We start from the raw sequence: 117,013 nt of genomic DNA, 5'->3' as shown, positions 1-117,013 counted from the left end.
AAGGGTTGCTTCTTGGATTTAAAAAAAATCAAGCTGTGTATGGTGGAATTTGTGGGTGCAGAATCCATGAATATGGAGTGCTGACCTTTTTTCAGCAATACTATGAAACTGTTGTGCTCATAACATGTGGCATCCACTAGCTTCGTTCCTTCAGGGCTGTTTCTGCACATTCTTTTGACAGTGACAGACAGTGGGTTGTTTTGGGGTTTTTTTTGGGGGGGGGGTTGCATTTTTTGAGGTAACAAGGAATATTTCACACCATTTAAAGAGGCTGATATAGGCAGAAATTATGAAGAATTTGACTGTTTCCATACTTATAATAAGATTGGGTGCTTTAGTGTTGTGCCGATAGTGAGAGATATCAGCTAAATCCACATTCTGAAGGTTTTTCTGGATGGTATGTGAACATGTTTTTTTGGGTCCAGTTACTGCTCTGGTCCACCACAAATCTCAAGAATACACACACAAGCATCAGTCCAATTTGTGTACAGCATGGAATAGTGATGTGACAACAACTCTGGAGATGAAAGTTCAAATTCCTGTTCAGCCTTGGAAACCCACTTGTTGATCTTGGTCAAGTCATACTACTCAGCCTCATAGGAAGATAAAGAAAGTCTCCTCCCTGAACAAATTTTGTCAAGAAAACCCTATGATAGATCCAACTTAGGGTTACCAAAAACCAGACAATACAATTCTCTTCATTTCAAATGGGAAGCAGACGACTCTTCCCACTCTATTACAGATTTCATCTTTCTTCTGAGAGATACAAACGAAGAATTGATTTTAAACATGATAGGTTCAGAGAAAAAATTCAAATACAGCAGGAGGTATTCGGTCAAACCAAATTTTACCCTTCTGTATGAATCTCACCCAGGGCCCCCTGGTGGTGCAGCAGGTTAAACCGCTGATCTGCTGAAATTGCTGACTGAAAGGTTGGAGATTTGAATCCAGGGAGTGGGGTGAGCTTCTGATGTTAGCCTAAGCTTCTGCCAACCTAGCACTTTGAAAACATGCAAATGTGAGTACATCAATAGGTACCGCTTCTTCGGGAAGGTAACAGCACTCCATGCAGTCATGCTGGCCACATGACATTGGAAGTATCTACAGACAAAGCCAGCTCTTTGGCTTAGAAACGGAGATGTGCACCACCACTCAGAGTCGGACACGACTAGACTTAATGTCAGGGGAAACCTTTACCTTTATGAATCTCATAATCAAGAATGCTGTTTAAAGCATTATATAGCAAAACCATTTTATAATTTTAAGAGCACAGATTTACTGTAATATGATATCACTTATAAATACTACTTGAAAACTCCAACTGTTGAGACTGATGGTTGTGTGCCATAATTCCACACTTCATTTATTAAATGTATGCCCTATCTCTCTATCAAAAACAGAACTCAAAGGAGTTAACACTAAATACAAATACACTTCAAGCATTTGACAGACAGCAGTTCCCTTTAACAGAAACTCATCTGTAATCTCAAAAGAACAACTATATAAAAGTCCTTTCCTGAAAGGAGAACAATAAGGAGGAGGGCAATCTAGTTTCCCTTAAAAGGATGATCCAAAGCCTGAGACTAATCTACCAAAAAAAACCCTGTCTCCTCCTCCTCACTAAAAGTGCCCCTGAGAGCAGTGGGGTGAGAAAGATGCCCCCCCCCCCCAAAGATCTTAAAAGCCTTTGGAAAGTTCATGAGAAAAAAATAATTTGAATGAGCTGTAGTTCAAATAATCCAGGCTTAAAGGGGTTTTTTTTTTGGACCTTATGTTTTAAAAGTAGTACTTTCCATTGTGTCTAGAACTAGATAGGTAATCAGTGAATCTATCGTAACACAGAAGTTGAATATTCCCTATAAATAGCTTGATCAGTGAAACCTTCAGAGAATGCATTACAATAGCTTGGGAGTGAATTAAAGCAGGGACCTTTGTGGCCAGATTAGAAAGATCTAAAAAGTGGCAAGGTTGGACTTCTACTTTTAGGTTTGCAAGTTCAATCTGCACATCCAGGTTGAAAGCTGATTCCTGAAATGTACTTGAGCTCCAAACCTGGTTTGCAAGCATTTATAGAGAAGAAGCATGCCTACACAATCACTCTCCCTCTGCAGATTAATTTAATACATCCACACAACAAGAATTCACTTTTAATTCTGTTTATTGAAACCAGATATGGCTAATAAAAAGACAACTTTTCAGATACAAAACACACAAAATTAAAATGTGCTGTACTAAAGTACAAAACTTGCACAAGTATTCAGGTAGAGGCAAACACTGCAAACACACCATACTTACGTGTTATGATCTAGTGGAATTTGTACAGTGCAATCCTAAGCATGTCTACTCAGAAGCATGTCCCATTAACTTCAGTGGCACTTACTCAAAGGCAGGCAAGTGTGGCCTCTATTTCTCATTAGTTTACTTTTGAAACAGGTCCATAGTATATACTTACTTGTCTTACTGAAATCTCTGAAGCAATGTACTCAATACTGGCTGCACTACACACTGTTTTCCTGTAAGGTGGACCATTCTTACTCCAACTGCATTTCATTCTACAGTAGTTGCATATTAACAATTTTATTTTATTTTTAAGTTTTGAAACTTGGAGTTAATGTTGAGATGCTGCCAGTATCTTCAGAGAATCTAGGTAAATAAAACTTCTTTTGTGCATATGATTAATTTTATTTTGTGCCTGGGAGTGTGGGTCAAATATTTATACTTCACATGATCCAAAGGAGAATCCATACAGTTCCAAACAAACTTGTCAGATTTATCCACAGAGTTTTAAAAAGCAAGATGTTTCTTTGCAAACTTAAATTGCCTTTTAACAGTGAAGTAAGTTAATACCTTCTTTTCAAACTGCCCAAACAAGTGTGAGCTTTCCTCCTAAATTTTATCAGGCATTCAGTAATCAGGCAAGTAACATTTTCCACAAATGTACAAGTATTTAATCAAAAATACTTATGCAAGTGTATAAAAGTACAATATTTGTTTCTGTTCATCTACCTGTTATCTCCAAAGACAACAGAAATCTATTTAACTTCAGTTATAACAAAAACTTCAATTTGAAGCAAAGACACCACACAATTCAGTCATCCCCCTCCTGTTACATTTATAGGTATAATAACATTCTCATAGAAAGACTGGAAAACTCTAGACGTCTTTGAAATACTTGGTATTTGTGCCCAAGAATTTGAATATTTTTCTAGCCTTGCCAACAACCTATTTTATGCAAAGTCTATTTAATTACCATGGAAAATCCAGTAGAATGGGAAAGTACAAATTTCAATTGCAGTTAGATACGTTTGTACAGAGATTTGTATTTACTGAACAAATCAGTACTCTATAGCTGAACATGAACAGTTATGAACTCACATGGATTCTCTTGATTAGGTCATGCAAAGGCTGAACTACAGTACACTTGAAAACCCCAAAGGTATGGTGGAAGCCCACTTCTGTTCCACCAAAACCACCCACTAAAAGGGCAAGACAGTAACTCAAAGTGCAATACAAGAAGTGCTCTTTTGGTAATGAGTTAAAATATGGTGTCTGAATCAAACTGTGGCATCACTAACATTATGGAGAATCCATTACAATCTGCAATGCTGTTCAGTTCTTCCATTCTGAAATGAAGACTGAACATTATTTACACTTCAATCACCTTGTGCATTCATGGCCATGTTACATGCTGGATCTTCTTCTTTGAGTCAGAGGGCTTTAGGTCGTTCTGAGGATGAAAATGATAAACTAAGTTAGACTGGCAACATTAAAACATTAAAAATAATAAAGCAAAAGTTCTGAAGTATGGTTTGTATTGCCACCTAGTGGCAGAATTAAAAATATGGTCCCAATGACACAAGAAAGGCGCAAAGAAGAAAAATTAATCTCCCAAAGTTCAGAAATGTTCGTGGGAAAGTTGACCTAGATTCGAAGATGGAATTGTGCAACCTTCCAGATGTTGTTAGAACTACAACTTCCTCAAGTCCTAGACAGCAGTTAGGAATTCTGGAAGCTGCAGTCTGGAGGGCTGCATGATTCCTTTGGCCTAGTTGCCAACACTTACTCGGGTAGACCCATTAAGTTACATGTAGACTTGGCATCTATTAAATATGTTACTTTAGTTGAGACTAGGTAGTGTATTGGAAATACTGGATTGGGTCTTAGGTTGCTGAAGGAAATTTGCAGAAGGAGTGTTTTCCAAGCCATTGACACAAGTTGAAGGAATACAGGAGAGGAACCAGAATGTGGATAACTACAGTTAAGTCAATGGTGTAATACAAGGTGTTTCAAAATGATGTACTGAATTTCAAAAGGAGCATATTTCACAATGGCAACATTTCAATGATACAAAAAGTTAAAAATGATTTAATGAGTGATCAAACTATCAGGTTTCATTAACCGTTTTGAGCCAGAAACAAATCTAAAAAAAAGAACTCTGCACATGGGGAATATCTCATCAGCTCTTACGATGCAGAGTTGTCATCTTGCGCATGACTGAGACTGGGGGTTGTTTGTGCCCCGGAAGAGGCATCTACAGGTACTCCTTTGAAACTCTGTTCCCCTCCCTTTCAAGTGGTAAAAGAGTTTCAGTATTAGGCAGCCTGTAGTTGCAGAGACATAGCAACGAAATTGGGTCCATCTTTTTGAAATACTCGATATATTCATGTCGATTTACCAGCTGTGCTGGGCTGGTAAACACAGCTGGTAAATCGTCACCAATTGTAAGATCGATCAACCAAAAGGTTGCAAGTTCGAACCCCCGGTTTGGCATGAGTTGCCAAATGACACCCTAGCTCATTGTTTATCTAAGCAATTCAAAAACAGCTTTAGCTGTACTTAGAGAAATTAGGTACCGCTAAAAAAAGCGGGGGAGGTTTTTAAGACGCCATAAAGAGAAGATCAGAAAATGCTGGGCGACCAAAAGGAAGGAGGAAGTCCTGACAGCTCTTTGTCATAGATGATAGAGCAACATCACCCCCTGGACTCAGGCCCAACCTTCCATGGCATCAAAAAAAAAACAGCTGGACACTGAATTGAAACAAACCACCTCCTTCTGTTGTCTGACTGTTTATTGTCTATACAAAAAGGGATTGAATGTTTACCAAGTATATGTACTGTGATCCACCCTGAGTCCCCTTCAGGATGAGAAGGGCGGAATATAAATAAAGTATTATTATTATATTATTATTATTATTACTAATTTGCATTCTAAAACCTACTCCGGAAGAAGCTTTTTTAAATATGAAAATCTAATTATGCTCCTCATGTTCCCAAAAAAATCTGACACTCCAAATCCAAAGCTCATTAACTTTTTAACACTCATTCTAACACAGTGATTCCCAAGCCTTTTTTGACTAGGGTCCACTTGACCGGAGATCACTTTGACAAGGGACCACTCTCCAACATTAGTACCAAAAGGGGCAGGGCTGGTCAGCTCTGCGGAAAGGAGCGGAAATAAAACAAATAAAAGAAAATAAATAAGTAAAAGGGGAGGAGGTTTGCAAACCAGATTTTCATTCTCACAGCCCACTGCTGGGCCACGGCCCACAGGTTAAGAACCACTGTTCTAACAATAATACAATTGTGTCAAAGTCGCAGCAACATTGAACAATCAGAGAGACTCAATTACAGTTATAAAACTCAAATGTAAGCTACTAAGAGATGCACTTGGTTAAAAAAGAATAGTTGCAGATCACCAAATGTATACTCACTGATGCATCTATATCTTCTTTTGGAGCAGCTCTCTTTAATTTCACAACAGTAGTCCCTATTACAGGCAGCGAAGGTGGGGACTTTTGACTAGAAGCCATATTGTTATTTATTCTAATATTGTTCTGTTTTGCTTCATTAATCCTGGTGTCTATTTTAAAGTCTGATGAATCACTGGAAACAGATACACACGCCAAAGAATCTGAAGAAACAGAGCGTCTCCTGCAAGGTGCACTTGCATTTCCCGTGGCAAGTTTTAGACCATCAACAGTTCCATTTTCTGTCTTCCTCACTTTTATACTCGTACTTGTTGAGCTACCATCAAATACTATCAGAGGGCGTTTCCTCAGATTTTCTACAGTAGCAAAGCTGAACAAAAAACAAACAAACAGTAAAGTAACATCCCTAGAAACAGATTACAGATGCAAAGAAAATCACAAAGAAAATCTCCACTTCTCTATCAACACTTCTTGGAAGTAAGCCCAATTTTCAATTTTTTCCCCTAGTTACTGAACTTAAATCACAAGGCACTGAAATTAAGACGAAATTTGTCTGGAGGAAGATGGTATTTTTCTAATATCCTCAGGAATCACAGTCAAATATAAAAATTATGAAAATATTATTATTCTAAACATATTCATACCAGTCATAGTCAAGCTTTCCTAAATTTTACAGTTTTAAACAAAAAGTTATAATTTTAACAAAAAGAGATTTCCGATCTCTTTTTTCAGCCAGAGCATGAATCCATTCTAATGTCACATACATGATTTTCAAGTCATACTTCAGCAATAGGCAATATTGATACTGCCTCAGATACCCAAAAGCTAGTTTGTTTACTTCAATAGCAGGGCCATCCTGTTTATATTTGTGCTCTACGTAATCTATGCAAAGGGGTTTTTCAGGAGATAACCAAGGTCAACTGAGCCTTTTCTAAGGTTGATTAGGGCCTCTATCTACACTGCCATATAATGAACCTTGAAACTGCATTGTGGACTCATATAATGCAATTCAACTGCATTACATGAGTCTACACTGATCATATAGCACAGTTTCAAACTAGTGTAGGTGGGTCTGAGGCCCTTGCCATTCTGTTTATTGCTCTGAATTAGCTCTTCTTGCTTAGGAATACTCCAGACATTTTGATGACTTTATTTGGCTACTCAGCAGTAGCTAGATACTCAGCTCTGTAATCCATTCGCATACAAATCCCACTGCAAACCCCATCACATTCCCCATTGAATTATGTCTCTATCAGATTTTGTGGTGTCAATCTAGAAGACGCTACCTAATTAAATACTTAATTGACTATAATAGAGAAATCCAGCCATTATCTTTAGCAGCTGTTTTTTATTTTATTTCGATCATACGTTATTTTGATTTTTTAAATGAAAAGTGGTATAAAATGTTAATAAAAATGTTAATAACTGTCCTATCTATCTATCTATCTATCTCTGGATATAACATTACTGTATCCAATAAAATAAAAATCAATTTGCTTATCCAATAAGAAGGAACAAGTCTCAATCATTATGATTTCTTAATCAAATAAGATTGTAGCTGAGAGATAAAAAAACAAACAAACTGGTCAATACTTGGAGAGTACCATTCATTTTAGAAATGTTATGCTAAATGGACACAGCAATGTCCTATGTATTCATGTTTCTGAAGGATTTCAGACTCCAAGAGCAAGAAGCAATTACCTTTTCATGTCATGTTTCGTCACCCGTTGTCCTCTTTTTTTCTCCATTATTTTCCCCCATCTGGTTTTTGGTAATTCCCGCTGAGGCAATGGTATAACATGTTGAACATAGAGATCAGTAAGGCTATCTTTACTGACCTTCAACTCATTTTCTACAGGGATATTCCTCTGTTGAAAAGAAATACAAAAATGTAATTGTGACAAGAAACATAACTACTCACTTCAAAGCAATACTACTCAAAATGGTCCTCCAGCTATTTTCTTCCAGGGAGGAAAAAACACTTACAGCCAATGGACACAAATATGATGCGGGTCTTTAATACACGGGGGGGGGGGGGGGGGGGGGGAATAATTTCAGGCTTTTCCAAAGTAAATAGCTCAAGAAGCCAGTTAATATAACAGTTCTTTTACAGTTTTAAAGAACTGTTATATCAACTGATCTCATGCTGTTCATCTTCATTTTGCTGTGCAACTTCTTTTTACTTGTAGTGGGACTAATATGAACCTATAACAGGTTCTCCTTAGCAAGATATATTCAGAGGGCGTTGCCATTCCTCTTCTGAGATGCTCAAAGCATCTGACTTTAAGATACATGAAAAGGTGACAATTTCCTGGCATATGTTTGTAATTACCCAGATGGTTATTGAGGATAATGGATCATGACCTGTTAGAATCACTGACCATTGGTGTATAGACTATGAACTGTTAGGATCACAACCTAATTGGGATAGCAGAGTTTAGTTGGTAATGGATGATCGCTGGGCATGTAGATATTTTGTTTCTGCTTGATGCTTTCAGCAGACAATAATGCAAGCAGACTTCTTTTAAGGATAACAAGTTTTGTTTACTGATAACTTCATGTATTTAAAGATACACACACATTTTTGTCAGGGGTCGATAATCTTTAACAATTTCTTCGTAAATTATGTTGTTTTATACAGCTCTATTTAATAAGTGTTTATTTTCAAATAAAACTCAAGCCTCAACAGTTTCTAACTTCCTAAAATGAGCTTCTGCACTCTGACAAACCTTTATACTCAAGCTCATTCAAGGCCCAACAACCTTCTCTAACAGTCATTCCTCAACTGACATTCCTCAACTGTCATCTTAGTTGAACCCAAACATTCTAAACTGTCACTGAGTCAGTCATGTGCCCTGCAGCCCCTCCCACTGCTTTAAGGTATATAGAGATAAGGACACTGCAAATCATATAAGACATACACTTCAGGTTATAAAATGACACATTACAAAACAGACAAACATCATATAGAGAAGGCTTTCATACAAGGTAACAAGAATTATTTTATGGTTATGTTGAATAAGTTTGTCAACAAGCACCCAGCAGGTATCTCCATTCCTTCACATTCTTTCAGCAAATGTAAACTACTAATACAATGAATACATAAACAAATACATATTCAGATAAATTTACAAAGGCATGAGACATACTGCTGTCTTTCAGTAAAACACTTTTGTAAGGTAGGAAGCAAATGGTGTCCTGAAAGGTCTTTGTAGAGGCAGGCGTGGTCCCTTTCCTGTTCTTTGGCCCTTTTCTTTACTGGCCTCTTATTTATTTATGATATTTATGGCCTGCCTTTCTCAACTATATGGTGACTCAAGGTGGGTTATAGGTTGGCACAATTTGATGCCATACATTCAAAAAAGTGCAATTCAAAACCATCAACATAACAATATAAAAACACATATAAAAACCATTAAAACATCTAGTCATCGGTGTCATCCTGTTAAAAATGTTTTCTAATAAGATCGTCTAGCCATTCCGTGTTCATCATTCATAGTTCCATGTTATGTATTCCGCTACATTCTCAAAAGCTTGCTCAAAGAGCCAAGTTTTTACCTCTTCGCCTGGTGGCCTTGCGCATAGGTAGCCTGCCACAAATTGCACAGGGTTTTCTTAAGCAAGGGACACTCAGAGGTGGCTTTGCCAGACCCTTCCTCTGAGACAGCACCCACAGCAAACTACAACTCCCAGGATTTCAGTGGCAGTTTAAGTGGAGTCAAACTGCATTCCTTCCACAGTGCAAATGCACCCTGTATTGCGTCAACCAGGGCTGATAGGCCTTGGTGCCTTCCGAGTATCTGTTTCCATGCTATGTTTTATAATAATGGTGATAATAATAGTACCAAGAACAATGAGAAACCTGTTAGGATTTCCATAGAAATCATGGTACCTGCGCCAGAGGGGCAGGCTGGGCTACCTTGCAACAAGTCAGCGGGAACCGGAAGCAGAGCCCCCAGCTGAGGAAAGAGGGCTTTCAGCTTCTCTGGGAATAAGCCTGCAAAGCCCGTCATGGTCGATTTCGGCAGCCCCCCGCGCAGCTCTGGCCACGCCCCTTTCCGCCGGAGAGCGCGCGCTCTCTTACCTGCTCGAGCGACAGCAGCAAGAACTCCTGCGAGAGGAGCTCCGGGTGCAGCAGCAGCAGAGGGTCCGGGCCCCCGCGCGCGCCGCCCTCCCCGCCACTCCACCCTCGGCCCCCGAGCGCCGCCATCTTGCCGAACGCGATCCGGATTGGCCACTCAGGCATTCCGTCTCCCTCGCGTTGTCTTTCCGGTTACCCGGCATTCCTATCGAAAGGCAATAAAGTGGGCTGTGGCGGGCTTCACAGAGATAAGAAAATAATAGATACACCTCTCGTAGACCAGATCGGGAATTTCAGAGTTTTTTCTTGCCACTTTTATTTTTACATTTTTCCCCCCTGAAATTTTAAAACGTAAATATAGCAGTGTCAGCATGTAAACGGAGGCCAGATCCATTGATGCTTGGGTTTACAGTGCTCTCTGGATGTAAGTGAACTACAACTCCCCCAAATCAAGGGTGAATTTTCCCCCAAAGACCTCCAGTATTTTTTGCTGGTCATAGGGGCTCTGTAGGCCAAATTTGGTCCAATTCCATCTTTGGTGGAGCTCAGAGTGCTCAATTTCCTCCACAAACACCATACTGCCCACCACCCAAGTGAAGGCTTTCGTACAGGGATTTTTTTTTAATATGGATATAGGGCTGTGTGGAAGGGCCCTTAGTTCCTAGGACAGTCTTGGGTTACTATTTGCTGCACCAACACTAAGCAAATAATTAACTTAGAAAGTTGCTTTACTGGTTACAAATGCTTGGCTTTGCCTCCACAACTTTTCTAAACCAGTTAAACCAGTAGGTAAAGTCAGCTAAATCAAATCAACACAAGATGTTTCCTATGGTAACTGTCACAGAGTGTTAGCAGTAATAATAATAATAATAATAATAATAATAATAAACCTTGATATATACCCTGCTACCATCTCCCACAGGACTCGGTGTGGCTTACAAGAGGCCGAGCCCAAATACATCATAAAACATGACAACAATAAAAATTTCAAAAAATTTCAATAAAAATATTAAAAAAACATAACAACAACAATACAACAATAAATAACTCATAACAAAGCAAAAACAATACAATAGTGACATGACGCAATTAAAAACCTGTGGCAGAGCCAAATGTAAGAATCAAAATTTTTAAAATGCTGGGCATATCCAGGAAAATAGGTTGGATATTTTAAAGATAGGTGAGCGTGCAGACAGTACTAACTCTCTCTTAAAGTGCATTTGGTATTTATTTTCTCTCCCTTATTTTCACATAAAGGTGATTTTCATTGTAGCCATTGATTTCCATAACAGAAAATAAAACCAAAGAGATTGTACTGGTGGTCATGGAGGTTCTGTGTGGAAAGTCTGGCCCAATTTTATCGTTGGTGGCAGGCATGTGGGGGGGGGGGGCTATAGGGGCTTCAGCCCCTCCCCCCCTGAAATTCTCATGGTGGTTCGCGAGAAGGCCTTACTGGTACATTATTTAAACTGTTATGTTTATTAATATCATGATCTGATCACCATTCTCAATATATCCCATATGCATGGGGGTAATGATGCAAAAGGTTTGCTAGGGTAAACCCTCTTTCACTTAGACTCAGCCCCCCCGAATCAAAATCCTGGCTACGGGCCTGGTTGAATGGGGTTCAGAATGCTCTTTGATTATATGTGAACTATAAATCCCAGCAACTGCAACTCCCAAATGTCACGTTTCTTTTCCCCAAACTCCACCAGTGTTCACATTTGGGCATGTGGAGTATTCGTGCCAAGTTTGGTCTAAATCCATCATTGTTTGGGTCCACAGTGCTCTTTGAATGTAGGTGAAATACAACTCCAGAACTCAAGGTCAATGCTCACCAAACCCATCCAGTATTTTCTGTTGGTCATGGGAGTTCTGTGTGCCACATTTGGTTCAATTCCATCATTGGTGGAGTTCAGAATGCTCTTTGATTGTAGGTTAACTATAAATCCCAGTATCTACAACTCCCAAATGACAAAATCAATTTTTGAGTGATGGTCACTCCTTGGGTTAAGAGGTGCCTTGTAGCCAAATTTGGTGGCAATTCGTCCAGTTGAGTTATGATGTCACTCAAAATGAACAGAGCATTTTTTTATATATATAAAAGAAAGAAGATACAGTGTTCACTCACTTATCACGGGGGTTCCGTTCCAGGACCACCCGCGATAAGTGAGAATCTGCAAAGTAGGGACGCCATATTAATTTTAATATTTAAACATTATTTTATATATTCTTACGCGTGCTGCCTTACCTGACTCCCGGCCCATCCCAAGAGCGCCTGCCTGCCTCCCTGGCCTCCACAGACCCCGGCAGTCATTCCAGAGCCATGCAGGTGGCAGCAGGCCAGGAAGGCAGGCCTTTCCCACCACACCTCAGGCCACCACACTTCCAGGGTCTGTGGAGGCTAGGGAGGCAGGCCTTCCCCGCCGTCCCTCAGGCAAGCTGCACTTCTGGGGTCCCTGGCCTCCACTGGATGTAAATATTTTATATTGATATTTTCAAAAACCCGTGAAACAGAGAGTCTGCTAAAAACGAACCACGAAGTAGTGAGGGAACACTGTATAGTCAAGAGTTCAGAATTCATTTCCATCTTAATGCATTCCAGGAGAGGCCAATTGCATAGTTGGCTCTTTTCTTTTTGAAAAAAGGAAGATCAATTTATGTGTGATTCTCAGAGTTATAACCATATAAGCAAGTGAGATTAGTGGTGCAGTCATGCTGGCCACATGACCATGGAGGTATTTATTTATCGTGTCATCAGCAACCATTGTATTACAATTCCAACAGAGCAAAACAAACACAGAGATTAAAAAGAAAAAGAAAAAAAAAGAAAGAAAAAAAACCACACAGATTTTGTAAATTTGGTATTTGGTTAAATGTCCTTTGACCAGTATCTGGCCACTTGGAGTGCCTCTGGGGTTGCCGCAAGAAGGTCCTCCATCGTGCATGTGGCAGGGCTCAGGGTGCATTGCAGCAGGTGGTCAGTGGTTTGTTCTTCTCCGCACTCGCATGCCGAGGATTCCACCCTGTAGCCCCATTTCTTAAGATTGGCTCTGCATCTCGTGAGCGCAATCTGTTCAGCGCCTTCCAAGTCGCCCAGTCTTCTGAGTGCCCAGGGGGGAGTCTCTCATCTGGTATCACCCATGAATTGAGGTGCTGGGTTTGGGCCTGCCACTTTTGGACTCTCGCTTGCTGGGGTGTTCCAGCAAGTGTCTCTGTAGATCTAAGAAAACTATGTCTTGATTTAAGTCGTTGACGTGCTGGCTGATACCCAAACAGGGGATGAGCTGGAGATGTCTCTGCCTTGGTCCTTTCACTATTGGCTGCTACTTCCCGGCGGATGTCAGGTGGTGCAATACCGGCTAAGCAGTGTAATTTCTCCAGTGGTGTGGGTCGCAGACACCCCGTGATAATGCGGCATGTCTCATTAAGAGCCACATCCACTGTTTTAGTGTGATGAGATGTGTTCCACACTGGGCATGCATACTCAGCAGCAGAGTAGCATAGCGCAAGGGCAGATGTCTTCACTGTGTCTGGTTGTGATCCCCAGGTTGTGCCAGTCAGCTTTCGTATGATGTTGTTTCTAGTGCCCACTTTTTGTTTGATGTTCAGGCAGTGCTTCTTGTAGGTCAGAGCACGGTCCAAAGTGACTCCCAGGTATTTGGGTGTGCTGCAATGCTCCAGTGGGATTCCTTCCCAGGTAATCCTCAGAGCTCGGGATGCTTGTCTGTTCTTAAGGTGAAAGGCGCATGTCTGTGTTTTAGATGGATTAGGGATCAGATGGTTTTCCCTGTAATAGGCAGTAAGAGCACCTAGAGCTTCGGAGAGCTTCTGTTCTACCATCTCAAAGCTCCCTGCTTGAGCAGTAATGGCACGATCGTCAGCATAGATGAAACTCTCTGTCCCTTCTGGCAGTGGCTGGTCATTTGTGTAGATGTTGAACATGGATGGAGCAAGCACGCTCCCCTGAGGCAGGCCGTTCTTCTGTTTCCGCCATCTGCTTCTCTGGCCCTGGAACTCAACAAAAAAGCTCCTGTTTTGTAGCAGGTTTCCTATGAGGCGGGTGAGGTGGTAGTCCTTTGTGATATTATACATTTTTCTCAGGAGGAGGCGGTGGTTCACAGTATCATAGGCTGCTGACAAGTCTATGAAGACAGCTCCTGTGATCTGCTGCCTTTCAAAGCCATCTTCTATGTGCTGGGTCAGGTTCAGCACTTGCGATGTGCAGCTTTTGCCTTTTCTGAAGCCAGCTTGCTGTGGGATCAGACAGGGGTCTATATTTTCCATAATTCTATGCAAAATAAGTCTCTCCAGAACTTTGTAGAGGTGGCACAACAGGGAGATTGGTCTGTAGCTTTTTGGGTCATTACGGTCTTTGCCTGGCTTCAAGATGGCGATGACTCTTGCTTTCCTCCAGATTTTGGGGATCTGACAGGATGCAGTGCAGTTGTTCATCAGCTCCAGCAGCCAGCGCCTTGCTTTTGGACCAAAGTTCTTGATTTGTTCCATCCGTAGATCATCCAAGCCAGCTGCTTTGCCATTCTTACATTTGTTGAGAGCCATGTCCAATTCAGTAGATGTAAAGGGTTCATGGAGGTTGTTGTTCTCAATCTCCGGCTGTCTGGCTATTGGTTTCTTTCCTACTTTGGTGGCAAGGTTGGGTTTCCCATTCTTCAAGAGTTGGTGTGCTATCTGATCTGCCTTTATGTTGGCATGGGTATTAGTTTGTGAGGGATCGTTGCTCAGCCGTCTCAGCAGCCTCCACGCCTTCTGGCTGCTCCTGCCCATGTCGACCTCTGTGATCAACTTGATCCACTGTTCTTTCTTGGCTTCAGAGATGGAGGACACAATGCTCTGCGCTGCCTGAAGAGTCTGCTCACTGAATGGGTCTTCGTTGTGGAGCCTGTAATAATTTTCCAACAAGGCAGCTGTTTCAGAAGTAATGCCCTGGAGGTAGTGGGTTCTGCAGCCTCTCGGTATAGAGGCCCGTGAGCAGGTTTTCACTATTTCAATAAAATGTTCGTATTCCTCAGGGACTGGCGCGACCGATGTGATCATGTCGTCTAACATGTCTGAGAATTTAGTCCAATCTGCCTTTCTGAAGTTGTATCTTCGTTTAAATCGAACTTCCTGAGGCCTTATTGTTGGGAACAGTTGGCATATTATTGGTCGGTGCTGTGTGTTTGGGATTGGTGGTCCCACTGATTTGGTGCATTGCTGTACGATGCTGTCGCTCACAAATAAGAGGTCTGGGTTATAACCTCGGTGCCATCTCCCGCTGTTGTAGGATGGTGGGAGTTTGCTATCATGGATGAGTGATGGAGGACCATGGAGGTGTCTAAGGACAATGCCAGCTCTTTGGCTTAAATATGGAGATGATCACTCCCCCTCCCAAGAGTTGGACACGACTGTACTTAACGTCAAGGGAGATCTTTACGTTTTACCTAGAACAGGCATGGACAAACTTGGGCCCTCCAGGTGTTTTGGACTTCAACTCCCACAATTCCTAACAGCCTGATCTAGAATGAATGCATTTGGCACCGCTTTGACAGCCAGGGCTCAATGCTACGGGATTATGGGAGTTGTAGTTCTCTTGGGCAGAGAAGGTTCCAAGGCCTTGTGCAACAACAACTCCCATGATTTTCCCTAGCATTCAGCCAGGGCAGGGTGCAACTGCATTAATCCTTCTGCGAGGGAGATACAGGCTTCCCAGGCGGAGATCCCTTGGGTGGCCACGGTACTACCAGCCCCAGAATCCCGCAGAAAGGTCGCCATGGCAACCCCAGCAGGCACGATAGCGCTCCAAGAGTGGGAGGAGCCTCTCCGCCTGCCTTGTGACCGGAAGGCCCCGGGAGCCGCCCCCGGAGGAAGAAGCTCAGCCGCGGCCGAGGCAGGCAGGCAACGCCGGGGCCTTGCGTGAGGAAGGGGAAGAGAGCAGGCCCGGGCCCTGGCAGGCGGGGTAAGAAGGGGTGGCAGGGCGGGCAGGCTCCAGCCCGGCCTGCTCTTGAGGGGTTGGTCCGCACAGCCATGCCTCTGGGTCTCTCGCTTGAGAGGGAGGGAGGGCGGCTGTGTTGCAGGCTGAAAGTGCACCGGGTTGTCGTAGGTTTTTCGGGCTGTATGGGCATATTCTTGAAGCGTTCTCTCCTGCATCTGTGGCAAGCATACAGCCCGAAAAACCTACAACAACCCGCGATTCCGGCCATGAAAGCCTTCACAATGCATTGAAACTGCACCCACATTGCAGGATCAATGCAGTTTGGCACCTATTTAATTGCCATGGCTAAGCGCCCAATGGAACTGTGGGAGGGCCCTTCCACACAGCCAGATCATATCGGAATATCAATCCACAATATCTGCTTTGAACTGGGATTAGCCTCTTCCACACAGCTGAATAAAAACCCCACATTTTCTGCTTTGAACTGGAATATATGACAGTGTGGACTCAGATAACCCAGTTCAAAGCAGATATTGTGGGATTTTCTGCCTTGATATTCGGGGTTATATAGCCCTGAGTCCACACTGCCCTATAATCCAGTTCAGAGTGCAGTTTATACACCTGTATGGAAGGGGCTGGAGTTGTCCTTTGGTGAGGCGCTTGCCCTCTTTGACAGAGAGCGCTCAAAGACCTTGTACAACTGCAACACCCAAAGCATCCAGCCATGGCAATTAACAGTAGTGCCCTTCTGCATTAACTACACACATTTTGCTGCCACAAGTGTTATCCCTGTTTCTGGGCATATTTGACCTGCTGATTCCAAAAATGGCACCAGTCTTCCCCCATCAGCTTTAGTTTTTGGGATACATAATATATGCCATCTACGAGTTGTCATCTGCTCATTTTCTGCTTTGATAACCTGGATCTGACCGTGCAGAAGGGGCCATAGTCTATACTGCCAAAAAAATCCAGATAATGTGGATTTTATACAGCTGTGTAGAAGGAGCCTAAGGGCCCTTTCACATAGCCATATAATCCAGAATATCAAGGCAGAAAATCCAACAATATCTGCTTTGAAGCGGGTTGTCTGAGTCCACACTACCATATATTCCAGTTCAGAGCAGAAAATGTGGGGTTTTATTTAGCTGTGTGGAAGGGGCCTAAGAGGTAGACCTGATGCGGTCTATCCAATGCAATTGTCTGAATCAGTGCCCCAAATAACACCAAGAACAGGCATCGAAACCAAGGGCCCATCCACACAGCCCTATATTCCAGAATATCAAGGCAGAAAATCCCACATTATCTGAGTGTGGACTCAGATAACCCAATTCAAAGCAGATACTGTGGGATTTTCTGCCTTGATATTCTGGTATATAGGGCTGTGTGGAAGGACCCTAAAACACTAAGAATTATTTGTTGTTGTGCTGTGTAGGTCCCCCCCCCCCCCCCCCCAATGTCTTGTTTCTCAAGATGAAGAGCCTACAGTGTGAGGAATGGTTGCATCAATAGGAGTGCAGTGTCTACATTAGTAATCTCCAAACTCTAGCCCTCCAGGTGTTTTGGACTTCAGTGGTCTTCAACTCACAGAAGCCTCAAATGTCTTTGGTAATGAACAGGGATTCTTAGTCCCTATCTCCACTTCCAAATACAGATTATCTGTTTTTAACTGGATTATATGGCAGTGTAGACTCATATAACCCAGTCCAAAGCAGATAATCTGAATTATATGCTTTTATAATTGGATTATGTGGTGGTGTAGATCCAACCGGAGTGCCAAAGTTCAAAATACCTGGAACAGCAGAGCTTGGGAGGTAATACTTCAGTTGGCCCTCTGTATCCGCGGATTCTGCATCCACAAATCCTACTATCCATACCTTGGAAATATTTTTTAAATCCAAAAATCAAGCGATATTGAGTTGTACATGTTTGACAGGAGCTATGTTTTTTTTTTTTTTGGTTGTTTTATTTGTGAAATGTTATACACATTGCTGGCACTATATAGGCAAACAAGTGTAGTAATAAGTAACCAAGGAACTTATATTATCTCAATTCTAAATGCCTGTTGAGATGCCAGTGGAGAAGAACTTACTGTATTGATTGGAAAAGTTGGAATGGATTGAAAAATGCCACAATCTTTGTTTTGAAAGCCCAAGAGAAGTGGCATAGCCCATGTACATATTCTGTCTTCAACTTTGGGAACAGAGAAAGCAGTACTATCCTTCTGAAAATGTTGACAATAGACCAGTATGGAAAGTCATGACATTCACAACCGTCTCTGTTTCTGCTTCTAACAGATAGTAAATAGCAATGTCCTGAATCAATGATCTGTGAAACTGTGCTTTTGTCAAGCGAACTACACTTAACACTTTTGGAAAGCATGACATAATTTCTAACTTAAGGAAGGTGCTGTAGTTTTATTCTGTTTAACAGGAATTCTTATGGGAGGAACAAACATGTTGAATTTCACAATTGCAAATTAATCACTTTGTCGTTAGTGTGTGTATGTGGTAACATTTACTTGTTCTGCTTTTTAAAAATCTCTAGTCATTGTTACATTTTCAATAATCAACCCTCAGTATACAAATTAGTACCGTAATCATAAGAGTATTTCTGTATTTTGCACATGATCCAAGAAGTTAAACATTAATAGAAATCCTGGCAACAACCTGTAAAAAAGTAGATTCCGAGTGGGCTAACACTAAAATAATAGGCTAAAAGAAAGCCTTGTGAATGGAATAAGATTTTTCTTACCCATTTCTTGAGTCCCATTGATGCATCAACAATCAAGCTTTGGTTCTTTAAGTCCTGTTGAGATAATTGGGATTTTTTGACTGTCATACCAGTGAGACCAGTTCATGTAATTTCATTTACCCTCATCTGACAAAATGTGTTATCTCTAGTAATTTTCTAGGACTTCCATCCAATTCTGTGGTGTATTCATGCTGGTAGTTATCATTGGAAAAACGTTCATACTGGAAAAACTAGCAAATTCCTAGAAAGGATTCTTTTCTAAGAACCTTTTAGGTCCTCCAATGTGACTCCCTCAGAAAATTACTCATTTCAATAGGGTTCTTTATTTTTCAAAGTTTTCTGTTTTCGTAATATGTTCAAGATTGTATCAGGTCATACTGTATTTAGTTTGGGAGAAAACAAAGCGTTTATTGAGCGAGTAATCTGTGCTTATTTAAAATATGAATAAGAATATAGATTTCATTATTGCAGTAAAAGAAATGTTTTTAAAATTGCTTAATTAATCAATCTATACAGATTGAATCATATAATTTAGATGAACTTTCAAAGCCCATTAATGCAAATTTCAATTGAAATATATCACCCGCATATTCCCTTCCAAGTAAGAATTGGTCCCTAATTTTTTTTATATGATTCCAATGAGTGATTGCATCTTATGCTCTAATGTTTTGAAGTTGCTAAAGAAAACAGTACAAATCACCAAAGTTTTGTGATGATTAAACCAATGTTCTTCCCAGATTGAGATTGTGGTCCTGAATTTATTATGGAGTAAGCCTGATTGAACGCAGTGGAAATTACTTCTGAGAAAGCTGCTAAAATGTGTTAAATATCTCTGACATATGGTTACTGTGGACATATGCCAGGTGTAGAGTGCTGGTTATTTATCATGTTAGAAAATCAAAATTGCAGCTGAGCCGAACCAGGGCCACATGATGAACCCCACAGCAAAGAAATGAAGGCAGCAGTCTTTTAATTGTACTGCATTCTATCTGTAAAAGCTTCTGTTTGTATTATTCATGTTTTATATAGAGCACAAGTTCTAGTCCACATCAGTGTGTAAATAGGGATGTGATGCAGTTCTGTTGAACTGGCATGTTTGGGGCTTGTGGCAGATGATACAGATTACATGTCACATTAAAGTACTGCTGGGTCATTTTAGGGCTGCACTTAATTGCTTGGACAGAAAGGCAAGGACATATTAGTTGAATTGGGAACTTCATTGGATGACTAACAATCAAAAGAATGCTGTCTGACTGTGGAACTTCATTCTTACTATTATCATTAATCTATGTAGTGCCATCACTGTACATGACACTTTGCCTTTGAGATGACAATCTAATTATGACATGGCACAAAAGGAAATTGAAGTGCTAGTGTGGGAAGTGATTAAATCCTGCAGATACTACCTCTTATTTCTTTCTGAAACTGTGGCAGAGGTAGTTGGATGAATGGTGATAGAAACAAAGAGTTGGAAGAGACCACAAGGGCCATCCAGTCCAACCCCTTGCTATGCACCTGGCCACCAGGCTGGCTTCTTTTCTAGTAGATTTTATTGTATTAACTCAATGTTTTAATTATTTATAATTGCTGTTTGTTGTGTATTTTATTGTGTTTAATTGTAGGCATTGAATATGTGCTGGCTGGAAGCTGCCCTGAGTCCCCCCTAGGGGGTTGAAAAGGGCGGGGTAAAAATACCCTAAATAATAAATAAATAATGCAGGAGAAGCACAATCAAGGTGTCTGCTTTTGGACCAAGGGATGGTGGCACTGTGTCTGTCTCTACTTCTCTCCCTCTGAGGCCACACTAGTGGCATTTATGTGATTTAGGATGTATCTACATTGTAAAATAATGGAGTTTGACACCACTTCAGCTGTCATGGTTCAATCTTATGGAATTATAGGAGTGGTCGTTTGGTACGGTACCAGCACTTTTTGGCAGGGAATTGCTGTTTTGTAAAGATGACAGCTCCCATGATTCCAGTAGCATTGAGCTATGGCAGATAAAGTAGTCTCAAACTGCATTAATTCTATAGTATACATGCACCCTCAGTCAAAGTTACCATACTTTGGAACTCCACATTCATGTGAAACTGTTTGAACACTTACTTAAGGTGATGTTATTGCCACATGTGTTCCCCAGACAGTGTGTGTGTGTGTGTGTGTTTTGTCTCCCTTAATTGTACAATGGCTGTCGGTTTGTTCTTAATTATTTAATTTATTGTTGAATTGCTTAATCTGTTGTCTTATTGTTTTTGTATTGTATTTTATTCACAGCTTTTGGGGAATTATAGATGATCTAAGAATCTAAACCTCTAACTCTCCCACCCAATTTATTATCTTTTTGGCCCAAATGTGACTAAAGATACTGTCTGTCTTGTTTGCTTGGCAGGGCATCTGGAAAGCGCAATGAGTGTCAAGGCCTTCAAGCTTGTCCCCGTAGTCGACCGGGAAATGCTGATGGGCGACAAAGCTCGGATCAATATTGAATGCATTGAGTGCTGTGGAAGGAACCTTTACATTGGCACCAATGATGGGTCTATCTGGCACTTCCTCTTGGAGGAAAAAAATTCACCAGCAGAGAAAGCAACATTTTCTGTCACCAAGCAGCTGCATAAAAACTTAGGCTTCCGGAAGGCTGTGGGAGAATTGAAAGCGGCTTCAGCTCTTAATCGCCTCCTTGTACTTTGTGATAATACTATAACATTGATGAACATGATGAACCTGGAACCCATCCCTACTGGAGCCCGCATCAAGGGAGCTGTGACATTCACCTTGAATGAAAACCCTGTGAGCGGGGACCCGTTTTGTGTTGAAGTTTGTATACTTTCCGTCAAACGGAGGACCATTCAGCTATTCTTGGTTTATGAAGACAGAGTCCAGATTGTGAAGGAGGTTTCTACTCAGGAGCAGCCCTGCGCTGTGGCTGTAGATGGCCACTATTTATGCCTTGCCCTGACCACTCAGTACATTATATTCAATTACAACACTGGAGTCTCCCAGGATCTGTTTCCTTATTCTGTCGAAGAGAGGCGGCCAATTGTGAAAAGAATAGGCAGACAAGAGTTCCTGTTGGCTGGGCCTGGAGGACTAGGTAAGATTGCCATGAGCGTTGCATCCCCATTTGAAACACATTTGCCTTCTCTGTAGTTCAGCCTTTCTTCCTGGTCTAATGAAACATGCGCCGGTAAAATGTGAACATTGATAGATCTATAGGGTTTCCCCTACCATTAGATAGTGGGAGGCAGTTGCCTGGGATAACAGCAAGTTGTTGATTTATTATAGTTTTTTTCTTATTCCCAGAGATGGGAAAGGTCTTTCTAGAATGTTCATTCATACAGTGCAAAAATGCAGGCAGTTAGCTAGTGATATGATGCATTTCTCTCTCGACTTCTATTTCTAATTTTTAAGGTATGTTTGCCACTGTTGATGGCATTTCCCAGCGTGCTCCTGTCCACTGGTCGGAAAATGTGATTGGTGCTTCCCTTTGCTTTCCTTATGTGGTTGCTTTGGATGAAGAGTTCATTACAGTACACAGTATGTTGGACCAACAGCAAAAACAGACACTACCCTTTAAGGATGGCCATATCCTACAAGACTTTGAAGGTACTGTTTGATTATTATATTTCATCGATTTCAAGATGCACCTTTCCCCCATATACCATAAGTATCTTGAAAAATAGGGTGCGTCTTAGAATTGTGGGTGCTTTCTATATATAAACCATTTTTCTGTTGGTGATACTGAAATTAATGTGTCTTAGAATCAGTGGTGTCTTAGAATTAAATACAGTAATTTGTGAAGATTTGTTTGTTTATTAGTGACAACTTTTATCCATTCTTTTCTTATTTAGATTACATATGTATGTGTGCATGCACACAACATATATTCTATGTGTGTTTTATTTTTAAATAAATGCTTTGGAGAAAATTTAAATGTTTTCCAAATACAAAAAAGAAGCTATTAAGGATTCCCTGTTAATCAGCGTTTCTAAATTAAGTTTTGTTTTACTCCAATAGCCATACTACTTTGACCTTTGTGCATTAGACAGGCATATTCCTTTGGACTGAATGTTTATATTGGACAGGTTCAATAGTACTGTTGGTAGTCTGAGCTGAGGAAATGCTGTGCATATGATAAATTGTGTGAGGTGCATGTTTACAGTGCATGAAATGTTTAAGTAAATGTATGTGGTTCATAGAATTTCAGAAGACATAAAATATGCCTGGCAGCAATGAGTAAGAGTCAATATTTTTTTTTAATCTTTAAGGGCCCATTTCCCCTGATTCCTGATAGATTGTCACGCTACACTTGAAACCACTGCTATCCCACCTTAAATCCTATGGCTGCCTCCTGTGGAATTCTGGGGCTTGTAGTTTAGTGAGGCCCGGGAGTTCTCTGGCTTAGAATTTTAAAGGCCACTCCCAAAACTGCAAATTTCAGGATCCAACAGGAGGCAGCAATGGAATTTAAAGTGGGATAGCAGCATGTTGATGGTGTAGTGTGACAGTCTTCCAGGGATGCTTCCATGAGCATGGTTTTCATCAAAAACAAGATTCAGGGGTTCCCATGTCCTCAACTAGAAATGGGATGGAAGCTATTTCCACACAAAAGTTTCAAGGCTACTTTCTTTTCTTTCCTCCTTTTCTTTCCTTTTCTTTTAGCTTGCAGCCTGCAGAAAACACCACTGAAATTGGGAGTGAGGTGCTTTCATAGTTGCTCTATTGGTCTAAACCATAGGGATGGAATAATTATTAGCTTCTCAAGGTTGGAAGAACCTGTATTGTACTGAAAAACCTCCCTTTTAGTACCTTTCTTTTACACGTTGTTGGACAAATCCTTACACTTTCCAGATTCGTTCAAATCCAGAAGTGTCTATTTTAAACACTTAATACACATTATGGAATCCTATTTGCAGATATTGGGAGTCATCCTGCTAGTGGCTTAAACACCTGCGGGCTATGAAAAGTTCTTGATGGAGTGCTTTAATAAATAGAAGGAATTACCTGGATTTGGTGTCGGTTTTCTGGCACAAGACTGATTCTGCTAGGTCAGAGTTTGATGTTCTTTGAGTGAAAGATGCCTTCTGCTAGTAAAAGGCAACTTTTAGATGTCATTGTTGTCAAATCTAACAAACCCATCATAGGTTCAAAAGGAAGCAGTGTGTGTTAACAAAATTGTTGGAAGTCTTTTAAATGTTCAAACTCTTTGAGAACTTTGTGAAAGTGGTGCTTTAAACTGACTGTTCCATGGAAAGGCAGCTAATAAAATTGTAAACATAAGTGGAAAACATCAGCAAATCTGAACTTTCATTTCCTCAAACTGGAAGGGAAAATGTCTTTGTGGAAGCATCAGCAAGTACTTGTGTATGTGGACAGTTTATAGAAACTTGTGAGCTCTTGGATTTTTATATATTCATTTATTAATTGCATTTATATCCCATCATTCAAGGAGCTTGTGATAATATTAATGGCTGTCTAACTATGTTCACAAAAACTTCACTAATATAGAAAATATAGTTATACGTTTTTTGCATTCAGCTGTGATAACATATGACTCTCAGCAATCTTGAAATCTAATATGTACAAGCCTAACTACCCAGAATGGGGAGGGTGTCCAAAATGGAAGCCTAGTTCTCTGTGGAAAGGCTTAGGGAACTGGGTATGTTAAGCTTGAAGAAGTTTGAGGGATAATAGTGATATTCCAAGCAAATACGTGTCTTATAGAAGATGGAGGGAGCTTGTTATTTTGAGTCTCCCAGAGAATAGGACACAAAATAAATTACAAGGAAAAGCATTCCACCTTAACATTTATTATAAGAGCTGCTGAGCAGTGGATCTCTCCTTCTTTGGGGGTCTTTAAATACAGGCTAGATGGTAATATTTCAGGAATGCTTTAGTTGTATATTCCTAAATAGCAGGGAGTTGGAATAGTTACCTCTTACAGTCCTTTCCAACTCTTTGCTCCTATGTTGGAAGGGTTTTAGTCAAAGTTCTAAAGTGGAAAATCTGATTTCTGTAAAGGATATTGATCTGTTTCAATGATCTGCTTTAGCTGTAGCTCCTACTTCCACATTTGATTAATTTAACTTGAGATTTCCAGTGAACACTTTTATATTTTCACCTGTCATCTCCAGCCTGGCACTCTCTGGATGCATAGTGATATTTGAACCAGGTTATTCCATCTCATATAGTAAAATGATTTTTGCAATATTTGGTGCTGCAGTTCTAGTCTTTGTATAATAGAAACTGTTGGGTTGTATTGGATTTGAAAGAATGTATTTTTTCCCTTTAAAAAGTGTTCAGTATATGAATCTCACTGACTTATTCTGTCAGACTTATTTTGAAAACATTATTTGGTAAGGTATAAAATGAATAAAGGACATTCTATTTTCTTCTTCTTTTAAAAATTCCAGGCAAAGTAATTGTAGCAACCACCAAAGGGGTGTTCATCTTGGTACCACTACCTCTGGAAAAACAGATTCAGGATCTTTTGGCCAGTCAGAGAGTGGAAGAAGCGCTAGTATTAGCAAAGGGAGCCCGAAGAAATATTCCAAAAGAGAAATTTCAGGTCTGTGCTAGTATTTAAAATATATCTGGCTGTGTGAAGATGGCTGAGTAGCAAGCAAACTGTGAAGATGAAGTTTTATATTAATATGTCTGATCATATATTACTGCGGCTTGAAATTCTGGAGAGCTGAGTTAGATGGTTAAGGGCACTTCCAGACTTGCCTTATATCCCAGGATCTGATTGCAGTTTTCTGTTTATCCCAGATTGTCTGGCAGTATGTACTCATATAATCCAGTTTAAAGCAGAAAATCTGGGATCAGATCCTGGAATATAGGGCCTGTCTGGAGGAGCCCTAAGACAGTAGCTGCAAAATTCTGGGTGAAATAAGCAGCTCTAATATATTTGCATTTTCTGTTGGAGAAATTGATAGAATGACACTTATATCTTCTGTAATGTTGATCTAAATGTTGAAATCAGTTCCATTGACTTAATGTGCTCTAGCTGCCAGGTGGGCCTGGTAATGTTGCAAATTCAGGAGCTGATGACAAACACGTATCTAAAATATTTTATTGTTTAATGCATGTTTGGTGCCTTAAGTGCTTTCTAGCTAGAGTTCCTCTAACAATTGGAGGATTTGACTGTGTAACCAAGGGTGATAGGTGCCATTTAGCAATTCCTGCTCTCCACTGTCTCCTCTAAATCTGTATTGTTACCTTGTTTTTCTGCCGAAAAGGCATCCAAGGTGGTTTATATAGGATCAATAATAAAAACACAGTTTATGTCTGGAGGACTTAAAAGCACAGCAACTTAAAAAGAAAAGGATGCGGAAAGAGGAGGTGAAGAAGCAAACTTTGATTGCAGTTCTTAAAGCTACACATTTCTGAAAACTGGCCGCTTGAATGAAGACAGTTGAGGGAAGAGGGAACTCAGTGGAACTGGTTTCTGAATTAGCTCTGCAGTCAACTATAGATTAATAATAAATGCAATATGCTTCTGGTGTAGGTACGGAGGCTGTAATGATAATATATAGTCTCCACGCAAAATTAATTACTGATAAATGGAAGAAGTTTTCAAAAATGTTTGTAGATAAATCAGTGCAATCTGTCAGGACTTTTGAATATTTATAAAGCAGAAAATTTGGCTGTGCTGTATTAATATATCTATAACTTTATATTGCCTGTGGTTAGACAAAGTTAAGTTAACATTTAGACAAGACAAATATATGTACATGAGATTCTACTCGGCACATAAGTAATGATGATTTAAATAATTGTGTATGTCATTTATCATATTTCTTCCTAGTTTTATCCTGGCACTTATGCTGCTTAGTCCCTTTTTTACATGCATTGCTTGCATTTGTATAGATACTACTGAAGTTTGTGATTTCTTTGGGATTACAGTCTAGAAAATTGTTTTTTTGTTTTTTTTAGATTTCTTCCTATGCTGTATTTTTCATCCTTTCTTAGTCCACTAAATCGTGGCTAAGATTGATGGCTTGCAACATGGCTTGCTTTTCAGTTGCACAATTACCTGTTGGTCTTTTCCAACTGCCTGTTGATGTATATTGTGTAAAATCATGCAAAATGTGTACAGATGAAACTGGGTAGCCCAGTTCTGTATTATTCCTCATTTCAGTGGGACACAAGTAGTGCATTGGCAAATGGTTTGCACGTATTGATTGTTTTTGTTTGTTTTGGTTTTATCTCTTTTTAGGCAATGTATAAGCGAATCTTGCAGCAAGCAGGATTTATACAGTTTGCACAGCTTCAGTTCCTCGAAGCGAAAGAACTCTTCAGGTAGCCTTTCATATGGGATGAGAAATACTCCAAGTGTTAACTGAGTGTTGATTAAATCCATGTACTTGACCTTCAAAGATCTCAAGTTATGAGATATTTTGATATGACCAGGGTGAAATACTTAAAAGATATAGTTTCAGACAGTGGACAGGAGCTAAATTAGAATCACACTTCTTGGTATGGTTGAACAAATCAACTTCTTTTGATGGACACTTTAATTCTAGTATACTGAGATGCGTGTAAAGGCAGTGAGTCTACCATTTCTGTCCAGGGGCATTTCTTGTTGCTCCTTTGATGTGACTCATTTCACAGACCTGGCTTAGAATCAGCTTAATACTTAGTGTTTTTGGCAAGCATTTAGAGGGGGAAGTACCGTAAAAACCGGGGTACTAGATGACTTTTTAGGCATATAAATCCTTATAAAATTTTGGGGGTCGTCTAGTACCCCGGGTATAAAAATAAAATAATAAAAAAGTACCGGTAGAGCCTTTTGGGGTGGATGCCTTGGCCCCGGGCTCCCCTCCCCTCCTCCTCCTCCTCCGCCTCCTCCTCCTTCGCTGCCTTGGCACATGGCAGCCTCCTGGTCAGGCTCCCTGTCGCTCGTCTCTTCATGGCTGCCACGCTAGTCAGGCCGCTCTCGTTCTTCCCAGGCAGGTCTCGCGAGAAGCTACCGTTGTCTCGCGGGAGAAGAGGCACTTCTCGCGAGACCTGCCTGGGAAGAACGAGAGCGGCCTGACTAGCGTGGCAACCATGAAGAGACAAGCGACAGGGAGCCTGACCAGGAGGCTGCCATGTGCCAAGGTAGCGAAGGAGGAGGAGGCAGAGGAGGAGCGCCAGAGGCTCTTCTTCCTGTCCAGGCTGGTGAGAAGCGCTGGACTGGGGACTTGTCTTAAACGGCAAATATATCCTCAATACTATATTTTGACTGCTGAAATTGAGGGGTCGTCTTATAGCCCCCGTCGTTTTATACCCCGGAATATACGGTAAGTTGTTTTTCCCAGGTGTTCTGTGCTGGTCTGTGTGTAATATTGGCACATAACATTTTTTTAGTATTGTATACATGCTCAATATTTTATACACCTCTGGAAGTGATGGTTTTAAGTTTGGTTGCCAAATGCACAAATGAAATAATAGCAAACATGGATATTGTAGCAAGAGGGCTCAAATGTTCCTGAAGTGTATTGTTTAGTCAACAATCTGGTATACTGAGACAGGTAATTATGAACTTGTAGTATCATCCCTGAGATATATATGTGAAATGTATGCATGCATATATATGTAGAGCACAAAGTGCATGAGATGGGGTGGCCAGCTTTTACAGATCCAGGTGCCATTCTCTGCCTTTACGGGCTTCACAGACTGCAAAACTATCCCAAGTGGTAGTGATATCACTGTTTAATTATCTTGAATAGTTGCACAAAGCTCTATATCCTCTGGATGTGCACACACACACATTATGTGGTGCGTGCCCATGTGTCTTTTCTCTTTGCTTCATCTAGTTTGACACTGTAATTGCAGAAGCGGCCAGCTCGATGTCCGGGAGCTGATCTCTCTCTACCCCTTCCTGTTGCCTACTTCCTCTTCATTCATGCGATCCCACCCTCCCCTCCATGAATATGCTGACTTAAACCAGCTGACGCAGGGGGACCAGGAGAAGATGGTAAAGTGCAAGCAGTTTCTCATGAGCTACTTGAGCGAGGTGCGCAGCACTGAAGTTGCAAATGGCTACAAGGAAGACATTGACACAGCTCTGTTGAAGCTCTATGCAGAATCTAATCATGAAAGCCTTCTAGATCTGCTGGTCTCAGAAAATTCCTGCCTTCTCACAGATAGCGCTGCGTGCCTGGAGAAGCACAAAAAGTAAGCTTATTGTCCCTGGAGCATACAGTGTAATGTCTGTAGAGTGCTAGGTATTTCTTCTGTTCAGTCTTTGACATGATGAACCCGGAGCCAGTGTGCCTTTAAAACAATATTAGGATTTAGGTGCTTCACTTATCTGTAGAAATTGTGCCCATTTTATTTTTAAGAGATAAAACACATCACACTAGAATTTTTTAAAAAATCCTTCTACAGTAATATGATAGCAGAAACCAAATTTTTTTGATCTGCTATCAAAAAGAAAGCAGTTTACCATATCACGAGCACTTTTGGGCAGATTGCTGGGATTAGTCGAATAATAGTTAGGTATTTAGCTGGGAATTGGGAGATATTCTAGGTCCTCGGTAAGCCATGGAGTTCTTTGGGTGACTTTAGGCCAGTCACTCAGCCTGACCTTGCTGTGAAAATAAAGAGGGAAGAGAAGAGTCATATGTACTGTCTTTGTCTTGACTTGAGCTAATTGGAGGAAATACAACTAACAAATATATGCAATTGTGTAAGATGCTAAGACTTTTGTGTCCAGGCCATGGTCTTCTCATCTTACATTCAACCCAGAGCTGATGGTTTTAGTCTTTCCGTTGTTTTCCTGTTAGCTGTCAGAACAAGAATACAACCAAAATATTTGTTTATTTATTGATTTGACAGGCAATACTATGTTTCTGTTTTCAGAGGATGAAGGGGCAGATTTAGCTCCACCAGACAATCACTCCTGTTGGATAGTTTTAAAACAGGACTATCAAAGCATTAGTTTAGAATCTTTGAACATTGGATTCTAATTTTATCTTGTATCATTTTGCAGAAAGCAGAAATGTGATTGATAGAAATAATATAAAACTGTCACATGGAACATTTATAGAAACTACCAATCATGTTAGTTGTGCACATTGTTTTGCAAACACTAAGTAATATTTCTAGTCATTTCCCTTTTAATTTGTACTTCTTTTTTTCTTTTACAGATTTTTTGCACTTGGGCTCCTGTATCACTCAAACAGTCAAGATGCTGCTGCACTACAGGTTAGAGTGCCACCATGTGTCCAGGAAGTCACAACAACATGCTTCCTTGTGAACAGAAGCTAGTTTAGGCCACTAGAAATTACCACATGTTTATGAATTTAAAACTGGTAAATCTGTTGCTGTCAATGTCCAGGTAGATAGCTACAGTAATGGAAAGAGGGTGGACTTACGGTCTTTTGTCATTTTAAAAATCTCATAGTTCCCTCAGTGTATCTGTACAATAGATCCTTATCCCATCCTGGGTTCATTCTTCTTAATTTAGTTGCTCGCTATTATTTGTATCTAGATGTACTGTGTTGTTGCGGCTACTTCTTTGTAACTGTAAAAATACCTCATATAGTAGGAGAAAGTGATCATTTAAAAACCTCAGTAGCTTGCCTATTATCAGTTCTGTAAGAGGCCTTTGTGTCCATGTCTGTAGCTGATATCTGTAGCAATTAGCTCAATGTTAGCAAGTGTTTATAGGTTTACTGTTAATCCTGGTAGCACTGAACTCATGAGCTGGATGCTGAAAATGAATCTTGCCTTTTAAAGAAGTGAGCAGAATATTGCCTAGTATATCTTTTCGTATTTGTTTCTAATAAGAGGAAATGTGAGACAGGAACAGAAAGATCCCTCAAAGAAAGACACATACACACCTCACCCCAATTCCCCTTGGTATTTATGTTGTTGTGTGCCTTCAAGTGGTTTTCACCTTGTGGAGACCCTAAAGTGAACCTATCACAGAGTTTTCTTGCCAAGATTTGTTCAGAAGATGTTTGCCGTTATCTTTTTTCTGAGAAAGACTGGCTTGCCCAAGATTACTCATAGTTTTCATGGTAAAGATTTAAACTTGGTCTCAACAGTCATAGTCCAGAGCTCGGTGCACCACACCATACTGGCCCCTTGATATTTATGCTTCCTCTTAATTTTGTATTGTGTTTTTTTAAAAAAAATAACAATACCAGGTTTTAGAAATTCCCATATATATATATATATATATATATATATGTTCTTTTAGTTGGGTGACCTGGAGAAGCAAACTTTTCATATCCTAAATATTGAAATGCTGCATGATGAACAACACTGATTGTGCTAGTACTGTATCTGTTTAAAGTGGAGTTGAGCAAAAATATGAGGCGATAAACTATATGGAGGTTATGTTTTCCATTAGTTTGAGAAGAGTTAGGAGGTTGTAAGTATGCAGGGATAAACTAGTCCCATTGCTTTATATTAAGGTTGGAGAACCTTAGCAGAAAATGGCAGGCCCTGGTGAGTTCTCTGGGGCCTTCTCCCTATCATTTTTAGACACAAATAGTAGTTTCCTTGCCAAACCCAGCAACATTATAATGCATATAGTGCAGCTGGCACAACATGAGGGCTGTGAGGATGGAAGACATCTGAATGGGGAATCCCATTTTGATGTCAGATCTCTTTCAAGTATAACGTCCCTTGGAGCCGTCTCTTAAGTGCTCTTTAACAAATGTCACCTTTTTTGGCTTCTGCATACCAACTTTACAGGGTTTTGGTATTTCCATTAAATGGTGACCTCAAGGAAAATACAGTATATAAATTGTCAGGGGACTAAACCTGATTGGTTTTATATTTCTTCTGCCTTTCAGTTATGGGTAAAAATAGTTAATGGAGACATTCAAGACTCCACACGCACAGACCTTTACGATTATATTGTAGACTTCCTTACCTCCTGCTCAGACCACGAATTGGTGTGGAAATACGCCGAATGGGTCCTGCAGAGAAGCGAGGAGGTTAGTTACTGGATTCTTTAAAGAAATTATTTTTGAGATTGCTGTCGCTTGGATACCTTATTTAAAGTTGTTAGTCCTTTACGTTCTGTTCTTTTTTTGGTTTCTGAAACCTTTAAGTCTGTTCATACACAATTTCAGCATTTTGCTCTTCCTGCTAGAAATGCATGAAATAACAAATATGAAACAGAGTGAGTCAGATGGTAGGAAATCATTTCCAAGGATAGCCATTAAAATTATCTCAATTTTTGTGGGGTACAAGCTTGCATCTTATTTTCAAGGTATATTTCTGGGAGATTTTATTCTGTACCTGGAAAAATGAAGCATCTATGTCCAAAGCTTTCTAGCATTTGCCTAATTTTGAATGAAATTATTTGAGTACCACAGAAATCCATTCGAAGAGGGATGGAATAAACATTTGCCCTCTTATATTTTGGAGCTTGGACTTCTGGGATATTTATTGTTCATACTGGTTCATCTGAAATTTAAAATGGTTGAAGGGCCAGATATTTTTCTGTTTACAATTTGTCATGCATTAAGTGACAAGAGAAAAGGGTTATACATGATTTATTTTATTTAGCCAATATTTTTAATGAGAGTGATAGTGACTTTGCTGTTCCTCCCAGATTGTATTATTATATGTAATGGAATCTTAAGCTTTTCTTAAGGTGTGTTCTTTTTTGTTTTTGGAGGGGGGTGGGGTGGTCACATAGTGGCTACTGCATCATGCTTTCAGTAATTGGATAGAACTATAAAAGATTAGATACATCTGATCATCTTGAATATATTAAGGATTAATATATTGAATATATTAAGGATTAGAAATGTGTGCCATTCCAGAATGCCTCACAATTTTCTAAATGCATCTTTCTTTAGGTTGGAGTATACATTTTCACAAAAAGGCCTCTGGAAGAAGAACCAAATAACAGTTTCAGTCCCGATGATGTCATCAGCTGCCTTAAGAAATACCCCATATCATTAGTAAAATATTTAGAATTTTTGGTTTTGGAGAGAAGAATAAAAGTAAGTTGAGTTTATGGTGAGTCCTATAACATTAAAAGTGTGATTTTGTTGTCTATTTTGTAATATTTGGCTCCCTGAACTTTTGAATAGATCAGATAATTCACCTGTAACTTTTGGCCTTCAGTGCTTCTTTCATTCCCTCCTGTTTGCTTACATGTGTTTTCAGTAGGCCAGTTACCCAAGAAAGGAATATAGTAGTACTGAAAGGTAACTCTGGCACAAAGGACTGCTATTTTGGTTTTTAAAATAGGACCAACCTCTTCATTACTTGCTGTTGGAAGATCAATTAGCTGAAGGGAAAATGGTTAAACGTAGTGTTCTGTTGGAGGTGTGGCAGTTACACCCTGCACTAAATAGAGAATTCTAGTCTACTTGAGATTGGAAAGCCTTCCTACTTAATTATTGATTTTTGCCAGTCCTGAATGAAGGATGACCCTTGGACAACTTTTGGGATTGGGTGCAGTGTTGCCTAGTTTCTTTATATTTTTCCTATCGGATGCAGAACTTGGGAAAAGTTACTTATGCACTAAAATGCCCAGAGTGGCCATGGCGGACAGAGGATTTGGGGAGCCATTAATCAAATAGCCTAACCTTTTCAAGCTCTGATCTGATCAGGTTCCTTGCAACATGTACCAGTCTCATGATTTGGCATACAGCAGCACAAACGCTTCCTATTAGTCTAGCAGACAGTTGGGAACTAATTCTAGGGATGTAAAGGTCTTTATTCCCATCTCACTTATAACAGAAAGCATATGTTCCCAGGAATTGCTGTTCCTATCCAACAGATGATGGAATTATACTTTGAATGAAATAGTCTTTCCAAAAATAGAAAAATGTACACTTGAATGCTTTAAAAGTACATATTTACATTTTTATTTTAAAACAAAGAAGACCTTGTCCTAGGTAAACCACTGGATTTGAATGAGAAATGTGAAAATGATATAGGATAGCAAAACTGTAATGCTAATTGTATAAATCTTAGGATTTGTATTATTTTAGTTATGGCTCTTGCAACAATATTGTGAAAGACATAACTTTTTAATGTATATGCTCTTGAAATTTCATTAATTTTACAACACATGGATATCGCTGCATTGGAAGAATTTCTAATTACTGAACTTACTAAAGTCCTTTTCAAATACTTCCTGTGCATATGTCTATATTTGTCTTTCATATTAACCTTTTGATGTAATTCGGATTTGCAGAACTAGTAATAAAAATTGGCTATGGAACATTATGGAGAGCATCTTAGAACTGACTGAATGTCTCTTACATTAATAGAAAGAGAAGTTCCATACCCATCTAGCTGTGTTATACCTGGATGAGGTGCTACATCTGAAATCACTGGGTGCAGAGAGATACGAAGAATTGACCAAAACACAGGCAAAACTACGCAATCTTCTGCGGAAATCTGACCTTTATAGAGTTCATTATATTTTAGGTAAGAGAACTAAAATTAAATTTAGAGTAGGTGATGGGAGAGCCCTTATTCCTCTTTTTGCAGACCATAAATATTCAGAGTTCCTCTGTTAGGGAAGGATTGAATGTTAGTTGTACAAGCTGACAGTGTACAATAAGCAAGAGTGCACAGGATGATTGGAAGACACGTTCTCATTGGGATAATTGGAGTTTAGCAGGGTAAATAAATTGAACAGGATAACTTACTACTTCAGCCAGTAACCCATCATCATCATCATAATACATTTATATTATGTTATATTATTGTTATATTCACATTATGTTCTTATTATATCACATTTTCACTTAATTGTCCCTTTGAGATGCAAAGTGGTTTATATTATATTATTTATTATAACTTTTATATTAATATTATGTATATTTATATATATTGATATTGTACTTACATCATACCATATTCATATTATGTTATAATGTACGTTATTATTTATCTCAGCTGTTGAGCAATTCAAATTCTTATATTGTTATATTATTATTATTATTATTATTATTTCATAGTGCTTCTATTATGTTATTACATTTATATCATTATATTAATATGTACAAATTATATTATATTGTATGTTTATTTAATCTTTTGAGATACATAATAGTTTGTGTTGTTATTATTATTTTCATATTATTATTGCATTGTATGTTGGCATTGAATTTTTGCATTAGCATGTTGTAAACTGCTTTGAGTTCCCCCCTCCCCAGGGGAGAGAAAGATATATAAATATAGTAAATAATAATAATAATAATAATAATAGACTTGGGACCTCTGTTCCCACTGATAATGGTTGAATTTACCAGCCTTGTCCTATCTAGTTGGTACCCCAAGAACATCAGGAGGACTTCAGTTTCTCCATCTCATTCTAACCCGTAGCATGTTGCAGGTCATGTAGCCATTAGAAGACATCCATTGTAGGATATTACTTGAGCAGTTTCCCTGGTCAATAAATCCTTCCCCTACTTTTTTGAATGAGGAACATTGCAGGAATTGGGCATGCTATTTGAATGCAACTTGATTACATTACATGATCTTGGTTGGCATATGGAACTGTGTCCAGCTTAGCGTGATAATTGATTCAGAATTGTGTAAAAGTTGGCAAGGCCTTCTTGTAACCAAGTCCTTTGTCCTCCTAACATTGTTCTTAATCCTGCATTAAAGAGAGCAAATAAAATTGATTGCCAATGATGAGAAAAAAATATTAGACAGAATCTAAATTGAAATCACATATCCTCTGGGGTACTTTTTAAAAACACAGCTTCATAGCCATGCTGGCTGCAAGATTATGGGACTATAGTCTGGAAAAGTAGCTTTTCATAGCTCTGAAAGTTACCAAATCCATTTACATGAGGAAAATGCCTTGAGTTTGTGTACATAAGTATAATAGTGAATCCAGAATTCTAAATGTAAGTGACATGAGTTTTGGAAACCTTTGCCTTCATTTATCTTTTGGGTTACTTTTTAGAGTTTAGTCTTTTAATGACCTAGTTCTGATTTGGAAAATATATCCTTCTCTTGCATTGACAAGGACTGTGGTTAACATACTATTTTTGCAGATAAAATCAGCGGAACAGATCTCCATATGGAGTGTGCAATATTATATGGAAAATTGGAAGAGCACGACAAAGCTTTACATATCCTGGTCCATGAACTGAAGGACTTTGCTACTGCTGAGGAATACTGCGCCTGGAATTCCGAGAGCAAAGACCTTACTTACAGGCGGAAAGTTTTTCATATGCTGCTCTCGGCATATCTGAATTCCAGCCCATTAGATCATGAGCTGGCCATTGCTGCTGTGGATCTTCTAAATAACCATGCAGCTGAGTTTGATGCTGTGTGTGTTTTGCAGCTGATTCCCGACAGCTGGTCAGTGCAGCTCCTTTCCTCTTTTTTGACCGGTGCAATGAGGGAAAGCATTCACGCACAAAGGATGGCTCAGATTGCAGTGGGTTTAGCAAAAGCTGAGAATCTGGCCTATAAGCATGAAAAGGTGAGTCTACTGCTCTGACTTTGTGTGAACATACTGAAATCTTAGGATAATCTCCGTGAACATTTGGATTCCTGGTGGAAGGAGCATAACCGAGTGATAGCCTACTGAAGCATGGTTTCCATCCTGGTTTCCTGTATAGAGTACAAAACATGGCAAATATCTCTCTGAAGGAAATACTTGGTATATTAATGCCCTATTTCATTTAATTCAGTTTTAAAACTACAATTACAAGTTGCCATTGAAAACTTCTTGAATCTCATGGAATGTTTAGGCAATGTCTAGGTGGTTTTGAATACCATATTTTACTACATAATCATCACTGCATAATCCTTGCATTATTTTTTCAGTTCAAAATTATTTTTTAGCCTTTCATCATATAATAATTGCATAGATAATTAATTCTGTCCATGTCTGCACTACTCACAGTATGTATTTATTTTATTTATTGACAATATTTACATTCCGCTCTTCTCACCCCAGAAGGGACTCAGAGCAGATCACAGAACATATATATGACAAACATCCAATGCCGATTATACAATGACAAGACAGAGAGCAGATATATATATATATTCCCCCATATTTGTTTTTTCTTATCATTTGGCATCTGTGGAGGCTGTGCTTGGTTCCAGCCATAGGGGGAGTACTCTTGCTCCATCTGCTTGCCAAAGAGCTTTCTTTGTAAACTTTCTTCTGAACACCATGCCTAAAATACCTCCCGGCTTAATGAGGTTGCTATTCATCTACTCACATAGCTGTTTTTGATCCGCTAAGTGGGTGGGGGAGCGGGTCTGAAGGTCAGGAGCCCACCCTGACCTAGCTTTGAACTGTCAACCTTTTGGTTGGCAAGATTTACTGCAGCTAGTGATTAACCTGCTGTGTTGAAGCTGGCCCTACAAGTCATACAAGTGAAAGTGTGGTGCTACCCTTAAAGAAAGTAATTTAAAAAGCATGATGGTGAAGTACTGTAATACTGGATTTTAAAAAACAAAAGCATGTAATGGTTGCACCCCATGTTTTGTCCAAGAAAAATCTACATAAAACCTGTGATGGTTATGAGGTAAAATATGGTATCTTTCTCTTCACATTGGCCTTTGTTTGGTACAGCTCTTTAAAAGTAAATGAATGTGAGATGCTGAGCACTGCATATAGGCAACTCTGCAGTTATAAATGTGCAAAGACCAGCAAGTGGTACAACATTCAGGCACAGCATAGAATGGTAATGCACAAAAGATGTCTGCAACCACCATCATTGTATCTTGGTGGGCGATGTCTTTGTTCTCAATGACTTTGGGGGTGTGGTGGTCCTGGAGGGTGAGTGGAAATGTAACCTAGAAAGTGGAACTATAGTACATCTCCCCAGTGAAGATTCTTTGCTAATGTCTGGAGGCCCACATTTTCCCTATTTATGATGTAATCAGAAATACTAGTGTTCATTTTGCTCCCTGCTTAAAAAAAATCTTGATGTTGTCGATTTTTGGGTGGAATTCAATGCTCTGGTGTACATCCAAGTAAAAATGCCTTATTGGAAGCAATAGGCAAGAATAGTAACACGGGCTTCAAAAATGGCAGATCCTTAGCTGACCCTGTACCAGTTTACATGTTGTCTCATTTCTCTTGTTTGTAGGTAAAACTTAAAGAAAACCCGACTGTTCTCTCGGACAAAAAGCTCTGCCAGGTGTGCCAGAGCCCCTTTGGTGAGCCTGCTTTTGTCAGGTATCCAAATGGTGGTATGGCCCACACACACTGTGCTGCCAGCAGGCTAGTGAATTCAAACACAAACCACCATTTATCCAGCCCCAGCAAACGGACATGAAGCACATTTGAGGTGTGCAACATCCAAGGAGAATCTGCATCATGAAGAGCAAATACGTCCAAAAAAGAAAAGGTGGCTGTGGTGTCTTCCGCCAATGTGAAACACGGCGCCTCACTGCTGGTCTTTTGTGAATGTAGACAGCACAAGAAGTATCAGATGTTTATATAATGAACAAAATGCTTCCTTACAGTAAGAGTGTGTGTGTGAGGGAGGGGGAGAGGGAGAGGAAACTCTTTAAAAATTGAAACTTGCACTGAATTTGGTGGTCAGCTGGCCTTGGAAGAAAAGAGGCTGGTGAGGAAACAATGCCTTTCCCCCAAAGAGCTGATAATTCTGTCTCTTGAATAAGCGGCACAAAGCAGCACTTTCTTGAGAGTTGAGAAAAGCTGCATTTATGTTCCCAACTAGGTCTAAATTTTGCCTGGTGGAACAGCATCATGAACTTGTTCTGTGCTTTTCATACTGTTAAACATTGGATGCACTTTGGAGCCTTTGCTCTCCTTCCTTTTTCTGCCCTGTACATCCATCAGTTACGGAGCCTGTTGAAGCACTAATTTCTGGGAAGTTCCTGCCCTCACTGGGACTGAGAAAGGGGCAGGAAGATGGGGACACCATGGCATGAAGTCTGGGTTTCTGACACTACTAATCACAGTGAAGCCACTGGTGCTTGTCCCAGGGAACCATATACCATTTGTGGGTGGGAAGGGGCAAAGGAAGAGGCTTTAATAAATGTCATGACTTATTTATTATCATACAGACGTTCTGTACATACAGTCGAATGAAATGGTTTTTATACCTTGACGTTCTCTAGAGCGGACACGCATAATCAGTAATTACAGGTGTAGCTTTTTCAAGGGTCTATACCTGCCATCTCAAAGAGCCATCTTTCCCTGCAAGTAAAGAAACCTGTGCCTCTGATCTGCTTTGCAGGAGTGGATTCACACAAAGGGAAAAGGGTGCTTTACAGCCATCAGTAGTTGCATCCTGAAGGTGCTGAATAAGCTTGATAACACTTAATAAATGCTCTGTGAATTCTGAAGTAGTGTGCTTTTTCATTTGTAATGTAGTCTGACTTTAATAAGGTCACATATTGTATATACTCATGAATAGCAATTTGAGCCAAAAAAGCAGCTGTAAAAACCTAGTTGACTTCTCGTGGGTCAATCATGATAAGTCAATTCTTATCAAAAAAGGAACAATCCCCTTCTTTGAGTGGTGGAAGGAGAGAGTTTAGTCTGTCCTGGAAGAAACCTAATAGAAGCACTGACTCCATCTACTTTTTCCATTTCAGCGCCACTTCAAAACTTGTTTATATGTCTTGGTGGCTGGTGTTTTCTTGTCTCTGCAGAACAACCCTTAACATCCATGGATCATATTAACATCCATAATTTTAGCCTCAATACCTATCGACTTATTTGTGAGTTCAACATATATAAAAGTATATACAGCTCATTTGCCTACTGTTTGTGCCTTGCTAGATGACTTAATTTATGCGAGGTACAAAGATAATGCTTTGGATACATTAAAAAATCAGAATATCAAGTTTCCTCAAGACAAAAACTAGAAAAAAACATTTTTTAAAAATCCCAAAATGACATTTTCTGAGCCTTTCATGGCGGTAAAAATCCAAGAGTGCACACAAGCCAGGAGTAAATTAACATACTGCAATATTAATAACCATCTCGCTGGTGGATCCAGATGGAGAGTTTCTCTGAAATACCTCCATGCAAAAAGTTGTCGGTATGAAAAATCTCAAGGGGAGAGGAGAAGCTCTGTATGTGGATTTTGAAAATTCAATACAGAGCAATGTCACTGGATGCTGAAGCAATATAATTGTGATACAAATGTGTCATCTCAGCACTAGGCTTTAAGGCTGCCATCCTGTGCACACACACACTGGCTCCTTCTACACTGACAATTTATTGCAGTTTGAAGCTAAGGTGGCTAGATAACAAACTTCGATGAAAGCATATGAAAGAAAGCCTTTAAAGCACATCATTGTCCTGTGTAATCGTCAGATTGGTTTCAGGATTTCTTATGGAATCATCTGCACAGTGAAACCATTTTCTTCAATATCAATTTGAAACTGCATTAAATGATCAGTGTAGATGGGACCTTAGAAGGTTAGACAAATCCTCCATATTAAGTTTAATGGGCAAAGGTTTTGCAGTAAAATTGGATGCAAACTATGCATAATGGTTTGAGATGAATGTATTTAAAAAAAACAGACACAGAAATTTGCCCTAAATATCGCTTATAGTTCGTAATTAACTACGCCTTACCCTCCTGCCACATACACACACACTTCTAAACACACAGCATTGCCTTTTTCCTTATGTATACTCCACCTATTAATGATGTTGCAGCAAAACAAGCAGTGAGTGCCCATCTTTAGGGACCTAAAGACAATAATTTTTTTCATGTCAGGAGAAACTTGAGAAACCAAGTCACTTCTTGTGTGAGAGAATTTGCCATCTGCAAGGACACTGCCCAGGGGACACCCAACTGTTTTTGACGTTTTACCATCCGTGTGGGAGGCATTTTCATATTCTCATATGGAGAGCTGGAGCTGACAGAGGGAGCTCATCTACACTCTCCCTGGATTCAAACCTGCAACCTGTCGGTCTTCAGTCCTGCCAGCATGAGGGTTTAACCCATTGCACCTCCAGGGTCTTCGCAATAAAAATTGACAAACATATTACTTAGTAGACAAAACAGAACAGATATCCAAGCCAGTGTTAAACAGATGATTTAATTTCCCATAGAAATGATACAATATGCATTATCAACAGTCTGGTTTGGATTTACACATTTAAAACTATTTTCTGAAATTAAAATGTATCACCTGGTTGAAGAGCAATAACTGATTATTTTCATATTGCAAAACAGCATGTGCCATGCAAAACATTTGTTTCTTGTGGAATGTCTGAAAAGAATTACATCTAGCATGAGTAATCCAGCATAAGTGAGTTGTAAATGGAACACCTAATGGAAATGAAAATAAGAGAGGGCTTGGTAGTGATTTCCATTTATTTCAGTGGCTTTCTTCTAAAAAGCTTCATTGGTTGGAGAATCATCTTTGTGTGCAATGATGAACTGTAACTTAGCACTGAAGAAGTTACTTAACAAATCTTATATTGTCTATCAATTTACCAGTAGGCAACCACTGCTATCATTGGAGGGCTTGTTCCCCTTTTGTTCAGGAAGTGTCTTGCATACTCATTCTCCCACCTTGAGAAGGATTTGTAGTGGGAAAGGCAGAAAGGAAGTTAGTGTTGTAATCCTCCCTCTGCAAAAAAAGTTCAATTGCATGGGAATGGGATATGAGAATGACAGACTGCCACTTTCTGAGTGACTGAAACAGATGCTCATTGATCACAGTAGCTTCTGACTGGCAAGTAAGGATAGGAGGACTTTAATGGTCCCAACATAAGTTGGCCCTCTGTATCCAAAGGTTCTGCATCCATAGATCCAACTAACCATAACTCAAGAATGCTTTTAAAAAATCCAAAAAGCGACCCTTGATTTTGCTGTGTGCCGATTGCTATGCGGATGAGTAGGCATACCCTGTTGTAGCCTTCTGCCATTTTAGAGATCCTCGGGCTCTTTCTGGCATTCATTTGAACTGTTTGTGTTGGGTTTCATCCCTGTACTGCACAAGTCTTTTGTGTCATCAAGTTTCCAGTCCTCAATTAATAGGACTAGGCTGAGGGATTCCTCCCCTGACATTCCTATGTAGGTTTCCCTAAAGGGCTTTGTCTTTACACTACCTGCCAACCACTGACTCCCCATTTGATGATGTAGCAATGGAATCCTGTGAGGGAACTTCCTCTTTAAGTTTTATTGCCCTGGGCTGGCCATGTAGCCATTCGCCATTTTCCAATCTCTTCTGCCTTTTCTTCCTTCCAGTAAGGACAAATTTTGCTTCTCTCTAGGCAAAATGTAGCTGCTTGGATCTTTTTACCTTTTACCTTCTTTAGAAGGTAAGACTTGGTAAGCTAGTTAGTTCCAAAACCTTTTCTATCAAGAATGTATTTCTTTCACCTCAATAAATATTTTTTTGAACCTAAAATACTGACTCTGCAATCCTGATCCCTCCTAAGATAAAGAATGCTATCCTAGTTCACCACATGTAAGTTTGTGCTGGTTATGAAGTTTACTTCTGGTACTGTGCTATATTTATGGTGAAATCACCCAAACTGTGGGTTATTTTGAACCTAACAGCTCAGATTCCCCAAACGTTTGCCATTTTATATAATGGGCGCAATTTTACTCTGCCATTGTATGTAATGGTACTTGAGCTACTATGGATTTTGATATTTATCAGGAGTCCTGGAACCAAACCCCTGCAGAGATTGAGGGCCACAACATCCCCTAAATTAGAGGATATGTAGATATTATGAATACAAAGCAGTCATAAATACATAACTCTTGCTTACACATTCCTGATTACCTGAAAGGATTCCACTGTCATCATCATGATCACCATCATCAGCAGTATACTTGATAAATTAATACTTCAACATTCTCATGGTGAAACTATAATAGCAAGTGCAATGCTGGTGCTGTTAAGCAAAAGTCAGATGTGCTTCATTTAGTACAATAACACAATAAATATGGTGCAACAAAAGCAGTGACGGTTGAACAAACAATTCCTGATTTCAAACACTTTTTGTCCTCTTCTCCCTGCCTATGAAATCCTGGTGCAACTCTAAACAGCAGACTGGTTCTCACCACAGACATATATTGTGCTTGGTCTCACTCTCCTGTTCGTCCGGCCAGGCACTTTGGGAAAGAGCTTAAATGTCTTTGGCAGAAACTCCAGACAGGCTTCGCGGAACTTCTTGATCCTCCAACAGTAGATGACAGGATTGAACACTGACTTGAGGTAACTGAGCCACAACACGCAGGTGCTAGTGATGTAGAAAGAAGGACCATAGTAGAACTGCCTGCTGAACACGGACATCAGGCTGAAGACTGTGTGCGGCAGCCAGCAGAGGGAGAAGCCAACAAAAAGGATGAGAATGGTAGTGAAGGCTCGGGTCTTGAAGCTCATGTCCACATTCATTTGGTGAGCCTTTGGGAGCACCACAAGGCCCAGCTTGCTCACCTGACTCAAGCAGACGTTCTCAGCATGATTGTGGATCCGAACGGTATTCCGCCGGACAGTATTCAAAATGCAAAGGTAAGAATATAACATGATGCTGAAAGGGACAAAGAAAATGGTCACCAGCAACATCACAGCATAAGCTCTGTCTGCAGGAAGTTCAGTGTACCCCAAGACACACTGGGGAGCCCGGCTTGGGACCTCTACAAATGTCCACCCAACCACTGAAGGAAAAGATATACAGAAAGAAAAGGCCCAAGAAATTGCAATCATGACTTTGGCACGGTGGGGGTTCAGCTTGTCTTGATGCTGGACAATGATCAGGAATCGATCCACGCTAATGATCAAGAGTATAGCTACACCTTCCAAGACAAAGAACCAGTAGAGCATACCTGATATTCGGCAAAAGTGCGCCCCAAAGTTCCAGTTCACTGTAATGATGGTGACTGCAGTAAAAGGCATACAGAATAAAGACAGCATGATATCAGAGAAAGCCAGAGTAGCTAAAAGCAGGTTGATAGCTGAACGCATAGCTGGTTTTTGATAGACAATCAAGCAGACAATGGCATTGCCTAAGAATCCGACTGCAATCATGAATAGCATTATTATGGCCAGGAGTATACGCAGTGGAGTTGGCAGGTCTCTGTAATTGGAGCTTGGAAATTGGGCACTTGTATTCAGGGCAACAAACATCCCTGGAGGAGTCCCATTGCATGCCATCATAGTGCAAAACACTGGTATCTGAGAAGCAGAGCCCACACAGTCTTCCTGCTATGTCTTTGGTTGGTTCCATTTTCCCATTGTATGAGTCAGGCTTTAAAGAGATGTTAACCTTTCACAAAGAGCCTGTCCAAAGATCCTTTCAACAGTCATTGACAAAATGAGATAATAGAGATTGAGGTGAACAGGGTGTTCTTCCATGTCCTTAGCAGTGATGTAGGTGGAGACATTATCAAGCGTTCAGGGACTCCCCGATCTACACAACTGGAGAAAAAAAAATGATGATAGGAACTATGGATTCATAACAATAAAAGCGAGTTCAATGTGTGTTCAAGCCTAACTTCAACTGCTATATGTAGTGTATCAGCAGGATTCAGGACCCAAATATCATAATATAGCACTATAGGTTTTTATTAAAATGAATCAGGGCTTCATAGAACTATTGCTTCCAAGATATGTTGTATCTTATTAACTAAAGCTATGGTTCCCAACCTTTTTTTGACCAGGGACCACTTCACCTGGGACCACTCTCCTGCATTAGTACCAAAAGGGTTAAGAGTCAGTTTTTGGTCAACTTTAGTCAGTTTGGTTATTTGCAGTGCTGATTCAGAACATTGCACTGGATGGACCACATCAGCTGTAGTTTCTGATACAGAGCATATGACATCCAGTAGTCTCCATCTGCTCACCCACAGAAAACATATTTAATAAGCCTCAGCACTATAAGTTGACTCTGAAGGAACTAGGGGTGGTGACGGCTGACAGGGAGCTCTGGCGTGGGCTGGTCTATGAGGTTACAAACAGTCGAAATTGACGGAACGAATAAGCAACAGCATTGTAAAAGGGTTTCGCGAGACTAGTTGCTCTCGTTGCAACAATGTAGTAATGGTGAGGCTGCGGATGAAATTTTAGTTCTTGCAGACCACTGGTGGTCCACAGACCACAGGCTGGGAACTACTGAACTAGAGGTATACACACACACACACACACACACACACACTTCTGAATGATTCCCCTGCTCCAGAAATATTATCCGGTCAATAGACATCATCAATTACTCTTTACAAAGCCATGATTCTGAAATGCAAGTAACCCCAAACAGAGCTGCTCATTCATACTACATCATATTCTTATCAGAACAGCTGTTGTCTGTAATACATACAATGTCTATGCCCCTATGTAATGGCTCACTAGGAAGGTAACTGAGTGAAGAAAGTCACAGCAGCTTCCTATGAGTACTACTAGAGAACAGTGCTTCTGCGCATTAATCTTCCAAGCAAAGTTTCAGTTTGGTGCACTGAACTGTATGGTGAAGATGAAGGATCTTAATAATTTACCCAAGAGCCATGCACTTCAACATTGCGTGTTTCCCTCCCTTATCTCCCATTGCCATTATTTCAGTTTCCAGAGTCAGCTCTCCAGAAAGCAGACTTGTTAACTTCTCATGGTGAGGATGCTCACTTACTCTCTATCAAAAGAAAGAAAACATGATCTTAAAGAGGCAGTTGGGTTGCAATTCCTAACTAGCTTTGGCTACCACTGCCAATTATAAAATTGAGGTCCAAATATAACCAGGGGGATCCATATCCTTTATCCCTAATACTATATAGGCATGTTATATTTTAAAATACACCCATTTAAGATTGTTTGCTATGTGAATATTCCCATTAGTCATAGAATGCCCAGATGTTGCCAGACCACATCATTCCTACTTTCTTTCTATATGTGAGCTGAGAAAGCATATAAATAATAACAGACATGGATGTGCTCTGCATTGAACTCAGTCCAATGAGCAGAACTTTGCCTGTGCCAATGTACCTTGCTGCAACTCAAATAAAAAGGCCGATTCCATCATTCAGTTTGAAACAAGAACAAAACAGAGTAACACAAACAAATGGCAAAAAGCTTTGGAACATCAGCCCATTGTTGCAGAACGATCACCTCCCGGTCTTTCAGCAATAACAAGATGTTCTTTACACACAATGTTCTCTCTCTATTAGAGGCAACTGGAAAATTGTTGTTTCCCATAGAGAGTTCGCAGGTTTTTTTGTCATTCTACTATGGCCTCCTTTCACACCATTAATCCAGATCCCTTGCCTTCTCCAATATTGTTCTTACGATCTTAAAGATATAAGGCAGTGGTTCTCAACCTTCCTAATGCTGCGACCCCTTAATACAGTTCCTCATGTTGGGGTGACCCCCAACCATAACATTATTTTCATTGCTACTTCAAAACTGTAATTTTGCTACCGTTGCGAATCATCATGTAAATATCTGACATGGATTCAGGAGTTATAGTTGCTGGGATTTATAGTTAACCTACAATCAAAGAGCATTCTGAACTCCACCAATGATGGAATTGAACCAAACTTGGCACACAGAACTCCCATGGCCAACGGAAAATACTGGACAGGTTTGGTGGGCATTGATCTTGGGTTTTGGAGTTGTAGTTCACCTACTTCCAGAGAGCACTGTGGACACAAACAATGATTGATCTGGACCACATTTGGCATGGATACTCAATATGCCCAAATGTGAACACTGGTGGAGTTTGGGGAAATAGACCTTGACATTTGGGAGTTGTAGTTGCTGGGATTTATACTTCACCTAAACACAAAGAGCATTCTGAACCCCACCAACGATAGAATTGAGCCAAACTTCCCACACAGAACCCCCATGACCAACAAAAAACACTGTGTTTTCCGATGGTTTTTGGCAACCTGAAACCCCCTCATGACCCCACTCCAGGGACCCATATTTCCCATTGAGAAAGGCTGATATAAGGGAACAATAAATTAATTAGACACTGCAGAGTGACACAAGATATATTGCTTCTGCATTGATGCAACATTCTGCTTATTTTGTCATGGCTCAGATGAATTCATTCAAGCTCATCCACAAACAGTAAGCAGTGTCAGAAGCAACTGGTTCTTGCCCTGCAATCCACTGCAGATTAGACAATTTTAAAAGGGCATGAGTTCATTGATCCCTCACAACAGTGGAATGCCTCACTTTGTTAAGTAAAGTATGTGCCTTCAAACTGTTTGCCTGCAAAGTACCTGTATGCTGAATACATAAAGTTAGTGAGTAAACTATGTTACTGGGTTTTTCGGGCTGTATGGCCATGTTCCAGAAGTATTCTCTCCTGATGTTTCACCTGCATCTATGGCAGGCATCCTCAAAGGTTAAACTGGCAACCCACAGGTTAAAAACCACTGCTTTAGGCTATGTGTTGTTGAAGCCCATGAAGGCCTTCAACAACACATTAAACGATGTTCCTTTTAAAGACATAGTTCTTTTTTAAATTGTTTATTACGCACTGTCATTTATATTTAATTTGCACTTAATGTTTTTGCTTTATTAATGTATGTATTTTGTTTCGGCATCGAATTGTGCCGACTATGTATACCGCCCTGACCAGTCTTTGGGCTGAAATGGGCGGGATAGAAATAATGTAAATAAATGTAAATAAATAAATTTATTTTTTGGTCTCTCGAGATCAAAAAACCAAGATGTTTTAAAGAAGAGTAGATATTTTGGGGCAACTAAAATAACACTTTTGAAACTTGGCTATTATCTTGTGCATTGTCATATCTTTGTTCCTAACAGTTCAAAGAGATATCTAGGATGTCTGAGAAACTGCAAGTTGCTTCTGGTGTGAGAGAATTGACCGTCTGCAAGGACGTTGCCCAGGGGATGCCCGAATGTTTTGATGATTTACCATCCTTGTGGGAGACTTCTCTCATGTCCTTGCATGGGGAGTTGGAGCTGACAGAGAGAGCTCATTCACGCTCTCCCTGGATTTGAACCTCTGACCTGTCAGTCTTCAGTCCTGCCGGCACAAGGGTTTAATCCATTGCACCATCGGAGGCTCCTAGAAACCTAATTGCCTTGCATGAATGCTGGTACATATTTACTACTAAGGAGAAGGTTGACTCAAACAAATTTTTAACTCTTCTCAGGGGGATTCCTGATTTTTTCAAATGGCAATGAATGCCATTTTTCAACGATGTTATGGAGATTTCAATTTCCCAAAAGGTTATAGCATCATTTCTCCAACCTGTGAATTTGTGTCAGCATGTGCTTGCTTATGAACAGGTATCTAAGCATTCTTTACATGAAGTGCTTTTTAAAAAGAGTACTGATCTGCGACAAAACATTTCAGGGAAAAAGATACTGAAACCCACTCCATGAGCCATCATCACTTTAATCCAAGCTCCAGATGGACTTTCTTACAGTAATGAAAAACTAGCCCTTTAAAAAATGAACTCGACAAAGATATAGATGGGCAATATTCAAATGAGCCACTTAACCTGACAGTTCAAAATGCTTCTTGCTGTTGAACCATAGCATTTGTCTTTAAATGCGCTTTGTTAAATATTAGACAAAAGCAGCACTCTCAAGTTAAACCTTGAGATAAGGGCCATCTGTGATCAATGAAACATCTCAGCAAGGTAGCACTTTGTGAATGACTGGAGAAGTGGAACTGCAGTGTACCTAGTGTTGAAGCAGCTGCTTGCACCCTGTGTGTGTGTGTGGGGGGGGGGGGGGGGGGGGCTATACCAAGCTGCTAATGCTAGCCTTTCAAAACCAGGCTCCATTAGTAAGTTGAGTCAGATCTCCTGCGGCAAGGAAGCCGCACTGATATTCTTCCCCACATCTCCATGGCAATCCCTCCCTGGAAAAGGGCAGACAGGATGACCTAGTGGTAAAACCGTGAACGATCCATCTTATGAAAAATAGGAAAAATAGCAATAAGTCAGGGGAATCCAATTCATAGCAAACAAATCAACAGCATGGTTGAGGTTCAGGACTTGAGGTATTGCTCCATTTTTCATAGGAGCTTTAAGTCGTTTGTATTACGATAAAAAGGGGCCGCAATGGTGCAGCGGGTTAAACCGCTAGGTTGCAGAACTTGCTGACCAAAAGGTCGGTGATTTGAATCCGCAGGACGGGGTGAGCACCCGCTGTTTGCCCCAGCTCCTGCCAACCTAGCAGTTCGAAAACATGCAAATGTGAGTAGATCAATAGGATCTTTGGCTGGAAGGTAACAGCATTCCATGCAGTCATGATGGCCACATGACCTTGGAGGCATCTATGAACAACGCTGGCTCTTCGGCTTAGAAATGGAGATGAGTACCAACCCCCAGAGTCGGACATAACTAGACTTAATGTCTAGTTGTGTCCGACTTTACCTTTACCTATTATGGTAAGACTCACCCCACCCCCCAATATCCATGGAACCAATACCCACAGAACTGGGAAGCCCTGGCCCTCAAACACTCTAGCTGGAGGTCAGCTGTGACCAGCAGTGCTGTGGAATTCAAAGAGACAAGACTAGAGGGTGAAAGGGTGAAACATGCAAAGAGGAAGGCACTACAGCGGCATAAAATCAGTGGCAATCCTGAGTATCCTATGATTTACAGAGCTAGACTATGCAAACATTGGGCTAAAATCCCACCTCCTCTCCAGAACAAAATAGGTCCCATAGGCTTGTTCTTAAGTTGAATTTATTTGTAAGTCAGAAAAGGTACACTTCTTAAGTATAACTCCAGCTATATATTAATTGATGTTTTTTCCCCTAGGTTAAACCCATTGGAATTACTAATGGAAGTCAGACTAAGCATTTATTTATTTTTGTCGTGTCAGGAGCAACCGCTCCTGCTGTGAGAGAATTGGGCGTCTGCAAGGACGTTGCCCAGGGGACGCCTGGATGATTTTTGATGTTTTATCATCCTTGTAGGAGGCTTCTCACATGTCCCCGCATGAGGAGCTGGAGCTAATAGAGGGAGCTCATCCGCCTCTCCCCGGATTCGAACCTGCGACCTGTCGGTCTTCAGTCCTGTCGGCACAGTGCTTTAACCCACTGCGCCACTGGGGGCTCCAGACTAAGCATTGAACAAAGTAAATTCATTTTAAAATGCTACTAGAAGAGTGAAAAAAGTAGTCGAAGTGCTGTTGAAGGCTAGCACAAATCAATAGGTCTTCCTGAATACCCCTCTTCTCAGCGATACTTAAGTTGCATCTGCACGGAATAATTAATGTAATTTAACACCACTTTGACTCAATTTGATAATGGTATTTTTGCAAGATCTTTATCTTTCTCTGCCAAAAAAAGCGCTGGTGCCTTATGAAACTACAACGCCCAGGATTCCACAGCACTGAGCCATGGCTGTTAAAGCGGTGCCAAACTGCATTCATTCATTCTACAGTGTAGACAGGGCCCAAGGCCAGCTTAAATTGGAGGTTATAGGGTGGATCAGCACTGTAGAATGAATGCAGTTTGTCTCCAGTTTAAGGGCCACGGCTCAGTATGGTGGAATCCTGGGAGTTTGGTAAGGTCCTTGACTGGACAACCTGCTCTGCCCAAACAGTGGTGGTACCTCATCAAACTACAACTCCCAGGATTCCACCGCACAGAGCCCTGGCTGATAAGTGGTGTTAAAACTGCATGATATATACAATGTAGATCAGTTTCTCAAGCTGTGGGTCAGGACCTCTGGTGGGGTCACAAGGGGGTGTCAGAGGGGTTGCCAAAGAGCATCAGAAAACACAATATTTTCTGCTTGTCATGGGGGTTCTGTGTGGGAAGTCTGGGCTAATTTTATTACTGGTGGGGTTCAGAATGTGCTTTGATTGTAGGTGAACTATAAATCCCAGCAACTACAACTCCCAAATGTCAAGGTCTATTTTCCCCAAACTCCACCAATGTTCACATTTGGGCATATTGAGTATCCGTGCCAAGTTTGGTCCAGATCCATCATTGAGTCTACAGTGCTCTCTGAATGTAGGTGAACTACAACTCCTAAATTCAAGATCAATGCCCACCAAACCCTTCCAGTAATTTCTGTTGGCCATGGGAGTTCTGTGTGCCAAGTTTGGTTCAATTCCATTGTTGCTGGAGTTCAGAATGCTCTTTGATTGTAGGTGAACTATAAATCCCAGCACCTACAACTTCCAAAGGACAACCCCCCCCCCCCAACACCACCAATATTCGAATTTGGGTATTTTGGGTATTTGTGCCAAATTTGGTCCAGTGAATGAAAATACATTTTACATATCAGATATTTATATGACGATTCATAACGGTAGAAAAATTACAGTTATGAAGTAGCAACGAAAATAATTTTATGGTCGGGGGTCACCACCACATGAGGAACTGTATTAAGGGGTTGTGGCATTAGGAAGATTGAGAACCACTGATGTAGATGAACCCATCAGTGCTATCAGTTAGGCTTTTTTGTGTGTGTGCCCGCGTGTGTGCACACATGTGTGTGTGTGCATGGGTGTCAGGAGCGACTTGAGAAACTGAAAGTTGCTTTTGGTGTGAGAGAATTGGCCGTCTGTAAGGATGTTACCCAGGGGATACCTGGATGTTTTGATGTTTTACCATCCTTGTGGAAGGCTTCTCTCATGTCCCCGCATGGGGAGCTGGAGCTGACAGAGGGAGCTCATCCGCGCTCTCTCTGGATTCAAACCTCCGACCTGTCCGTCTTCAGCCCTGCCGGCACAAGGGTTTAACCCACTGTGCCACCGGGGGCTCGTAGAAACCGAATGGCCTTGCCTGAATGCTGGTGGATATTTATTTACCACTAGGCTGGAGCTGACAGAGGGAGCTCATCCCTGCTCTCCCCGGATTTGAGCCTGCGACCTGTCGGTGTTCAGTCCTGCTGGCACAAGGGTTTAACCCACTGGACGTGAGCCACATAAAAAAGGTTTCATGGGTCTCAACCAGCACTTGGAATAGATCCCTCCATCAGCTTGCCTTTTGGGACCCAAAGTAAACTAAACCACTATTCTATAGAGCAGGGTTGACTTTTCCCCAAGTGGCACAATCCTAAATTTGGGGGAGGGGGGGATAAGTCCCTAAGGAGAAGAAACTGCCAGGGAAGAAGCGGGGAGAGGACTGGGCAGAAGCCCCTCTCCTCCCCATTCCCAGGCTGAACCCCAAGAGAAGAGTGGCTCTGTTATGTAATCCGACGCCGGCTTCCTTTGGGGCGGGACCTCTGCCGCAGCCTCCCTTGGCTTTGGGGAGGAAACTGGTGCAAAACACACACACACACAAAGCGTCGGTGCAGGATGCACAAAGCATGCCTCCAGGCGCGCCAGGAGATCAAGGAGAGTTGTGACACCTGAGGCTGTGCAGCCAGGGCGCTTTGCAACGCCGCGATGGGGGAACTCTCATCTGCGGAGAGGGTGCCTTACAACTGAGACACGAGGCTCTAGGTCTAGCAGAAGCGGGGCCAGCAGTCCATCCCCACTTACCTGGCTTCCGTCCCCTTCTCTTAAGCCGGGCTCCTCCTGGGCGCTGCCTTGGCTTCCTTCCTTCCTTCCTTCCTCCCTCCTTCCTTCCAGGCGCCTCTCCGCCGCAAGGCAAAGACTGAAGGGAAGCAGCGCCACCTGCAGGTGCTCCGCAGACATCGCAGTTAGGAAAGCTCATGCATAAGTCGATTCCATAGGCCAGCGTTTCTCAACCTAGGGATCAATAGTATGATAGCTGGGTCCGGAAGCTCCGAGCGTTACGGAGATGCCACATTGCTCCTTCAAGAGTGTTGTTTGCGCAAGAGAGACTTAACTAATTAAGCCAGGCCGGAGACAGATAATATAGAAGGAATGTAAGAGTTCTTTAATGGTGAAACCCTTACCCTAGCCCTTACCCTAACCATGAATCGTACCCTAAGCCTAAGCCTAACCCCTTGTCCAACCCCTTACGCTAACCCAAACCCTAAACCTTACCCTAACCCTAAACTGTATCCTAACTGTAACCCCTAACCCTTACCCTAACTGTAACCCTAAACCTTACCCTAACCCTTACACTAACCCAAACCCTTACCCTAACTGTAACTGTAACCCAAACCCTAAACCTTACCCTAACCCTAAACTGTATCCTAACTGTAACCCAAACCCAAATCCTAAACCTTACCCTAAACCTTTCCTTAACCCTTACACTAACCCAAACCCAAACTCTAAACCTTACCCTAACCCTTACACTAACCCAAACCCAAACCTTACCCTAACCCTAAACCATATCCTAACTGTAGCCCCTAATACTTACCCTAACCCTAAACCTTACCCTAACCCAAACCCTATTTTAATTGATATATGTGTGTTTTTACAGTTTTATAATATTGATATTATTATCTGAATCTGGCACTGAATTATTGCTATATTATTGCTGAGTCCCCCTTCGGGCTGAGAAGGGCAGGGTATAAGTACAGCAAATAAATAATAAATAGACCCCTCAACCTCTGCCATAGATGTGGGTGAAACCTCAGGAGAAAATGCTTCAGGAACATGGCCATACAGTCCAGAAAACTCACAGCAAACCTGTGATTCCAGCCATGAAAGCCTTCAACATCACATCAAGAAGTTCTTCCTAATGTTTAGGTGGAGTCCCTTTTTTCTGTTCTTTGAACCCATTACTCCCTGTCCTAGTCTCCAGAGCAGCATAGGTACTTGAGTGCACAATAATTATGTGCAACCATCAAGGATTAACAATGGAGATGCAAAGAGTAGAATTAACTACCAAGCAATTTTAAAATCTTTATGCAAATAACAACTGCATCTCTTTTCTTTATATTATGATTTTCATAAACTAATAGATTCCTAATTATTGTCCATTGTAATAAAAAGCAAGTTTGAAAACTACCTTCTTTTGCGGAATAAAGAATGGTCTACAGGAGGAAAAAATGTCTTAACAGGAATCCAAGGAAGGAGGGTAGTGGCAGGATTCAAATGTCTATAACCTAACATTCCTTACAGCTCACCTTTTGTGTAGTCGAAGGCTTTCATGGCCGGATTTGAGTTTTTCAGGTTGTATGGCCATGTTCCAGTAGCACTCTCTCCTGACATTTCACATGCATTTGTGGCTAGCATCCTCAGAAGTTTGTTCAGAGACCTGTTGGAAATGAGGCAAGTGGAGTGAGTCTGTCTGTCCATCCATCTATCTATCTGGGGAATGTCCAGAGTGGGAGAAAGAACCCTTGTCTGTTTGAAGCAAGTGTGAATGTTGCAATTAGCAAACTTGATTGTGTAGTCTTGCAGTTGCAAAGTCAATCAGTGAGAGTGTTTCTTGGCTGTTGTTGCCTGGAGGCATCCCTTGCTTGGGAGGTGTTAGCTGAGACCTGATTGTTGGTTGTCTGGAATTCTCGTTTCCGAGTGGTGTTTTTTTATTTACTGTCTTGATTCTGGTGTTTCAGAATCAAGACAATAAATAAAGAATAGCACCGAGAAACAGCCAACAAACACCCCCACTGATTGACTTTGCAACTGCAAGGCTACTCAATGCTACTCAAGCTTGCTAATTGCAACATTCACACTTGCTTCAAACAGGCAAGAGTTCTTTCTCCCACAGATGCAGGTGCAATGTCAGGAGAGAATGCTACTGGAACATGGCCTTACAGCCCAAAAACCCATTTAACTTTTTGTTCACCGTAAAACAAAAGTTTGCCAGGAGGCGCCAAGAGCCATATTAAATTAGCTTCAAAATGGTTACAATTCTAAATATTTCTTCAAACCATATTTACTCAATCACAACACTCTTAACTTCTGCAGTACCTGATACAGATGTTAAAATTTGAGTTCTGGTGTAAAATTAAAGCATTTTTAAAATTTACTAAATGTTGCCCATGCATCCTGGCTGCTTTGGATAGCCCATAAACATATCAGTATATCTGAAAGTCATTTTCGAAAGCCCCTTTCTTCTGGTCCATCACTTCTGCTCCAACTGGAAGGGATGTTGAGATTCAGATTTTGTTGGATGAGTTACATTTCCCTTGAAGACACAGTAGCAATTTGTGTGCTCTCCCAGGCTAAGTTTTGAATGTGGATGCTCACATTCCTGTGGTACAAGAATCGGGATTCCCTGTTTTCATTCTTTGGCACCTCTGATTTGGCCATGGTGACAAATGCCTTAAAGACATCCTGGTTGAATTACTATAATGCACTCTTAAGTAGGACTGACTTTGAAAGGTGTTCAAATATTCTAAAGATCTGCCACCAGATTGTTAATGATGAGGGTTGGGTATAGGGATCACACACACAACTCCCTTGTTGTAACAGCTCCACTGCCTGCTAGTCTAGTCTCTGGTCAGAGTCTAAAATGGGAGCTGTAACACATTGTATTTTTGAGTTTGAGACAACTTGAAGGACCTAAGTTTTCCTTATGACTCTGCTCAAGGAAGGCATTTATTTTTATTCCATCATCTTCACGGGCACATTTGGTGAGAATGCAGGAGAAAAGCTGCAAAAGAAATGGGACAATCAACTTGGGGAAGACGTGAAGAGGGTTTTGGAGAGCTCTGAATGATTAAATAGTGCAAGGGTCAATTTGTGGTCTAATTGTATATTGACTTCTACCTGCTTATTCGGTTTTTACAAGGGTGTATAGCTGTTCTTGTTAAGTTTTGATTGTCTGGTCACTCTGAACCCACTGGGCCACATGGAGATCTTCTTGAGTTCCAAGTACCTGATCCAGGGAAGGATCTTTAGAGGGAAATGGGAGTAAAAACAGGCCAAGGGTTTGCAACTGCAAGACCAATTTGGGGAGAGGATCTGACAGTGCTGTACTGCTGCTATTCGTTGTTTTAAAGTAGTATTTAAATTATTTTTAATTATGTTCTTAGTCTGACGAGTGGAGTGCTGCAAGGTTCTGTCCTGGGCCCAGTCCTGTTCAACATCTTTATTAATGACTTAGATGAAGGGTTAGAAGGTATGATCGTCAAGTTTGCAGACGACACCAAATTGGGAGGGAGGGATAGCCAATACTCCAGAAGACAGGAGCAGAATTCAAAATGATCTTAACAGATTAGAGAGATGGGCCAAAACTAACAACATGAACTTCAATGGGGACAAATGCAAGATACTCTGCTTAAGCAGAAACAAAGAAATGCAAAGGTACAGAATGGGGGAGTCCTGGCTTGACAGCAGTACATGCGAAAAAGATCTTGGAGTCCTTGTGGACAACAAGTTGAACATGAGCCAACAATGTGATGCTGCAGCTAAAAAGGCCAATGGGATTTTAGCCTGCATAAATAGGAGTATAGTATCTAGATCCAGGGAAGTCATGCTACTCATTTCTGCTTGGTTAGACCACACCTGGAATACTGTGTCCAATTCTGGGACACCACAATTGAAGAGAGATATTGACAAGCTGGAATGCGTCCAGAGGGGGTGACTAAAATGATCAAGGGTCTGGAGAAAAAGCCCTATGAGGAGCAGCTTAAAGGGCTGGGCATGTTAAACCTGCAGAAGACTGAGAGGAGACATGATAGCCATGTATAAATATGTGAGGGGAAGTCATAGGGAGGGAGTAAGCTTGTTTTCTGCTGCCCTGGAGACTAGGACGCGGAGCAATGGCTTCAAACTACAGGAAAGGAGATTCCACCTGAACATTAGGAAGAACTTTCTGACTATGAGAGCTGTTCAGTAGTGGAACTCTCTGCCCCGAAGTGTGGTGGAGGCTTCTTCTATGGAGGCTTTTAAACAGAGGCTGGATCTGTTGGGGATGCTTTGAAAATGATTTTCCTGCTTCTTGGCAAGGGGTTGGACTGGATGGCCCATGAGGTCTCTTCCAATTCTATAGTTCTAGATTATCTCAAATTTGTATGTCCATAACTATATGTCCTTTTTGTTATATTTTTCTCTCTTGTCCAGTCTAGGGGGAAAACAAGGTATAAATAAAGCAATGGATGAATGATTTGGCTGCTTCCTCTAACCACCCTTGTAAAGGGGTGACTATACGTATCTAACTGTACAGTGACTTTTCTTGCAACTACTCCATATATGGAACTGAGAATTACATTGGTATACAGAACCACACAGAATTGTTTGCAAGAGGGTTTCAGCACTTTTACTCCAAAGATACCACTGTTTATCAGTGAATTTTGGGGCACCCTGATAGTGCAGTGAGTTAAATTGCTGAGCTGCTGAACTTGATGACGGAAAAGTTGGTGGTTTAAATCCGGAGAGCGGAGTAAGCTGTCAGCCCCAGCTTCTGCCAACCTAGCAGCTCAAAAACATGCAAATGTGAGATCAATATGGACTGCTTCTGCGGGAAGCTAACGGTGCTCCATGCAGTCATGCTGGCCACATGACTTTGGGTTTCTATGCACAACGCCTGCTCTTTGGCTTAGAAATAGAGATGAGCACTACTTCCGAGTCGGACACAACTAGACTTAATATCAGGGGAAACCTTTACCTTTTAATCAGTGCACTGTATTTAACCCTGTTCCTTTTACTTTTCAACATAAGAGGTAAAGATCAAGTGATGAAATATTACCACAAAAACATAATTATATGCTGATTTCACTCAAGTCATTTTACAGCTCACTGTACTACTAGCCGCACTGGGAATTAGATACTAATTTAAGTCTTTCTCAACACACCCAACCCCTATAATAATTGCTAGCATTGGTAATTAAGGTAGTCATAATAGATTAATTTTGTTAATTGAATAACTTCATATTTGAATAAGCCTGAAGAAAAAAATTGTAATAGATAACACACAGGAGAATGTTATCTAATACTGAAATGCCTTCAAGATGTCACTGACTCAAGATTTTTAGAATATCTGTGTGAAAAAACCCCTCCAATCCAATCTACTTAATGCCCAATCTACTTAATGCCCAATAAACAGAATGCTTTCAAAACTAAATGACCCTTACTAAACCAAAAATGGAATCAATTGGGGGGGGGGGGGGAATCTGTAAACTACCGTGCATTCTAAATAAAATGAAGTCAATTATAGAAAGACTTTCAAAGTACAGGTTTATTACAAGTTTGATACAGCTCTATTTTATTACCCTATATTATTTAATCTTTTGAGTTGTCTTTTTATTAGCAGGTGGAAAGAGCCCCATCTTGTGGGAAAAAGAGGTATTAACAGCCAGCAATAATGCAGCTTTAAAAGTTATCTACAAGTTTCAAAATCACTCCTGAGTCTGGAATTCAAATCTTTGAAAAGTTGTAGCTGGAAAAAGTATATCATTATTCTGCTACATAAAATACCAAGGCCTAAATCCAGATGCAGGTTCCCAACCAGAAAAGTGAATCAATGGGAATTGGATAAAATATTGATTTACCATTTAGTAATCGATGCAATACGTCCACTGCCATTGGGAATAGCAACTGGATCAGGCCAAATGGATTACAATGGTTCTCCCATTCCACAAAGAACAGTACAAATGCAGCGTTGAGAGGCTATTATCCCACTGTGTCCTGAGGTGTAAATCCGTTTCTTGGTACAGTGCTTGAACATGATAGAACATGAATTGGCTTCATTATTTAGAAGTGGGTTGCATAAGACTTTTACCAAGGAATAGATTATTTTCCCCCAAGGCCTGTTCTTTCATACTGAGTGCTCAATAATGCTATAGTTTCTGCAAAATTATGTGATAACAAATAGCAGAGCTACTAACAGATACCTCTCTGTCGTGCCTTGAGTAAATTTTGAGAGTCTACTTGGTAGGAAAGAACTTTGCTGTCAGCTAATTTGTTACTTCCAGGAGATTAAGCAGGCACAGTGCTTTTCACTATTCCACAGGTTGAGGATTAATGCTTTGGGCAAAAAAGACAGACACAGATACAAGAAAAGTGAAATACACTTTAGTTACAAATATATACACAGGGAGAGAGATATAATATTTTATAACAGCAGCAATGTTTGCCCCTTGATTTTCAGATTCAGCGCTTTTTCCATGTGAACTTTCTGCGGGCTCCCTCCTGGCCAGGCTTTTTTCTTTCTCTCACACGTGGATCAATTGTCAGGAGACCAGCTGCACAGAGAAGAAGAAAAGTTTTGTGCAGTTCAGTTAAAGCATTTCAAATCTACTCAGAACAGATCAGTTTGGGGCTGAAAAGGAAAAACCGTGCAAACTGAAGCCCACAGAAATTAGTGGAGCATCAGAAAAACGAATGTTTATTCAGGGCTGAATTCAAGGTGCAGGTTATTACCTATAAAGCCCTATATGTTTTGGATCCATCATATCTTCAAGACTGCATCTCTTTCTATGAACCAGTGTGGGAGGCCCTTCTCTCAGTTCCACCACCATCTCAAGCATGGTTTTGTGGGGACGAGAGAGAGGGTCTTCTCTGTAGGGGCTCCTCGGCTCTGGAATACCTTCCCAAAAGAGATTAGGTTAGCCCCCACCCTTGACTCCTCTGATCCAGTCTAAAATCATGGATTTTTAAGCAGGCTTTTATTATTTTATTTACAGTACTTATATTCCACCCTTTTCACCCCGAAGAGGAAACAGGACGAATCACAGAACACATATACAGCAAATGTTCAATGCCGCTATACACTGACAGGACAGACTGCAGTACAGATAGAGCTAGACTTTTTCCATCTTCGACGTCTTGGAGGTTGTGCTCCATTCTAGCCACAGGGGGTGCTGTCACTCTATCCTCTATGCCGAAGAGCCCTGTTCACAGACTTCCTCCTTTTTGATTGAATTGTGGGCATTTTTGGTATTTCCTTATGGTGCCATTAACATACCTCCCTGATAAAGCGGTACCTATTTATTTATTTATTTATTTTGCTTATATACCACTGTTCTCAGCCTGAAGGCGACTCACAGCGGTTCACAACAAATAAGAACAGCAAAAATTCAATGCTACAGTGTAAAAACAGTTAACAACCTAACATATTACATAATTAATAAACAATTACTACAATAACCATTCACTATTCACTATCGTCTCATCATCAAAAACATGATCCAGATTCGTCATCCATTATTCCGTTCCAATGTTCATTAACCAATCATTGCACTAATTATTCGAATGCCTGCTCAAAAAGCCAGATCTTCACTTTCCTGCAGAATACCATTAGAGAAGGTGCTAGTCTAATGTCTGTAGGAAGGGCGTTCCACAGCCGAGGAGCCACCACCGAGAAGGCCCTATCTCTCGTCCCCGCCAGCCGTGCTTGAGAAGCAGGCGGGATCGAGAGCAGGGCCTCCCCGGAAGATCTCAAAGTCCTGGTGGGTTCATAGGCAGAGATGCGGTTGGATAGGTAGCTTGGGCCGGAACCGTTTAGGGCTTTAAAGGCCAACTCCAGCACTTTGAATTGAGCCCGGTAGCAAATCGGTAGCCAGTGGAGTTGGCGCAACAGGGGGGTTGTATGCTCCCTGCGCTCTGCTCCTGTTAAAATCATGGCTGCTCACGACTGTTTTCAATCTGCTAGGTGGGCAGTGAGGTGGACTGAAGATTGGGCACTCACCCCTGACGCAGGCTTCGAACTGCCAACCTTTGGATTGTCAAGATTCATTGCAGCTGGTGGTTAACCTGCTGTGCTAAAGGCCGGCCCAAGTAAGCTGAAATGGGCCCATATGTTTTAACTAGAGGATTTTAACATCAAGATAAGAGATTTTAATGATTTTGTATGTGTATGGTCTAGTATGTTTCAGCATTGAATGTTTGCCGTTTATATGTTGTGCTCCGCCCTGAGTCCCCTTCGGGGTGAGAAGAGCAGAATATAAATGTGTTAAATAAATAAATAAATAAATAAGAGGTTGACACTTTGGCACTTTAGCTATGATTTTAAGGCAGCTAGTTTTAACTACAAGTAGTCTACGTTTTAAAATGTGTTTTTATTTTATTTTATGTGTGAATAGTGGTTGTTTTTATAATTTTATGTGATATTGCTTTTATACTCATGTACTGCTTATGTTATATATACTACACTTGTAGTGCCTTGTAAGCTGCCCTGAATCACTTTTGGGAGATGGTGGCAGGATTTAAAGATGATGATGATGATGATTATTATTATTATTATTATCCTTTGTTATGTAAAATCTGCAAGGGTCTCTTCCGTTGTCTTTTGAGAAGGGAAAGACAGGAGCTGAATGTGACACATTAAAACTTTCCCATGTTCATTAACATATTGGAAGTTATTGCTTCCAGGATGTCAGTAGGTAGAGGCTGTACTAGGAGTTGTTTTCCTTAACTTTATCTTTGCTGACACACTTGATGCTTTTGTAGTGCAGATGATGATATACAGGGATTTGGTTTTTGTCCTAGTTCCCTGAAAATTGTGTTTTGTTTACTTCTTTACTTGAGTTTCAGTCACAAAGAAAAGCTTAGAATTTCCCAGAACCAGGTTGGATTTGCATTCTCTGTAAGTACCATTAGTACTCCACATTTGCTGGGGCTAGGGGCACAGGAACCCAATGAAAGTGGAGGGGAAAACATGTATTGAAAATTAGTACTGTTACTTGAGAAAACCTCTCTTTAGGAATTTCTAGATCCTCCAGCATAACTCTGTAGTCAACCTCTGGAGGAAGTTTAGTGCAGAACTGCACTGGAGGGCTGAGGGATTCCTAGAGAACATTTAAAAAACATTTTAAATCAAATCTACAAATCAAAACAGCTAATGCGACTTTTTTTTTATCAAAACAGTTTTTAAAAATAAAATATCAAAACAGCTAATGAAACAACAATCTTTATGAAATGAAAGATAATTTTCCATGGCACACCTTTTAATACAAAACGTAATTTTGGATTAAAATTAGGTAAAACATATAGCTAACATCAAATGATTCTTCCACTTTATGCTTATACCTTGCCTCATGCTTTCCACCTCTGTTTCAGTGACAAAACTGCACAAGGCTCTTGCAGAAGCTAAGCGGATTGCGCCGGCCTGTGCTCCCCTTCCTCCTCCAGAAACTGAGCAGATCATGTCATGTTTCTCCAGCCGATCAAGAAACTGGAATGGGAACATCAGCTGTTCTCTGAAAAATATCATATCCATATAAACATACCCAAGAGAGTTAAAAGTACACAGAAGTTTGTAAGTAGCCAACATTTATCACTTCTGGAAATCACATCAGCTTTTCTAACTGAAACCAGAAGTGAATGAAACCTGGTTTGGTGAAACAAAGATACAGATGTGCTTGTGTCTGTGCCACATTTTAAATAAGAAAACTTGATCCAGGGGCTTCCAAGAATGTTCCTCTCTTTCCTCACCAATGTATTGTCTACCTTACAGGAGGACAGTCAAAAATCAACCCACATTTCTACTTGTTATAAACCAAAGGTAATAGTTAAATACACCAGATCAGGCAATCTTTCCATGCAGAGGTAACTTTGCTAATAAGATTTTGTAACAAAACATTATTGGTTTTGATGCAATTGAAAACAACTGCATGTGCAATCCCAAACTCTAATTTGGCGCATGATGTTGTCAACTGGCAAATAGGTCAGTTACTAAAATATAAATTAAAAGTCAGAGGAAGGCCTCTTTCACATAGGTAAGTGCACTGTCCTTCACTCTCTGTTAGACAAAATGTGCTGAAGGGTGAACAGAGAGGCCTGAGATCAGTCAGTGGGGAATTCCACAGAATGATGATGAGACATTCTGAGCTTACACAGTTTCAAGGCAATTTTTAAAGAGAGATGGAAGCAATTTATTTACCAAAAAAGAGTAACTCTTCAGCAACAGTATAGTTCAGCCTACTCCAGTCTGGTACATGATAGGAAAGATGGGAGCTGTAGCTCAACAAATCTAGGGACGGACACACCAGGTTGGGCAAGATTGAGCAATAGAGGTTCTGGGCTCTGTTAGTATTGTTGTTTGGTTACAAAATAGTAAGGAAAGATGCCCTATATGATTTTTAACTGTGACAATGTTAATTATTTTTCTCTTAAAAACTGATAAGACTTTTAAAAAAGCACCATAACGTTGATTCTAGTCACACATCAACTCCATTAAATAATTACTCAAGTTTGAAAATAGAAGTATGTCCTTACACAGTGTGCTCACCTGTCCTGCAAAACTGGAAAGTAAAGTATATAGTCATCTCCATTTATTGTAATTTTCCCACTTCCACTGTCATAAATAGTCACAGTTGCTCTTGCAGTCTTTCTTCGGCCTTGGAAAACACATAATTGCAGATGTATTATTATCATTAATGTTTCAAACAACATACAAAGTAAGTTAATGATAAGAAAATCTCATCAAGGATAAAATATGCAGAGCTTCCCTCATAAAGAACATTTTATTCCATCACCATTACTAAGGATTCTTTCCTGGTCAACTACAGGGCCATTGTGACTGAAAAGGTGAAGGCCAAGGTTGAGATACCTCCTCTTTCTCAAGAAGGAATTCTTGATTTGAGGACTACGAAATGATAAAGCCTATTATAACTACCATAGGGTCCAAGTACTGGCTAAGATTACTGGCTAGGGAAGACTCAAGTTGAACCTTCCCTAAGATAAAGACTTCCTACATTTTTCCATAATGGAAAAGATGAAAGAGATGGTTTTTCAACCTGTTCTTGTACAGGAGTTCTTGGTATTGACCACCGAGTGGGTTCTCATACTCCCCGCTTAGCCGTGGCTGCTAAAATGTTGCCAAGGAAACCCTAAGTGGCATGGCTGAGCCTTGATATTAGCATTATAACAAGCAAAGAGACTAACCTCTTTATATAACAAAGGGGTTCAATATAATCTCTTCTTGTCCCTGCAAGCAGCCATCATAAAAAAAATCTGAACAGATTTGAATAAATTATCAAAAAGGGATAAATAATAAGAACAAAACATTGCTCATCTTAAGAAAAACAGTACAAGAGAAATTACATTTTTTTCATATAAGCACCATTGCTATTAATATCCCCCTTTTTCCCCAGCAGAGGGAAGCATACTCTGAGAATTCAACATGGCAGCTAGAATCATAAAGGAAGAGAAACTTGTTTGTGATAGAAGATGACAAGGTTTTCTCAGCCTAGACTCAGAAATATGACTAGCAGATAATCCTTCTCCAAAAGCAACCCTATTGAAGCAAGAGATCTCCAGTGTAAGTGTCCACTGTCTCAATAACATTAAAGGACAAAATATTTACATCCTCAGTACTTCCAGTAAAGTGGCATACATGGCATTCTCAATAAGCAAAACCTTAGAACAATATAATTTCTCCCACAGCTTTTTGACTGCTTCTTTTCTTCTTTGTAATTATTTAAAAAAGAATATTACCCTAAGTGCTTTCACATAATATTAAAATGCTGGATTAAAAAAAAACCAGTAGAAAGAAGTAGCAATGATGCTGGTGAACTCAAACTTTTAAGAGACTGGTATAAATCAGAAGAGACAACAATTAATGAAAAAAATCATATTAGTACTGACACTAATCATGCATGCGTTTAGGGCTTCAGTTGTTCATTTCCCTTGGAGTTAAGCACAGTAGGGGTTACACCTGCACATCAGACTGAATTGTAAAATGGAAAAAGTACTTTGTTTGTTACATTAAACTTCATCATGTCTATCACAACATTGGTCAATAAAGTGAGACTTCATTGTCAGCTATTTTGATCACTAAATAAATTTAGTAACCTAGAAAAGGAAACAATACATTGTTCTCCTTTTTTACGTATCTGAAAACCTAGATGTTCCAACAAGCATTTGAGAATGACTAGTCCCTACTTACAAATGCCCAGTCCCTAGCCCACCAGATAGTACTCTGTTCTCTGCACTTCTTCCAATCCCCTGGCCTTGCACTATGCTGTTTTGCACTATCCCATACCCAGTCCTTTTTATAGCCTGATCATGCCATCTTAACATTTCTGGTTATTGGTTTTTTTTTGTTTGTGTATTGTTTGAGTGAGTTTTAAAGCTGCTGTTTTATAACCTTATGTTTTATTTGGTGGTGTTTTATCTGATTGTTATGCTTTGCTATGTTTTATATTAATTGCATTTTTTGTTTTTAATGGACTGTTTTGTTTTGATTTTTTTTGGACACTTTGTTCCATGTATAAGCCGCCCTGAGTCCCTTCAGGGAGATGGAGGCAGGGTACCAAAATAAAGTTGTTGTTGTTACTACTACTACTACTACTACTACTACTACTACTCACTCTTGTTAAAAACAATGCCTTCAAACCAACCAACCAACCTAAACTATCTGATAAGATTATGATTATCTTTAACCAGTTTCAGACCAAAGAAATGGAAAAAAGATGATCCAGCAAGAAGAGAATCTTATATTCATCTGAGATATTAAAATACTAAATACTACAAAACGTTATGGGAACACTTTCATGTATTAGCCTCATGAACCATTGATAGATTTTAATATATGTAAAAGAAATACGACATGGTAGAACCTCATAATATTAAATGTGATACTGAATGTGTAAATGCTGTTCAAAGAAATATTTTCAGAATCTGATGGACACATGTGAATTTACATTATTTCATTTTGATTTAATATATGTTCATCTCTCCTTAGTCAATTACAAAGTTTCAGGGTGGTATAAAATGAACTGTGGCCTACACTTTAGCACTCTTGTTTATTTAGAAGGAAAATCTATTGGCTATAATGACTTTGGTATTTTGATGTGTTCCCCCTACCTGACCCCAGGTGAATATATCTGAGGAATTGCCTGCCACTACAACCATCGTATAAAACAAGAATGATGGCACGGACCATAGTGCATTGCTTATGCAAGTATTGATACAATATTCCTTTTATGCCATGTCAAGACAAATAATATAGTTGATTTCACAGGTCTCCAAGCACTTCCCTCTCCCAAGTAAGGGAAAGTAAAAATAAAAGAAGTTACCTTCTGCAGTGCTAAAGGCCACTCCTCGCTCATCATACTTCAGGGGTTCAATTGCCTGCTTCTTGGATTGTACAGGTAATTGCTTGCGAAATTTTAGCACATATGCCTCTTCAATGCCACTGCATGGCAATGCTACTAATCTCTCAAGCAGCTGAATACATCGTGAATACTGTAGACAATAAAAAATCATTAAGGGGTTGGGGTGCAAGTGTAATTGCATTTGTCAACTACTTCTATTTTTACACGCTTGATCTTTTTGATTCTGTTCTTATTGATAACTTTTGACAGGATGACACTTCGGTATTTGCATGCTGCTTTCAAAACAACATGCAGATGTATCTTTCTCTGTGTGAATAAAGATACCTAATCCCCTTTCCCCCTAGCAACAAATGAATCCACAATTCAAAAATATAACCAACCCTTTTGTAAGACAGGATTACCACATTAGGATGAAGTTCATCTTAATTTTCAAAGAAATATTTAGCAGGCCTCAAACAGCATCCAATTCTTTTGATGAAAGTAGAAATAAGTAAAGCTTCCCAACTCATTTCAAAGAGGCTGATGTATTGCATTTAAATGGAAATAATTTTATTTTCCTAAACTCCACTTGTTAGGTGATTATATTTCATAATACATACAGGAAATGTGTATGTACGCCATTGGCTGCTCAAGCAGGAGTTACTTTAATGTTTATGATATTCTTTAAAAGCCAAACAATCAAGCTTTTTAAAAATTCAAGAGATACTTGACTTAAAGGGCAACCTCTTGAAATAAATTATCCTTTGCTACTCTATGCTTCTCTCCCTACATCAGGAACATGTGATTAGAAAGTAAAATGCCGCACTGATAATACATGGTCTTGTTACCAATGCTTTTTTGAAGGCCCAGCGGCCCCCTGGCAACAAAAAATTAAAGGAATTGTAGATATAAAACCTTTTCACACAATGGTAAATGTTTCTGTGTGGCTGGAAAGAAGTGGAAAATAGACTTTAAACATTCATTTCAGTGGAAAAGAGTGTAAGTCCCAATATACCACGCTCATATATTAATACAGAAGAATACAAATAAAATGGAGGAGAATGGATGATGGAAGTCACAAAAAAGAGTATGATGAGCCATGCTTGCTTTCTCCACTTCCTTGCTTGCCCTCTGCCAACCAGCAAGACAGTCACACGTTTGGTGAAAAGTTAAACAGGAAATCCTACTGAACAAAAATAAACTCCCTGTTATCTGGTAATCAGAATCAGCACTTCAGACAAAGCAGAGGATTCCCCAGACTTCAAATTCAAGGATATTGCCTCAACGCATCAACAGCACGGTCAAACAATATTGCAGCCAGTAATCGTTAACTCCTATGTTACTATGTGACTTAGACGTCTTACAATCCTTGATGCAATACTACTGTATATAATATTGCATATTTGTTTAGTGACAACATTGGGCTATGCCTTACAGGCACCATTTCAGGAAACTTTTCGGTGCCTTTTTTCTATGGTGTGTACAGTATTATTTAGTGTTGTTAAAGAAACTGAATTTTGTGAAGGAATGTATTTGGTTCTTCCAGACCTAAGTCATGATATTCAATATATCTATAAAGGTAACTGTGTATGTAGTACTGTACAAGGAAGAGAAGCTGTCAAAAGTATACAGGCTTCTAAATAATGCTAGTAGCCCAATAGGAATGGCCCTGGTTTCTTGAGAGCTGATTTTTGGTGACAGCCATGATAAGTTGTCAATGATTCCCAGATAAGGGAAAGGAGACAATGACATTTGGCTGTCAATCATCTCAGTGAAAGGAAGTGGGAGCGGGGTGGTGGTGGGAAGAGACATGGAGTTCAGGATAGAGGACAAGTAAGTAGTAGAAAGAACACATGGATCAGAGAAGAATTACATGGTTACTAAGTTGAGACAAGTCAGATAATGCAGAAAAATTCTTGGATATGTTTTTTATGCTACTAGGAAGTTATATGCTTGGTTGCTCCGCATCGGTTAAAATCCCATGCCAGGAACATGCTGGGGAAAAGGGATCACTCTGATTACTTTTCTTCCCTACACAGAGAAGGGAGAATATCTGGAGAAAGAGGACACAAAATCCAGTCTTCACAGAACTCTAGAACAATTTTACCGGTGAATTCTATTCAAGATCTAATCTATCTTAATTTTTTAGCAAACAAGTTCTCCAACTACAGCTTAAATAATATGTCACAGAACTAACAAGGATATTCTTTAAATGCATGCCCTTTCTCAGTGTATGCGCATGAAAAACAGAGAATGTGAATAAGCCCCGTCTCTAAGGAGAATATATTTTTTTCAAAATCCTTAAAAACAAGCAGTTGCTGTTCCGTTAGGATACAGGGTTCATTAAATAAAGGAGATTAATTACTCACATCTTGATCTGACAGTTTTTCCACTAACATTTCTTCCAATTCCTCTTTAATCAGCCATCTGCTGCCAATCAGGTCGCTGTTTAAAATATCACATATATTCTCTTTTTAACTAATCATGCAATTAGAGTTAGATTGCAAAGGGCCACACATACAGTCATACTTCATTTAGAAATATACTTTTCTTTTTGGTTTGGAAAAGTGCAGATTTCACCTACACGTATTCAAGAAGCAAAGACTTCTAGTTTCAACTTAATACTTTACTACACTAATTAATAAGACAACTGACACTATTGATAATTCATAGGTCAAAGATCAGTTCAAAGTTATAGCCTGATTTTCTACAGGACTGAACACATGGGGAAAATATCTGGACTACAATGAAATTTGAAATAAGGTTCGAAGAGAAAATATTTTAAAAACGAAGACTGTAACATGAACCAATATTCACACTTTCCCTTTTCTCTTAAATCTAATGGTAGTTTTAGTGTCTGAATCATGCAAAAAGGAAAGGTGTTGCCTTCTGGGATTTCTTATCTTATATAGCTTATCTGTACACACTTTATTCCAAGGCAAACAAGCCAGACACTGCCATAGGCTCACCAAAGGCAACAATGGTGAGACGAAACTGTGAACAGCTCAGGATTTTTTTTTTTGGGGGGGGGGGGGGACGGCATTAGCCATTCTCCTTTCACCTATTTCACAGATTATATATCTGTGGAGTTGTAGTGCATCCTGGGGTTCATGCTGTTCGTTTACCAGTGTGTTTTGCTGCATTTTTCATGTCTAATTGTACTCTAGGCTTTCTACTTGCTTTCCATTTCTTCTCACACTTCATCAGTTCTGTTTTTTATTTTCCATTCAGTCTTTTCCCTATATCCTGCCTCTACAGCTAATAAAAATTGACCTTCCATCTTGCTAGTTTCTTCTTTTCTCTTTCATTCTCTCCCTCCATGACTTATATTTGCTGGAAACCTTTCCTTTAACTTGATGGTTTATATTCTAAGCCCTAGTCAAGGTGTTCTCTTTGATGTCTTTTGAACATTATTCTTGGGTTGTTTCTGTATTCCTAGCTTTAAATTCCTTCTGATTTCATTATCTTTCTTCAATTTACCTCTCACCCACCTAGTTTCTAACTATCACTTCTTTCCTCGATCAATATCTATTTCCAGGGAGCCCGCAGTGGTGCAATAGGTTAAACCTTGTGCTGGCAGGACTGCTGACCAAAAGGTCGGCAGTTCAAATCTGGGGATTGGGATGAGCTCCCGCCTGTCAGCTCCAGCTTTCCGTGTGGTGACATGAGAGAAGCCCCCCACAGAATGGTAAAACATCCAGGCGTGCCCTGGGCAACGTCCTTGCAGATGGCCAATTCACTCACTCCAGAAGCAAGTTGCAGTTTCTCAAGTCACTCCTGACACGGAAAAAATAATCTATTTCCAGGAAGGATCTGTGCCCTTTGATATTAGCCAGGTTGTTCTTTTGAAGGTCTAACAAGTCCTAAACCAGTTTATCTGGCACTTCGTGGCTCTGACACTGTCTTTGGGAGATTCAAATAAGTTATGCACCAAATCATCTCTAAGTCTCACTAAACAATTGAAAGGTGGTTAAAGCTGAATCACACTTTCAATACTGTATCTGTTCTTCATTCTTAACTTATTGTCTACTGTTCCTGAAATATCCATTATCTAAGCTTTCTCTACTTTACCTTTTGACTCACTTTCCCTCCTCCTTATCCTTTCCCCGTCTCTACTCCTCAAATGCTTTCCCTCTAGCTTGGTAACATTTGGGCTTTTAAGTCTTTTTTCTTCTTTCCTGGTCAATCCGTCCACATAATTACCACAACCTTTTTGAGAACACTGGAATCTTTTAAAATGTTTCTCTGCCTCTTTTCTCCCTGAACATATAATCTATATGAGCGGGCAAGGAACCTTTAGCTTACATGTTTCTCTTGCTATTATATCTCCTTAATGACTAGAGATAATAGGGCATTAAAATTTTAATATCCTGCGTATAATAGAAATGAGCGGAGTTTGGGAGACAGAAACCCTGTTGAATGCAATCTAAGCCGAGCTTTGCAAGAAAATAAACCACTGCTCTGGCACTAACTCCTAAAAAGACATGTGGAGAACTAAACTGTACTTTATATATACTTGATGGGAATTTCACCTTGTCTGCATTCTCTACGTTGTCCCACCGATTGCATTCTACAACAGATACTCTTTTATCAAATAGGGTTGTCTAACTTTTTAAGTAAAGCATATCTAAAGAATATTCATTTTGCTAAAAACAAAAACAAAAAAAACCCACACATACCTTGCTCAGCTCTTACATGACCATTTGTTTGTTTTTTCATCAAAGTAATTAACTGGATAAAAGTACTGACACAGCTGTTGGATTCAAGCTGATCATGACTAACCGTCACTGATTTCAATGGGATAACTAAGTCACTTGCTACTAACTTAGGTGGGATCTACCCCAATCCTTTTAAGACAACATATTAAGAACGCACTTGAATACCATATTGGGAACTACTATTTCAAAGCATATCTTGAAGAATTTTGATAAAAACACATTATATAGAATCATATCGTTGGAAGCGACTACATGGACCATCTAGTACAATCCCCCGCCATGCATCATCTCCACCAAACTTTTATTCTTTAGTCTAATCTCAGATATACAACTTACAATTGGGACTTGTTGTCGGGAGTTGATCCTTGAGCAAGTAGTTGATCTTGCTGTTCTTGAATATGTAGCAGCTTGCCATATATGTCCTACAATACACAGGAAAATATAGATAGGTAAGCTCTAGCTATAATGATCTAAAGAAAACAAAGAGATGTATCCAACTTCAATCATGCTCCCCCATCAATTCAGCCCGTAGATTTCAAGGGACAAAGGACAACTGCATGTGCACATAAATGGTGAGTGTACTTGTACAGTGTGGTTACTGCTTAAATTATAAATACCCAATAGGCTATTAGCATTATATATCTCATTCCACTCTCTAAGAAGAAAACTCCTGACAACAGGCCAAATTGTGTTCAACCCATGTTTACAAGCAGAATGGGTTTTTGAAAAACCCATTAGTGAAACCACATGAATAAAAAAGTTTTCCCTTTGTGACTGGTAACAGGGCAGTTGGTTAACAATATTTCTAGTCTATCTGTGGCTGCAAGGGACATTTACCTGTATTTTCTTCCCTATCCTCTGCTATACAAAAACGAATAAAATGCTCTCAGAGCTTCATTCACACCAATGACATGTTGTTTTGTCATTATCCTTGCAAGATCTTTCAGTCTTCAGATGGCAATAATATGAAACAATGCTACCTGGGTAGAAGAAAAGGAAGATGTTGCTTCGCTTACTGTCACCTGGACTTATTGTAGGGCCAGAAAGCTAAAATACCCCAAAATGGTTCTAAATGGATAGAGAGATGCTTGTTTCCCAACTACAGCTATGTGGTGAAATAAATGTTATCAGCACTGGGATTTATCTTTCACAGTTGGTTCAGATTGAAGCCCTGGGATTTTGTGAGCTTCCAATATATTTTGAGAGACCTTACTGAAGATTCTTCCTGAATCTCCAATGGTCTTAACTATGCCTACATTTTCCAGTTCTTTGCACAAAAGAACTGCAAACATTTTAAAAAATAAAATCTGCACCTTGGAAACTTTTAAAAAGAGTCTTAAGACCTGGCTCTGCCGTCGCGCTTTCGAAGAGTAGCAACATAATTTTATCCTAGTGCTCCTCCAATGTTCTTGTCCCAGGAGTCCCCCCAAATGAAGGTTGGCTTATTTTCCTATCTCTCTATGAATTCTCCCTTACAATTAGTTCTGCCCCCTTATCTCACCCGGAGTTTTTAAATCATTTTATGTATATGTGGCCCGCCCTTTGTCTTTCTGTCATTATGCTTAGTTCCTATATTTTGTGTATATTGTTTTATATGCTTTGATGTTTTATATTTTAATGTTATGTTGTTTATTTTATTGCAATTTGTATTGTTATATTGTAATTCTTGTTCGGGCATGGCTCCATGTAAGCCGCTCCGAGTCCCCTTTGGGGAGATGGTGGCGGGGTATAAATAAATATTATTATTATTATTATTATTATTATTATTATTATTAAATCCAAGATGGGTAAATAATCTAAGCATTTTCATTTACATGGGTGTGATTCGAACAATGCTGGAAACCTATTATTTTGACACCATGTTAAGGATGTGTGCATTTGGCTGGGCTTAATGGAGACTAAACCTTAGACCACAGCTGTCCAACCATTTCATGTAGATGACACACTTTTCAGACATGTGTCATTCCCAGACACAGTAATTCAATTTTACTAGAAAATGCATGTTAAACCAATCCCTTATAAGAGATTCGAACACATGAATAAATTGCTATGATGAAATGAATGGGAACACAACATATCTCATTAAAAACTTGGTTGCTTATTTCACATAGACTCAGAGGTTTCTTGTTACGTTTGTGTGACACACATACACACTGCAGCTGACACATTAATGTGTCATGACACAAGAATTTGGAAAGCTCTGCCTTACAGGTAGGATAGTTCATTGCACTTCATATAATGGGGCTTTTGATGTAATCTTTTCTTTTAAAAAAATGTCAACCTATTATCATTGCTCTCAAATAAAATCTGTGTGAAAGTATCTGAAAAGCTTTTATTTACTGACAGGTTAAATTTAAAATGGGGTGTTTTTATTAACTTCTTCATTTTGTATCTCACTTCAGCTGTTTTTTCCATGTATTTTGATTATTCCTAGATTGTACCATGCTTTTAAGCATAGATGCAACTTATTTACAGGATAGCAAATCAATGGAGAGGATAATGAGACACCTTATCTTCCAAAAGTATAACAAAAGTAAAAAGGATCTGAGAAACATTATCACGTGGCAAATATTCATATCTGAAGCATTTGAGACACAAATGTAATCATTATGCAGTTGATTTTATAAAATACTGGTAAGTCACATATGTAGCTATAGAAGGACTTTATCCTTGACCTTGTCAGTTATCAAGATGGAGAGACAATGCTACAATGCTGCTGAATGTTAAGGAAAGAGCAGCACTCTTGATACTGGATTTCTGAAACACATCTTGGAAGGACTGATTACATAACTATCATTAATACATTTTAGACAATAGTTTTATACTACCAGCCCAACAAAAGTAAGAGGTGCAACAAGGAGAAGGAAAATAGGTGCAGGCCAAGACTATCCTTTAAACTGAAAAGTGCAAGCCCCCTGGTTTGTTTGTTTTTTGTATTTTAATAGTCAAAACTAAGTTGATAAGTATAAGTTCTCACTTTAGATAAATTTGCCTAATTTGTTAGATACAGCTCGATATATATTGCATGCTGTGTTTGTGGTTTTAATATTTTAAATGGTGCTGACACATGAGAGACTGGGTGGACATCATTGCAAATTCTTCTAGTAGACACACCTGAGATTAAAATTTCTCCATGTGTACTTGATCACACAAACTGAACATTTATGGCTCAAACTCTTTACATGAGCTAAACCCATATGGCTCAAAATGACGCAAACTCCACCCTTCTGTTTAAATTCAAACTGTTTTTAAAAACAGAGGAGACAAATGAAAACAGAATCATAGGAAGCCGTTAACACACAAGAGGCACATGAAATGAAAAACATGGCAAGGCTTCCTATAATACCAGTATTCTTTATCATTCAATTTTCATTTTCTTTTAATTCCTTTTAATTGAAATGATATAGATTGTGGAAGTAAATGTAGCATCACAGTAATTTATTACTGCTTAGATCATCAGGCATTCACAAATAAAATAAAAGTACAATAAAATTCATATAGATCATTCATACACACACACACACACATATACATATATGCATAAAAACCAATTGTGCAATTGAACATTACAGATTACTTGCACAAGTGGAAGATCTCACCTGCAATGAGTAAGAGAAATAAACGTGGGAAAGGGAATCCTGAGAGGAGTCATGCCATTTCTTTGTCAAATGTTCATATATTGTACTACACATTATAAAATGGAGTGTGTGCATAATGCAGTGAAATTAATCTGAAACTATTCTGTCTTCGCTTTTTAAGTGAAAGTTTTGTAAAGTATATCTCTGATTTCTGTAAGAAATGCATTCTAAAACAGCACACATTCATTTATCTCATTTTTAATTATGACATTTCCAAATATCCTGACACTACTTAAACTTGCCCAAGATTCTTCAGTAATAATTATACTAGCATTTGTCAAAAAGATTTCATATAGAGAACAGCTTAATCAAGGGGCAAACAACATTATTATTTCAAAAGGCTCGATCTTAGGGAAATCTTACCAACCTTTTTTCAAAGGCAAGCTATAGCTAAAAGACTAAAGTTGTGCTCCTTTGTAATTTTTTAAAAACATTTCTTCATTATGATGGAATGCAACGAAACATCTTGCCCTTGGGTTGCTCTGTTTCAGCCAAAACAAATGCAAATAGCTTGTCAGATGACAGCTGCTTGATAAGGCTCCTCTACAAGACCTGCATGCTTTACTTTTTTCCGTGAAACTTGGGATGAAAGGCAGAAGGCAGGAAGAGAATTAATGTAGCATACAGTCTAAAGGCAATGCTACAACCGTGATTAAGTAGAAAAGCTAAAAGGCACAGATTTTCCACAGCCTCTCTGCATGCAACCCATCCGTGTAACAAGTTGACAGGCCTAGCGCGTCAGCTCCATCATCCTCTCCGACAGCTAAAACGCAGCGCTGCATCCCTTTTCAGAGAAAATTTGCGTCTGCACCATGAAGCGTTGTACATTATTTCTTAGCACTGCAGGGGGCTCAAGTCCATATGGAACCTTCACAAATATTACCACAGATCAAACCAGCGGCGTTTCGAGGCAGATTTGACATACCTATTTAAATGAACAGTAGGGGTCCTCAGGCTGCCTCAGGCTGTGCAGGAGAAAACCTCTCTGGAAAGCCTCTGCTGCAGCTCCATTACTCAGCAAAGACATACTCTACATTTATCATTCATTTCATTTCTGCCAGGGCAAGAAGCTCATTTGCCCAAGGTCAACCAAAAGAAAAAAAATAATTCCTCTCTTCTCCCTCGAAAGAAATAAATGTACCTGACAAGTGAGAATTTTGTCCTTTGGGTGTGTAGAGTACAAACACATGAGATAATTCTAAAAACCCCACACTAAAGCCAGGATTTAGAAGAAGTTTCTAAATGCTAAAGTAACCTAGTGGACAGCAAAGGAAACCAAATCTGATCGTATCACCACATCAAAGTTATCAATGTATAAGGAAGAGTGTTCTGTTTCTGTAAGTGAACATGGCCAGTCTCCCAGAAAGTCAATGAATTGATGTCCACAGCTGTGTAATACAATGTCCAAATACTATGAATGTTTTGCTACTGCAAGTGCATCCAGCAGTTCTATAGTATAGTTACCAAGGAGGTAATGGTACAGATCTATCTTGCTGGATTAACCGGAGTTCTATTCAACCCAGAAATCATTTCTCAAGATGATAATCTCTGGTGTTGTACTAATTGGGGAAAAATATGGTGCTGACCATAAGGCTTCTTCCTACGCAGTTGTAATATAACTTAGTAGAAATCCTGACTTAACACCACACTTGATTACTGCACTAGTACACAGCTTGATACCCTTCCATTTCCTCATGCTGCCTAAGTCAGGGCTAAACAACAGGACCTCCTCCAGATGTTGTAAAGTAATATCTCTGGCCTCTGGTTAGGCTGGCCGAGACCAGCACACCCAGGTGAGAATTTTCATTGGATGCATCTGGAGAGCACCAAGTTGTCTACATGTTCAGAAGATGTATTCTGTTGAATTATGGCCATTACCTCCATGCCTTTGCTGCATGAATTTGCAATTTTGTATAGACTCAAAGTAAGGGGTTTAGGGCAAATGTGACCACCCTGCAATAACTCAAGAATTTACCGATATATGGACAAATTTTATTATCACAGTGATTACAAATGCCATTTAGTAAACAGGTCTGAATCTGACTTCAGGACTCTACATTGGCAGATTTACATTTATAAGGAATGTCTAAAGAGAATTGTATTCAAATAATTCCCATTGCTTATAGCCCTATGCCAGCATTAAAGCGTCTGTAAAATTGATTTTAACAGACTCTTCCCTGCATTGGAAGCTCGGCAGAATTGTTTTAACAGGAGAGTCTTTTCTGCCTATACCTGTGTAATTTTGTGTTATATTTTATCCTATCCTCCTGAATTTTCTGTATTATCTTTCACTGTTTTATTTTCTATCTTCTTTCTTAGTTTTCTCCTTAGAGTCCTTTCAAATAGGCTCATATTTTAAACAGAAAAATGTGAACTCTGAATAGAACCCATACCAATTCACACATTTCTAAAAAGTTATAGTCGTGTCCAACCAGACATGCATCTGACCAGAAAACATATCAAAGCTTCCGCTGTCATGTTTTTATTTAAATTCAATATTTAAAGTTGTATCAAGTATCATAAATGTAAGTATTTACACAAGCAATCTGAAGAACCTTTTGCAACTTCACATTCCTCAAAAATATTTGCTACCGTAAATAGAATTAATGGGTTTAAGTGCAAAATCATTTCATATTTCAGTAATATTTAAACTGTTTACTTATTATATGAACAAATGAAAACTTAAACGGGGAATTCTTTAATTTCCTGTAATAAATTTATTTTTCTCTAAAACTTTACATTTCCCTCAAAATGTTTTGAGTTAAACAAAGATATGTAAGTAATTTTATTTTGCTCCATTAGAATAAAAATCATCTTACTTACGTGCATTAAAGAATAATATGCTTGCTTGCCAGTGTAAAAAAGAAAATGAAATGGACGACCATCTTCACCCCACTGTATTGCTAAAAAACAAACAAACAAACAAACAAAAAACCAAGTAAACAAAATAATAACAGTCATCACAGGAAAAACGATACCCACTATCACTGCTTCTGAAATCATAGGACATGGTAAAAAAAGTAGTCAAAAAAGAAAGCCAAAATCAGAAAGTCAAAGAAACAGCTCATGAGAAACATTGCTTTGAACCTGCAGATGCAGCAGACAAAAAGGAACTGGGAATTTAGGTGGGAAGAGTGCTATATAGTGCCACTGAGGTTGGGCAAGATTACCACCAAAGAGCTTACCTAATAGCTCTAGAAGGTTCCAAATGGTGCATTATGTATTTGTGTAAGTTACAGAGACCATGAAGACAAATTCTACTGCCTTTTAAATGTGGGATACCTGAGAAGAAACTTCAAATCTGCTAGGACCATTTCGAAACAAATGATCTAGGCCTGGTTTTGGAACTAAAACAACCCAATGAATAAAGTTTCTTTGGAGAGAGACAAAGGAGAACTGTTCTGCCGATTCTCTTAAAATTTCCCCAAAGATCTTAATACCAAGATATACGATATCTCATTGCAATTGTTCTATTTGATTGTACTAAGATACAGTATTTGTAGGGCTGGTTACCAATCCTGACATTGCAGCAGACTGTATGAGGACCAATAAACAGAAACAGAATCCTGACATAACAGGTAATTTGTGAATTGGCAGAGCCCATGCTTGACACCGGATAATCAACCTGTTGTGGATGAGGCTTCTTCCTCTAATGGAGATGTGCACAGCTTTGGAGTGTTCCTAGACACATTTCTGTCACTGGGCAGCTTGGAGCACCTGAGCAGCTTGGTTGTTACACAAGCTACAACTATTCAGAGATAATGACAACCTGACTACTGCGGTTTCTGTGCAGTCATTACTGTTCTGCATTCTACATGTAGCAGCTCCAGAAGACAAAACAGTGGATTCGATTAGTACAATATCAAACTAGGCTGCCTAAAGAACTAGAACTCTGCTCACTGGTGCTCTGTTTGTGTGTACTAGTCTTCAAGTTGCTTACTGATTTACGGTGAGTCCATGAATTTAATAGGGTGTTATTAGGCAAGAAATACTCAGAGATGATCTTCTGCAGAAATATAACCTACTGCTCCTGGCATATTTTGGCACTCGCCCATCCAAGTACAGGCAGTCGCCAAGTTATGAACAAGATTGGTTCTGTAGCTTTGTTCTTTAGCTGAATTTGTTTGTAAGTTGGAACAGGAGCAGTTTAAAGTGTAACTCCAGCCGTGTGTATGAATAACAACAAAACAACAACAACTTCGGACTTGCACCATGTATCTAAAACAATGCATAAAATAAACACTTCCTGTTGTTTCACCCCAGTTCTTAACTATGAGTCATTTGTAAATTGGGTGTTTGTAACTTGGGAACTGTCTATACTGAAAAGGTTTAATCCTGCTTAACTTCCAAGATCATTCAGTGCCTTTAGGCTATTTAGGCACAATTTAGCTTAGACTCCACATACTATATCTAGAAAACCAGATAAGCAGATCATATTCAGCTTTGTCATAAGGGCAAGGTATGGCCAAAGGGTTTCAGGGAGACCCCAGACCCTCTGCAATTGCTCATTCCTGTAAAATTAATTAAAAATAGATTTTGAAACTGACATATCCCAAAGTAGTCTATGACATGGCACAGGCAAGTGAAGAAAAAAATCAAAATGGAATTTGAGCAAATGTGAGTGCACATCTCTTAGTTCTTTGGGACTAAATTTTGTGTACAAATTTACAGATAGAAAAATACATTTTAATATATTCTATATTTTTACTTACCCCTTTGCTTTGGAAAAATCTCATCAGGATGCTGTTTAAAAAATGGAATGGTTATTGTTATTATAGTATTATCATGCATTATTATTATTATGTATTATTATCAAGTATTATAATACATAATTATATAGATACAATATTATTATATATTATTCCTATAATGTCTGTCTTTAGATGATCTGCAGCAAAGAATTAAGTTCTTACCTTCATTACAGGTCTGGCTCTTTTCTCAAACAAACCAGAAGGAAAAAGATAAGCAATAGCTTTCTGTAAACCAAGAGAAAGGAGACTTTGAAAATGGCAATGGTACCAGCATCTTCTAAAACTCTGATTTCAGAAAATATGTTTTACAATGACGATCAAGTTTCAGGACACTAGTACAAAACCCACAAAGAACTCACAACCTCAAGGAACACCAAAGTAAGCTAAGTAGTGCTGGGTGCCAAGAAGATAGAATACATACTTAGTAGGGCTGGGCAACCACGGAAAAATTTGTTTCTAAACTCGATTCGTTTTTAGGGGGTTTTTGAGTTTCGATTTTTAAAAGAATTCCGAAATTTTTCTTTAAAAAAGTTCGAAATTTACGAAATTTCGGAAATTACGAAACAATTACGAATCGATTCGTTAATGGCGGACGCAATTGCGCAATACGCTAAAAAACCTCCAAATGGGACAGGGGGAACTTCTGAAGCTTCCCTCTCCCTCTGTTGTTGACTGTTGGTATGATAATTATATATTTTTTTCACTGATAAAACAAACAACAACCCTAAAACTTGCACCAGACATGCGGAAATAATAACGAAACGATTTCGAACCGATTACGAAACAATTATGAAACGAATTGAAAAATTCGTTTCGTTTTTTAGTTGCTCCTGAATGGTTCAATATCGCTTTGTTATAAAAAAACCGAATTAATAACAAATTACGAAATTAACGAACGAAACCGCCCAGCCCTAATGCTTAGCAGTAAGAAGCAGGGCTTCTGGGCACATATTCAGAAAAATATATTCACTCCCAGAACGAAGAGCACAGTACTTTCATAGGAAAACAATTCCTGATTTTTCCTAAGTTTTCTCCATTTCATGGAAGGTCAAAATTCTCTTTGTTCAGTATAGTCAACAACTGGAAGTGAGAAATTCTTGTTAATCTCCTGTACATCATACAGAGTTCTACCAACAGATTACTATCTAATCCCGCTTAGCTGCATAATCCTATATGCTACTTAGAACAAATATTACTGATGTATTCTGAGCTAAGATATTTGTGAGATGGGGCAAAATGGTAGTCTCCCACCACTAAGTGGAAATGTCCTTCAAGTATGCATTGAGCTTTTTGGATTCTGGTCAATGTTATTACAATTGAACAAACCTTGCCATTTCCAAGAGAATTCTCTTGTGCAATGGGGAAGCTTTGTCAACATCTTTAGGAATCCAGGCAATTTCCTGTACAGAAAATGGACACTGGTGCCTTCAAAAGAGCCATTTCTCTGCAACTCTGGAAAACTGAATATCAAAAGTCACTCAGCAACTTCCCCAATAATATCTTCACTCACTTCTGCATCATCCTTCATGTTTGAAGGAAGAAAAAGATAAACAAACATTTCCCTGAAACACATATGGATTTCAACTAGTCTCTCTCAAGAAGCAAACAAAATGGAGACTACAACTGTATTGGCATAAATTTTGCAGCAAATCCGATCAAGTACAGTGTAGAACTCATTTAAAAGGCTATTCTGTGGCAATGAAGGAGGCACAAAGATGGTTTGTGACCTCCAACATTGCATCTGCAAAGAACCACCCAAGAGGTGGTTTTGTAGTCAGAGGACTCTTAAACCCTGCTCAGTCAGGGATCCCTGACCAATTGGCAGCTCACTGTAATGAGTTCGCTAGGTTCTTTGCAGATAAAGTAGCTCGGATCTGCACCGATTTAGATATCAGTGTTGAAGCAGTCTCCATGGATGTTACTGAAGCACCTACTTGTCCTTGTTTAATGGATTCTTTTCAACTTGTGCAGCCCGAGGATATTTATTTATTTATTTATCGTGTCATCAGCAACCATTGTATTACAATTCCAACAGAGCAAAACAAACACAGAGATTAAAAAGAAAAAGAAAAAAAAGAAAGAAAAAAAACCACACAGATTTTGTAAATTTGGTATTTGGTCAAATGTCCTTTGACCAGTATCTGGCCACTTGGAGTGCCTCTGGGGTTGCCGCAAGAAGGTCCTCCATCGTGCATGTGGCAGGGCTCAGGGTGCATTGCAGCAGGTGGTCAGTGGTTTGTTCTTCTCCGCACTCGCATGCCGAGGATTCCACCCTGTAGCCCCATTTCTTAAGATTGGCTCTGCATCTCGTGGTGCCAGAGCGCAATCTGTTCAGCGCCTTCCAAGTCGCCCTGTCTTCTGAGTGCCCAGGGGGGAGTCTCTCATCTGGTATCACCCATGAATTGAGGTGCTGGGTTTGGGCCTGCCACTTTTGGACTCTCGCTTGCTGGGGTGTTCCAGCAAGTGTCTCTGTAGATCTAAGAAAACTATGTCTTGATTTAAGTCGTTGACGTGCTGGCTGATACCCAAACAGGGGATGAGCTGGAGATGTCTCTGCCTTGGTCCTTTCACTATTGGCTGCTACTTCCCGGCGGATGTCAGGTGGTGCAATACCGGCTAAGCAGTGTAATTTCTCCAGTGGTGTGGGGCGCAGACACCCCGTGATAATGCGGCATGTGTCATTAAGAGCCACATCCACTGTTTTAGTGTGATGAGATGTGTTCCACACTGGGCATGCATACTCAGCAGCAGAGTAGCATAGCGCAAGGGCAGATGTCTTCACTGTGTCTGGTTGTGATCCCCAGGTTGTGCCAGTCAGCTTTCGTATGATGTTGTTTCTAGCGCCCACTTTTTGTTTGATGTTCAGGCAGTGCTTCTTGTAGGTCAGAGCACGGTCCAAAGTGACTCCCAGGTATTTGGGTGCGCTGCAATGCTCCAGTGGGATTCCTTCCCAGGTAATCCTCAGAGCTCGGGATGCTTGTCTGTTCTTAAGGTGAAAGGCGCATGTCTGTGTTTTAGATGGATTAGGGATCAGATGGTTTTCCCTGTAATAGGCAGTAAGAGCACCTAGAGCTTCGGAGAGCTTCTGTTCTACCATCTCAAAGCTCCCTGCTTGAGCAGTAATGGCACGATCGTCAGCATAGATGAAACTCTCTGTCCCTTCTGGCAGTGGCTGGTCATTTGTGTAGATGTTGAACATGGATGGAGCAAGCACGCTCCCCTGAGGCAGGCCGTTCTTCTGTTTCCGCCATCTGCTTCTCTGGCCCTGGAACTCAACAAAAAAGCTCCTGTTTTGTAGCAGGTTTCCTATGAGGCGGGTGAGGTGGTAGTCCTTTGTGATATTATACATTTTTCTCAGGAGGAGGCGGTGGTTCACAGTATCATAGGCTGCTGACAAGTCTATGAAGACAGCTCCTGTGATCTGCTGCCTTTCAAAGCCATCTTCTATGTGCTGGGTCAGGTTCAGCACTTGCGATGTGCAGCTTTTGCCTTTTCTGAAGCCAGCTTGCTGTGGGATCAGACAGGGGTCTATATTTTCCATAATTCTATGCAAAATAAGTCTCTCCAGAACTTTGTAGAGGTGGCACAACAGGGAGATTGGTCTGTAGCTTTTTGGGTCATTACGGTCTTTGCCTGGCTTCAAGATGGCGATGACTCTTGCTTTCCTCCAGATTTTGGGGATCTGACAGGATGCAGTGCAGTTGTTCATCAGCTCCAGCAGCCAGCGCCTTGCTTTTGGACCAAAGTTCTTGATTTGTTCCATCCGTAGATCATCCAAGCCAGCTGCTTTGCCATTCTTACATTTGTTGAGAGCCATGTCCAATTCAGTAGGTGTAAAGGGTTCATGGAGGTTGTTGTTCTCAATCTCCGGCTGTCTGGCTATTGGTTTCTTTCCTACTTTGGTGGCAAGGTTGGGTTTCCCATTCTTCAAGAGTTGGTGTGCTATCTGATCTGCCTTTATGTTGGCATGGGTATTAGTTTGTGAGGGATCGTTGCTCAGCCGTCTCAGCAGCCTCCACGCCTTCTGGCTGCTCCTGGGGGACATGAGAGAAGCCTCCTCGCAGGATTGCAAGACATCCGGGCGTCCCCTGGGCAACGTCTTCGTAGACGGCCGATTCTCTCAACCCAGAAGCAACCGGAGACGATTTGAAGCCCGAGGATGCAGACAAGATCTTGGGAGAGATGAAGGCGACCACCTGTTTTCTGGACCCTGCCTCCTTGATCTAGGGCATAATGCTTTCTAGTTTCAAGGAGACTTACGAAGGGAAGTAGATAGGGGGAGGGTGTCCCTACTAGTACTCCTGGACCTCTCAGCATTGTTCGATGGTATCCTTCTGGGTTGGCTCAGTGGGATGGGGCTTACTGTGGCCCCAGTCCTTCCTGGAAGGCTGGTCCCAGATGGTAGTGCTGGGGGACTCCTCTTCGAACCCCTGGCCGGTGGCTTGCGGGGTCCCTCAGGGTTCAATTTTATCCCCCATGCTGTTTAACATTTATATGAAACCGCTGGGAAAGATCATCTGGAGTTTTGGTGTTCGGTGTCAGATTTATGGAGCTGATACCCAATGCTATTACCCCTATCCACCTAAACCCAAGGATGGAGTCCTGATCCTGAACCGGTGTCTGTCATCAGTAATGGACTGGATGAAGGCAAACAAGTTGAAATTAAATCCAGACAAGACAGAGGTAGCCTGGTCAGTCAGAAGGTGGACCAGGGTATGGGATTACAGCCTGTGTTGGATGGGATCACACTCCCCCTGAAGACACAGGTTCACAGTCCAGGTGTGCTCCTGACCTCATTGCTGACCCTGGAACCCCAGCTATTGGAGGTGGTCAGAAGCACATTTGAACAGTTAAAACTTGTGCACCAACTGCACCCGCACCTTGACACGTCAGATTTGGCCACGGTAGTCCATGCTTTTGTCACATCCGTGTGAATTACTGCAGCGGACTCTACATGGAGTTGCCTTTGAAGATGGTTCAAAAGCTTCAACTGGCTGCCACAACATAGGAGTTGTCCACTCCCTGTATGATACTCCATTCCGGGCTAATCACAAAGTGCAGATTATTACCTATAAAGCTCTAAATGGTTTGGGCTTTATAACCCCATCACAACTTATAAACCTGCTAAGACTCTGCAATCATTGGAAGGGGCCTTCTCCATAGTCGCTCCTTCCCTCTGAAACTCCCTTCCTAAAGAAATTAGAATAGCTCCCTCACTCCTTTCCTTCAAGAAAGAATTAAAAACCTATTTCCGTTTCTTGGCTTACGGAGAGGGGGGTGAATGAAATCACTGATGGCATCTTAGTGGACCAAGTTGACAAAGAGTATTTAAGTTAATTTTATTGAAGAGCTATATTTTTACATTTTATAAAGATTTTAAGTGTTCAGTATGATCAATGGTGCATGACTGATTGATTTATAAACTTTTAGACAAAGTAGCTTTCTGTTTTACTTGTATGTGTAAATGTTTTTATTTTTACAGCATTGAATGTTTGCCATGTCTTTCGTGTTATATTTGTAAGCCACCCTGAGTCCCTTTGGGGAGAAAGGTGTGGGTTAGAAATAATTTTTATTATTATTATTTGAAACACAACAAGATGAGTCCACAGCAGACTATTATTATTATTAGTAGTAGTAGTAGTAGTAGTAGTAAATAGTTCCAATTCTTTATAGCTCTAGATACCTAGAGGGACAAATAATCTATTTCTTTTGACCGAGGCTAATGTCACATAAATACTTTTAGTGTTCCCAACAGGGACCACACTAGGTAAGGCAAGGCACCCCGTAACAGAAGTAAATTTCAAGTGAGCAGTAAATGTGGCTTGGTTTTGACATTTTTTGGAATGAAGAAAAGTCTCCAACACAACATGCTTACATGATCATTTACTAAGCCTCTTAATTACTTTTAAATTTATTTAATACTAAGTGTTTATGTCTTCAAGTTGCCTGGACTTATGGTGATCCCACAAAATTCATAAACATTTCTTAGGCAAAAATATAGCCTACAGCTCTAGCATTTCCATAATACAACGTAATACTAACATTATGATCTTGAACTTGAAATTGCTATGTCAAGAAATACTAGTAGAAGCAAAACATTTTCCACAAGGAAAGGAAATAAAGTCCCAGTACACAGTCAATATTTTCCTCTCTGAAGAATTGTATTGCATTGCTGGTTACATTAACTCAAGGCTATTACACACTGATAATACTTTCTGTGGACACAGATTGGTTTGTCAATGCTGTCAACCTTATTAATATGCATGGAGTGCATAAAGACTTCACCTATTACTTTATTAATACCCTATTGGCATTCCAAACAGAAATTCTGAGAATTCAGCAGCAAACAAAAAGGATTAACTTGATTTTATGGAATGGTATTTTGATTCTCTTAGTGACTGGATGAATTCCCATTTGTTAGTCAATGGGGATATTGTACATACACAGAGTAGGTGAACATCCATTTGTGAACAAATGAGGATTAATTATAATGACAATAGAATAATGTACTGTAAGCGAACGGATATTAAATACCATATAAAACATATCAAAAGAATATATTAAGGAATACCGGGACCAACTGTTTATACTTATTAAGTAGTTTCTTCTACAGTAGGCTGTCCTTGATGATTCAAAGAATAATCTCAAAGCTATGAGAGGGAAACATTCTAACTGCAATAAATTCATAATTAAAGCAAAATAAACTATTGTCTGCGCTACAGAGGTAGAAAACAAGACTAAAGAAACAATGGAAACCAACTACAAACTATTGAGTGTATTGTCCAAACCATTTTTGATAGTACTCTCATACCGATAAATAGTAAGGGATCATCTACTAAGCAACCTGCTAAAAGTCTGCAAACACTTAGAAACACTTAGAAACAAATGTGGTCATTGCTAATAGTCAACATGGATTTATCAAAAACAAGTAATGCCAGACTAATTTGTTCTCTTTCTTCAATAGAGTTACAAGCTGGGTAGATGAGGGGAATGCTGTGGATGTGGCGTATCTGGATTTCAGTAAGACCTTCAACAAATCCCTCATGACTTTCTGGCAAACAAACTAGTCAAATGTATAAATATGTGCCAACACAGCTCTCCCATTGTGCCCCCCTAAGAAACTCCCTGGCCATTACAAAGATCCCATTGCTGGATTAGAGTCCGAAAATGGAGAGTGTAAAAGTTTTAAAGACGATCACAAAAACTGCCTCCCAACCCTTGGCGGGGCCTACCTGAACGAAGAAAACACTTATCCTCCAGGGGAAACAACACCCCAAAGGCCACAGCAAGGAAATACCACCCTCCACCCCACCCCCCGAGTAGGACCAATGGCTGTTAATGATTCCCATCCTACCTTACACAATAATACAGACCTGACAAGGAATTCTCAGATTGAAACCCCTGGCTGCTCCCAAAATTGACAAATTGATGACCAACACAAATTCAACATTCTGGCATGGAACATTGCAGGGTAGAAGTCTTCTATAAAAGATCCCTCTTTCCTAGAATATTTCGCCCAACATCATATTATTGTGCTACAGAAAACTTGGATAGTAGATGACATAACAAGTAATGGGTTTCAATCCCACTCAATCAATGCAGGGCCCCCAACCAGATACGGAAGGCCCAAAGGAAGTTTAACAATCCTAATCTCCAATGAGCTACGGGCTAAGACAACACCATTTCCCCCCTTAAAGTCAAGTGCTATGGCTGTTCTAATTCAATTCAATAACCACAAAATGCAGGCAATAAAGGTCTACAAACCCCCTATGAGAAGAAAAGCCCAAGTCAAAGCCACAGTCTGAGCTGGAATCCTATATCGAGGATCTTATACTGCAGAATTCTGATGCATTTATACTCTTTATACTCTTGGGAGGTTTTTTTTTTGGGGGGGGGGGTGTCATGCCAGGAGCGACTTAAGAAACTGCAAGTCGCTTCTGGTGTGAGAGAATTGGCCGTCTGAAAAGACGTTGCCCAGGGGACGCCTGAATGATTTGATGTTTTTATCATCCTTGTGGGAGGCTTCTCTCATGTCCCCACATGAGGAGCTGGAGCTGATGGGAGATTCGAACCTGCGACCTGATTTGAACCTGCTACCTGTCGGTCTTCAGTCCTGCCAGCACAGGGGTTTAACCCACTGCGCCACAGGGGGTTCCTCTCTTGGGAGGTGGCTTCAATGCAAGGATGGTCCCAGATGACCCCTCTCTTTTTAAGCAGTAGAACTGTCCATCTCCAACCCCTGAGGATGAGGGACCTTTCCCTTTCCGCCTGTCCAAAGACCCAAAATCAAATTTTGCAGGCTTGTGTCTAGCCAAAACAACTTATAGGCTAAATCTCTACATCTTAAATGGGGTGCTGGAAGGTGATCACCCAGCCAAATTCACCTTTCGTTCAGGCACAAAATGAGCGCTATCAATTATATAGCCATTTCAAGGGATTTCTCCCTTATGCTAAATCCCTAAAAATTATGCCCAAACTTGACAGCTACCATCTCTAATTTTCTCTTCAATTAAACTCCTTCTCGCAGGAAACTCACATAATGGAACACTACCAGCCTCTACTAGTGCCAACAGAAAGATCTTATAACCGACCCAAGTGTACCCCACACCTGAATCAAAGAATAACTGATCTGTTGGCCACAGATCAGCTTATGAACCTTCGCTCCTCTCTGACATCAGCTGGAACCACCAGCACACTCATGGAAAGCTATAGAAACATCATTCAAGAGCTTCAGAGACAAGTCGGAACAACAACATAGACTAAAAACAGTAACATCGACAACAGTACCAACAATCCCAGGCATGGTTTGACAAGGAGTGTATTTCTGCCAAAAAAGTACTCACCACTGCTTATCAGATTTTCAAATCCAACATTTCACCTACTACTGCACAAGATCTCCTTCAGCAAAAGAGACAATATAAACAATTGCTGACTCGCAAGAAGAGAGAAGCCATGAAAAATAACTGGACACGGCTCATCCAAGATATCAAGGAAAAAGATGCAGCCTCCTTCTGGCATACAACTTCTAATATTCAAAGTTGGGATCAACCCTTGGTTGACTCTCAAATACCCCCAGCAATCTGGGAAGCACATTTTCAGGAACTTTACAGGGATACCTCATCGGACACCGTGGGTGTACATGCCTGTCCAATCTCATCAATGGAAAATCTCCCCATGTGGCCCCCAGTGACAGTTTCTGAAATTAAGAGTCTTGTAGCTCAATTAAAACCAGGAAAGGCACCAGGAGAAGATTTGATTCCTCCTGAGGTCATTAAGAACAATCTGGACTTCTGGTCCCCCATCCTAGCGTCACTGTTTACCTGCATAGATAAATATGGACAGATACCAAAGGACTGGGGGCTGGCAATTATTGTCCCCATATATAAAAAGAAAGGGAAGCAGGATGATCCTGCAAACTATAGACCCATCAGCCTCCTCAATACTTTCAGCAAAATATACACAAGGCAACTTCAATGGAAACTGCTGGACTGGATAGAGCAAGAGAACATACTTGCAGAGGAGCAAGCCGGCTTCAGGGAAGGACGATCCACTCTCAATCAATGTATAGTATTGAAACATCTCATAGAAAAATACTCCCCCCACAGGCCATCCTCCCTCTATGCTGCGTTTATAGACTTCAGAGAAGGTTTTGATTCCATCTCCCGTACCAAGCTATGGGAAAAGCTTGGGTCCACCTCAATAGACAGATGAGTTCTACACTTATTACGAACACTCCATGAAGAAACTATTCTGAAAGTAAGATGCAGTCCCCCAGGTTACTTTGCTGATATTTAAAACATCTGATGTCCAATAACTATGTACAGGGTGCCAAGGGATTACTGAACGATATCAGCACCAGAGCTTATTGGCAGCATTTGTACTCCATGTGTTAATATTTTGAAAATGCTAAAATTTTCATGACAACCTATTGTTATAAGAACTTTTTTGTAGAAGCATTTATTTAAGTTTCTGTTTTTTCCTTTCATACATGAAGATTTTTATAGCATGCACAAAGAGTTTCAATATAGGCCAGGCACTAACCTAATTCAAGTATGGTTAGCTTCAGCAAGCTTACTGAATCAGGAGCTTTCACACTTTTAAGAACATTTTAAAAGGTTGCAACCTTGACCATGAAACCTCTGTTTTATTGTCTCCTCGGACTCAGAACCGTTCTAGTGCAAGCCTTAAGCTTATCTATAGCTTATCATTAACCAATATGATGGGCACATTTAAGTGTTTTGGGATTCTTAAAGAGCAATCTTTTTGTGCAAATCTTAAGAGGCTTGCAATTCAAAAGCATCATACACATGCCTTCAAAAGAACTGTTCGTTGAAAGAAAGGATATTTGAGTAGCATGAGAGGGATAAGGAGGGAAATAATGGGTACAGATGGAGAATACAGATTGATCTAATTCTCAACTCTATTTCCCTCCCCCTCTCATATATGTATGTATACTTGACCTTGCATAAAAATAGAGGCATGGGGATAGTCCTTCTTTATCTGTGTCCTTCTTTATCAATGTTTTCTACAAGAACTGTCCATAACGGAAGCCTGCCTCTAGCTTTGCATCTCAAGATGAGCAACCCCTGACTGAATTTTTCTTTTTAGGCCCTCACCAACTAGCCACAAATATGACATAATTCTGGTGCCTTCATCTATTACGAGCATGTCTGTTCCTGTTCCTCTCCCTGCATGGATAAAGTAAACGTGGAAAGAAAGTCTAGTGCTCCAGAGTTCAATCCACAGCAAACCGGCACAGAATTCCTATTACTGCATGAAGCTACACTTCTTAGTAGTGTTTAAGATGAAGTGAGGACAACTGTAGTGGTACCAGTGCCACAATTGTGTAGTTTCATAGTCTGTGGAGGGCTAGGGCTCTCTTGGGCAGACAACTGAAGCCATGACAACTGAAATAATATCAAAGTGTGAAAACTATGTAGGGTTAAACTGACCAACATCCCCACCTCCCTTAAGTATCAACTCCTGCAATTTTATTTGATGTTCTGGCAACAAATTTTAAGTACTAGTTCTTGAAAAATGGCATTTGCTATTGCAGTTTCTTTAAAAAATGTGTTTTATTGTTAAGCATTGGCCACATACTCACACTTAGCATGCTAATTATCAATGTGACCTACACAGATTCTCAGCACTCACACATTAATCCAATTTACAATCAACACTCTGAATTGATGGTTTCTGCATCCACGGATTCCAATATCCACATCTTGAAAATATATTTAAAAATTACAAAAACGAAACCTTGATTTTGCCACTTCATATAAGGGACACCACTCAACTATGCTACTGTATATAATGGGACTGGAGCATGCACATATTTTGATATTGGGGGGGAGGGGTTGTCCTTGGACCAAAGGCCCACTGTACTTACGGTTCTTTATCATGCTTTGAATAAGAAAAAGTTATTTTGAACTAGGACCAGAGACAAGTAACAAGATACTGAGAGTGCATTCAATGACAGCAAAACTCTAAGTAGGCCAAGGTACTGTCAGTTTACCTTTTTATGTTCCTGTTTAGAACTAAGGCAAATTGTTTACTCCATATATTACAAGTTGAAAAAACCCCCACAAAATAAAAGGATTAAATTCTCAACCCAGGGAAAACCACTAGGTCAGGACTGCAATCTCTATTAATTAGGTATCCCAGCTGGGCAGCGGGTATGCAGCTGTTAACTTGATCAATGACTTACCTAAATGTCATCTCTACTGATTCGCTTATAAATTACCAGCAAGTGAGACTAATGTACAGGTGCTAATTTATTTAAACTGTTCTCTACAGTTCTTCATAGCTTTATAAACTGCATCTGGCACCTAATGTTAGCTGTCAGTTGTACTTAGACATGCCTGTCCTAACGACTCTGTTCATTAGAAATGAGCACAAATTATGAAATATTGTGAAAAATGATACATCAAATGGAATGGGCAAAGCGAATCAATTAGAGAAACTTCATACTGCATATTCACACATAGGAGAATAAAACATCCTGATTTCAGAGCACGGTCTGTAATACCAATTAAAAAGCAATTGGTAGACTTCTGCAGAGTTATATATCAATTTGCTGGGCTTTCCCCCCCTTAAGACACACAGTTGTAATTTACAGCTTTACTTTCTTATTTCTTTTAAAAGAATTAAGAGCACTTGTAAATCACTACTCTGGGCAAAAATGTTCTGTGAAAACAATCACAACACTCTCAATACATTTCTTTGTATGACTGCTTTCAAAATATACCCACCCAAAATGACAGTTAAGAAAAGAACCCTAGGATGTCTATTTTGGAAATGTACTACACCTGCTGATTAACAGTCGACGACAGGAGATGCATAAGCACTCATCAGAAGGAATTATTACCATCCCGTGAGCAAAGCCTGATAATACTGCTGCCACTGCTAAGCAGCTTTTATATTTTTGTAACAGAAATTTAATTATGCATAACAGAGACACTGTTATACAGTGTAAGTATTTACAACACCTGATGTTATATGAACAAATTGAACAAGCATTATAAGTACTATGCCTCACTAAGCAAAATGTTGCTCTTTGTTGTCTTCATCATATTTTCAAACTGAGCTGGTCTTACATGTTACATCTGCAATAAGGAGAAAATGAGATTTTCAGGATATGCCTAATTTTCTTGAAGGGAAGGGGAAACATGGCAGAAAGATTACAACAAACCAGGCCTAGGCCTACCTGCTTGCCCATAAATTATATAACTAATCTAATTGCTGTTTTGTTAGTCATAGCATTACGATTTGCTTCTGTGCCTTAGACAACTCCACATTGCTTCTAAAGGTATTTTATTTTGATACTGGTCTTTTCTCATCAGAGTCATCTAACTGAACTGTAGGGGGAAAACTGATACAACAGTCTAACTTGAGAGGCAGAAAGTGTTCCTAAGTTGTGATGCTACTGAATGGATAAACAAATAACCATGGAACACAAACATTGTGTTATTCAGGAAAAACAGTAGAACGGAGTTTTGAACTCTCCCCATGTCTGAGCTTCCTTGGTCAAGGTTAAGAGCAGATCTCATTAATTACATGAGATTTTTTTTAAAAAAAATGATGGGTTTGACATGTCAATTCTGTCTAAACCTGCCTTTTGAATACCCTATCTTCACTCACAAAAAATATAATGAGTGGAAAAGTCTTTGTTCTAACAGAGCCAGATATTATTATGGAAACACACAAGAAGAAATGAAAAATGGTCAATTTTTTCAACATTCACGTACGAAACAAATGAAGTTTTTCTGATGGTTTTAAGAGGAAAGCAGAACCTATGTGAGGGAAAGGGAGATACCTTCATAAAAGAATAGAGGAAGGAAAGATGAGGGTTACACAGATTCTAATGAAAGTAATTTAAAAAGCGTTCTACTGAAATATAACATCAATATTAGTTGACATGATGTCTTTTGTTTCAGTAGTCTTAGCATTTAATACTGGCATTCTGAGAATCTAGGCTAATGAGACTGCTAAAATACCCTTTATATATATTGAGCAGGCTGGCAACTGTTCGCATTTCCACACCAACACCATAAATGTGAATTACTGTCCCAGCCCACCACACGTTAAAGCTTTCTCATCTCATCTCATCTCTGGCATATTCCACCCTTCCTACCAGGTCACTCTCCTTTCTGCAGAAATGTGGAGCTGAGCTTGTTTTGTTTACCCTGAATCATTGATGGTAAGCTTATTTCACAATGCGAATCAAACAATTAATCCTACAGTTAAATAAAAAAAGAAATGAATAAAACTGTAATTTTACAAGTCAAAGCCAACAGGAAGAGTTAAGCCTTATTGAGGTGTCTGATGGCCAAGACTGCGGATGCCTACCTGACATAAACTAGAAGAAAATTCTGGAGCATTCTGCAACAAATACCTCCTGGCTGTTGTGGCATATGCCAACTAGGATGAGGTGTGAGGATGGAAGGGTCCTTACAACATATTCTGAAGTGAGAGTCACAAGCACAAAATTAATAAATTAGCTCTAATACACTTAATGAACATGAGTAACTGTGCATGTGATTTAAACCTAAATAACTGGCTGCTTATCATAAGAGTCTGAATGCTGACATTTACCCTACAGCGTGTGCATATAGTAGAACTGCCATGGAAACAGTGCAATCCCACATAACCATGGGTTCATGCTGAGGTACACAGCATGGAGGTCAGATCATGAAACACACTAATAAATAAATTGCAAAAATGAATTGCACAACATTTTTTTTCTTTTCGTCCCAGTGCGATGAGAGCTGTTGGTTGTATTTTACAGAATTAAATATCTGGTATCAAACAAGAGACCTGGACCATTTTTAGAAGAAAGAAGGGGGGGGGGGGGGATGCCAGGAAGAAAAATAAAAAAGCATAGTTTTAAAAAGTTAAGACGTGAAGATTGCTAGATAAGAAAGCAAATCACATATACTGTTTTGATCAACAGTAATCTGAATGCTTCTAAATATTCTGAAGGTGAATATGAGAGTAATTGCCCTGTCCCACTACCCAGTGTTCAAGAAGCATTCTGCCTTTGCACATGGATGATGCATTACCCTGTCATGACAAATACTATATTAGCAGTGGAAATAAAAAGGAGAATGAGGGGGAACAGAGATTACAAGGAAAGAATAAGTGCTAATCCAAATGGCTTTCATTTCAAAACTCATACTATTGAGGAACAAAGAATCTAATTCAAGGAAGATTAGGGGAAAAAGTGGATACCAAAGTATAATAAAGCCACAAATCAAAACTTAGCACAGAAGGACATTCCTAGTCATGTTAACTAAGACATACAGTAAATAATTGGGGATCTTAGACCACAAGAAGTGTAAAAGAGTTGCAGCCTAAGTGTTGATCCTAAAGCATAGCAAAAGGTCACTGACAATACAAGCTGTTATAGTATCATACATGAAACCCCAGTGTAAGTATACCCAGCAGGTCGAATTACGAGTAAATGCTTCCAAATGCTATATAAACCTTGATAGTGGTTCTTACGACCTCAGATCAAGGGGATTATCCATTAGTAGTTTTAAAAAGAGCCTGCTGTGCTTTAGCAAGGTATAGTATAGAGTTCTACACCGTGATGTCTGACCTCGCACAGTAGTAGGGGCAGAATCTCTATTCAGAGCCACTGTTGCAATGTTTTCTATGTATAGTAGTATTCTCTTGTATGCTGACAGTTCGATTAAAATTCACAGAGAGCTGAGGGGCTCATGCTGAAGCAAAGAGCTTTCAATTCTGAAACCCTGCAGTAAATTACTTCTCCAACTGAGCAACCATACTTACATCAATATCCTCTTGGGTAAAAGTTTCTGGATCTTCTCCCATCATGTTGGCTAAATGTCTCTTTCCTATGTTGAACTCTTCAATCTGTTTTTTGATAAAAGCTTCAGTGTATTTTTCAGGTCCTGCAGCAGCAACATTTTTCTTCTGCACTGCTGTAGTTGAGCAGATTAGTCTAAATGTCTAGGGAGAAAAAAATACAGAGCATCTTTTAAACAATTTGCAATATGAAAATGAAAGTATGCATACTGTCTGAACAGGATGCAGTCACCTTGCTGAAGGTAAACAGATCTCGACTTTGACACTGCATTGAAGCCATGATGGAAGAAAGGTAGGATAGAAATACAGGCAGTCCCCAAGTTACAAACTAGGTTTGGGTCTGAATAAGTTTGACTGAAAGTACTTCGTAATATTCGGTGGTCCATTTCGTGTAATCCTCCAAACACAGAGCAGGGAGGAAGGAACTGAAAAGCTCGCCAAAACAGATCAAGAGAGCCGGATTTATCGGCTGCTGGAGAGGATGGAGGTAAGTCTGCATTATACCTGAGGCAGGGGTCTGCCACAGGGCTCCTGGAGAAGATCCTGCTTTCTCCCTCTCCTGCAGCTGCAGCATCCATCTTTTGGAAAAGTTCCCTAGGCTCCTCCTCCAGAGAAGGTCCTGCTGGGAACTCGCTTTCCCAGCAGCACTTACACGGGGCGGGCACTGAAAAGTCTCTTGAGTTCCTCTCAGAGCATGATGGGAGTTGAAGTTTTTCTCTATCTCTCTGATTCTCAGGCAATAAAAGGCCTGGTTGTGTCCATGCTCTGATTGGCTGAGAATGGACACAACTGGCAACTAAAATTTCCAGAATCTTCTCTTGTGGGTTGTCTTATTTTTAAAAAATGTTACAGTAAACACTTAAAATAATTCTAAAAAAACAGTAGATTGGTGAATTGTTCTGAAACTGGGTACGCTTGCAGTTGTAAATGGAGAAGAAAACAAAGGTAGGTTTCATGCCTACCTTTGACAGAGGAGTGAGCCTTTAAAGTTTCCCATTGTAGCCAATGAGCCGAATCTTTGCCGAATGGAAACAGCAACACTTCTGCCAATTCAAGTAACTTCCCAGTAAACAGAATGAGGGGTTAGCCAAAAATGGGCTCTGAAACGGCATGCCTTTTGGCTAAATTGCAAACTTCTATTACAAACTAGATAGGTTCTGCCATTTGTTCCTGAGTTGTTTGTAAGTCAGAACAGTTACATCTTTAAGTCTAACACACACACACACACAAGCTTTGGATAGCATAAGGAAGGGTTAAAACACCCGTGGTATTTGTTTTGCTCTCTGTGTCAGTGTTCAGAAGATTTCACTGCATTTTCTGTCCCTGTGATAACTGGATTTTGAAAAATTACGCTTGTTGTGGAAACAAGGACTGGTGATCAAACTTCAGTGGAGACACCTTTTCCCCATGAGAACTCTTTCAGGAGTGAATTTCCCTTCTGAGGGGTAGATTTCTCTCACTGCCTGTTCCCCCCCCCCCCCCTCGGTTCTTAACTATGAGTCATTTGTAAGGCAGATGTTTATAACTAAGGAATGGCTTGTACAGTGAAAACCATTCACCTAGTCCCACACATAGCAATGTTTGCCCCATAAATAGTAAGAGAAGTATAGTTTGCAACATGAGCAAGTGGTAAATGTAGAAATGCTGAACTTAAAACAGGGAAAGCTCAGATTCATGCATGGTATCACAAAATGTCACAAAAGCTTTCATGTTAACAAGCCAGTTTTCAGGCGGTTGGACTCTGCAAAAACAGAAAGAAGAAAGAAGAAGCTGAAGCCATAAGGTCTATCTAACAGAGAATACTACAGGCAGGATTTCATTTGTCTCTGATAGGTATCACACCTTTCAAGCTATATCTAGAATTCTGGGACAAAGAATAAACAGCTGACCTACATTTTGAAGAATATAAAGTGTAGCAGTTATTCAAATCTCTCTCTGGCTCTAAGTGAAGCACACAGATTCTTTCTAAGTGAAGCACACAGATAATCCATAATATCTACTTTGAACTGGATTATATGAGTCTATACTGCCATATAATCCAGTTCAAAGCAGGTAATCTGAATTTTATACAGTAATGTAGAAGGGGGCTAAGTTTTAAAAGGTAATTGGCAAAATACTAAAATTATCGGAACTGGTAGATGTGTAATAACCTAAATAATAGTTATGTCCTCCGTAAAATAACTAACCTATTGCATCTGCACATGATTTGGTAATTGCACAGTGGCAGATAGGAAGGCACTCCAAAGGGTCACCACTTGTGCACAGAGAATCATTGGTTGCTCTCTTCCCTCTTTGGAAGAACTTAAGGTCCTGCAGCCTTAAGAAAGCTCAGAGCATTCTTGGGGATCCATCTCTCCCAGCATATTATTTTCTTGAATTATGATTATCTGGCAGATGGTACAGGTTGACAAAAGCAAGGACAAACAGACTGAGACACAGCTTTTATGCTAGAGCTATAACTATACTGAACCCCATGGCTTCGCATTGATGTGGCAATGGGGGCTGTGCAGTGGTGGTGGGAATGCGGATGGATGGGTGTGTTGTTTTGTGATGTGTGTTGGGGAAAGCATTTAATTTTGTTGTACAATGTACAATGACAATAAAGTTATTCTGTTCTATTCAATTCAATAACCAGGTTGTAGATTCCACTCTTAAATGGTTGAATTGCTCTACTGGAAAAAACTTGGAAAACGGATCTTTTCTCCTGGATAGTCTTGCTCTAATTACATCTTAATCAAAATTAATAATCTGCTCAACCTTTTCTTCAATAAATCAGAGATGGGGAATCATATGGATGCTGGTGTGTGCAGAGTGCCCAGTACAAATAGGTTAGGTTGAACGTCATCTGGGAATGCATCTTGTCTGCTCCCTTAACATCTTCAGCCCCTTCTCTTTATTGCTATCCATTCCAATTTTCTTTGGAGAGTAATTGACTGAGCAGGTACTTGTAGAAGCACCCATTATTTGTCTTAGTATGTTGCTTGCAGTGCCAATTTGGGAGTGGGGAGAGGAGGAGAAATGGTAAGTGGCAAAATCTCCCTGCTGGTGTGCAAGGGATAAGATAGTCCTTCAGGAAAAAAGTGTTTGATACCCTTTACTGGTTATATGGGGTACCTCCAGAATGAAGGGCTCACCATTTCTATATCAATTTAATTCACAGAGTTGTTTTGAAAATAAAATCTACCTTAAGCTTCAAGGTAACATCAAAAATATTTGTATACAATATAGCCCATTCAGAACTCCTTCAATCCAAACAGACACATTAAATGCTACCAAATAAAACTCTAGGACTTGTGATTATATACCATGAATGGAAGATTATTCCTATTTGCAAAAGCAGAATTTTAAAAGCAAAAACACCACAGAAAAATTACCCAGCAACATCTAAAACATATTTACTTTTGTTGGGGACAAAGAAGAATTCTCATAAATGTTAGCGAGATATTTCTTATCAGTATAGATAATACATTAAGAATGCATCTTTTATGCACGTTTACTTTGAACAATTTGATTAAATCCAGTATAAATGATTTACACAGGTACAGCCTTGGAAATATTCTTGTAGAATATCATATTAGCAAGTCCAGATCATTTCTTAGTAGCTCTGATTAGGATTCCAAACTTTTTAGCACTTAGTTCAATAGTCTAATGTATTGACTTAGGCATCCCATTTGAAATTTCTGATTTCAGGAGTTGACAGTTTTGGCTGAACAATTTACTTTTTCCCTTTTCAAACCGCAGCCCAATTGTCATCAAGGCCTACAAGCAAACACAATTCCTGTTCAAAACAATGATCCAAGAGACGGTTATCTTTTGGCTTTTATGGAAGACTATAAGATACGGCTAGACAGATTTGTTTCTCTTTTACCAAGATAATCAGTGGGTAAGACAACTGTAATTTCAATCAAGCACTCTGCCAAAGGAACAGAAGAATCACTGGCAAAGCAGTAATGGCTGAAGCTTGGCAAAAAGCCATCTTTATGCACTACTTTATTTGTCCTATGCTTGTATTAACAAAGCTTCTCAGCAGTCTAATTATTCCATAAACAGATTACTGGAGTTGTCTCCCTGGAAAGAAACAAGTTACAAGAGAAAACTAGAAAGAAAACCCTTGAAGTTGGGGGTGCAATATTTTCTGTCTGTTCAGCAGGGTAATTTTTAAGCTGCAGTTTGACAAACATTCTTAATTTTGTACCATACAGATTTATGGTTGGCATCCTGTTGGTTAATCCCAATTATCTAGCTTTTCAGTCAATTGTTGAACGGTGAGTTAAGATATAGATAAATCTCGCTGATCCAGTAGGTCTACTCTACTTAGGACTAACAAGAACCTATATGCTTACATAAAAATGAGTTTCTTTTTTTTTTTGGAATATATTTTATTAGGTTTTTATAAACTACTACTACTACAACGAAAGAGGGAGAATAATATAAAGAAGATAGGACAGTTAGAAAGATAGAAAGAGAGAAAAAAGAAAAAAAACACACAAAAAAACCAAAAAAACCTCGGCGCTCTTCAAAATAGGAAAAACAAAAAACCGAGAGCAGCGGAGGAAAAAGAAAAAAAAAAAAAACCACACACACACACAAAAATTGGACCTCCTTCCGGCTCTGCCCCTGTTCATCTTTCTCGGTGTCTTCGTACTACTGAAGTTCTTGCCAGATTCTGTAGTAAGTTATCTTTGGACCGAATTTCTAATATATTCTTCAATTATTGTCCAGTCTGTTTGTTTTATTGGATTGCCTGTATTCTTTCTTAATAAAAAAGTTAAATTGTCCATGTCCTTAATTTCATTTATCTTCTTTACCCACTTGAATTTGTCCGGTATTTCTGTTTGTTTCCAGAATTGTGCAAACACAATTCTGGCAGCTGTCGTCAGGTAGACAAATAAAATATCTTCGTTTAAGTCTAAGTTTATATCTCCATCTGTAATTCCCAGCATATAATATTCAGCTTTTCTGGGAAATTTTTTTTAAATAGTTTCTGCATTTCGTCATGTATTTCTTTCCAATATTGTTGAGATTTTTCACAGCTCCACCAAAGATGAAAAAAACTTCCGTCATGTTCTTTACATTTCCAGCAAGTCTTAGATACATTTTTGTACATCTGATTTAATTTCACTGGTGTCATGTACCATCTGTGGAACATTTTCAGCCAATTCTCTTTTAAATCTGTAGCGTAAGTATACTTTAATTTTTTGTTCCACATTTTTTCCCAATCCACCATTGCTATTGGTTTTTTAAAGTTCTCCGCCCACTTTATCATACAGCTTTTTATAAGTTCCGTTTCAGTGGACCAATCTAGCAACTTATCGTATAATTTTGTGATGCATTTTGTCTCCGTAGTTAACATTTTATCCCAAAATTCTTCCTTGAGTTGGAAACCCATCTTTTTGTCTTGATTGTATTGTTCTTTTATTTGTAAATAATTCAGCCACATTATCCTTGGATAATTTTGTTTTATTTCTTCGTAAGTTTTTAGCTCTGTTGAGCCTTGTCTCAAAAGTTCTTTGTAAGTGGGCCAGTTTGTCCAGCCCAACAATCTTCTCTGCTTTGCTTCCACTGGGGATGTCCAAAGCGGGGTTTTTGAGTAAAAGTGTTTTTTATATCTTTCCCAGATTCTAAGTAGTGAGGATCGGATAAAATGGTTACCAAAGTTTCTTTCCTGTTTCTCTTTTCCATACCATACATAGGCATGCCAGCCAACCCGAAGATCATGGCCTTCTAATGTGAGAAGTTTTTCGCTCTTCAATTTCATCCAATCTTTGATCCAAATCAGGGCACATGCTTCGTGGTATAGCTTGAAATTGGGCAACCCAAAACCTCCTCTCTTTTTTTTGTCTGTCAACACTTGATACTTTATTCTTGCCTTTTTCCCTTTCCATATAAATTTCAAAAGATCCGTTGTCCATTCCTTGAATTTCGTGATGTTCCTTATTATTGGGATGTTTTGGAATAGGTAGAGCAATTTTGGTAAGACAGACATCTTTATTAACGCGATTCTTCCTAGCAATGAAAGATTTAGGTGTTTCCACTTCTCCAAATCTCTTTTAATTTCACCCCATAGTTTCCCATAGTTATTAGAGAGGAGCTGGGCATTTTTGGCTGTAAGCCATATACCTAAGTATTTAATCTTGTTTACAATTCGTAAGCCTGAGATTCTCGTTAATTCCTCTTGTTTGTCTTTTGCCATGTTCTTTGTTAAAATGACAGTTTTATTTTTGTTTAATTTAAATCCGGCTAACTTACCGAACTCCTCAATTATTTCTAACCAATTTTTAACATTCTCCCGTGGATTTTCTATTATCCCGATTATGTCGTCTGCATAGGCTCTAGCCTTAAATTCTTGTTTCCCAATTTTTACCCCCTTGATCGTCTCTTCTTCCTTTATCTTTTTCATCAGAATTTCTAATGACATTATAAAGATCAAGGGGGATATAGGACAGCCTTGTCTAGAGCCTTTTCCTATTTTAAATTCCGCCGATGTTTGTCCGTTTACTTGTATTCTGGCGCTTTGGTTCTTGTAAATTTCTTCTATGGCCGTTATAAATTGGTAACCCATGTCCATTTCTTTCATTAAGATTTTAAAAAAGTCCCAATTCAAATTGTCAAATGCCTTCTCCGCGTCGACCGCAAGGAAGGCAACTTCTTTTTGGGGATTTGCTTCAAAATATTCAATCATAAAAATGAGTTTCAATGATAATTATTCCTAGAAAACCATGGGACTGCAGGTCTAATAAATAAATTATTTATTTATTTATTATTTATTTCGGTTACTTCTACCCCGCCCTTCTCACCCTGGAGGGGACTCAGGGCGGCTTACAAAGGCACAATTCGATGCTGGCATCAACATAACAGTAGAATAAAAACAATATAGCAGCAATTAAACAATTAACAATCAGTTACTGCATTGCAACAATAAAACCAATAAAACCAATTTCACCTAATTAACGCTCAGCGTTCGCCATCTAATAGTCCAAATTCCAATTCCACTTTGTCAGTCCTGTCAGTCCTAGTTGTCTGATTGTCCTTGTCTAGTTGTCAGATTGCCCGAAGGCCTGGTCCCATAACCACGTTTTTAATTTCCTCCTGAAGGAGAGGAGGGATGTTGATGACCTAATGACCTAATTTCCCCCGGGAGTGAGTTCCACAGGTGAGGGGCCACCACTGAGAAGGCCCTGCTCCTTGTCCCCACCAACCTCACTTGTGATAGCGGTGGGGTCGAGAGCAGGGCCTCCCCAGATGATCTCAAACTCCTGGGTGGGACGTAGAGGGAGATGCGTTCGGACAGATACGCTGGACCGGAACCGTATAGGGTTTTGTAGGTCAAAACCAGCACCTTGAATTGTGCTCGGAACTGAACCGGCAGCCAGTGGAGCTGACACAACAGGGGGGTGGTGTGCTCCCTGTATGACGCTCCGGTGAGTAATCTGGCTGGATCAGTTGAAGTTTCCGAACAGTCTTCAAGGGCAACCCCACATAGAGTGCGTTGCAGTAATCTATTTGGGATGTAACAAGAGCGTGGACCACTGTGGCCAGATCAGGCTTCCCAAGGTACGGGCGCAACTGGTGCACAAGTTTTAATTGTGCAAAAGCTCTCACGGCCACCGCCGAGACCTGGGGTTCCAGGCTCAGCAATGAGTCCAGGATCACTCCCAAGCTGCGAACCTGCGTCTTCAGGGGGAGTGTAACCCCCTGAAGTGGGTGGAGTGCAAGGCCAAGTCCTAACTGTTGGCCAAGGGCTTGGAACTTGGCCAACAGTTTTATAATAATAAAACTTTATTTATATACCGCCCTATCGCCTCTCGGGGACTCAAAGCGGTTTCCACATAGGTAAAATAACACAAAGAACGTACAATGTGAACCATAAACATAGGCATAAAATTGTTAAAACAACATATACATTAAAAACCAATTAAAAACCCATTCCGCTCTCTTATTTCGTGCAAGGTAAGCTACCAGGGACCAAAATTTCGATAAAGGGCCTAGACTGTTGAGCGGGCTGGGTTGAGGTTAGTGCAGAGAAAAAGAAGTATGGGGCTGGAGGAATGCTAAAGTGCAAGGACTGGTCCCAGCAATAGCCATACTGGGGACCGGGGCTACTCATGTCCAGGGCCTATTAAAAGACTATACAAAAGGTCTGGGCCGGGGGGGTGCCCTAAGATGCCAGGGGACCTGGGTAATGGGTGGAGTGCAAGGTCAAGTCCTAACTGTTGGTCAAGGGCTTGGAACTTGTGACTAGTCATTTTCAAAGGCCTGATGAAACCACCAAGTCTTCAAGTTCTTACGAAAAGAGATGAGTGATGGGGCTTCCCTAATCTCCTTGGGGAGGGCATTCCAGAGGCAGGACACCACCACCGAGAACGCCCTCTCCCTCATCCCCACCAACTGGACTTGAGACAATGGTGGGAGTGAGAGAAGGGCCGCCCCTGTGGATATGAGTTCACGCTGGTTCATAGAAGGAGATGCGATCGCGAGGATAGGCGGGGTTCGAATCGTTTAGGGCTAAGATCTGATAAAGAATAAATGTTCTTCCTAACCAACTTGCAAAATTTAGAAGGATGCTATTTTTGCTAGCAAACACATCTGGTAAAAGTTAGAGACGCTACTTTGATTGCCAAGTGTTATATTTAACCCATGGAAAATAATTACTTTTACAAATAGCCTAATAGCAAAGAATTAAGCCAACTTCAAAGAATTCATTTTCACTGTGTCTATGCTGAAGATTGTGCTAAATGGAAAACCTCTGCTTACTGGCACTCTAAGAAACTACTGCTAGACACAATTGTTCACACTGGCAACAAAGATCCGCATAGTCAAAGCAATGGTATTCCCTGTAGTAACCTACGGATGTGAGAGTTGGACCTTAGGGAAGGCTGAGCGAAGGAAGATAGATGCTTTTGAACTGTGGTGCTGGAGGAAAGTTCTGAGAGTGACCTGGACTGCGAGAAGATCCAACCAGTCCATCCTCCAGGAAATAAAGCCTGGCTACTCATTGGAGGGAAGGATACTAGAGACAAAGTTGAAGTACTTTGGCCACATTATGAGGAGACAGCAAAGCTTAGAGAAGACAATTATGCTGGGGAAAGTGGAAGGTAAAAGGAAGAGGGGCCGACCAAGGGCAAGATGGATGGATGGCATCCTTGAAATGACTGGACTGACCTTGAAGGAGCTGGGGGTGGTGACGGCTGACAGGGAGCTCTGGCATGGGCTGGTCCATGAGGTCACAAAGAGTCGGAGATGACTGAACGAATGAACAACAAGACACAATTGTGAAGAAATACGAACACATCCTCACAGTGTCGTTACAGCAAACCCATTTTTATTGTGCCAAATATGAAATATATGAGCCTGAAGACAGTTACAGAAACAACTGTAATGATAAGAATGAAAGACAGTACTGCTTGCTTTGCAGGAATAGTATATGGTAGCTGAAAAGCACAATTTCTCTGCTTTCCCTTGCTTGAGGAAATATATTTTAAATATTTTCCCACTATATTAGATCACTGGGCTACTTTGAAATATTATTATTCATTCCTAGTTTGAAGTTCCCGATACAAGGTTGAAGTTTCATCAACAAAAGGAAACTTGTTGCAAAGGAGAAGATTTTCCACTCAACAATATGGGTGACCACTCCTTCACTCATGTTTTGGACAAATAAAGCTAAAATATCTTGATTTATGCAAGCCTTCTCCCTCCCCAAGGATAATGAACTACAGGTTCTATTATTCTAAGTATCATTTTGATTGGGAGTTACAATACTGAACACATCTGGAGGGCATCAGGGTCAAGATGGTTGCTTTTCTACCTCCTTTTGTCTTCCCCCACCACTCAAGACAACTTTCAGGCTCCAGTCCTGTCTGCTCAAGACCACATGCTTGAAGAAACACTACTGTTTTGTCATACCTGAATTACTTGAGGTAATTTATCAGAAGCATAGTACCAGGCTATTCAAGCCAAGACACATAATTGAATTTGCAGTTCTTCCAGATTTCAGTAGGGGAAAAAATCTCTATGAAGCTACAATTATATAGTTATCTGGAAATCAAGCAACTAGCAAAAATTAACTAAAATTGCATACTGGATTCACAAAGTTATTTAATTTGTGTTGGTACCAAACTTTTATTTTCCCTTTCCCTGCTTTTGCACCCAGGGCAGGGGATTGCTTTTAGAAGCTCAATGAGGGCAGCCTGGTCTCCTGCTGCTCCAACATCTATTATTGTACAGATGGAGCTTCTAAACATAAGTGTAGATTATTGTGCTGGGATATTATATTATACTGGCAGCCAAAACAATTTTTACCTTCCACTCCCTCTGCTTTTTCCCAATATTCTGGAATGTCCTATAAACTTTGGCTCAAGTGTTCAGACTAATAAGCAGCCATTTGGAAATGGAAGAATTCTGAAAAATTGCCTTCTACTTCTGCAAGCAAAATTTTATGATGGAGGTATTGCTGTTGTGATCCACCATGGGTCACATAATTTAACAGAGCTCACCAGCTGAATATCAGTGAATATTCTGTTTGCTGAGTGTATGTATATCCATGTTTCTATTGTAGCTTCTCGATTTGTATAGTAAATGTGCAATCCTTAGTGTAATACCACATATAACTCGAGCTACAAACATTACAAACAAGGAAGAAATACAATCCAGGTGGAAACTTAAAAAAAATGAAACATATCACCAAACTGAAGGCCGACAACTACTCAATCAAAGAGAACTTGGCAGGGCAAAATAAGTTTCATTCAGTCAATTGGCTGAATTCAGAATCTGATTTCAGTATCTCATAAACCAAGAGGAAAAATGTAAAGTTCATTTTTGGAAATGGTTAGACATTATGAATTATCCCCATATTCCTGGTGGTGGCTGAAGCAAGAGTGCAGTGCAGCCATCATGCTATGTTCTGTCCCTCTTTGTTTATAACATGATGACAAATATAACAGCTTCAGTTACAGCATGGATGCAGAATGAGAGAGTTCACCATATGAATGCTATTGAATGTATATGAATGTTTATGTTTTTGCAAAGACGAGCTTCTTACAGTATTAGAGATAGGTTTTGGTATGTAACTTTTATGGAGGTATGTTTAGTGTGTGTATTTGTGGTGCTTTTGCTGTGTTTATGTATTCTAATTGTTTTGTAACCCGCCTTGAGCCATGAGGAAAGGCGGGTAAGAAATAAAATTATTATTATAAAAAGAAGGGAAAGAGAGAATGTAGATTCATCTTTAAGGATCATTTATTTTTATTCTAGCAGGGGATTTCTTGGCTATAAACCCACTTCTTCAGATACAATACACAGTGCTATAGCATACTGTACATATCTGAAATTCTTGGGATGAAAAGCGTTCTGTATTTTTCCCCTTCCCTAAATGTTGGATATATACACACACACACACACACACATATATATACACATACATATAGTGTGTCTGTGTATGGGCTCCCTGGTGGTGCAGTGGTTTAGACCACTGAGCTGCTGAACTTGCTGACCAAAAGGTTGGTGGTTCGAATCCGAGGAGCGGGGCACGTTCCCGCTGTTAGCCCCAGCTTCTGCCAACCCAGCAATTCAAAAACATGAAAATGTGAGTAGATCAATAGGCGCTGCTTCTGCAGGCAGGTAACAGCGCTCCTCGTGGTCTTTCCGGTCACATGACCTTGGAAGTGTCTACGGGCAATGCCGTTTCTTCGGCTTAGAAATGTCAGTGAACCTGTTACCTTAGGTAAGGTTTGTCCTTTTTTTTTTTTGCTTTGAATTACTATATTTCAATATATTTCAATATTAATATTAATACTGAGTTTATGGTATAACATCGTATGGGGTATAGCATTATTTAGAATTAAATAGTAACTCTCAAGCCCCTTCCACACAGCTGAATAAAATCTCATATTATTTGCTTTGAACTCGAATATATGGCAGTGTGGACTCAGATAACCCAGTTTAAAGCAGATATCGTGGTATTTTCTGCCTTGGTATTCTGGGATATATTGATGTGTGGAAGGGCCCTTTGGCAACCAGAAACTACATTGATCTGGAATTTTCCAATCCTCATAGGGCCCTTCCACACAGCTCTATGTCCCAGAATATCAGGCAGAAAATCCCACATTATCTGAGTGTGGACTCAGATAACCCAATTCAAAGCAGATATGTGGGATTTTCTGCTTGATATTCTGGGATATAGAGCTGTGTGGAAGGTCCAATAGTTTAACAAAGAATCTGTGCTTTTAATCATTTTGAGCATGGAACAAAATGTCTGATCATTGAGCCCATCAGATAGCAAAGGCATCACTACCTCAGCCGCCCATGTGGACAAATGCAGGGCCATATAACCCAGAATACCAAGACCGAAAATCCCACAATATCTGGTTTGAACTGGGTTATCTGAGCACCATTCCACACAGCCATAAAACCCAGAATATCAAGCCAAAATATTCAACAATATCCGCTTTGAACTAGGTTATCTGAGTCCACACTGTAATATATACCAGTTCAAAGCAGGTAAGGTGGGTTATCCTGCCTTGATAGTCTGGATTATATGGATGTAGAGAAAGGCCCCGAGTCCACACTGCCATATATTCCAGTTCAAAGCAGATAATGAGGGATTTTATTCAGCTGTGTGGAAGAGGCCTTGGACGGTGAGACATTTTGGATTTCGGAATTCAGGGCAAGGAGGGGTCAATTTGTAATTCTAAATGAGAATAATTTTAATCTCCCCCCTGAAGAATTCCCTGCAGGGATTGGCTGATGCTGAGGGGGCCTGTTGAGCAGAGTCAGCATTTGGGCCAGGAGTTGCTGTGGGCCTTCGGGTCCTTTCCGACTTATGTCGGCCCTGAAACGAATTCAGTCGGGGTTTTCTGGGGCTGAGAATGTGTGACTCTCTCAAGGTCACGCGGGGCGCTCCCACGGTTAAGCAGGGATTCAAACCCTGGCCTCCAGAGCCGCAGCCTTACGCTCCGCCCCTTCCCCCGCGCTGACCGCGAACGAAATGCCACCTGGGGTGAGAGGAAGAAGCGGCGTGAGACCCCGAGGCACTGACGTCACTACGCAAGGGCCTTCCGAGGCCTCCCCTCCCCTTCTCACCTTGGATCCCACGAAGGGCTTCCCCCTCCTCCCTGAGGCGCTCCAGCGGCAGCAACCCGCCAGCGCGCGCCCGACCGCCGCCGTTGCCATGCTTGGGAAAAAAAAGAAAGAAAGGGGGGGCGGGGGAGACGAAAAGCAGCACGCACGCGCTCTCGCAGGCAAGCCAGCGCGCGCTCTCACACACAAAGCTCTCCTGCCGTATTCCGCAACTGTCGCACGTCCCCGCACATGACGCAAAAAGGAGTCTCCACACACCAGTCCCTCCCCGACCTGCAGTCCACTTTGATTGGCTGCCACAACTCGAGGGAGGCGGGGAAAGTAAAAGGACGCGCAAAAAGTCACGTGATTTTAGCCGGGTTGACATTCGTCGCTGTTTAGCGAAAAGTTCCCGCGCTCTTTCAGTGAAGAGGGGTGGGGCTTCCTATTGCAGGGTTTGATTCCACGCATGTCTCTTTAGTTCAGTTAAGGCTTTCAGTTAAGAGGGGAAGGAGGGTTAACTGGGAATGCAAACGCGTGTGGACTATTATAGATGCGTTTGATTACTACTACTACTTTGCATGATGTTTAATATGTTGGAAGCCGCATTGGGCCCTTTGTGGGAGAAAAGCGGGCTATAAATAAAGATTTAGAATCTATATAAGTAAAAATGTAATGTTCGTTTGCGGGATTAACAGAACTCAAAAACCACTGGACGAATTGACTCCAAATTTGGACACAAGACACCTAACATCCCAATGTATGCTCTTCACTCAAAAGTTTTTGATTTTCTCATTTGGGAGTTGTTGTTCCTGGGATTTATAGTTCACCTACAATCAAAGAGCATTCTGAATTCCATCAATTATGGCATTGAACCAAACGTGGCATACTGGACTCCCATGATCAACAGAAAACACTAGAAGGGTTTGGTGGGCATTGACCTTGAGTTTGGGAGTTGTAGTTCACCTACATCCAGAGAGCACTGTAGACTCAAACAATGATGGATCTGGACCAAACTTGGCACGAATATTCCATATGCCCAAATATGAATGGAGTTTGGGAGAAACATTTGGGATTTGTAGTTACTGGGATTTATAGTTCACCAACAATCCAAGAGCATTCTGAACCCCATCAATGACAGAATTGGGGCACATTTCCCACACAGAGACCCCATGACCAACAGAAAATACTTAATGACATCCAGTCCAACTCTCTTCACCAGGGCAAGAAAATGTTAGAAACCAATACTTCCTCATTACTTTATTTTCCAGATCACCAGGATGGGCCACAGCAACGCGTGGCAAGGGATGGCTAGTCTATATAAATAAAAATGTAATGTTCTTTGTGGGATTAACATAACTCAAAAACCAGTGGATGGATTAGGACACAATACACTTATCAGGCCAATGAATGATCATCATTCATAAAAACACTGAAAAACACAGCAGAAGAGACTTTAAAAGCCAAAAAATGAAAAATACATTACAACACATGCCCAAAACCACATATTTACACAAACACACAGGATATCGTGACGGGGTATAAAATAAAGTTTTATTATATGCACAAATATAAATAAACACAAAACACATATACACAGACTGGGCCACAGCAACGCGTGGCAGGGGACAGCTAGTAATAATAATAATAATAATAATAATAATAATAATAATAATAATAAAACTTTATTTATACCCCGCCACCATCTCCCCAAGGGACTCGGGGCAGCTTACATGAGACCAGGCCCAACAGTACCTCAAAGCAAATATACAACATAAATACACACAGTAAAATATAATAAGAAAAATAAAATACGAAACAATATAAATAAACACACCAAACAATATGTTGTCATTAATTCGTTCAGTCACTTCTGACTCTTCGTGGCCTCATGGACCAGCCCATGCCAGAGCTCCCTGTCAGCCTTGGGCACCCCCAGCTCCTTCAAGGTCAATCCAGTCACTTCAATGATACCATCCATCCATCTTGCCCTTGATCGGCCCCTCTTCCTTTTTCCTTCCATTTTCTCCAGCATCATTGTCTTCTCTAAGCTTTCCTTTTTTTCTCATGATGTGGCCAAAGTACTTCATCTTGGTCTCTACTATTCTTCCCTCCAATGAGCAGTCAGGCTTTATTTCCTGAAGTATGGACTGGTTGGATCTCGCGGTCCAAGGCACTCTCAGAACTTTCCTCCAACACCACAGTTCAAAAGCATCTATCTTCCTTTGCTCAGCCTTCCCTAAGGTCCAGCTCTCACATCCGTAGGTTACTACAGGGAATACCATTGCTTTAACTATGCGGATCTTTGTTGCCAGTGTGATGTCTCTGTGACATCGACCGAACAATATAAAATCACAGTGGCCAGGGCAAGTTGCAAAGATTAAAAGTTTAAAACACAGGGTAAGCAGGTCATGTAGTGTATCTAGAAAAGGGGTGAAAGTAAGGTTTAATTGCACTAGAAGATAAAATAAAGTGCTCCTGAGGGCCTTCTCTCGCTCCCGCCACCACGGAGGAGGCCCTCTCCCTCATCCCCACAAGTCGCACTTGCAATGGGGGTGGGAGCGAGAGAAGGGGCTCTCCGGAAGATTGAAGGGATCGTGTAGGTTCGTAAAAGGAAATGTGGTTATGAAGGTAGGCGGGTCCCAAACCGTTCAGGGCTTTGTAGGTAAGAACCTGCACATTATTATTGATTATTGACACAAAAACACAGTATGACACAGCAAACGAGATATATATGCTGGATTTCGTATCACAAAATCACAAGCCGAACCCTTTCCATATTATTATTATCATTCCATTTTCTTTTGTGGAGTTGTAAGCAAATGATGCCACTGTTAACTGCCATGGCTCAATCCCATGAAACCCTACGAGTTGCAGTTTAGTGAGGAGCCAACACACTGACAGAGAAGGCTAAAGGCCTTGTAAAACTACAACCCCCGCGATTCCATAGCATAGAGGGCCCTTCCATACATCCCTATATCCCAGAATATCAAGGCAGAAAATCACACAATATCTGCTTTGAACTTGTTATCTGAGTCCACATTGACATATAACCCAGTTCAAAGCAGATAATATGGGATTTTATTCAGCTTTGTGGAAAGGGCCTGAGTCATGGGAGTTCAAGTGACATCTAACTCCATTCATTCTCCTTGTAAACTAGGCACCCTACATTATCTTGGAGAAGTGAGATAAGTACAGAAGGAATTGTAGTAGATGCACCTCAAAAGTTTTGGAAAGTAATCCTAATTCCTGCGTATTTGGTACAGGCTTGAACTGAAACTTGTTGCATGAAGAAGGCAAAAAAGAAACTTCAGCAGCCCCATTTGCAATCAACAACCAATAATATGTTGTCGAAGGCTTTCATTGTTGGAATCACTGGGTTGCTGTGTGTTTTCCAGGCTGTATGGCCATGTTCCAGAAGCAGTCTCTCCTTAGAGAATGCTTCTGGAACATGACCATACAGCCCGGAAAACTCACAGCAACCCAACAACCAATAACTTGTGCAAAGACCTCCCAGTCTCAAAGAGAGCAAAGCAAAATAATCCACCAATCTTAATGATACAGTCCTCTAAAGTGTCTTCCCTGTTTTCCAAAATAAAATGAAAAAGAACAGAAGAAATTAGGCAGAGTATTCTCAGCAAAACCAGAAGTTATCAGGCACCAAAGCAGCAGGGAAATCCAGCTTCTTCTCATTTTGTAGCTTCAGTCTAGTTCTCAGGTCTACAAATTCTGCAGTTGCCATAATGCAAGGGAGAGAAGCAGCATGAGTATCCCTTCTGTATATACACAACTGATGGGCATGGGCTGTGCTTCAGCTGCGCTGGACACTCTCCTATATGTGACAACAACGTAACCTCAAAATACTGCCAAGTTGGGTTTGATTATCATTTCGGGGGCCTTTGGGGAAGGGGGGAGGGAAACACTTAAATTGACTATGAAAACATTCTCCTTTTCAGCCCACAGACACCAAAGAAGCTTATATATATTTGAAAATAAAATTAAACAAAAATAAAATTAAATGGATACTATTACAGATGAAACCTATAATTCATCATATCTAGCAAGGTGGAACCATAGCATCATAACTGAAATACTTTGTTATTAAAATTACTACATGGGGAGTGCTTTGTTAAACAGGAGAACACCCAACATACTTACCATAATTAACAAGATTCCATAACCTTGAGCCATGGCAGTTAAAATGGTGTCAAACTGCATTAATTTTAGAGTGTGCGTGATTCTTGAGTTCTAATTTTACAGGACACAAGAAAAACTCTTAATCTTTTTATAGGGCGAATATACACTGACCCAATGCAGTCACATTAAGGTGGTTTTTTCCTGCATTACCGCACAATGGGCCCATCCGGCCAAAGTTAGTCAGTATAGATGTGTTCCTCGGCATAAGTTTTATTTACGTGGTCAATACTTCCACAGTGGAATTAATTCAACTCTTTCTCTCTTCTTACAAAAACATTGTGATCTTCATAACTATCCTGTGTGTTTGGATCTCTAATGAAACAGAATTTGGAGGATTAAGTTCAGTCGTTTCCTCAGATGTTTCCCCTCAATATTGGAATAAGATATGAAAAAACAGTGCTGGCAGGTTTCCCTCCATATCTATCATCTTGTCATCACTTTTCTTGATAGGCCCATTACTCTTGTCATGAAATAGGCATTTCCCTTCTTATCTTGGCAGGGCCATTTCTTCATCTTCACCTGATAATGATATCTCCCCACTCCCCAATAGTGATACAGCCTTTTCCTTAAAAAAACAAACAAAAAAAACCAGACATGTACTCTTCACCTAAATAAGAAATTGGTTCAGGAAAGTACTTTCTCCTGGTGTGATGTCTTCACTGGATTAAATCCATCTTTTCTGTAGAATTACTGTGGAGGATGGTGGGATTTCAATAGGTCTGAATTGGAAGATGGATTGTGCTATAACCACCTTTGCACCTGAGTTGTTGTAGGTTTTTCGGGCTGTATGGCCATGTTCCAGGAACATTCTCTCCTGACATTTGGGTTGTTGTGAGTTTTTGGGGCTGTATGGCCATGTTCCAGAAGCATTCTCTCCTGATGTTTCACTCACATCTATGGCAGGCATCCTCAGAGGTTGTGAAGTCTGTTGGAAACTAGGAAAATTAGGTTATCTGTGGAAAGTCCAAGATGGGAGAAAGGACTCTTGTCTGCTGGAGCTAGGTGTGGATGTTTCAATTGGCCACCTTGAGTAGCTTTTGATGGCCCGACAGTTTTTAGCGTGGCTTGTTAGTGCTTGGGGGGAATCCTTTGTTGGCAGGTGATTAGCTGTCCCTGATTGTTTGTTTCTTGTCTGGAGTTCCCCTGTGTTTGATTGTTGTTTTACTGTTATAATTTTAGAGTTTTTTTAAAAAAATACTGGTAGCCAGATTTTTTTCATTTTCATTGTTTCTTACTTTCTGTTGAAATTTTCCACATGCTTGTGGATTTCAATGGCTTCAAATGCAAATCAAGGTGGCCAATTGAAACATTCACACCTAGCTCCAACAGACAAGAGTTCTTTCTCCCACCCTGGACATTCCACAGATATATAAACCCAATTTTCCTAGTTTCCAACAGACCTCACTACCTCTGATGATGCCTGCCATAGATGCAGGTGAAAAATCAGGAGTTTTTAGAACATAGCCATATAGCCCGAAAAACCTACAACAACATTCTGATTTTAATGTTTTTAAAAAACCTCTGATTTTAATGTTTTAAACCCATGATCTGTGATTGTATCATAAAATTCATTCATTCAAGGGAGAACTGTGTGAGGATCTCTTCAGGTTGAGGAATTCAGGAGTTACTGGAATGTAACTCCAAACATCCCTGGAGACTGAGCCAAAGGTGAGATGTGAGTTGAGATCCAACAAGATCTAGGTTCATATTCCTCATCTCCAGTTTAAACCTTTTCTTTTATGTCATTTTTCTCCTCTAACTTTGCTCTCCACACCAATTGCTGTTAGCATTATACATAAAAAAAAAAAGATAAGAGTCGCCATAGGATTTGGTGCTGACACATGATGTGTTTCTATTAGTAGTAAGCTCTTTGCCATTGGCTGGGTTTTGTTATTCCTTCTCTTCAGTGATTCTAAAACAGCCTTAAACTTTAGAGATTCAACTGTTTCTAAGTAGTGCCTTCTGGAAAAACTATCAGTTAATCAGAATGGAAAACCCAAAGTGATCCAGGGCATCTGCACAGAAGTAGTTCCCGGATGCACATGGCATTCTTTGGATCCTAAACAAAGCATTGCTCAAAATTTGTTTCACCCTGAGGCTCACCGTATTTTTGTTTTATTTAGTTTTCCAATGTAGATATTGAAGGATTTGTAATCTAAAGACCTTGGAATTCACTTCCATGCTTTCTACATTCTTTAGCAATGCAACATTAAGATGAACAAGAACAGATGTCTGGGATAAATACAAAGAGAAATAATATTTTATGCTAACCAGTTATTCTGACCTGGTACTTATCGTATCAGGAGCGAACCAAGGGTACAGTTGTAATGTATTAAAAAAATCCAAAAACCCTCACAAAGTTTGAAAACTTGGCATTGTGTTAAATGTCCTTTGGCCTGAAGCTGGCCACTTGGAGTACCCTGGTGTTGCTATAAAAAGGTCCTCCATTGTGCATGTGGCAGGGCTCAGACTGCATTGTAATAGGTGGTCTGTGGTTTGCTCTTCTACACACTCACATATCGTGGACTCCACTTTGTGGCCCCATTTCTTAAGGTTGGCACTGCATCTTGTAGTCCTAAAGCAGTCTGTTTGGCAGTTTCCAAATTGCCCAGTCTTTTGTGTGCCCAGGAAGGAGTCTCTCATTTGATATTAGTCATGGATTGAGGTTTGGTCCTTCCACTGTTGGCTGCTACTTCCCGACAGATATCATGTGATGCAATACTGGCTAAGCAGTGTAATTTCTTCAGAGGTGTAGGGTACAGACAACCTGTAATAATGTGGCATGTCTCAATAAGAGCCACATCCACTGTTTTAGCGTGGTGAGATGTGTTCCATACTGGGCATGCATACTCAGCAGCAGAGTAGCAAAGTGCAAGGACAGATGTCTTCACTGTGTCTGGTTGTGATCCCCAGGTTGTGCCAGTCAGCTTTCATATGATATTGTTTCTAGTGCGCCAGTTTTTGCTTGGTATTCAGGCAGTGCTTCTTGTAGGTCAGAGAATGGTCCAAGGTAACTCCCAGGTATTTGGGTGTGCTGCAATGCTCCAGTGGGATTCCTTCCCAGATAATCCTCAAGAGCTCAAGATGCTTGTCTGTTCTTAAGATGAAAAGCACGTGTCTGTGTTTTAGATGGATTAGGAATCAGCTGATTTCCCCTGTAATAAGCAGTAAGAGCACCTAGAGTTTCGGAGAGCTTCTATTCGACCATCTCAAAGCTCCCTGCTTGAGCGGTACCCAGTTAAAGACAGTGGAAGTGAATAGGAATTCTTCTTATTGGGCTAATTTTGCCTGAAAACTTGTAATCTTTTATAAGCAGTATCCAGACATTTTGCTCAACTATAGTATATGACTGGACAATTATTCCAATATATCTTTAGATAGGTATACTTCCTGGATAATTCAAAATCTATCTTGACACACTTTGTATATACAGCACAGCACATAAAACCTACACTTTCTGTATTTTGTATTATCTTTTCTACTCTTTTTCCCAAATGTTCTCTACTGCTGAATATTTTCTGATGTCAAACTTCTGCTCTATTAATCATACGTTTTATTTTTAAAAAAGGGATGTTGTACAGTTTTACAGAATGCTTTCCACATAGTTTGTTCTGAAATATTACACACATATCATTGCTCAGACTGATGACATGGTTATTATTTGAGTTTGCACGGGCAAAGAGATGGCTTTCTCTATGGAACTATAAAGCAGCTGATTGCTTCCTGAAGCACCTCTTTAAATAAGAGTCATTCCAATAAAATGCCTTTAACAAATTCCTTTAATCTTCAAATACAACATTTAATCATCTTCAAGGGCTGATGCTGCAGTCTCTAAAAGAGCAAAAATAGCCATCATAATACTGATACATCTCTTGAGTTTTTAAATTGATGTTTTTCTGTTGTCATCTTTTCATTAACCACCTTTAATTAAAATAGATTTGTGCACTGTCTTTTTTTGATTTGGAACAAGATGCGAAGCTGTATATTTTAGGACCCTGATGTCCTTACTGATGATGTAATCCTTTCCTCTGTGATGGTGAGGCTGTGAATGCCAGTCAGTCAGACCTCCATATCCACAGATTCTGTATCCACAGATTCAATCATCAATAACTTAAAAATATTTGCTCCCCACAATTTTGTTTCAAAAAGCACATCTTGATTTTGCCATTTTATATAAGGGACACCATTTTATCGTGCCACTGTATATATAATGGGAATTGAACATCCATGCATTTTGGTGTCTATGGGCACCCAGAAAGAAAACCCCAAGGCTACTGCCATGCTCTGACCTCCTGCCCCTGCCAGGGCATGGGCTTGGTCATATTTTTATTTTAATTGTAAAATCACCTGTGATATATATATGTGTGTGTGTGTGTGTGTGTGTGTGTGTGTGTGAAACATGTCTTCAGAATATTCACAGATCATTTTAACAGGATGTCAGTATTACTGCACCAAAATGGCTAATGACAATTTAGGTGAAAGTACATAAAAGTAGTCACATATATTATACATATACCAATAATATGAAGAGAGTTTTCCTGAAAACAAAGTCACCTTGAGGAGAGTTTGCCCAGGGGGCATATGTGTCCACAGAAGATGAATGTGTGTGCTGCATGTGGCACTAATGAGGCAAATGTAGATAGGCCCTTAATACCGACTTTAAAGGAGCTCTCCAAAGTGCTGCGTTGATTATGTGGCTCCATGCCTTGGAGGGCTCATTGAACTGAAACGCAGATTATGATATGGTGAATTTGGAACTGCATTATATAGTCAATGTAGACTCATATGGTGCAGCTCAGTGCAGTTAAACTGCATTATGAGTCTATATTGACTGAATTATATGATAGTGTAGCCTATGTTTACTGACATGAGAACCATCAGTTTCTCCCAGTTGGATGTGATTGCAGAATCTTCCTGTAACACCATTGTATTTTCTTACGACTCATTGATTGCTGAACATGATTTGTGGATCATCCCAGATCTGAGAGGATAATCCAGTCACAGTGAGCTTCAAATTGAAAATAAAAACAAAGTGAGCTTTTAAAGTTTTATAAATGTATAGTATAAAAATATATGATTGGGATGAAATGCAGTCTATTGGACTGAAATAAAACTGCAAAAGAGACTACATTCCAAGCCTTTGATTCCTCTTTAAGACTTTGATACATAACACTGTTACAAAGCACATTAAATTGAAATTTAAATAAATGTTCTCAAACAATTAGAAAAAAATACATATTCATCCCTGAATTATGTGATATGTCAATAATACATCTCATAAAGAACCTCCCAAAAGGACCTTTCTCAAGGCGTTGCTTCTGTTTTACAGGGACATACAGGAAGGCAGAATAGTATCTTCCTGTTCTACAAGTTTGCTGAACCAACAGATTATGAAATCTTGGTTTAGGGACCAAGACTTTCAACTATAACTTAAAGCAGTAGATAGAAAGAGTCTTAGTGGGTAATGCAACAGAAGAGCATCTGGAATGCTGACTGAGTGGATTATTCACACTGTTTTGTTGATTTTTATTTCCTGACTGGTGGCCAGATGGTACATGGTTTGTTCCTACCAGGGGACATGCCCACATCCCTTGCCTAGCTATTGTTATCAACATTGAAGCTGAAAGGGAGCCTCAGCTGTCCTAAGAATCCCAAGGGCAACTTCTCTTGTCTGCTTGCACAACTTTCTCCTGGGGATTATGGATAAGTTTTTATTGACATTCTTTCTTTTCTGGCCATCCTAAGATTGTGCTGGTTGCAAAACACCCTTTTTTGAACAGTGGAACTGATTAGCTGTTGGCATTAATGACATATCTCCTCCTTGGGGTGTTTTGTGAAATAACTGTTCCTCCAATAGAAATACTTTACTGGTTGGAGGAATAGATTCATAGCAAAATGGATCAAGAAGCATTGGGAACCCATGCCTCCAGTTGGTAAAAAAGCATCTCTAATGGAAACACAAGGTATTTCACTAAAGAGGAATCAAGATACTAAACTCTTCCACGTTTGTTGCTCTGTATTAAGTTTTTTGATTACAATGAGGGGTGCACTTCTACTGGCATAAACTCTATGTTTAAATTAGAGCAATTTAGATTTTCAAGGGATGAACCACACTTAGATGTTTAGAGAGAATTAACCTACAATTCTTTAAAGGTAAGTTGAATAAAAAAGCTGCAATTTCTCCTTGACTCAGTTATTGTAGGGCACACTGATGGAAAAT

The 117,013-nt window shown here is 40.0% G+C and overlaps 4 protein-coding genes across 5 annotated transcripts; 1 reads left to right on the top strand and 3 right to left on the bottom strand.

The window, feature by feature from the left end:
- Positions 1–2,140: 2,140 nt before the first annotated feature.
- On the bottom strand, positions 2,141–9,991 carry C3H2orf49 (chromosome 3 C2orf49 homolog). The gene is made up of 4 exons (XM_060769719.2): positions 9,793–9,991; positions 7,410–7,576; positions 5,712–6,078; positions 2,141–3,727 (listed from the first exon to the last, which is right to left on the bottom strand). The coding sequence occupies exons 1-4, from the start codon at positions 9,952–9,954 to the stop codon at positions 3,671–3,673; spliced, it is 753 nt and encodes a 250-aa protein (XP_060625702.2). The 5' UTR covers positions 9,955–9,991; the 3' UTR covers positions 2,141–3,670.
- Positions 9,992–15,622: 5,631 nt separating this feature from the next.
- TGFBRAP1 (transforming growth factor beta receptor associated protein 1) lies at positions 15,623–38,746 on the top strand. Of its 2 annotated transcripts, none has more exons than XM_060769722.2 (12): positions 15,623–15,743; positions 20,865–21,566; positions 21,884–22,078; positions 24,886–25,040; positions 26,694–26,776; positions 28,295–28,636; positions 29,611–29,668; positions 31,270–31,413; positions 32,287–32,433; positions 33,715–33,874; positions 35,458–35,891; positions 37,519–38,746. In XM_060769722.2, exons 2-12 carry the CDS (start codon positions 20,882–20,884, stop codon positions 37,705–37,707), a joined length of 2,592 nt encoding a protein of 863 aa, XP_060625705.2. In that variant the 5' UTR covers positions 15,623–15,743; positions 20,865–20,881; the 3' UTR covers positions 37,708–38,746. The 2 variants fall into 2 exon arrangements, with proteins under 2 accessions (XP_060625705.2, XP_060625703.2); XM_060769720.2 differs by having other exon boundaries at positions 15,623–15,748.
- Positions 38,747–40,440: 1,694 nt separating this feature from the next.
- Positions 40,441–58,030, bottom strand: GPR45 (G protein-coupled receptor 45). Its single transcript, XM_060769723.2, has 4 exons — positions 57,958–58,030; positions 53,302–53,432; positions 51,800–52,009; positions 40,441–43,798 (listed from the first exon to the last, which is right to left on the bottom strand). The coding sequence occupies exon 4, from the start codon at positions 43,535–43,537 to the stop codon at positions 42,419–42,421; it is 1,119 nt and encodes a 372-aa protein (XP_060625706.2). The 5' UTR covers positions 43,538–43,798; positions 51,800–52,009; positions 53,302–53,432; positions 57,958–58,030; the 3' UTR covers positions 40,441–42,418.
- Positions 58,031–58,122: 92 nt separating this feature from the next.
- Positions 58,123–106,830, bottom strand: MRPS9 (mitochondrial ribosomal protein S9). The gene is made up of 11 exons (XM_060769725.2): positions 106,621–106,830; positions 93,505–93,684; positions 78,373–78,435; positions 78,172–78,202; positions 76,283–76,362; positions 70,158–70,243; positions 67,473–67,548; positions 65,086–65,254; positions 62,295–62,403; positions 61,094–61,263; positions 58,123–58,308 (listed from the first exon to the last, which is right to left on the bottom strand). The coding sequence occupies exons 1-11, from the start codon at positions 106,708–106,710 to the stop codon at positions 58,217–58,219; spliced, it is 1,146 nt and encodes a 381-aa protein (XP_060625708.1). The 5' UTR covers positions 106,711–106,830; the 3' UTR covers positions 58,123–58,216.
- Between the last annotated feature and the right edge of the window lie 10,183 nt (positions 106,831–117,013).

The sequence above is a fragment of the Anolis sagrei genome, chromosome 3, assembly GCF_037176765.1.
Source record: "Anolis sagrei isolate rAnoSag1 chromosome 3, rAnoSag1.mat, whole genome shotgun sequence".
Taxonomy (NCBI): Eukaryota; Metazoa; Chordata; class Lepidosauria; order Squamata; family Dactyloidae; genus Anolis; species Anolis sagrei.
This window is presented reverse-complemented; position numbering and strand designations above follow the sequence as displayed.

Bases quoted from the DNA above. Each gene is read 5' to 3' on its own strand.
- C3H2orf49 (XM_060769719.2), bottom strand. From the start codon at position 9,954: ATGCCTGAGTGGCCAATCCGGATCGCGTTCGGCAAGATGGCGGCGCTC. The intron at 7,577-9,792 runs GTAAGAGAGCGC...TCTTTTCAACAG, and splicing joins TGCTGCTGTCGCTCGAGCAG to AGGAATATCCCTGTAGAAAA. The intron at 3,728-5,711 runs GTGAGTATACAT...TTTCATCCTCAG, and splicing joins AAGAAGATATAGATGCATCA to AACGACCTAAAGCCCTCTGA.
- TGFBRAP1 (XM_060769722.2), top strand. From the start codon at position 20,882: ATGAGTGTCAAGGCCTTCAAGCTTGTCCCCGTAGTCGACCGGGAAATG. The intron at 22,079-24,885 runs GTACTGTTTGAT...TAAAAATTCCAG, and splicing joins TATCCTACAAGACTTTGAAG to GCAAAGTAATTGTAGCAACC. The intron at 31,414-32,286 runs GTTAGTTACTGG...ATCTTTCTTTAG, and splicing joins TCCTGCAGAGAAGCGAGGAG to GTTGGAGTATACATTTTCAC.
- GPR45 (XM_060769723.2), bottom strand. From the start codon at position 43,537: ATGATGGCATGCAATGGGACTCCTCCAGGGATGTTTGTTGCCCTGAAT.
- MRPS9 (XM_060769725.2), bottom strand. From the start codon at position 106,710: ATGGCAACGGCGGCGGTCGGGCGCGCGCTGGCGGGTTGCTGCCGCTGG. The intron at 78,203-78,372 runs GTAAGAACTTAA...TTTTTTAAACAG, and splicing joins GAGCCAGACCTGTAATGAAG to CATCCTGATGAGATTTTTCC. The intron at 67,549-70,157 runs GTAAGTTGTATA...TATTTTAAACAG, and splicing joins CCCGACAACAAGTCCCAATT to CGACCTGATTGGCAGCAGAT.